At 40.0% G+C, this 144,179-nt stretch overlaps 3 protein-coding genes and 2 pseudogenes across 3 annotated transcripts; 1 reads left to right on the top strand and 4 right to left on the bottom strand.

The window, feature by feature from the left end:
* Positions 1-3,526: 3,526 nt before the first annotated feature.
* Positions 3,527-10,378, bottom strand: LOC140227295 (uncharacterized). The gene is made up of 4 exons (XM_072307718.1): positions 10,329-10,378; positions 8,147-8,281; positions 5,770-5,923; positions 3,527-4,752 (listed from the first exon to the last, which is right to left on the bottom strand). Exons 1-4 carry the CDS (start codon positions 10,336-10,338, stop codon positions 4,353-4,355), a joined length of 699 nt encoding a protein of 232 aa, XP_072163819.1. The 5' UTR covers positions 10,339-10,378; the 3' UTR covers positions 3,527-4,352.
* Positions 10,379-12,719: 2,341 nt separating this feature from the next.
* Positions 12,720-94,088, bottom strand: LOC140227908 (uncharacterized). The gene is made up of 26 exons (XM_072308292.1): positions 93,927-94,088; positions 72,262-72,442; positions 58,205-58,320; positions 49,971-50,160; positions 47,945-48,109; positions 44,761-44,877; positions 43,688-43,744; positions 42,836-42,888; positions 42,007-42,073; positions 40,419-40,504; positions 39,445-39,531; positions 38,476-38,651; positions 37,301-37,628; positions 36,742-36,821; positions 34,810-34,972; positions 34,043-34,287; positions 33,429-33,488; positions 32,638-32,786; positions 31,100-32,102; positions 29,142-29,910; positions 28,432-28,706; positions 27,246-27,404; positions 22,472-22,899; positions 20,522-21,086; positions 19,746-19,832; positions 12,720-19,151 (listed from the first exon to the last, which is right to left on the bottom strand). Exons 1-26 carry the CDS (start codon positions 93,956-93,958, stop codon positions 16,552-16,554), a joined length of 8,238 nt encoding a protein of 2,745 aa, XP_072164393.1. The 5' UTR covers positions 93,959-94,088; the 3' UTR covers positions 12,720-16,551.
* A 10,779-nt stretch (positions 94,089-104,867) lies between these two features.
* LOC140227296 (tectonic-like complex member MKS1) lies at positions 104,868-124,155 on the top strand. Its single transcript, XM_072307719.1, has 15 exons — positions 104,868-104,945; positions 108,605-108,697; positions 109,488-109,651; positions 110,521-110,747; positions 111,513-111,616; positions 112,225-112,365; positions 112,884-112,926; positions 113,950-114,177; positions 115,226-115,331; positions 116,282-116,352; positions 117,909-118,095; positions 118,406-118,622; positions 122,375-122,434; positions 123,624-123,661; positions 124,094-124,155. Exons 2-15 carry the CDS (start codon positions 108,621-108,623, stop codon positions 124,153-124,155), a joined length of 1,725 nt encoding a protein of 574 aa, XP_072163820.1. The 5' UTR covers positions 104,868-104,945; positions 108,605-108,620.
* A 9,864-nt stretch (positions 124,156-134,019) lies between these two features.
* On the bottom strand, positions 134,020-134,895 carry LOC140227909 (uncharacterized; annotated as a pseudogene).
* A 252-nt stretch (positions 134,896-135,147) lies between these two features.
* On the bottom strand, positions 135,148-136,816 carry LOC140227910 (uncharacterized; annotated as a pseudogene).
* Positions 136,817-144,179: the final 7,363 nt, after the last annotated feature.

Here is a 144,179-nt window from a genome sequence, read left to right on the forward strand (position 1 = left end):
GTATATATAATATATATATATATATATATATATATATATATATATATATATATATATATATATATATATATATATTATATATACATATGCATATATATAAACACAGTGCGAGAAGATAAGAGCATGCCCGGACATAGCCAGTGATCAATGTATGCTGTTTATTACCAAGCTTTTGGTCTTTTGAAGACCTTCATCAGGGCTGTGAAATGATACACAATATTATATATACATACATACGTATACATGTAATATAATCTATATGAATATGCGCGTGTTTGGCTTTACTGTAATGGTATGTAGCATGAATATTCATACATACATATATACATACTGTACATGAGTATTTATTGTGTCAGAAGTCGTGCACACTGTATAATTAACGCACTTCATGAGTAGGCATAAACATATTTTCAACTGCAAGAATGCTCACGCACCCAGTAAAACACACATGAACTGATTTCTGGCAATGCTAAATTCATCAAACCCCCCAAAACATTGAAGTGTATTTGCAAATTTCTTTATTTTGAGTCATATCTCTGTGATAAATTGAATCACTGAGGGCAGCACAATAAAAAAAAAAAATAAAAGAGGTCTAGATTTGACACTTGTGACTACACCTAATATCATCAGCTGACAATGCACACATACGCCACGCACCGGAAATTGACCAGCTTTTTAACATCATTGTACGCTCTCACCTAGTTACAGACTGAATCTAAGCCTAACCCTAACTTGCACTCTTCACAAAGTCAAATGATCGTCTAATACAGCAACATAATGATTCAAGCACATAAAAATGCTTAAAGCCATAGTTAGCTTCAAAGTCAGTATAAAAACAAAACAACAATCATCCTGTCATTATTTCGTAACATGTTTTTCACATTACATAAAATGCTAAGTACCTCACCAATAGGAGAATACGGCCGCCACTGTCTTTTAGATTTGTCTTCCACAATACGAGTCTGCAAAGTTACAATTTACAAAATGCACAAATATATAACCTTTCAACGAATACACTACTGTGCTGTATCAGGTTGCCTCATTTAAAATCACTGAGAAACAGGCCATGCAATTGCATTTGCAAGATGCACTGAACACAAAGGGAAAACATATGCAATATACAACTATATATATAATTATATTACAGTTTACACAAAAGGTATTGGAGGAACAGCACTGCTTTCACCTAACCCATTCCCTACCGGAACCTGGTGGCCTATGTACACCATATTAAAGTCAATGGGTATTTCAGAATTCAGTACAGAAGGGGTTAAACTTCTTCCTAATTTAAAGACAAGGCCAAATCCCATTTGTACTTTATTGCTACATAACAGTAAACTGTAACAGCAAAGATGGGGAAGAAATATTTTTGCTGCACAAAGGAAGTGTATCCCCTGTCTCATGAAACTATAGGGGCTTAGAGTGCACTATGAACATGGACCTCATATACAAGGACATTCGTCATATCGTTAATTAATGCACCTGTACATCTCAAAAGCGCCACAAAGACATTTTTAGCATGCTTCACTGCTTTGATCCCATCATCGTCACCGCCAGCAAGCCGGGAGAAGAACATGACGGAGATTCGAGAAATCTAAAACTATATGCGCAGAAGAAAATAACTCACAAAAATCAAGTAAAGCCAATGTGCAGTTGTGGTGTTTGTTAGGAAATCATGCCTCAAACAATTTCGCTTGGGAGAAGCAGGCAGTTTTTAAAAGAAAGCTAACATTTTGGCAGAATGATTGTCATTTGTGATCTCAATATTTCACTTTTCCGCAGCTTATTCCAGAGAAAACTAGAAATGTCGCTACAGCGACTGGTTATACCCCCGCCAAACAACATTTCATAAGCTTTGGTCAAAACAACATTTGATAAGCTTTGGTAAAAAAACTGAGGAAGTAGTTAAATCCGCAAGATCTTTCCTTGATCTTCTGCCATTAATATGCCGTTACCATGGCAACGTACTTTCGGGTACTGTCGAAAAATGCGTCTTGCACATCTACAACCAAAGGCACACATCTGTACCAAGTTTCATGGAAATTGGGCAAAAACTGAGGAAGTAGTTTGCAACACAAAATTTTCCATCATTTTGGCTCATAATATGTGAGCTGTTACCATGGCAACATATTTTTTGTCACTGTCAAGAAATGTGTCATGCTGACCTATATCCTAAGACAAACATTCAATATGAATTCCATGAGAATTGGAAGAACACTGATGAAGCAGTTTTGCCATGAAGCATTTTGCCCTATATTTTACCAATAACATGCCATTACCATGGCAACGCACTTTTTGCCACTGCGGAAATATGCGTCTTGCACATTAACATATTCAGATGAACATCTGTACCTAATTTCATAAAAATTGATCACAAACTGTGGGAGGAGTTCGCGACGCAAGATTTGTACCCATTTTTGCCCATAATATGCCATTACCATGGCAACGTACTTTTGGGTACTGTCAAAAAATACGTCTTGCACATCTACAACCCAAGGCACACATCTGTGCCAAGTTTTATGGGAATCGGTTGAAAACTGAGGAAGTAGTTCGCGACGCAAGATTTGTACCCATTTTTGCCCATAATATGCCGTTACCATGGCAACGTACTTTTGGGTACTGTCAAAAAATACGTCTTGCACATCTACAACCCAAGGCACACATCTGTGCCAAGTTTTATGGGAATCGGTTGAAAACTGAGGAAGTAGTTCGCGACGCAAGATTTGTACCCATTTTTGCCCATAATATGCTGTTACCATGGCAACGTACTTTTGGGTACTGTCAAAAAATACGTCTTGCACATCTACAACCCAAGGCACACATCTGTGCCAAGTTTTATGGGAATCGGTTGAAAACTGAGGAAGTAGTTCGCGACGCAAGATTTGCAACGGACCGACCGCCCGACCGACCGACCGCCCGACCGACCGACCGTCCGCTGATTCCTATATACCCCCTTCAAACTTCGTTTGGCGGGGGTATAAAAAGGGACGGTAATGGTAGAGAACAGAAATATACAGCTGTACCTTGCCATTAGGCAATATGCGAATCAGCAATTACCCATCTTTTGACACAAAATTTGTCATGATTTCAAGTTTTGCTGCTCCTCATCCTCTGTATTTATTCAAAGACATTTCCGTCTGAAAAAGGCACATCAGCGAAACAACTAAAATGAGGGAAACGATTCTTATGTTAGTGATGATACGTGATCACACAATCATTATTGTCCAGACGCCTGAATATATTCGATCAAGATGCACATAATCATATGTCGGTGACAATAATTACATCAAAGAAAGACTGCTGTGAATAGTCCATGTATAATAGGTCCATGCTATGAAGGAGCTACATACTGTAGAATAAAGTCAAAAAATGTGGACCATAGAGTGTATACAAGTCAGCAACTTACATAGATGTATAGGTGTATACATTAACTAGAGCACCCAGCCACAGGACCCGTTCAAGCAAATGCATCACCCGAACCCTTTCTGCCCTCATACCCCATTTCAATGACCGTTTAGGCCAAAATGTTGTAAAATATGGCAACTGGGGACCATTGTTTGCACTTATGACCTTTTTCAGTTATTTTCACAGAATAAACAATGAAATCCAACAAGAAATGAGGCAAATATTTCCCCATAGAGACATGTGTTAAGATTCAAAATTCAACAAGTTCTGCAAATTAGCTTGGAGAAATGTGGTGTTTCTTCTTCAGTAACCTGAAAAATCCTTCATCCATTAAATTTCCAAGGGAGGTTCTTCAGCTCAAACTCTGTCCAAGGGTTCGCAAAGCCAGACTATGAGTTCTTTTCACTCAAAATAATCACATACATGTATTTTCTGTACATGCACCCAATCAATTATAGTCCCTTCAAAAAAGCTTTCATCTTCCAACCAAAATACAGTTTGTAGAGGAATTTATATGCAATATTTGCAGCTACATGTATTCAGTTCCTGCCAAATTGCCTTTTCTGATTTTTAATTTTTTTTTTCTTCATCTATTTCAGTATCTTTGGTATGATTTTGTGATGATGTCAGGGATATTCCATTATATTTACAGCTGTGAGCCCTATAGCACATACAAGAAATTATATGACATGGCATTCTATGAAAGTCAAACAATGAGGGCACTGTCAATGAAAACTTTTGTCACCAAGGATAAGAAGAAATGTGGCAAGTAGGGTGCACACAAGAAGACCTTAGAAGAATCAACCTTCTATTGTAGCCTGGGTACTCCTATCAAAAGTTACGGGTGGAAAGATGTTTTTAATGTTACTGCACCATACTGAATGTTAAACAAAAAAATCCGACAAGAAACATGATCAGTGTTGCGCACTGTAATTCGGTATTTTTGTTTAAAAATATTCATCGCTTTGAGAGAGGTTTTCAATTTCAGCTTGATTTACTAAATTATAGATCTCGGCTCGTAACTGGAGCTGAACGAGGCGTGGCAGCCTTTCGACCGTTCGGGAGATGTGAACAAAAAATGGGCTCACTTCGGACGATTCTCTTCTGGATCGAAAGTAGTCGAGCATCGCATCCTGCAATTCAATTTTTCTCTTCTTCATGAGTCTTTTCGGAGGAAGAGGGAATGACTGGGGTCCACTGGAGGAGGTCCCTGCTTCTTCATTCTCGCGTGGAAGAATGTCCGGTTGTTCTTCTACTAGTATTTCCTCTTTACCAGAATCGCCTTGTGCCAGGTAATCATGCTCCTGAAAACTGCGCTCTGCCTCACTTGCCATCTTAGCGGTTGTCCTAAATCAATGCGAATAATAGTGAAAGAATACAAACAAACAAAATTACTACATGTAATTTGTGAAATCAAAATGGCTCAATAGCAGGAAGTAAGAATGAGAGGGAGGGTGATAAATGGGTGCTGAAGGATAACAGATATATGTGTAGGAAGATGAAATCAATCCCACAGTTAGGTGGTGGGGGGTTGCGATACACAGTAAGATATTTCAGCCACAAAATGTGAGGAATGTTATCAAGCAGTGTGCTTCTATGTCTACACTGAGGAGAGAAAATAAAGGATATAAGCATGTACTCTGTAATTGTGAATTCATGTATGTACATGTAATCCTGCCTTCCAGTTATGAATTAATAATCACTGATAACAGTATACGTATATTATTAATTGTTGTTCTGTCCTGTTTTACGTTGTTTTGTTCTTGTCTTTTTTTTTCACATTTTAGACATACCTGCAAATAATTTCTTTTTTTTTTTTTTTTTTTTTTGGGGGGGGGGGGGGGAGCCTTGACTGGTCGATGAACTTTTCTCCTTCCTTTAAACTTTGTGTAATGTATGATTTTCATACTGTTTTGTATTGTAATCTCTTTTACTCAAGTGGTGGAAATAAATAAAACTTAATTACACGAAAACAGCAAAAGTACTTGCTTTCTTCTTGTTGGTAATGAGGCAAGTGATTAGGCTTTTCATGCTTCCAGAGAATCACATTTCTTTGTCCCAGTTGTCACATTTCTTTGTTATCAACGATCAAATCTTCTGTACATACAGTGCACTCCCTTTAATAACGAACACGGTTCTAATGAAATTCAGGTTACAACAAAGTAAAAATTCAGGCTGCAATTTTTTCCACTCTGTATTTTAATTGTTTATTTGTTCACAGTTATAACAAAATTTAAATATTACGAAAGAAAACTGCTGAAAGGACTTTGATATAACGGTAGTCCACTATACTAACTTAAGATTTGACAATTCATTAGAAAAAATATATATCTATGATACTCGAAAGAGTTTTTAGTCACTTACTTTCGTAAATGGGGCCTCAAAAATTCCATCTGCTCTGCATATCTAAATTTTTTTGCACTGTCCAAATTAGGACCATTCCTGAATTCTTTTTGCCTCCTCACGTGCTTGGTGTAGTCCCCCCTCAGGTTGATCCAACGCTGCCGTGCTTTTGCTTCTGCAATGAAGCGATAGTAAAATATGTACACATATCATGCAATGTATGTTTGATTCTGCTGTTATACTGTTTGTGACACATTGTGGGGGATCCTGCAACCTGTCTACAAGACAAAACCAACTGAGAACACTTGGAAGGACTTGGTGACAGAGTAAACTCAAGGAAACAGGAGTTTCCAAACTTACTGTGTCGGCCCAATCAATGGAAAACATATTCTACTAGGGGTTCTGGACAACTCAGGGTGAGTGTTCTACAATCAAATTGGGACTTTCGACAATGTCATTCTTGCTCAAGTAGATGATGCTGATTACTGTTACACAGTCATCCATTCTGGTGCATTCGGCTCTCAGAGTGATGGGGGGCATATTTGCAGCAAGTCAGCTTGGGAAGTCCCTACAAAATAGATGATTCTAACTACTTCATACACAATGCCGTCCTTCCTGGAGCACCTCTGCTTCGAAGAGTGTCTTACGTCCTTTTTGACAATTAGGCATTCCCACTCAATATGACACCTCACAAGGCCTTTTCCTGGGGAATATCTTACGACAAAAGCAAAGGCAATGGAAATGAGAGTGTACAATTATCGGCTTTCACATGCCCTTAGGAAGAAGGAGAACACTTTTGGCATTCCAACAGCTAAATGGCACACATTCCAGAGAAAGATTGCGCTGCCCACAACACTGACATGAAAGCTACATGCCTCTCCCAAAATTTATCTTACATTTAATTTTTCGCTCTTGTATACTGACAATAATCTTGATAATTTTTTTTTTTAATCTGTATGCTTGAATTACGGTACCAAAATGATGCTTCAGGCAAATAAATTGATACTCAATATAGATAAAACAAATTATATTTTTTCTTTTTATTATAAACAAAGAAATCTCGTTTATAATTCTTACTACAGAACGTGCATCACAAAATCGTACCAAAAAAAATGTCACACCCCTTGATTTTACATGAAGACAAAAAAAAAAAAGTGAAATGGGCCAACCAAGTGAATCTTTAATTTTTCATATTTTCTGAAAGAGCTATACTTTTTTCTACATTATCTTTAAGTCTGGGATCATAAAATGAATGGGAAGGTGTGTTTCAGCTGTTTTTCTACAACTGTTTTTTTTTTTGTTGTTGTTTTAAGAGGAGTGTGATCAGTTATGTCTTAGAGGCAACTTTTCATCTCCTCAAAATCCTTTGCACACTTTTCACTTTCAACTTCTGAAAAGATAATGCTACTGACAAGTTGGCATTAACATGAACAGAGGGTGTTCATAGAGCATGCTAAATTTCAGCTTAATCTGATAATCCCTTCATTGTTGCTGCTACAGTGCTTTACATCCTGTTTTGTTTTGTTGCTGTTTGTTTTTCCCCCATTCATCGCACAGCTAGCCCGGTAAAGATTTAAAAACACTTGAAAAGACCCTGTACTTACAATATGTAAGAACCTCTTTTTACAGTTCACACATTTCAGTGTGTGCTTTCTTTCCATAATTTGGATAGGTAAAGAGTGTCCACATGAATTAATTTATACAGTTGTATGTCATTTTAAGGCATACACCCTGCTCTTTCAGAATCTGCCCTTAGCTGAAAAAAAGGAAGAAAAAAATATACTGAGGAGACACGTATGTATATATATATATATATATATATATATATATATATACAGGGCTGCCAACCTTGAGTGAGAGTTTGGAGTGAGACACTGCGAGGGAGCGAAGCGACCTCCTGGCTAGCGCCTGGCGGCCTGCTGTGCGGCCGTACATACGTACGTACTACGTACACAGTCAGTGTATGTAAAGCGATGTAAAGCACAATTTGCCAAAAGTACAAGCTACGCTCACGTGGTATAGGTAGAAACCAATCGTAATCCAATAGCTCGTCTTTGAGCGCGAACCGAAAACGATTTTTATTGGTAAAGCTTTACACCCGCGCGGGAAAATCTCGAAATTTTGGGCTTGGGCATATCAATATTCGGAATATCAGAGAATTTAGGGATATACTTATTTTTGTAGTCATGTACATTCCATTTTGGGGGTTTAGCGTGAGATTTCGTTTATCAGAGTGAGACAGTCAAAATTGGTTGAATTGCGCGAGTCTCACGCTCAATGCGTGAGAGTTGGCAGCCCTGTATATATATATGGTGCTATGGTGACTGGTATGCCTCTGCCATACTGCACGGTTCTTCCACACAATGTGAATCTTCAATCTCAAAATCCATTTGCTCACCTTTCATATCCAGTTTTCTGGAAATCTTTTTCCAGATCCTGGACTTAGCATTGGAGTCATTGTACGACGAGGATTGTTTGTCATAGAGGCAGGGGTATCCCTCCACTTCTTTAATCAGGTCCTCCATATATCTACCTAAGGAAAAAAGATAGAAGATAATCAAAAGTCAAAGAGGAGTTCAAGACTGTCATAGCACCAATAGTAACAAATGAGATAAAAGCAAACACATATAAGAAGGCATATCTAACAATCATAAACCAAATGGCCTAATAACAATTTTAATATGAAGCTTACTCTTTCTTCATTTCAAAAATGATATTCATCAGAACTTTACATAGGAAGTTTTTATAATAAATTTCACTTTTAGGTGATTCTATCGATTCCAAATTTAAATATACACGTAGTTCATCGCAACCTTTCTTTTTGTGTGTGTGAAACAAAGAAAAATTGGGCAAAGGCTCGAGTCATTCAACATCAAATTCCAGTTCTTGTGGAATACTGGTACTATTAGGAATGAGAAATCTTCTCACATATTTCCCATCGATCTGTTTATATTCCACAAGGAAGTATGCCATATATATGCATTGGTAATGAAACGATTCATCCTATATGTGTGCTAAACAAACTGGCAGACATTGACAATGCAACAATCGGACATGGTAATAACAAGTTTTTTGTTCAACACTTCGAAAACAATGCATAGAACATGTAATTACAGTCTCATGCCTGTATTATATGTCTGTTCTTTGTGAACATGTCATTCCTTAAAGGACAAGTTCACCTTCATTAACATAAGGATTGAGAGAATGCAGCAATACTAGTAGAACACATCAGTGAAAGTTTGAGGAAAATTGGACAATCGATGCAAAAGTTACGCATTTTTTAAATTTTTGTGTTGGAACTGCTGGATTAGTAGACTACTAAGGCTAGTGATGTCATACGAGTACAACAGTATAAAGAAAATGTAAAGAAAATTCAACATATTTTCACTTTTTTCGCATAATAAAAGAGCACTTGACTTGTCTGTTTCTAAAGGCAATGGGAGTAATATTACCCATAATATATGTCAGTAACGAGTCAAAGGAATGTGTACTTTTTTCAAAAGATGAAATTTTGTGAAATTCTCTTTATATTTTCCTTATATTGTTGTACGCATGTGACATCATACACTGCAGTAGTCTTCTCATCCAGCGGTGACTGCACCAAAACTTCAAAAATTCATAACTTTTGAACGAATTGTCCGATTTTCAATGTCCAACTTTCAATGATGTGTTCTACAAATATTGCTGCATTCTCTCAATCATTATGTTAATGAAGGTGAACTTGTCCTTTAAACCAAACAAACTGCTTGCTTGCTTTTCCAGTTTACATTGACAGAAAGATCGCGGTCTGTATCTGGTTGTCAGGGAAATATTCCGCAGAGACTGCGTCTGGCTTCACAGATCCCCTCCTAACCTGTTACATATACGGAGGAGAGCGATAATCATGATAATGTCAAAAAAAAAAATAATAACTTAAGACTCCTCCGGACGCGGACAGCATGTTGGACAGACAGACGGATCTTTCTGTCTACTGTACAGTATGGCAAGAGTTCCTTTTGAGACAGCCACCCAAAAGTGAGTGCGTGCATCCGTGTGTATCGCAAGCAAGGTTAGGCTAGGTAGAGTTGTATAGATCTGCACTTATTTAGTACTAAATTTACTACGTAGCTAGTACGTAGGCCTACTAATAGTGATTGACGTGCTGGTATTTGGGGTGGCTGTCTCAAAAAAAGGAAGTCTTTCCGTACAGTTCAGACATGCAGCAAGGGCCAAGGCAAGGCAATGTGAACCCTCTCTGTATTCGGCAAAATTGGTAATTGATATTTGACATCGAGTCAAGTGTTCAGTACAGTGAGTATGTGGACGTGGGTGATACGTTAGGAAGCTAGCCAATAAAAGTTCATTTCTACAGTAAAACGTATCAGACGTCAGACCCCAGCTCCCATTCTTATCAATACATGGGACTATTCAATCTACGCTCGATGAGAACCTCGGAGCTTGGAAATGGCGAGTTCCTGGATTGACCTGAAGTGAAGATAGATGCAAGTAGCTACTGTATCCAAAAAATGAAACATAATTGTTAATGCACAGCAATAAAAAAAGGTCAAGAATCAGTATTCTATACCCATGATACCACTTACACTTGTACATTGATGAGGAAGAAAGAATTGCGATCACGCCGACATTGACTTCGTTTGCTTTGTTTTGTACTGTTTTGTTTGTTGTTTTTTGGCACGAAAAAAAAAAAGCGCCAGCTAGCGATCATAAGCAGACAATCTACGGGGTTCACCATCGGTGACGTGTACAATGCACAAGGGAAGGGATAGTTTTGGTTGAGATGATGGGGGTTCAGATTTTAACTTTTTGCAGGATAATTAGAAGCCACACTTTTGAAATATCATTGAACATTGAATTCAAAGTTTCTTTGATGAAAATCAGTTTTAAAATGGCTAAGATATCCCAAATACAGTGAAACAAAGTGGTCACTACATATAAAGGTACATTTTTGAAGTTATGGTCAAAAGAAGCAAAAATTTTCTTATTATTCTCTTTATTTTTATTGACCTTTAATCGCAAATATCTCCATTTAGCAAATATGGACTTATCGGTTTTTGCAAACAAACTCTTCATATCATGTTCGTTACAGGCTTACAAATCTTCCATTCAAAAATCTCTCTCCACCATCCCCTTATTACATGAACACTAGTCTTTCATTTACTTCAGAATTCAAGATTTTCATATGCAACACGTTTTTTAAAACTACATACTCAAAGACAGATGGATCAAGAGCTTAATTGCCTTGATTCTGAAAGATGTAAGTATCGGCCTTAGGTCTTATAAAAATCTTTTAATTTTCAATACCTTTGCCGTATCGGTATTCATGATTCCTTTATGTTGAGAACACATGGGAGCAGAGTAAATTCATTTTCAATGACGGTGTACTTCATCTCAGACAGCGAAAGCATGTACGATATTTTGCATACATGTATGGATTCTTCTACCAAAACCAGCTCAAAAATCTACTTTAGAATTATGAATAGGATTCCTCTGCCTATTCTTACTTTGAACAAGCTATTACCGTATCCGTACTTAATTCCTCACTTGGACATGTTGGATCATTCTTATCTGAATAGAGTTTGTAAAGAGAAGAGCATTAGGGTGGTATTTTAAAATGTATTCCTAGAAAGGTTTTGTTTTCCTGAATCAGGACATTTCTCCCTAAGTGGTACACCTGTATTCTGAACTTCTTCCCAACTTTCTTCCAAACTGTCTTCCACTCTTTTTCCCCCTATGGTTAGAAAGAAAGTTATGAAATAAAATTAACCTTTTCTTGCTCCTGGGAGCCCTATTTATGTACCACCTAGGCCTAGTTGTCCATTTCTGCTTTGTTGCTGTTATGATTATTTTATTCTTTGTCATGTTCAATCAAATTTGTTTCCGTCTGTTTATGCAGAAATGTCTGAAATGCCAAATAAATAATCATGTACAAGTAGTAGTAACATTATAATAACATTAAAAAAATGCAAATGAGGACAAATTCTGGGAAGATATGTTAATTTTTGACTTGGAAAAGAATTTTTTCAGAAAGAATTTTTTCAGAAAGAAAATATATGTACCTGATTAATATATATTTAGGAAAGTCCCCATCCAGTCCCAAGTACATGTATGTTATTAAGAAGATACAAAGCATAATGACAGCTCTGCTTCTTGCACAAGCTTTGAATCAAAATGTTGTAAACCATTGCCTTGACATTCTAGGGTGGTTGGAGCTAGGCTACTTCTGGTACCAGTAATGAATTTTGACCTTGCACCTACAGAAGTTTAGTCAGTGCTTATATCACCTTATCTGTATTTCTGTTAGCCTCATAAATTAATATTGTATCAGGCATAGGGCAATTACCCTGAACCCTTCCCCTGACGGGGTAGTGACCCTAACCGTAAGTCTGATCCTGAACCTAATCCTAACCCTAACCCAAACACTAACCCTAAACCTATCATTAATCTTTACTCTAACCTTGTCACTAACCAGTATTTAGCCAGGGAGCAACTGCCCTGGGGGGGGGGGGGGGGGGGGGGTAGTTGCCCTGATACGATTGTATCGTATAGCAATTTCATATAACATCAAATTACATTAGGCCTACATTTAACTATATCATATCATTCATTACTAATTTCAACTCATTACAAAGTTGTCTTAGCCGAATGATTGAAACTCATGAACAGTAGAAATGTTTATAAATATTTTGTGTGTGTGTGTGTGTGTGTGAATATTTGCTACATTGAGTGTTGTAGAGCAATGGCATTATAGCATATCATTTGCCTACATGGATACAACCAACTACTTTTTCCTGAAAACGTGTGAAAGTAAACAATACCATGACTACCTTATTTCTGCTCTAATCTTAAAGAAATGTTGAACTGTTCTTCTTATTTGATTGTTTCCAGGTTTTGAGAGTGGTTTTTCATTTTCACATGCATTTCCACTTCACACGGAACAAGACAAGGAATCAGAACAAAGTCAAGACGCCGTCTGCATTTTCCACAAATCCATCATCGATCGTCTTTTACTAGTATTTTGACCAAGAAAAGAAAACTGTACACTTTTCATAATCATTTTTTTTTAATGCTTTTGTTTTCTCATTTTTGAACATATACAACACATACTACATGTGTCCAATAACAAACAATACTATCAATATTCAGATGTTTGAGGCGGTGCCTGGTAACTCATACAAATCTCAGAGAGACATACGTTATGTCTTGCAGTGCGCCTTCCCATGTATCGTGGGAGGAAGCACACCAACACACACACATACACACACACATTTCAAACCACATCCACATGAGCATACATGCCTCTGAACTTACATATTTTTTTCCCTCATCTTTTTTTTTCCTCTTATGGTCATCGCACAGCTCCATCACTTCGTCTTTGAAGTTCAACTCCTGAAACATGTACTTTGATATGAATGAGGTGTTCAAGAAAAAAAAAAAGAAGAAAAAGACTTTTTTTGAAAAGCCCTAGTAACAGAAAAAAAAAAAGAGACAAAACTGTTTCTGGCAAAGACTCACTTGCTTTAAAGCCTATATCAGTCTGTTAATGGGATAGCCCCTATTTAAAGAGAAAAAACAACTCATCGAAACGATGTCCCATTACTCTCATCTCTTGTCTCTGTAAAACACAAGAACGTAGAGACTCCTTTGTGACATAGCATGACATACCTGTTAATATTTGAACAACCCTACTTTTCCTGTCAGTGCCACTCTCACAGAGATCCTGCAGAAGCCATTCAAGATTCTCTTCCTCTACAAAATTATCTCATCCTCACACTTTCCCTTCACGTATCTTTGTCGTAGGGAAAAATAAAATTATATACCCGCAAATATCTATGTGTAAAGGGCTAGTTCAACATGACTGCACACTACACAACAGAACAAAAAACTCTTCGAAAACAATATCATAACTCCACATTCAGTTGGTCACTTCAGTTATCAATAATATTTCTCTCACTAGTCATACCTACGAATAGATCTACAAACCCATATAGAACTATAACAAAACAGGAAGTAAAATATCTACAAACACTAATCAACAACTTCTGCACTTTGCACAAAAAAAAAAAAAGTTAAAAAACTGTCAAATAATAGGAGACTTCAGTTCAACAGAGTAGAAAATATACAACAAATATTCAAAACTCATCATCACTTCAAGTGGGAGAAGAACCGAAACTCAATGGCATCCATACTTTAAAGAGGTTTTCTTTGGGCGAGTTTTGTCTTACCCTTACCAAGAAATGCAACGAGAAACAGCTAAAAATCCATACCTACTATACCGTATTTCAACAAACCCATAACATATTTTATCCAATCTATCTTTATTGGAATAGAGACAGAGAAAACACGGGATACCACCTGCCAGTAGAACCACGTCTAACCTGTGACATACAGGCAGAGTATCTGGCATTATGGTATGGGAGATAAACAAAAAATGGCATTGCACTTCTATTTAAAATCCATCACAGAGAACATAGGGGGTTATTACACTTTCCCTTTACACAGCAACTCATGGGGGGAAAGTCACCTACACTGGCGTCACATTCGTGACAAAAAAAGAAAAAAAAAAGAGAGAGAGAGAGAGAGAAATTAACAATAAAGGAAGCCAAATGAATCACAAAATCAAGTAAGACCACAAACCATCGATGAAAAATTACATCAGCTTCGGACCAGAGCAACGACTATAGAAACAATGGCAACTTAATAAATAGTGAAATCATAGTGCATGAATAAGTATTAATAGCAATAATGCTGTCACCATTCAGTCTTTTATCACCTCCATCTGGGTCTGTTAAAAATATAATGTCTGTTGCTGCTGGCTTGAATTCAGAAAATGACATTTATTCCCGTTTGAAATGAAACGATTAACCACCATCTGATTTAGGCCCGATTGTTCTGACAATTGCGATGCAAAGTAATGAATGAGTGGAAAGCCATGTGGTGAGAGAAAAAGGGTCAATAGTGATCCACTAGCTTTTCTCAATACAAATCACAACAATCGAAAGTGTGAAAGATTTGTGGATTTCATGAGTCACATACTGTTATGAATGTGCCCTATTAATATCAACCTACAGCAGGTTTACATTAGCTTCTTATGTTTTGATGTCATGCTGGGACTTACTCCTGAAGCCATACTGCTTGTAGTCTAAACCACAGAACTGCATGCTCACAACAATGAGCAATACCCGTAAGTCTCCACACTGTGCATAGTTGTTATTTAGGCACCGCCGATCATTCCCATGCTAGTCCGTGCAATCAGTTTTCTGCTGCTGGCCCCCAAATCCAAAGGAACTCATATTGTCTGAAAAGCTTAATTTACAGACAATGTGTTCTGCACATCAAGTTCAGATACCAGTCATCATGAATTTGGAAAATGCCATTACCACTATTACAACCTGATGCTGAACATTGGTTGACATGTTAATTAATCTTTTTTTTTTTTTTTTTTTTTCTGAAGTCCTGTGATTTACTTTGACCTCTGCTGCTCACGGGAATATACTGTAGACTACTCTAACAAGTCACTGCACAGTGAAATGCACTCTAAGTATACTGACCAGTGGTCAGGCAAACAAATTTATTGGATATAACAAGCATATTTTGGTGGGCCCTGTGGCCACATTAGGTTTGCCTATGTTGGACTTTGTTTTGCCAGGGAGCAGCAGATGGCTGCATATGGTGCACATAACGGACAGCTTCTTTAGGGAAAAACTAGAAATGTCGAAATAACTGGTACGCCTCCGCTATAGCAAATTATTCTCCCAGCAGGTCTACAGAACATCTTGCCAATGTGATTTCACATGATTGGCAGATAATCTTTACCTGGTAATTATACATACACACAGTTTTATTGAAATACCCTCAGACATTGCAGAGATAAGGGGGAAATAGTGAAATTTTAGAATTTGAACTTGACTATGACCTTTGACATTCAGCATGTGCACCTTTGCAGCTTTATCCACTCATACATACATATGCCAAGTTTCATTTGGATACCTTAAACAGTGCTTAAGTTACGCCATCCACAAAATCAATTACAGACGGAAAGGCGGACAGACGAAAGGATGGATGGGCAGACAACCCAAAAACATAATGCCTCCGGTGACACTTCTTGGCGGAGGCGTAAAAAAATGTCAACAACATGGGAGTAAACTTTAAATTGTTTAAAGCATTATTACCAAAATGGTTGTAAATCATCAAAATGAACCTTTTTTAGTTCATACATACATTACATTATCAATTACACATACATTCTCATCAGGCATAAACAAAGGCATAAATGTATAAGTAAAGGTGTTGTTTTGAACTTGAATGGTACATTCCTGAAAATTCCATTCCTCTCGAGGACACATGAAACAAAACTTATTAAATCTAATCATGGAAAATATAGAGATGAATAACCGACAATATTGACATTTATGATTTGCTCTTCTTGTGTTGACCTCACATGGATTCGTCTCCCTAACTTAATCTGTAAAAACCTCAAACAGAAGTGCTGCAATGTTTTTTTTTAATGAATATTCATCAAGAGAGACCTGAACTTGGTACACAATACACTCACGGATACCTCATTGGTTGGATGAATACAACACTAACCCCCTAGATCACAGTTGGTCTCCAAAACATTTTGAACTCTGTGCGACAACACACCTAGCCTCACATGAGCAATGATGGATGCGGAGGATTGATACAAAAGGCTACAGGAACACAAAATACAGTCTAATTCATCAGGGATGTACAGCCCCCAGTTTTCATCCTGCTGAAACACAATGAGATAGACTTGGCATTTGTCACAAAGCAATGAAGCTTCCCTCAATCACTGTCCGAGAGGGTTTCGTACTGTTCCGACAGGATGGGCTTGGGCTCACGCTCCCTCGGAATGGACGAGCCTGGCATTGTTGAGGGCATGGGGGATGCGGGGACGGGAGAAACCCTGTGCCCGCTGGGGCGAGGGGATGGCACCCGAAGTTGGGGGCTGGTCAGTCTGTGAGGGGTCATACTAATGGAGAGGGCGGAGTAGGCGTACGAGTTGCTGGCTGGTGGCGGTGGGGCACTGTAGCCCTGCTGGGACGAGGACGATGCCATGATGGACTGAACAGGTTGCTGGGAGTTTGTCTGAGGGTTGGACGACTGGCTCGGTGGTGCCTTGTCGTGACTGCCTGTGCCGACACTGCTGCTACTACTACTACCTACAGATCCCCTGCTTCCCTGCAGGCCTACATTGGTGGAACTGAGCTCGGCCTCCCCACTAGCTGCCTTCGCTGGACTCTTTTCTCGACTACGCACCATTCCTGGCATGGGCCGGGAATCCGCCTCATGGCTGCTTTCCACTTCGTAGGAACGCGACTCATCAACATGCAATACCGGCTCCGACAAAGAGCTGCTCTCCCTGCTGGGGTTCCGAGGAGGCGGTGAGCGCGAGTTCATCTCCGCTTCCACCAAGTGTGTGAGGTAGTCGTCCATCCGCACCTGAGAGTCTATCATCTGATTGATGCTCTTCTTCAAAAATGTGACGGTCCCAGGGTAGGGCCGTGAGCCCAGGCTGGCCAGGGAGCCGGTGCTGGCTCCAGGTGAGCGGTTTCTCACCTCCATGTGAGAGGCAGATCTTACATGAGTTACACTGTCAGCACTTTGGGATGGTTGCTCTAATGATGAACTACTGCTAAGGGATCCTACACTATTATGTACATTTGGCTGTGCCTCTCGCGATGAGCTCCCTATCTTGTCCTGAGAGCTGGTGCCTGGTGTGCTCCTGGAATCAGGCTGGTTGGAGGCATAGAGGGCTTTCCTATCTACTGCTGAGCTACCTGGGTCTGGTAGAGACACAGAACTAGGTCTTGGGTCACTGCTGGTCTCAGGGGACTGTCTTCTAGGTCCTAGCAGGTGACCTCTGCTGGAGCTAGAGTCTGAACTTTGGGGCGAGGCCGAGGTCTGGGAACTATGAACCCTTTCCCTCATTTGGCTAACGGCATTGACTGCACTCATACTACTGTCCGCTCCATTTGCCTCATGACGGTATTTCTGAGACAAGGAGGCAACCGGTGAGAGTCTGTTGGAAGTTGGGTTGGTGCTCCTGTAGCTATCTGGTCTGGCCTCCGACATCCCCGACTGTTGGACAGCCTCTGAGGAGTTAAGTCGCGAACGAGGTGAGCACTGGTTGGAGTGATCTGGCAATGGCAGGCCTCGAACACTAGCTTCGATGGCTTGGGCCACAGAAGAGCCTACTGTACCGGGCCGCCACTCACTATGCTTTGCTCTACTGTCACTCCCGGGTCTGCTGGAAGACCCCGGACTTTTACTCCTGGCGTCATTGGTAGACCCAACCTCATTGTCCTCGATACTTGGGCGGCCTTGAGAACTTGCTGCATTTGCTGACTCACGTGGTTCGCAACCCTCCGTCGTGTCGACCCCGCCTTCTGGCCTGCCAGCACTAGAACTGCTGCCCTTCCGACCTTGGGCTGGCATGTAGCCAAGGGACACAATGGAATGGATATGTTCTGCTAAGGTCATTGATCTTTTGCTACCCTTCACATCTGCAGCACTGTTGCTGGGATTGGACGACTGATCAGCCAGCTGACGGGGCTCTGCATTTTGAACAGCACCAGCGGGTGAGTCAGCAACAATTGTAGGTTCAGCAGTGTTCTTTAAAGCGCCTTGCTCTTCATTTGTGGATGATGAAGGAACTGGGGAGCCATCCCCTCTCAAGTTGGTGTTTTCTGCACCTTGACTGCTGGCCAGCTTCTCCGAGCTGCTTCCACTGCCACGTGGTGATGCCTCCTTAGCTGAATCACTGCCCTCTGGGCCACTGTTACTAGGCTGGTTGATGGATCGGGTGATGATGGCATCGATGAGAGTGGCTGCAGTGAATGTGCTACCCTGACCAGTATCTTCTGTCTCTTTGGCAACCTTCTTCTGGGGCTGGAAGAGGGAGGCGAACAACTTTGAAGCATCCTGCGAGTCCGCGGGTAGCTCCTTCAGGGGCTCCTCCCTCCTCTTGTCTACGTCGCCATGGAAACGCACCTCCTGCTGCGCATCCTTTGGCTGGGCTTCCCGACTGCTGGAGAGGCGGGGCGTCGTCTTCCCCTCCTCTGGCTGGTGGTGCTGCCTGCTGCCACCTGCCCCACTGGCTGCAGGACTGTGGCTCTGGCCAGGTCTGGGACCAGGTCCTGGACTAGGACTTGGGTTGCTGAAGGAGGGTCGCCTGCTGTCAGAGGTCATAGACGAGGGCCGATCAGGTGGCCTCTCTGGATATCGGTCTGGGTGCCTGTCTGGTTGTCTCTCTGGATGTCTGTCTAGGTGCCTTTCTGGATGTCTATCTGGTTGCCTCTCTGGATGTCTGTCTGGATGTCTGTCTGGATGTCTGTCTGGATGTCTATCTGGATGCCTCATTTCTGTGCTCAGTTTCCTTGGCTCTGCATGGAGATATATAAAAAAGAGAGATTTTATGTGGTTATTCTCCAACTCTCAACTTTTACCACTCTATAACTTTCAGGAAAGTATACTGCATTCACTTTTTCGGAGGTGAAGATATTATGATGCATGTTGAGCCCAATATCATGGGGGTTCAATTCTGTATAATTCAGCTGCACCATGAGGCCCCTGCTTGGGGTCCTGTCTGTAGTGTGTTTGAAGTAATTCATTCCAAACACTCTTCCCCACACTCCTATCATCTGCATCACCCACAATCATTAGATTACAAAAGCACCACCTTCCTCCTAAATTTGGGAGCATTCATAGAAAAAGAGAGTCGGGTGGCTTTATTCCCACTACACGAGTAAAACATTCACAAACATTCATGAAACACCACTCCCCCATATCAAAGTTGCCACACCACCAAACAGAAACAAATTTCAGATTTATTCACACACATCTGTGAGACGATTCTTTTGTACAGTCAGAAAGCATACTTGCAAACTATATGAACCATGGGACAGCTAAAGTATGCAGCATCTCTTAGCAAAGTCCCAGTATCTGCACAGCATGGGGAAAAGTTTGTAAATACTGACCTTTATGCGCTGAAAGGGAAAGATTCTCTGGTCCATCTATGACATACGGTTCCCCTCTTCCTGAAGGCAGAAGTCGACTATTAGATGCTGAGCATGAAGGGAAGATGAAATAAAAAACTGGTAAAGAAAATCTCAATGCAGTGGATAATAGCATTTTTATTTTTAGTGTTTATAAAACTGGTCAATTTCAACAACCAAATTTCAATTACTCAGAACACAGTGCAGCCTCTTCCACATTCTGATATAGAGGTACAATTTTTGCACAAGTTAAATATTTCAATTACTACCGCTTTTCACTAAAAGGCTGTTAGATATGATGCTGACTTGCTTGCATGATTGCCTGATTTACTCTACAATCCTATATAAAAAAGCAACAGACACGCACGCAAATAAATATTTGTGAAGGTCCTAAAATGTGAATCTGTAGTGTTTCTGTTGCCATTTAAATGAAACTGAACTCTCAACTGTTTTATACAAACACAGGATTTCATATCCATGCATCCAAGTATGTGCCAGCACACTGTGTAGCTATCCAAGATGTGGACCAAACATTAGTGTATGTGTGATCTGCAGCCTACTTCACAAAGTAGGAATCAAAGGTAGTTGACTGCTGGCAGATGTTTGTAGTTTATAGGCTTGTATGCATTCCTGAAATAGTAACATTCACACACACACACACACAACTACAGAATGGCTTGATGTATATACCAAACAAGTCTGCTATATTGGTACAAATACATAATCTCTTTACAGAGAGACAGACAGGTTGAACATACCCTGCGATGTTTCTGGTCTGTGCCTCTGGTCCCTCAATTCTGGATTGGGTGTGCCCGACATGATGCTTGGTGCCTGCCGGACCGGTGTGCCCCTCATGATGCTCCCCCCAGCCATGCCCGCCACCGATGAGATGCTGGCCCCAGAGTGAGACGGGTGCTGGCTGTGGCTGCTACTTGCCCCGGGGCTGCTGCCACGCCCTGATGGGGGTCGGTACTTCTGGCTCCCGCCCTGCTCCCGAATGGAGGGCCAGGACCGCCCTGGGTCCCGCGGGTGGTGATGAGGGTTGGAATGGGGGTGTGGGTGGTAGTCGCTGGGCGACATCCGTTCGGGCTGGACCAGGGGTGAGGCGGACTTGGTGCGTCGGTGCCTAGATTCGGCTTCAGGGGTGAGTGGGGAGGGATGAGGGCTCTTTGGAGAGGAGTGTTGGGACGAAGAGATACTGTGTCCGCTGGTTGAGACTGGGAAGGGACCAGGGTGACCTGCTAGGAAGGTGGTGGCTTGTAGCGGGGTGCCATGGGGCACGCAGATGGGTGGGCCTTGAGTCGTCAAATACATCACACTTCCCTGAATTAAAACAATACATACCGTGAGCACTCATCAACATCTTCAGCATCAAAAAAAGTTGAAGGAAAGTGTTGAGACATTAATGCAATGAATAACCAAGGAGGTTCAAGAGATGGAGTAGCAGGTCTGATTCCCTTTAAACCACTTTTGATGCCACTACTCAAAAATGCTTGAAGTATGTGCTAAACTGGATCTGCCCTACTGATAGGAAGACAACTGATTCATGTCTCACTGCATATGACTAGACGCTCTCTGAGGAAGTTATACCTTTATGATGTGAATTACTTTTCGCCGTTCTCACTTGTAAAGAATGTGCGGCACGGAATGATAAAGACACAGAGATACGCAAACAGAAATTGTGCAAAGATTGATGAAATAAAAATCAGAATTACTTGACTGCATCACATTAATTTGTCATAGTAATTTATGATAATTATACTTGAAGATTATACCATGTCGGTTTTATTTGTCGGAACCAAGCGGAGAAATGACAAAATTGGTTTACATAAGGTTACAGTTTCAAAAACTTTCACCACATACATCTCTGATTTACAGTTTTGCACAAATTTCCAGACAGGATTGACTTTTGTTTTATATGTTTTATAATTCAGGGAAGTTTCACTTCATTTAATGAATCAACAAGCAAAGTATATCCGAGATTGTCTCCAAATTGCACAAAAGGTGGCGGCATCAAATCTTGAGATCAAAGGCACAAATGCACCTGTGGAATTCTTTTGTATATCCCTAGAAAAGTGAAAGCTGTTTGAATTATTGCCAGTCATAACCCAAGCTCTCGAACCTCCTTGGAATAACAAGTATCAGCCCAGTGCATTCCAAAGAACATGCAACTTTCAAGTTCCCTCTATCATTTATCAACATAACAATCTAAAGCTATGTGTTCCATTCCTGAAAAAAAAAGAGGAAATATAACAATCATCTGAGTCCTCTGTTCTATAAATTGTCACTAAAATGAAGCCGCTGTACCACTATTAGAAGGAAACCCTCAAAACTGGGTCGAGTTTTCATGATTGAAGGATTTCCTTTTTCTCTGGCAAAAAAAAATTCTACGGCTGCTCTTGAACTAATCATCCGAACTTTGCCTATCAAGGCCTTACAGTGTGCAATATGCAAACAGATCAACCTTCATGCCAATTCCTCAAAGGGAAAGGAGATGAAATCTTCAATTACAAGCTTCCTCATGCCCTTCAAAGCTTATCTGATAAGATGCTGCCAAACATGAAACCATAAGCAGGGCCATCCAAGTTTAATTGAAAGTGGTGAAACCACAGAGGTTACACCGCAGCACCTGAGGAAAAGAAGAACTCCCTTTCTCTGAACCTTTTGCATGTGAACACTGAACTAACTGGTTATACACTCCCTCAAGCCTGTAGCACGGTGAGAAAGTTGAAAGTTTCTTGTTGTGGCAACATTGCAGCCACACATACCTGGCCATATGGCACCATGGCCACGGGGGGAAAGAGCTCCACTGGTCCAGCTGTTGGATGGGCCAGGGCTGCTGGCGAGAATCGCTTCCCCACCCCGGGGGGCTCCTGCTGGTGGGGGGACACCCTCATGTCCTTGCCGCTGGTGGGTGTGACCGGCGGGAAAGGTGGGCGGGACCCCATCTGCTTGGCCGTGACGAAGTCCCCGGCGATCGTCTCCTTGGAGCTGCTGTAGGCTCCCGACTCGTACTGGCCGCGGATCAGCCCTGCGCTGTTCTCGCCGTAATGGGGCATATTGCGGGCCATAAGCAGCTGGGGATCTATGACTGGTGGAAAATGCGCCCCTGCGTGGGGAAAAAATTTGAACCACTCTGTGTTGTATTGCAGCAGAACGGTGCAGATACGAGCAAAAATGGGTCAAATAGGAGATGGAAGCAGAAGGGAAGGAGGGGAAAAACAAGCAAAATGGAAACAAAATCAGTCAACATAACAAAGGGTATTCTTTGGGGACAATGAAAAGCAGGGGGTAGGGTAGTGGGGAAAGTGATTTTTAACAAAATGATATTTCATGAAAGCATACACTAACAATCGAAAGGAAATATGAATGCACGATATTGTCAAATCCATTGGTAACATACAAAGCATTCAATGTGCAGTTATGTGTGCATTTGAAGTGATCATAACTTTATGTATACTGGCATAATTTTTTCCCAACCATGTACATTTGTTAAGTACAGTTTATTCAATGTATTACTTTAAGAGATACATTCTCTTTCCATACAGCATTAGAACCAACCTCAGAAAAGATGGCAGCTGAGGTCTCTACATTTGGCCAAAGTGAAGATGTGGGTAATATTGGCTGTACATGCATATGGCTGGCATGCTACTCGGTATGTCATTACATATTCATAAACACACTCAACTTTAGAGACACTAAACTATACGTAGCATTTCTATAAAAATCATATTTCATATGTTTGAATGAAACGATACATCAACAAACTATTTCTTCCTCGCGGCTGCAAAAACAGATGCAGTTTCAAGAGAAGAATCCAATATGGACAGTAAAAAAGCCTATTCAGGGATGTCTTAACACAAGAAGCAATCTTTAAAAGACCACCTCAGTTTACAAAAAAAAAAATTGTGAATGGCATTGAATTATGTCAAAATGTATCAAGCCACACACCTCTTCAGTACTAACTAGAAATGTCGCTTTGGCGACTGGTATGCCTCCGCCATAATGCATGATTTTCCCAATAGGTCTAGATAGTACATGTGGACACTGTGTGATTATATTTTCACAAAATTGGCAAAATATTGAAATGACAAGTTTGTCACAAATGTGTTGAATGTTCACCTTCCTTGACCTAGGTTTAATTAGATGAATAGGAGAGCATGTATCTAGGGATTTAAGGACTTTAACTTGACTTTGACCCATTCATACATTTAGGCATTGAGTAATTTTCAAGGTACAGGTGTGGAGAAAAAGTGCAATTTCTGAATTGAATAGTAAATTGTTACCATTTTTATCTGGCCCTTGACCCTAAAATTCATAAGATAATTACTTTCAGGTAGAACATGCATAATATGTACTCAAAGTTTCAAGGTAACTTGAGCCACTTCCGAGATATGGAGGAAAAAGTTAGTTCAGCACTTTCACTTGATCTTTGACCTTTTGACCTTTGAGGCAAAAAAAGAAAAGAAAAAAAACCTTCCAGAGAATTTCTATTAGGTTACACACGCATACACCAAATGTAAAAAAATAACCCTGCTGGCATTGCATAAATATGAGGGTAATAGTAAAATTTTGAAGTCTTGCACTTGACCTTTGACCCCTGACCTTTGACCCCATGAACCCTACATTCACTTCCAGTCAGTACATGTATATACTATGTTCCATGAAGATACCTCGAACAATTTTCCAAGGTACACAGAAAAAAAGTTTTTTACTTGACCTTTTGACCTTTGACCTCATGACCCAAACTTTCACCAGAGAATTGTAATTGGGTAATACATGTATACACTAAGTTTCAAGAAAATCTCTTCAGGCATTCAATAGATATGGTGGAAATAGTGAAATTTTATGTATTTGACCCTGACCTTTTGACCTTTGACCTTTGACCTCATGACCCAAACTTTCACCAGAGAATCTTAATTGGGTAATACATGTATACACTAAGTTTCAAGAAAATATCTTCAGGCATTCAATAGATATGGTGGAAATAGTGAAATTTTATGTATTTGACCTTGACCTTTTGACCTTTGACCTTGAGCATGTGCACCCAAAAGTTGATAGGCACAACTACACCCCCTAATACACATACATGCCAAGTTTCATTAGGATACCTCAACAAGTTTCGATAGTTACCTTGTCCACAAAATTCATTACGGACGGACGGAAGGACGGACGGACGGAAGGACGGACGGACGGACGGACGGACGGACAATCCGAAAACATAATGCCTCCGGCACCACTTCGTGGCGGAGGCATAAAAATGATACACGTTCCTCTTTAAATCCGTTCAAATGAATGCTTTGAAATTTTTAGCAATTCTAACTTCAAATCAGTAAAATCTATATTCTGAGGCACATGACATACTGACTGCACACCAAATTCTGGTGATGTATCCGCTAGATGATGATTTTGTTTCACCCCAAGTCATTTGAACCTTAGCTTTAAAGGGATACTATAGTTCTGGTTGAGATGGGGATTCAGGTTATAACTTGCACGAAAATTACAAGCCACTTATAAGAAATATGAAAGAGCATACAATTCTACAAGGAATTAAAAGTTTATTTGATGAAAATCAGTTATGGCATCGCCAAGATAACTCAAAAGAAAGTGGTCCAAAGGAAAGGTGGGTCCCACCTTTTATTAGGACCACTTTCTTTTTGTATATCTCAGCCATTTCAAAACCAATTTTATCAAATAAAATTCCTCTCAGAATTGTACGCTCTGTAACATTACATGTTAGTGGTATATATTGTATCTCACAAACAGTTAAAATCTGTATCTCCTTCTAACACAAAACTATACCATTCCTTTAAAGAGATACCCTACGTATCCTTTCTAAATGAACATGAGAAAATGACAAAGGAGCAGTGTACAGCTTGTCATGCTCGATCTGCAATCAGACCCCGGAGTAACATCGTTTTTCTGTCATTCACACATTCATCGCAGTTAAAACTCATGCAAACTGACTACATTTTCATGCACAGACTACGCCCAGGCAGACCGAAGATTAAGGCCTCGACATGCACGCTATTCAACAACGGAACTGAGCACTGAACATTTTTTTCAAGAGGTGCCACTCTGGCACAATACATACTGTAAATGTGGAAATTTTTGCTTTGTGGAAATTGCGTGACCAGAAACCAGTACGAAAGCAAAAAACATATGAATATTTTTGCACATTACATGTCCCACTAATAAAGGAAACATCTTGATTCTGTGGATTTAAAAACATGTCAAATTCACTGCACCCAACCCAGCGCGAAAATATCCACTTTTACAGTAGCATTGTACGGACTGACTTACATGCAATGCAATCTACACACTGAAACAGATCAGAGGAAAATGTAATGAAACATACATTACAAACAAAATTGGGTCATGCAAAAGATACTCTACGGCACATTTTAAATAAAGATTTCCTCAAAGGTGTAACCTTTTCTCTAAATTTGAATGTTCGTGGGGGGAGTATGTGTACACTTTCTGCTCTTGTGTGTGTTGTGTGGAATACATATATTTATGTGTGTATGACAGTGTGTGTATGCTCATTATTGCATATATGGTTAGGATGGGGGAAGAGGGAGGGGAGGATGGGGGGGGGGGGAGGGAGAGGGGAGATACTCTGTAGATCCACACACAATATCTCTCTGGAAACCCATGGATTGCAGGGCATAGTAAACAAAATATGCCATCATGATAATGGCAGCTACTAGTGTGGAAGGTAGGGTAGACAGTTTTCACTTACGCCCAAAAAATGGAATACTTCTCAAATGGTCAACCACTAACCCATGGACACAGAATTACTACCAATGTCTCAGTTCTTGATCAGTGGCTATGGATCGTAAGTCAAATTATATTTTTGATGTGAGTCCGCATTTGCTGGGGTACAAGTGGTCAACATCTGCAGGAGTTTTAAAGGGGATGGCTACTATCTGATCAGTGTGAATCAGTGGGAATGATGGGGGTGATTGTTCCAATCATTGTGGGATTCATTTAAGAGTACATTAAATATCTATTTTTTGTGAAAATTATTTGCTTCAGAATGGTTTCATATTCAAGTAATGTGCAGTTTAATGTTTCCAGGTTAGCATGCCTGTACAGTGATGTGGCATTAAACTGCACATTACTTGAATATGCAGTCAACGTTTATAGGGGGTGTAGGTGGTCTATGCCTGAAGGGGTATGGTTGGTGGGGCGGTTGGGTACTGGTGGTCCATCTGCATGTGGTATAACTGTTTTCATGTTTCTTGTGAAAAAAAAAATGGCCTCTCAGTTCCCTGTCAAGTGGTATAAAAAAGAGCTATCAACAAACCTTACAGAGTGTGTCATCATTCTATCTGCTTTAGGTATGCAGAAGTGACCACCCTAAAGGAATTTGACTATTGTGAAGTGAAGTATGGTATGTGTGCTTGGGGGGAGGGTGTGGTTGGTGGAGGGCAGGTCTGGTTGGTGGAGGCAAGGTAGAGCGGAATGGCCCATACTTACCACGAGATGCCTGGGGGTCGTAGAGGTGAGCTCCCCGTGGTATAGCCTCGTAACCCCTGGATGCCGCCTCCTGCCTGCTCTGATGCTGGAACCTGATGGCCGCTGCCGTATCATTCTCGTAGCTGGCCAGACTCTTGGCCCTTTGAGCCTCCTGGGAAACTGCAGTGCCTGCACATGATTGGATGACCACACCCACCAGTCATATCTCTTATCAATTTGTTTCTTTTCTTGTATTTGAGTTTGAAGATATCTCATTTAACTTTTCATCAGGTGAGCCCTTGCATTTATTATACCAGGACAAAGAGGTAACACTGAATTCACAAGGAGCTACTGGAAGAAATCAGATTGTATACCATAACTACTCTGCTTCACCAAAATATCCAAACTTGAAAAGTGAACTTGCACTCAAGATATTACTATAATCCTTGAGATTGATTAGCTCCAGTCTGGTATACAGAAATTTGATAGTTTTCCATATATTTACAACTCTGTATGAGGAGTTCATTTTAAACAAACTTGGTCTAGCAATGGATAGGTACCAAGAAAAAAGGCTATGCCCACTTCCACTGAGGAGTATGCATGTGTGTATCAGTGACAGCTACTGAGAAATACATTACCCATGACAGGATGGAGATAGCAGTGACATGTGTAGGAGGGTTTAACCCGTTGAGGACGAGTCCCGAGTATACTAGGGCAAGCATCTATGGGAAATGCGTGTTGTAGCAAAATCAAACCGTCCTCAACGGGTTAAGAAGCATGCAGATAAAGGCATATCAAAGGGGGGGGGGGTACGTTTCACAAAGTTATCACATAAAAGTCTTTGCATAAATCTAAGAATGGCCAAAGTTGCCCACATGTAGCTATGTGAGACTTCCAAATCCACTTCATGAAGTCTCTCATAAGTGTCTTATGAGCAAAAAGTCTCTCCTAAGACTTTCGTAGAAGGAAAACCAGGGCACCGTTTCATGCAAGTTGTCAGCCCTGACAAGTTGTCAGTCTCCGACAATTTCAGTAAAATCCGTGATTTTGATTGGTTAAGACCCTCTTGTCACTGACTGTCACTATGGTAATTGTCAGAGACTGACAACTTGTCAGGGCTGACAACTTTCGTGAAACGGAGCCCTGTAGTGATTATCTCGTCATATTCCAAGAGGATGGAATCTACAGAATGGGTAATCCCCCTCACCTTTCATTATGGAACCCTCTCTCTCGTGGTGTGCTGCTGACATGGGCGTGCCCCGCGAGATGGATCCCACCTGGGATTGGAGGTGCTGCTCTCGCTCTCTCTCTCGCTCTCGTTCTCCACCTCCACCTCCTCCCCCGCGTCTCAGGACCGGAGTGCCCTGCGTGATGGAGCCGACGCCCCCGCCAGCTGATTCCTGGTGCCTTGGAGAGGTGGCCTGGGAAGGATAACCCTTTACCAGACCACCATAGCTGGACACTGCGGGCTTGTGCTCATACCTGGAGGATGGGGGTAGGGGACATGATACAGACATATTGTATTTTTTTTCCCACCTGATGTTACTTTCCATTTTACTTTGTTTCAAACTGACAAGACAATTCTAACAATCCAGTGAAAACTAGAAGTAGTTGGTTATGGATTGTACCTTCTCTCACAAGACATACTTCTACCACAGGATATTTCTTAAATCATCATAACACACAACTAGGCGGCAAGATGTCTATGTTTTCATGACTAAATCAAGAGCAAAAACATTTTTAATGAGAGAGTCTTCCTGCCTGCAGTCAGCTCATTACACCAGAGCATCTACCTCAGATATGTTTCTTCACAATGGTACAAAAAAGTAGTAGATATGTAACGTTTGTCCAACTGTACTGGAGAATTCAGGTATCTCTCCTTTTCCCACTCTGAGGCAAGACTCCCGGAAAACTTACTTTGATGGTGAGGAGGACACTGCAAAGTTGACGGGCGTGCCCTGGGTAATTGAGCCTGCTCCTGTCACCATGGCAACCTGACTAAGCACAGAGGCCTTCTCAGCTTTCAGTGGCTTGCCCGCCGGGCTGTTGATGAGCGGCGGCGGAGGGCCAGGGGGAATGCCAGCCTTGTGCTGGAGGGCCCTGTGTTGGAGGGGGTTACGACCGGCCTGAGAAGTGCCCGGGTGGGGTTGGGCGTGGCGGTCCGGGGCTGGGACCAGGGCGTAGGGCGAGTTGGAGCGGGGCGGGTAGGGTTGCCGCGGTGACGTTGCAGCTGCCCCTGGTGAATGTATATGGTGGCGGTCGCGCTCCCTATCCCGCTCTCGCTCACGCTCACGTTCCCGTTCCCGTTCCCGTTCCCTCTCCTGCTGTTGCCTGTGCAGGAAGTCCTTGGCGAAGTCCTTGGCGAAGTCCTTGCCGTGCCGGTAAGCGGCGTGAAGATGCCCGTGTCCGTGTCCATGGTAACGGAGCATCTCCGCATGGCTGCTGCCGATCTCCGGCATCTCCCTCTCCATCTGCTGATGCTGCGAGGTGTGGGAGATGTGAGGGGAGAGGTATGGTGAGGCAGTGGCGGGCCGCTGCTGTCCCTGCCGCGAGGCGTTTTCACTGGAGTCGGCATGCAGCCCTTTCTGCAACGCATCGTAAGACTTGATCTCTATTGGTGAAGGCTTGGCATCCCCGGATCCACCCTGACTGGATGGGGGCATTGCAGCTGGACTTACATCATTACCTGCATCACGACACATAAGAGACATTCAGCATGCAAGCATAATCTGACCATCACCAACAAGTATGTTTTTAATTCTAGTGTATCATTTGTACACCATCAATTCTAGACATCTGCCCACACACAGAGGTGCCTCTTACTACGATTTGTGACCGTGCATCACAAAAACCAACAAAAAGTGCCCTGATCTGACATGAGGACTCAAAATAGGTGTCATCCTCCTCGAGTTTCTTCTTCTTTTTTTTCTTAAAGAGCATCTCTTTCTCTACACAATTCTTAAGTTTGGGATAATGAAAGTGCATTTTTTAGGTTTTTCTACAACACATTTTTGTAGGATAGTGTGATTTGCTAAGTCTTCAAGGACCCTTTTCATTCCTCTAAAACCCTCTAAACACTACTCACTTTCAACTCTGCTAACTTTTGAAAGGGAAGTGCTGGTGTATTTAAAGTTGGTATTAGTCATGAATAGAATGTGCTGATAGAGTGTGCCAAATTTCAGCTTCACAATCCCTTCATTGTGATTTTTACAGAGTTTTACTTCCTGTTTTTTTTTTTGGTCCCATTCATTAAACAGAGCAGAGCATGGTGAGATTAAAAACTTGAACAGACCTTTCATTTCACACCATGTTTCTCAGCAAATGCTTTTCCAGAATGTATACTTTCTTTTCATTATTTACATAGGGGAGGAAAAATCTGTTCGTATTGAGTTATACATATGACATCACTTAAAGTAAGAGTCTGTTCTTTCAGAATCTGCCCTTAACTAAAAATCCATGTTTGGTGACTTTTTAGTGGTTTTGCGATGACCAATGGTGTGGCATTAGTCTAAAGTTCATGAAAGGGGCAAAGCAACCTTTTTGGTCATCACTTTCCTAATTACGCACATGAATGAGACAAACTTGTAATTTGCATCACCTAAAATTGTCCTCTTGCTAAATAGATACGTGGCCATTCAACTGAACACATCAACTGTAAAACCAGAATCATTTGTGGCATGAAAATTTCGTGAATTGGAGCCAATAGCCTTTTTGCAGCATGAAACTTTCAAAAATTGGCGACTGACATTCAATGTATTATTTGTAGACAAAAGCTTTTGCATTCATTCTATTTTAGTGAATCTTGGCTCCTCCTGAAAACTGTGAAAATTTCATGTATGCAAAAAGTTCTCATTTGACAGTGCCACTGTACTAACCTAAATGCTTATCAATGGCAGAATCAATCAGGTCTCTAATGTTGTTAACTCCTCTTGACGAGTCTCGTCCGAGGTACTCTGCAATCACCCTCCGGATGGTCCGGCTCCCGTGACCCTCCTCATCTTCATCTGGTGGATCTATCTTGGATGAGGAGTCTGCCATCTTATTGTTCATTTGCAGCTCTGCGGCGTGAAAGAATGTCTTGTCGTCGCTAGATGTCACCTTGTCCCCTGTACCGAACTTCGAGACCACCTCGCTCCCAGGCCCCTTGCTCTGCTGCAGGCGTGGCCCCGGGCCCAGAGGGAAGGAGATGTCGTCCTGCGTGGTGCTCTCGTCCGCACTGCAGGTGGCGCTCGAGTCGTCGTCCTCAATGACGTGGGTTTCCGGCTCCTGCTTATATCCCTGAGGTGGTGCTAACACACGCGACGGCAGCAACGAGGAGGATGGGGCAGCCGTCAGGGCCGGATTCGCACCCTCTGCTGCACCAAACAGCGATGTTGATGATGACGCCGAGGCTCCTGCCACTGCGCTGATGCCAGACGACGTTGAAGGCTCGCTGGCCTCACTTTTAACCTCCATTTTATCAATGCTCAGTGAGTCTGGCTCTGTTTTAATTTCAGGCTTCTCCACCTTCACCTTGTCTCTTAACGACTGATCCCTATCAGCTGTTCCACCGATCGATGTTGAGACGGAGACTGGTGTTATAACTGACGCCGACGTCGACGTCGAGGTCCCAGCAGAGCTGGATGTTGCCGCAGAGGCAGCATTTGAGGTCGCTGGGTCTGAGCATGAACTGGAGGGATTCTTAAATTCATCTATTTCCATCTTTTCCGTTTTTACTTTGACCTTCTTTGAATGGGTCTCGTCATTTTCGCTGGCACTAGCAGTGTCCGAACTCTCCTCGTTATCATCATCACTCGATGGATTGAAGTCATCCTCTGACCCAGCCGTGACGGTCGAGGCCATACTTTCCGTTGTCGACACACGGTGCTCTCGATCTCCCTGGGGACACAACAGACATTGATTCAGATTTACAGTGCTGAAAAATCTCACAAATACATACACTGTATAAGAGTAGCAATCATGGAAGACACAGCTACAGTTCTCCATAGAAAGAAAAAAAAAGCTTGGTAATCAAGTGACTACAAAATCAAAGATAATCTCCACTATGCTGGAAAATCTATAATACAGAAGTATAGCCATTTCTTCCTTCATGGTACTCCTCCAAGGCAAGTAACAACACTATTATCAAACATGGATTCAACTGCTTGTTTTTTATTTTGAGATGCAGGGACTTGCTTCCTTATGAACCTGATCGTGCTTCTCAATGAAATATTTTAAAGAGAGTGGCAGCACTGTAATGAAACTTGGAGACACCTGAGGATTTTTTTTGAATTTTGAGATGCAGGGACTTACTTCCTTCTTGACCTGATGGTGCTCCTCAAAGAAATCTTCAAAGAGAGTGGCAACACTATAATGAAACATGGAGACACCTGGGGATTTGTTTATTTTTTATTTTTGAGATGCGGGGACTTACTTCCTTCTTGACCTTATGGTGCTCCTCCAGAAGATGTTCCAGGTGAAAGCGCCTCTTGTAGTTGAAGTAGAAATTCTTGCATTGAGCCTCCGTCTTGGTGCCCACCATCTTGGCGATGGCCGGCCAGTCGCGGCCGTGATGCAGCAAACCTGAGTGAGGCAGAGGGAGAAAAAGGATGCAAGCCAACTCCTCTTAACCAAACACTCAATCCTGGCTTAAAGGTAAACTCCACTCCACACTCAAAATGGCTTCAACAGTTAAATCGCAGCAAATCAAAACAGGCAAGGATTTACAACACCGAAGCGCCAAAGCAACAAAAAAGGGCAAAAGAATATATAACCTCAACCCCTGCATCACATGGACATGTTAAACTTTGCATAACATAACCTGAGCTTGTTTGATTGACTTTATTCTGTATATCTAAGTCAATTTGATAGATGGAGGGAAATTTTCATTTAAAAAGACCTTAATTGATCACTTGCTGCCTTGTTTTTGTTCAATAATTGAAGATCAAGATGAAGCTGCTTCAGTCTCTGAACAAGGCTGAAGCTATTTTTTACCATTTGTTTAATACACCCTCTTTTGCTGTTTTCTCATCTCCATTAATGTTCACTGACAATGTAAGGTATCAAGGGTCATAATTATGTGGAAAGAAAGACAGCTTTGGGGAAAAAGAGAAAGATGTCCACTGGACATATCACAAACATATATTTGAAACAACTTCAGATATCCTGTAATCTGAAAGGCAATCCAAAGAAATTAATTCTGCCCCCTGATTCCATCCTACTAACCAGTCTTAGCTCTGTCCATTTCTTCCTCAGTCCATCGGGATGTTTCGGGACCTGTTAGGGCTGAAAGATCATACAGAAGTCAAGGTCTACGGGTTACAATCTCTTATCTCCCACATACAATCATGCCTTTTCACACAACATAATCTCTGATCTTGGTACATAAACAAAAAGAAAGGCACTCCATAAACTTGGTCCCACGGCTACAATCCCTTATCCCATACATATAATCATGCCATAGTACACAGAACATTGAAGCACTTATCTTTGCACATAATCCAAAACAAGGGCACTCTGTAAAATTAAATCCAATTGTTTCATCAAAAATTTACTGAAGAGAGCAATCAAGACTGAATTTTAGAATGCCATAGCGGAATGGAATATTCATCATCACCGATCATTCTCATCAAAAATTGATATCTTGATATATTATAGCCACAGGTGCATGGTTTGTCAGAGGTTGTGGTATATGCAGACTTATGTCAATGAGCCAGCAAGGTCAATTTTCAAATATGTAATGACACACTGTGTTGTCCAGCAAGCAGCATAATTTCCCACAACAATCTTCTGTGACTCTTCAATGTTCTCGCTTCAACATTCAAGGGGTTAAGGTGTACCTGGTTCGGTGTCTTCAGGAGGGGGCGGAGGTAACGGGGGCTCGGGTTCAGAGCCCTCAGAGCCAAGTCTCCGGGCAATGCGATTGAAGCACGCTGCGCAGCACTTCGTAACCTCCACCGCCACGCCCAGCTCCTCGGAAAGGGACCGCCGCTGCTCCTCCGAGATGTCGAACCACTTGTTTGGGAGTGGTTTTAAACGCCGCACTCGCTTCCTCGGCGTCTTGCAGGTCAGGACCGGACATCGACTGGTAAGAGAATGAGAGAAGATGGCATTTGCAACGATGAATTAATTGCAGGTGCCCCTTTGGTTCTACAATATATTGCACATTCTCGTTGTAACACTGTTGCTAGACAGAGCTGCAACTCTACAGGTTGAACCACTCACTTTCGTAAGCTGGAAACATATAGTTTACATCATATTGGCAAGGCTGAATGATCCTAGTATCAGCCTTCCTGTTCAATACTACCCTTGCTAAAACAGGTAAGTATTGAATACCGTGTGATAAACATCAGTCTGGATGACACTAGTGTGCCAAAGAACTACAGCAGTTTATTGTCAAGTCGGAACATGCCACATCTATACTGACATAATTTCACATTCTGTAGTCTCCCCCAGTCCCTACACGATATTGTGAATCCGATACTGCTTAAAATCCAGCTAAAGCACCGTTGACACCAGATATGGCTAAACTTTTCACATCACTCTGTGCGTAAAGCAGTGCATCGGCCTGTAGTCGATTGTTGTGCCAAGACGACGACAATCTCACCTTCTCCTGATGGAGCGAAATCTACACCGGCTGCAGACCCTCATGTCCGGCTTGAGGTCTGTCTCGTTCATGCCGAAGAGATCGCAATTTGTGCGGTTGACCGGCCGGCTCAGGCTGTAGGTGTCCAGCGGGTCTTTGCATAGGGAGCAGTTGTTTGGAGATGCTGTCATTCGCAGAAGGGCGCAAGTCAGACAGTGAATGGGATATAAAAAAATATGTATATTACAGAACCTTCGAACTCATGACACAAACTGCATCAAATAATCCTTTTGAGTCTTGCATTATGAATATGGAAGAGCATTATTTGCATTTCCAAGTCTACGGAATTCTAACTTCACAAAGTAGATTGTTGATTTCATGTCAACTGCTGACTTCAACACATATTGAGAGCTCACTCTTGCTGAAACAAAAATGGTGAAAGCTGGTGACATACTAACAGTACATGAATATTGTACTTTTGCAGGCCTATTCCAGCACAGAAAATGAGTAACAAAGAATGTTAGCCCTCATTCTACATACCCGTCTAAATGCTTATGTGGGGGAATATTGTCCTATAAGTTGATGACGTAACAAGTGGCATGCATATTTTCACAGCCATCTTCCAGTATGCGTGCATGAAGCGGCGCTAATATACTTTGGTATCCATGTGGATATCTCAACTTCTGGATAGCCATATTACACCAAAATCCCAGGAAATACTTAATATCTTATTTCCACACACTCATGTAAATTTGAACCCAATCAGTAGGCAGAAAGAATTGATATCAATGAATTGATATCAACTAAATTGCATGTCATCACTCAAAACAACTCACGGTCACAGTTCGCGAGCTTTGCGCCATACGCTGCTTGCACAATCTGAAATCAGAAAAAAAAAAATCTGAATCAGAAATTGCTACTTCACTGCCCTCAACATGTTCAAACTCTTTGCTTTTGTGAAACGGCTTCAAACTCCATTCTAAAATCAATGATGGCCGATGATGACAGAAAGTCAAGCTCCCGCTCAAGCTACAGGTTTGTGACAGCAGTCTGGCATGTGTATGTGTGTACACAAGTGCGTGTATTGTCCAGCAGGCCAACCTCACAGCAGCGGCTATTCAAGCAGCCTGCAAAGGGAGTGGTCTAGTGAGTCGCATTGATGCATGCAATGTCCATCATGCAGCATGCAATGCAGTCTGGGTTTAGCACAAGAGTAGGCGGTCAATGCGATGGTTGTAACAAAAGTACACGAAAATACATTAACAGTAATTAACAACAATATCAATGCAATGCAAACTAATTCCCAGTGTCACTAGGGTAACGCTGTGACAAGTCTTCATTTCTCCTCGCATACTGTTCATCACTATCATCACGACCATCATCCAGTTGTCTCAGACCACTCCTGTTCATGTAAGGTTCTAAGTATGCAATCGGCACTCCAGCCGCAGCAATGGCATCAGCAGTGGCATTTTGGTTCTTTAGCATCTGCTTCGAGGGTCAAACTCATCTAGATATCCATTATCGCTGTTTGAATTTGAGGATCTTGACTCAGAATTGTCCCCTCCTTCCTCCTCTTCGTTGGTTTCCGCTTCGAAACTCGGATCAAGAACCTTGTCTTTCATTGCCCTGTAAGCAATAGTATGGGATATAGCACAGTGCGCGCGCGCTATCCTCTGAAGCGCGCGACTGGTTGGCAGAGGGCAAAAGCCACTTGTTACGTCATCAAAATCAAGCCGACATTCTTGGCAAAAGTATATCAATCCACGACTCACATTTCTGATGAATCTTATTCATAATTTCTCACTCAGGATCACAAATCAGTAACCAAAAATGGGGATATTTGCATAAATTGTGAAATTTTCTGTGTTACATAACAAATTTGACAAGATGAAAATCATCAAGGTTCCAGTTTAAGCTGTACAAAAAAAAAAAAAAAGAGAGAGAAAAACTCACATTCTGATCCAGCAGCAGCACTTCCATTCTGCGAACTTCCGCCATCTTTATCCTCGCCGCCCCCTTTGTCACCAGACCGACTGGGAGTGACACAAAATAAGGACAGGTGACTACTGAAGGTTGGCATCAGATGGCAAGACAGTACTAAGTACTTGAACTGAATCTGGGACAACTAAACTCCAAGACATTATACCATCAAGATCTTCAAGTCTTCAGATAATATACTTCTGGTGCCCGTTGCGTAAAACTTTTTACCTGAGAAAAACTCTGGTAAGAACCGAAAACTCAGGTTAAAATGATTCTGCCTCTGACTTTAACACAGGAAAAACTAAAAAAGTAATTTGAGTTTTTCTTAGAAAAAGAAATTGATGCAACAGACACCTGGTGAGTCATTGGATAACAGAGGTTACTTATCAGATGCATTTTTTGAAAAGTATAATATAAATGGTTTGGTACATGACAAAGTCTCAGTTTGATAGGGAATGTAAGGTAGGTTTTCATTACAGGAATGTTTTTCCTTTTAACCTTCAGTTTCCAAAAGGTACCCAGGTATTCTCACCTGTTACTGGAGTCTTCATCTTTGTCGTTGTCCTTGTCATCGTCGTCCTGGTTACGGTTGACGCTGCTGCCGGCGTTCTTCGGTGGGAAGCCTCGCCGGCGCTTGGCCTGCGACTTGCGGAGCAGCTGCTTGTAGTTCTCGTTCTTCTTGGTCTGGTAGTAGTAGAGCACGCAGTCGGATATATCCTTGCGCTCCAGAAAGGAGGCGATGAGGAGGAAGTTCTTCGGGTGCTGGAGGTACTTCTCCCGGAAGATCTCCTTCTCCTCGTCCGTCCACAGGTTCATCCGCAGCCGCTCCTTGTGCTCCTTCATCGGGTCCTCCACCAGGCCTGGAAACAGGGTGGGGCAAGATGCAGGGGGGGGGGGGGAAATACATGAGGAGGATGCATAAAGGATGAAGGAGTTTGAAGTTTGGAGTTCAACTGCCAGACTTTATCATTATCAGGGTAATTACCCCCCGGCTAAATATTGGTTAGTGATAAGGTTAGAGTAAAGATTAGGGTTAGGTTTAAGGTTAGAGTTTGGGTTGGGGTTGGGATTAGGTTGAGGATTAGGATTAGGGTTACGGTTAGAGTCAGGAGAAGGGTCTGGGGTAATTGCCCAGAAGGTAATTGCCCTAGACCACAAACATCTGATGATATGGTTATAAGTTCCAGTTTCAGTGTAAATTACCTTGTTGATAAAGCAATGGAAAGAGACAGCCGACCAAAAGCTATAACTTTTAAAGTATGACGATTTTCTTTGCATGCTCTCATCACCATTTCTTATGATTTCTGGAGAGAAGATAGCGAATATTACGAGGCAAATGCTGCACAATGACCAAAATGGACACGTCGCAATTTCATTCCTCATGCCAACTTCAACTAACACTACAGTGATTCACAAGGGAAATAAATTATCATTCTCTACATATATCATAGGCCTCCTGGGAGCATTTTATCAAACATAGTGTCAGATTTTTTTTTTTTTCTGACAAACTATTTTTAAGCTCCTCAAATCCCTGCATCTGATTGGCTGAAGAGCAAATTTGTCAGAACAAAAACATCTTACAAAATGCTTGATAAAATGCCCCCCTTGATGGGCAGTAACAATCTAGGGCTTCATTCTCTTAAGGGGGTGAGGGGGGGGGGAGGATACAGTGAAGAAGAAGATGGAGAGAAAGCAGCATCTCCTAACCGTTCTTGTTGAAGAATTTGACCTTGCGCTGCTCGCTGTTGTACAGCATGGGAGGAATGACGGCCAGGCTGCGTATGTGCTTCTCGTTGGCCTCCTGCTCGTTGAGGCCGTCCACGATTTCGGCCAGCTCCGCGTCGCTCCGGGCGATGTTGCCCCAGCTGCTCCGCGTCCCTGCTCTGCTAAAGGAAAGACAGAAGCCATCAAGAAAGTTATGGGCAAAAGTTCACAGGGGCAACAAATGATGTTCAAGTGCAGAAGTCTAAATCACAAAGGTACAATGCATATAATTTCAATGAATCAAGAGATACAAAACATACACACAAATACACACACACGTACAAAAATATGGAGAGTTTGAATGCAAAAAAAAAAAATAAATGCTATTTCAAAATTTTGTGGAGTCATCATCAAATATATAAAAAATAACACCTTTTCAATGATTATGTGCTCATTACAGAACAATAGATATTTTTGCAGATATCAAAATTACCACTTACAGTTTTTTGATCATTTTCTCTCTTTTTTTCAATAGCTTTAACCTAAAATATGGCACATATTTTATGTTCTGATGAAACCGTGGTAGAAAGTGCAAGTTTCAGAACAGTTTTCTCTCTCTTGAGTGGTTTCAAATATCTACACTTTGGTATTATAGGAAAGTACAGTCAACCTTGCTTAAGTTGAACAATCAAATAAGTACAAGGTCCTTCCAAGTTCTCTCCTCTTTATATCATATTGATTTTCATCCATCATTATGTCAAATTTTAATTTAATTTGAAATCTTAATTTGAATTTGAATTTGAATTTGAGAAAATCTGGCTGATCTTGTTTTCATTTCTTCATAACAAAATTCCAGCCTACTAGTATTAATGATATCGGTTACTTGTAACATCAAAATATATAGAGTTAGAACGAGGAAAGCTCTTAGGATGTAGATTTGTGGGAGGAGATCTACTGCGTTTCGTGCATTACCGTGAAAACCTCTCCTGCTGTTCCCGCTGTTTCCGGATTTCTGGAAACTGCTTCTCGAAGAACTCCCTCGCTTTGGCATCCTTGGCCCTGCAACACGTTTTGAGAAAGAATGGTATTAACCTCCTAACAAAGGGCCTTGGTCTCAAAGATGACAATGCTAAGACACAGAATAAATTGCTCTTGGGCTATGATGGGTTTAACAGAGTATAATAAACCATCCTGCCTGCCTGCCATATCAGGCCAGCAGACAATCATTTGCAATAAACCATGCTTAATATGCAAATGCCCTCTTTTGTTGCTACTGGCTGGGCAAATCTATTTTTTTAATGCCCTGGACAAGAGGGGCATGAATTTTTATCAACCTGCTTCATAATATAACTTGTAATGATAGAATGGACCGAGCCATACAGGGTTAATAATCATAAACAAGTACACTATGAATATAATTCAGGGCAAGGCCAATGCTGTAACAGCAGAAATTTTTCATGCTCGGCCGGGCAAGATGAATTTCGTGTGTGTTTAATCTAACGGACGGTCACAACAATTAATTGGGCACTTCAAACAGGTAACTGCTTCTATGGCAAATATGGGCTTTGGCTACTCAAACAGACTACGGTAAAAGTTAACTGGTCCTCACAACATGCTACAGGACTAGCAAATGTTATTTTCAAATTAGTTTCACGTCAATGCACACAAAAAAAAATTGCACTTTTAAAGTACATCCTTTGCATCACACATACTCCTGCCTTTCAAAAGATCATAAAAAAAACTAGGTAATTTCTAACTTGTTCCGTACTTAGCTCTGCAACACCACAAACATGTAATCACAAGCCATCGGCAGCACAAGCCACCTCCCATGACCTTTTATTTTCCACATTTTAAAATATCACCATCCGGAAGATTTTCATAGGGGTCGGGAGGTCACAAAATCTCCTCCCGTTAAAAGCTGGCCCATGAGGGCAAAAGGGACGTACCTCCGCTTGGGGTTATTTTCCAGCCTCTCCATCTTCTTCTCCCAGGCCACCATAAGCTTGCCGTACCGCTGACACATGAAGAGTTCCTGCAAAAAGGAAACATGTATTGCATTAACCTCTCTCGACTCCTTCTAGATGTATTCCATTCACTCTTCTCTTTCTCTCTCTTTTTTTTTTTTTTAATCTCTGCTGACTTATTTTTTATCCACAACTACATTTGATACATGGTAATTCCCCCTTTTGAGATATTGCTTTGAAAAAATGACATTGCTCTGCCCATTAGATCAGTTTTCCCCCAGACAGGTTTCTGGCAAATTTAACTTTTACTTTCCATACTCAGAGAAGCAGTAAATCACACTATTCTTGCATGGATCTAAATAAATGGATTGTGTGTCCATTGATGCTATAATGCATCAGAGAAGAGTGAAACAAATACATAAACCACACATATATAAAGAACAGGCGTATCTTCACTCACAGCACTCCCCCCTCCCCCCACACACACAAACACATGCACACTAAGACAGCTGTAGGGGTGGTCATAGGAAGCTCAGTGATCTTCAAGAGAAACAGGAATGAGCAGAGCAGGGGCTTGAGGGCAAACTACAGAGATGACGACTACTACTTGCACTACATCTTTATATTTGAATTCAATTCAGTGGGCACCTCCTCAGTTCAGACAGTGGTTGTGACGTCCATGCCTAAGTCTCCATCTTTCTCTTCTTTAATTTTTCTCCTTTTTTTTCCCCCTTTGTGAGTGTAAAATAATTTCATATTTCTCAACAGATATTCCTGTATTTTTTTTTCTCTCTCTCACAACATATCACATCATATTAACATCCTCTTACGGAAAGGATGTTGAACTTTCACTCAAATCACAAGAACAAATAATCATACAGTGGTTCATCTTGTTAAAAAGAAAAGAAGATAGAAAAATTCCATACAAGTGTCATAAAGTTCACATCACAAGATTACTATTTTGAGGTACCCTTTAGACATATCACCAAATTTACTGGTATACAGGCTGCTCTAACTGTTTTTGGTTTTTTCCTGACCACTTCCTTTCAGTTTGCTATGTATTTTCTCATTCAAAGCAACTTGCTCTATGAGGGAAATACACCCTGAGAAATCAACCAAATAAATAGCATCATCAAAAAGTATGCTGAAAAATATCTGAAAATGACGATGTATGAATTACAAAGAAAAAAGGAGGATGTGGAAAATAAACCTAATTAGAGTAAAACCACTAATATTCTGCCACCGACCAGAATTCTTTTCATATCTCTACTCACAAGCCAACAAACTCCATTGTCACAACACAAGCATATCACATCATTTCATATACTGGCACTGTTGTTCACAATAGAAAAGTCCCTTAGTCACCCCAAAAAATCCATCCAAAATCCTAAACTTCACCATCAAAACTGCAGAATTGGCACAAATTTTCCAAAGCGTGCACAAATCAAATCCAGTGTTATGAAGCAGGGTCGCCGAAAAACCGCAAAAAATCAAGGATTATGCAGTTCTGTTGCGAGATTTTTCTCTCTGAACTCTGCATTTTCATGTCCACGATGTTTGATTCACTCACCCGCCGTTTCCTGTCCTCGTTCCGTTTTGTGAAGAACTGTATCAATCTCCGCTTCATTTCCATGTTCCTGGTCAAACAAAAGATTGAAAGATGTTTATAAATGCACAAGGTGCAATGTAACTAAATTATTCCAAAAAAAGAAAAAGAAAAAAAAAAGAAGAAGAATATAAAATACAACATATATGGAACTCTGGATCAACCTTTAGGGAGACATTGTGCAGACAAGCAATGTCAGCAATTAGCATGCGATTGAACGGGATATAATATATTTCAATAGGTTAAGAAGAGACAAATTATCTCCCTAAGGTCGTGTGTCTCCCTAATAAAGTAATTATGAGCATATACTGTCTCCCTAAAGCTATATCCATAATTAGATATATATGTATATACATACATACGTACATAAAAAAATTTACATACACACAAATGCACATATTTATTATATCAACATGGCTTTGACTCAGGGAAAGTCAACTGATTGCTTCATTGTACTCGCAGTGGGCAATTCTTCCCAAGACCCCATTGAAGAAGAGGCCTTCCTAATTCTTTCTATTTGATTATCAATCTAGTGCAATTCCCACAGCAACAACTAAAATAGCTTTTCAAGACATACAGTCAGTGACCTCAGAAATTCACCACTGCCGAGAAGCAACATCCCCGTAAGTTGATTATCAATTCCCTCATGAAAACTGAATGATGGAAGTAGTGGTACACAAAGACACACCAATAACTCCCTTCCCATTCAATGCATTCATTAGGTTGTGATTGCACAGGTACGAGGAATAGAGAAAGCGTGAGCAAGGCATCAACCGTCGCCATAGTAACTTACGTGATGAGATTCTCCTGGTACTGTGTACTATCTGATGGTTGATTGTACATCGGCTGTAAAAAAGAAAAAAAAAAAAAGGAAGGTGAAGAAACGATAACGAGCATAAGTAAGTTGAGATCTCAAAGTGCAGAGGTAAAATGTGCCAAGCTGGCAAAGTAACAAACTTTTTATAAACTAAACACAAACTGAAAGTTGTGAGAATCACTACTTAGAAGGAAGGTTGGTATCCGTGCATTCGAGATATGAATTTATCACACAAACAATCTAATTTCCAGAAATCATATTACTATTTTTTTTTTCATATAATGTGTACTACAATCATTGTCTTCATCTCCTTGAGGATCTTTTAAGGCAGGCAAAAAAAAAAAAAGAAGAAAAGAAAAGTGATATAGATGACAAATCATGACAGAGGATGGGGCAATCGTACATCTTTATCTTGTGGACGGAAATCAAATTTTTTACTCACAACGAAGTTGTCCATCAGTTCTGTGCATGCTCCTAACATCTGCACAGAAAATTTTCCCAGAATTCAACCATTATCATGAAATCAAATTCACTTGAGAATTCATTGTATGGAAAATCTTTCTTTTTTTTTCCCCTTGCATGAGGGTAGTACACAGATGGACCGACGCCCTCCTGAGTACACTTGGAGGATATTGACACAAACATAACGGCTCTACCTTTTTACGATGAACATCCATCATTACTGATTACAGTGGTTGCTAACAACTCATGATCTAATTTATTTTGAATGCAAAGGAGCTATCCCCTTCTGAACAAATTACAGTGAACCTCATGTGACAAAAAAAAAGAAGAAGAAATACAATTAAAAAAGGACAAAAATGCACATACCAGCTCATTCTTGGGGCCAAGATTGTTCAGAACTTTATGGGAAGCCTCTGCTTTTCTCTGTGTAACATACATATTAAACAAGAAATACATACAAAACAAAATCACAGGATTAACGTGACGACACAGATTTGGTTGAGAGATTACAGACTGATGAAAATAAAGATAAAGAGCATCACACACCTGGGAGGCATTTCATGAAGCACTATGTCAGATATTTTTTTTTTTTTTTCTGACAAACTGTTATGAGTTACTGAAATCCTTGCATCTGATTGGCTGAGAGCAAATTTGTCAGAAAAACACATCCGACAAAACGCTTCATGAAATGCCCCCCTGTTGTACTTGGCACAAAATTCACATCATCTGTCTATACTGAACACCTTAACTCTATCTCGTTGGAGAATCCATTGTACAGTCAAATCAAAATTTCACAGCGATGAAGACCGACATTCTTGTATCTGTGTGTACTTAACAATTTTCGAGCATAGTTCACTAGTTGTTTTTTTTTGGTTGCTGTTTTCAAGCTTCATTTGCACTCCCAATCAAAGATGGCCGCAAGCTGTACCGCAAATGCCCTGACAACATTATGAGGAATCCACCACTGTAGGAAACTATGCACACTTCAAAGTGATTATCTCATCCGATGAACCATTATCACATACTTGTTAGATACGATCTATCTTTCATTGAAGAGACAAGCTTCATAAACACCATCCCAAACCCACAAAACCTGTATTTCCTGGTGCATTCAAATTCCTGCTTTTCCTCTAGACAGCGAATGCCTCAGTGCAAAGATATTTCACGACATACTTTCAGTCAATATGATACATCTATACTGGATGTTATCACGACAAATCACACAAGATGGGCCAAATACAGGGTGCGTCCCTGGGGTTTGCAACATCTAAACAGCTTGCAACATCTAAGAAAGAGGCATGAATACATCCACTATGTTTTCTCTTTTTTCCAAATAATAAACTGGTTTCCACCGTATCCCGGTTTGGGTGTGCCATTCACGTCAATCATCTCGACTTCTCCAGCATGGGGCAGAGGTTAAAGGTCAGGGAGGTGCTCACCTTGTTTTCGGCATAGATGATCTGTATGATATTCTGCTGCTTTGGCTCGCTGCCGGACTCTGGCGAGGGTGATTTCTCCGCCTCGAGAGGGCGTGCTGCTCGCTGCTCAATCTCTTGCTGCAGTGATTCACGAAACAACAAACAAAAGGAAAAGTAATCATCACCTGAGGTCCTGCAAATATGCTTCATCATAAGCTGGTAACCTTTACATGTTAAAGGCATAATTTACCATTTGCAGATGAAACAAAAACCCAACATTAGTGCTTAAAAATATATCTAAAATGTGAGTTAGGGATAGAAACAACCACTGTAAAAATTTGAATCTGTATAATCGATGTTAAGTATTGTTAAGTACACAAAATGTGAACAATAGTTATAATAAGAATGCTTCCAGACTAAACCGTATACAGTTATGGTTTATTGAGAAGAATGCTGATATCTCATGTTTTAGGCTTTATTGCAAACATTTTATATGGTAGGATGTTTTGTGATACAACAGACCTACACATATGCATCAAATGTGATATCTTGAAAATTTTTGAAATCACTGCTCCCAAAGGTAAACAGGACCTTTAAGAGTAGTTTTTTCATCATTGCTGCGGTTACTTTAACAAATTTGGTCTGGATATTTCAAAAGTTTAGAGAAGCAATTCCGTAAAAAGGATATTACCCTTTTCATTCATGGTCACAACGGCTAAACAATATGTTCCCTTAAAAAAATACTTGATTTTCTTTCGATATCAGGTATAAGCAGTAAAATTCAGTGTTGCAAAATTGATGATGACAAAATGACCATTTCTACAGCAAAGTCTCCCCAGGACCTGACGGGTCAAAAGAAAGTTCTATTCATTCCACTCCATATGAAGATGTACAATGTATTACTGGTAAAGTGAAATGATTAAAGGCATTCAAGACACTTCTTCTTTCTTAATGATCTCAATTGCTAACAGCTGACTGAGGCTCACACAATACGATTATAGTCACAAATCCCTCAGCATGCAAATTCAAAAACATAAGAAAACCAACCATTCCAATTGAAAACAACACACTTCTCCCCTTTAAATCCCTTCATTAACAGACAAGCTGACCTCACGTGCAAACGCACTAATCTATTTGTGGGACTACATACAAGCCCTCTTTGATAATGACCTACAAGGTATGTGCAGTGTCAATTTCTGGCTTTGAAGCAGTGAACTCTCAATTTTCATTATGAAATGATGCCCTCATCTTTTTTCAACACAACAAGTAGGCATTCTGCATCTTTTTCTTCTCCATGACTTTTGCCTATTGTCTACGGGGGACAGTCCTTCTCTTCTACCACACCACAAAAACATGTTTACAATTTCTCGCAAGTTCTAGGCCTCATTATTGGGGTTTGTAGCTGCTCTCATTTCTTAGCAAAAGAGGACACTCCGGCTATTCATTTCAGGTTGGCTGACAAACAAAAATGGAACAGAACAATCACACTTTAATACACAAGAGGAGTTCAAAAAAAAAAAAAAAAAGAAGAAAAAAGCTATGATGTATGCAGTCAGTATTGTCTTTGTTTTTGTGTTTGCTTTCTCCAGAAACGTTCAAAGGTAACACTTCACACTGTATGACACTGCCTCCCCAAATATTTTGCTTTTTATGACAGCTGAACTGAAAAATCACTCTTGAAATGTTTTGTTTGCCGTAAAATTTTGAGTAGAGAGAGAGAAACCCCGCGTACTGCAATATTCAGCCTAACATGTGTAGTGTCATTTATAGTTACACTGCTTTGCTTTGTTCACTCACCACTCATTACATGCTACTATATAACTTGACATCGTACGCGACAACCAATCAGAAGGAATTTTCGTGGCTGCCATCGACAGCCTTGGTATCGTGAGCAAGCCTACAGGTCAAGCTCAAAGTGCATCATTGTGTCACACAGGTGCTTATCTACTCACTTCCTCACACTGCATCTTCTACCACTGGCACTGATTTTTTACAGGAAATCAATGATCAGTTATCTCAATGCGGTATTTACCAGCAGAAAGGCGGAGGATCATGATGGATTTACAATGCACTTCAACCAGAACTGTTTTGAGGAAGAATACACTGGTTTTTGTGCCACGTAAACATAACCAGAAAAATACAAATTACATATTTAAGAGGCATTTATAGCAACCATATGCAGATGCTAGAGCCAGACACAAAAACCCAAGCTATCTGTTACAAGAAATTCCTGCCATCTTTTAGAAAATACTACAACATTAAATTGTAATATCACACTTGATACAAAAGTAATGAATTCCATGTACATTTTTCATGAAATATTCACTCCTCTGCTAGTTTTTCGAAATATGTTTTTACGGTCTATCATTTCCATGTTTTGTCCCAATTCCCAGCCACAGTCAACTTTTTCCTTTATAAACATTTGAGACATATTTGTTCATCATTTTTTTTTTCTCTCTCCCTACCCTCAAGTGTATCTAAGTTTGGCACAACATTCAGAAGGTATCAGGAGCTAGATAGTTGACTACCATTGGCTGGCTCAGGTCCAGGATGTGATTAGATATATTCGCTAAATAGAGACCCAAGTTCACATCACATCCTACTAATGAGAGGGGTGTCCTTGCACAATCTTAAACTCTTCGCTTGCCAAAGTTGCAATTTTGCACCATATAATACACACAAATCCCATGGGGCAGCAATTTGCCTGGCTTGTATAGACTTAATTCAGCCTGAAAAAAACTACAACAACACGCTTAAATTTTCATGTCACATGGAAGTCCGCTGCTCATGAAAAACAAAAGCATCGCAAACAACTTTAAAAGTGAGCAAAGAAATTAATACTAGTCCTAATCTAAACAAGCCAAAAAAGGGGGTATGGATCTTAAATCCATTACTGTAAAAGCAGAATACATATGGTATGTAGTTGTCTTACCTGGCAGAGCACCCCCCCCCCCAAAAAAAAAAAAAAAAAATACTCATGCAAAAATGTCTACTTTTACAGCAACACTGCACATTGGCACTGGCCCGACCGTCCCCGAGACCTGTAAAAATTACTGTCGGACCAGTGACTTTTTCAGGAACGGACCAGTAAAATATGGAAAAACTGGGTCAGACAGGGACAGACGGGTTGGACCACGAGAAAAATATGAGTTGGTGTGCAGCCCTGTTTACAGTATTATCTGTTGCATGTTGTGATCCTCTTTACCTGTTTCTTCTTGAGCTTAGTGATCTGAGACTCCACCTTGGCTATCTCCCGGTCCACCCTCTCCATCGACTGGAGCAGGCCCTCCTTGGACATCTTGGTCGGAGACGACTCCTGGTCGCAGGGGGTCGGGGAGATGTTCTCCACCTTCGGCATGAAGGGCGGCTCCTGAAGAAGAAGGGGGAGGGAGGATGGAGCATGGACTATCAGAAGGTGTCATCCATGACATCATTGGCCAATCACGATGTGTGATTAATGCTAATATTTGCCTTGAAGGTCGCATCATTTTTACAAGGACTAAACAAAAACAAGTTTCAAAACAAGACTACTAAACAATACCAGGGCACGCCAAATGTTCATGCGTGTTCTGTTACTTTGTGTGTGTGTGTGTGTGTGTGTGTGTATGGCAAATTTTGCAAATGCATATTTTTATTAGCGGAAAAGCCATCTTCTACTACACAGGATATTGCACATAAACCTCGAGGGAAAACTTCAAAGGCTAATGCTTCTCTTTTTTTCCCCAATAACGGTGTAGACTGTGATCTCGGGTTTCAGGAAATACCGGTACACAGTTTCTTTAAATCATCAACCTCCATTCTCCATGTATCTTTCTTTATATCGTCTGTTGAGAATGAGAAGGGCGTTAAGTGGTCTCGAACACTATGGGTTTAGTGGCAACTTAACGCCCTTATCATTCTCAACCGACGATATGCAAAGTTTCTGGTGGTGGTATTCTTGTACTATAAATCAATATGCTGTTTGTACACTGAATGGTCATTTCATTCAATTTCAGAGAACTTCCACACAATGTTCACACTGGCTTTAATCCTGAAAGAAAATCGAACCAACACAATGGTGGAAGTTTAATCCAAAGTGGACACTGTACCACTGTACCTAAAGACTAAATCTTGAATACTTACAACAATGACAAAAATCTTGAAAAATACTACACATCATCAATTTGATGACTATAGAATCACCTGAGTAGATCACATGATCAGTACGTTAATCCCATATATTGTTAATCATGCAGCTGGTGATCATAAATTTGCATATCGTACAACAGTCTATTCAGAACCTCTCTTGCATATCGTGAAAGTCCAGGAGGGTGTTTCATAAAGTTGTTCATAGAGTTACGAACAACTTACAAGCGACTGGTGATCAGTTCTGATGTGCTATACTTATCAGAATTTCCATAATTCAGCACAAGAACTGATCACCAGTCGCTCGTAAGATGTTCGTAACTTTACGAACAGCTTTATGAAACAGGGCCCTGAGGTTCTTGAAACAGAACAAAGTCAGACTAGCACGGTACGGCATTTCAGAAACCGACTTCACACTTCAGGAAAAAAGAATGAAAACAATCAAGAGAGAGAGAGAGAGGAGGCCCTCTGTTGGGGGGAAAAAGGAGCAGGCATGACCAGTGGTTAAAAGATGACTTCCTCCTCAATTCAGTGTGCCAAAGTGAGAGTGCTATTTACATCTGTCAGGTCAGAAGAGCCCCTCACGAGCAAGCTAAATCCAGCTCCATTTATTCCGGCACCGGAATATTGTACCCCAATATGCAATCCTGCTAATGATTTCGTGATGCACTGTTTTACAATCACTGATTTTCGTTTTCTGAACCCTCCAGACCCAAGAAAAATTCAGAAGTTGATGGAAGTCATTTCTAAGTTTGTCAGATATTTCCATACATGATGCAGGGCTATGGAACAGAGGAATCTGACCAGTGTTACACACAAAATGCATACAAAAGTGTTCATGATCTTCTAGCCATGGAATGATTACACTTGAGTAATGAAAACATGAACAGACAAAATACAAAAACTAAATGAATTTTCTGTACAAGTCATTAAACAAATTTGTCTAATTTCATAAATAGCAAATGGTGGACTTAGATCAAATTGACACAAAATTGGGGTCCACGGGGGAATTACACAACAACTTATTTGCAAAGCCAGAAGTGCTCTCTGACAGACTTATGATCAGTGGCCCAGAGGGAGGATCTGTAGCGTGTTCTTTCTTTTACCTTCTTGATTTCATGCTGCGGAACCAGCATCATCTGAGCACTGTTGCCCATTGGGACAGGGCGTACCGGCTTGTGGTCGATTTCAGTCATCGTCAGACGAGGGCGCTTTGGTGCTACTGACTCTGCTGCCACGGCCTGCTGGGTGCCCGATGGCCTTACGGGCTCAAACTGCCGATACTGCGCCAGTCCCCTGAAAAAAAAAAAAAAAAAATTAGAACAGAACAGAAGGTCAAAGGTCATAGAGATACAAACACAAGCAGAATGAAACTTCTTTCGTAGTAGCAAAATTCCATTTTTTAAAGATTAGATTTCAAGGGAAGGTAACAGCCTTCATGCCAACGGATTATTGGGGTGTATCAGATGAAAATAGATCTTTCATAGCTTCTGCCCCAGTGAAAAGTGAAAAAGGCAATAACACTGAATAAACATGTGAAGAATTATTCAAAAGCACACACGCAGGAAATTCTACAGACCTTTCATCGGCAAATTACTCACCAAATACCCGCTGAATTTACTGCACAGGTTGTAAGTTTACACATTTGCTGGCTTACCACATCTTTGAGAGCTATCATATCATGTGCAACATTTTATGAACATATTTCTTTGCAAATTATGACTTGTTAGGCAATCTCACTTGAAGGTGAAGTCACAAACGAGAATTGAAGGAATTAAAAAGAATTAGGATCTCTAGATTTCCCAACTCGGAGAGGAGCAACAATGCTTTCATGTTACGATAGGCAAGAATTATGTGACTGTCAATGGGCTCTAAAATAAAGACATCTAAAACAATTTCCAGACTGACACATAGGCTTGTATTCACGAAGTTTGACTACTAGGAGTGCAGATTTGAAAACTGAAGCATTTGTAAGATAACACTTGTCAATCATCAACTCAAAATGCAGTATCATTCTGAGTGGTGGCCTCAGTTGTAATCTTGTATACTATTTTCTGGATAAACTCTGTATTTCAACTGCAAGGGGTAGAAAGACTACTTTCGTAGATTTTCTTCTCTTTTTCAATGGTATCATTTCAGTTTGAATGTGATCTGAATAGATTGAAAAGTAGCTTTGACCTAAGGCTGTAAACATCTTCTCCATTGTTATCTTTTCAGATAAATATATTCTGTGCTGTATATTCTTCTGATATAACTTTCAGAAATGTGAAGAGAACTCTGCATTATCTATTACAGATGGTTCCCTGCAAAGATTTGTGTCACGAGGTTGGAACAACCATTATTCAAATCTTTTCAAATATCAAAGACAGAAAACAAGTATACACAAATACAAACATATAAATGCAGTGTATTTGAATACATATAATTAGTTGAAAATAAGCATCTAATCTTTCTCTTTCTTGCTCTCCCTCCCCCCCCCCCATGTACAGTAGTTTATGCAAATTGTATGTAACTGTGATATTTAAAAGCACTGTCTACCTCTTGGCGTTTTGCATAATCACGTTCCATGTTGTGTGAGCTGGTAGTTGAAGGATTAAACAAGTTGTCTCATACAAATAACTGATCTGAACATTCTGCAGTGCATACATGTGTGCATATCTGGCGCAAAGGTTAACTAGTTCTTAAGATATGAGCTCCACAAATATCATATGACATTTTACTACATTTCATAATGTGCCATAAAATTGAAAAATTTTAAAAAGCAATTCCTGCATGATTATTGTACGATGTATACGTTTTCCTATCAAAATGAATTACATTTTTTTTTTATTCTTGTCCCACACACAAAAAGTATCATCATTGTAACAAATACTGGTGGACATGTTTCTACATTTGATAGGTGATTTTGAATGATAAGATGTGCGATTTTTTTTTTTTTTTTTCATTTCTAGTTCACTATCCATACCCAAAATCACACAGGTTCCAAATTCTCCGAATGATGTGATCTTCTTGTTACATAATAATACTTCACATGCATTGAATGTACTAATGGTACAACTTTGATGATGGCACTCAAAAATGCAAGTCATTCTAAAAATGTATTTTTTTTTCCTTCTTTTTTTTAAAGGAAAAAAACTGTCATGTTCTCTTCCCTAAAATATCACAAGAAACAAGATACAGACATTTTATTCACCTTCCTCATAACCGTTTCCTACATCCTGAAATCTAAGACACTTCCAGTAGCAATCCAAAAATATTGCATCTCTCTAAATATATCAAATTTCAAATGTTCTCAAAGGTGGAAATTCAGGGGTATAACTGTCACGTGTTTGTAAGCATCTTCCATCATCCAACATAAAACACATATTGCCTGAATATGAAATATGAACCCACACTTCAACTTCCATTTAGATATTTTACATTACCTTTTTCTTACTTCAGAAGGATTATCAGTGACATTTTCAAATCATCGAACCCTGAACAGTAGCTCTGCGTTTCAAAATTTTGGAAAGATCTATACATTTTACCAAAAAAAAAAATCTATTGATTCTTCCAGCTCACTGTTACCAGCAGTCATTTGTTTGTTTATTTGCATGTATGTATGTCTATATGTTTGTTTGTTAGTACTGTAAACTGTACACACCTCTTGTGGTATCAGATTTGAGAAATTTTAAAGATGGCTGCTGACATTGGGTCCCCCTCCATCCCTCCCCTCCCCCCCCCCCCCCAAAAAAAAGGGTCAAATAATCGAGAGCTCATTTGAGAGCTGAACAGCTGGCACTCACCAATACCCTACATTTCATCACAGAATTGAAGAGAGGTTAGAAGTTGCCTTCACATGACAAATTATGCTCCCTGTTAGCACATGCTTTTAGCAAAACCCTAATGGATGGCCCATCAGACTGGATGCCAGAGGTCTAGGCATGTTTTGCATACATCCTGCATTACATGTAGATGTCAATGACTTTCTAGTCATAAGGCAGAAACACTGCTGTTCTTTATTGTGGTAAGCTGGTTAATGATTCAACCTCTCAGACGTATTCATTCTTCCAATAAATCATCATCGAAATGAAAACCGATGTTTCATTTTTTTCCCCTCCTTTCCATTTGAATCTTCCTGAAGCAAAACCACATCCTTTTTAGAGCATTTTCCAAAACAATCGAAATCTCAGAGAGTTTCCTTCGCAAACGCATGTGACAATGCATTGCAAATTTCACGAAGTTAGCCTACATCAGAGCATTAAATTCTTGTTTTCTTCAGTATTTTCATTCTATCAAATGAACAATTATTCAGGGTTTTTTTTTTTCCTTTTTTTTAACCAAATTAAACAAAATATATATAGACTCAACATTCTCTAACATTGTCTTTGCATGTGTCTCTATCTCTCTCTCTCTCTCTCTCTCACTCACACACACACACACATAAACACACACATAAACACACACAAACACACAGATAGTGTTGCAAAATGTACTTCTGGTTTGCAAACCTCAAAACTGATGCTGATTAGATTGTGATATGCAGAAGCCTTTACACATGACACCTTCAAATCAAACGCATGCTCTTTGTGTGTGTGTGTGTGTGTGTGTGTGTGTATGTGTGTCTGTGGGTTTTTTTTTAATAAGACAACAAAGCAAGCTCCTGCCGAGTCAAAACCACCACATTACATGATGAGCTTGATCACCATGAAATTGTGCAAGATTTCAGTCCATCTTTCAGAAAACGCCTCTGAAAAGAATAATGTGTTACAAACAGATTAATAACAATCGTACGTGCTAAGTTTCATAGCCTTGACATTCTTATGAATGACGTTCTATGAATGTGGACCACTCCTGCAGTCATTTTCAAGAAAGAACAACCAACCAAAAATAAAAAATCTACAGCAAAACGTCGCTTCGAAACCAACCAAAAGATACTCTTGGCTTCCAATGGCAAACAGCCGCACACAAAAGTTTTCTAGAGTTCAATAAAAAGTCCCGTCACACTGTCGTCTCCCCCTCGGCGGTGTCACGTTTGGTGTGAACAGATAATTGTGTGTCATGCCTGTGTGCTATTGTGTCGGTTCACTGTAGAAGTACCCTTTGATCTCATGCACTGGCCAATGTCTGGATGGCATAGTCTCAAGCTTCATATTTTTTTTTTCCCCCTTAAATTAAGATATGCTTTTTTATTTCTTTTTTTAAAATCTTCTTGAAATGACTGGTGTATAATGTGAATTGTAAATCTACATGTTCATACAACAGGCAGCATGACAAATATTTGCACTGTCTAGTCTGAAACAGTCTTGGGACTCTGCCATGCACAGATGGCAATGGAAAAGGTTTTCGAAGCCATACGTTTCCTGTTTACAACATAGCCCAGTTAACTCCAGAAATGAGTTGCTGGAAAAAACTAGTTAGACATGATGTCATTTTATATTGTGTGTAGTTTGATGACACTGAAAAAATCTCAGCACAAATAATCAAATATACCATATTTTCATTAATAGCTGTGGTGTTTTCTTTCTGAGAAGTCTTTCATATTATGTAGAAGGTAAATAAGTACATGACATTACTAAAATAGGTCACAACCTCAATTGCTCTTGTCACTTGAGAACATTATACAAGAGAAAATGGGCTATTCCAGGGCACTGAAAATGAGTGATAAATGGAAAGCAGACACAAAAAAGCCGGTTTGCGCATAGTTTGAATGAATAAATATCACTTTCATTGTTTTTGGGGTTTTTTTTTTGCTTTTTTCCCCAAATACATGCACTTTGCAGAGAATATAAAACTTTTTAAAAATGTACTAAAAGTTGGTTTTCCTGCGTGAGAAGTATAACTTTCAATTTCTTGAACTGCATCCTGAAACTTTTTATCAACAATTAAGCCATGAAAATTACCCCCCCCCCCCAAAAAAAAAAAAAAATACAAATACAAATACAAATTTTGACACCTGGACATTCTGCAGCTACTTTCCTTTTGGTGTCCACCCCAAATCTCTCTAGCAAGCATTACAGGTGACAGATATCAATGTGTATCATTAAAAGTAAGCAATATTTCCTGAAAGAAAATTAATAAACAAAACCCAGCATAAATACAGAAAGAAACCATTTGACTTGAGTGGGAAAAAAAAACATTTATGTGATCTAAGATGACCCTGATCACCTAAATATGTACATTACAGTCCGACCCTGTCTGATTACCTGGTCCTCTCTTATCTGGACTTCTCCATTATCCGAACACCTCCATGCAGTGAAGACAAACAGAAAAGTAATTTCAACAACAATTATACCTCCTAAAAAACTCATGCAATTTGATGATATTCCCGACAGAAACGTGTTATGAATTTTGCAGTAAAATATTTCAATTTTGCTATGATTTTAAGTACACAAGCATGAATTACACTGTTGCACAGTGTTGTCCACTACCTACATGTACATAGCTACCACTGAGTCGGCGGCCTATTTGTACTCAAAAGTACAGTGTTTCTCCCTTATCCGGCCAAATCGATTTACCCGGACAGGCGCCGCTCCCGACATGGCCAGATAACAGAGATCGGACTGTAATGTAATGGTTGCTATGATGGATACCATGCCCTCTTCATATCAGCTACTTTACAGCAGGGATGTCTGCTCGATACAATTTCATATTTATTTGGGGAATTGTTAAAATCTTCACAGGCCATTTCTTCCTGTCATGCAGGGAGCTCCCCAAAAGATAAAAAAGAGCTTCAGTCTATTGTGATCATTTCTACGAGAACTTTATCTTCCAGACGCTCTCCAACGCAAACCTTGTAAAAGTACATCATCTACCACGGAAGAGCAAAGGGCACAAAAATGACCCAGTTTGTGCACAATTGGGGACGCATCCTCCTTTAATGTTTATTGACACACACAGTCATTTTCGTGCATTCTCACATTATGTGAGGATCTTGCCAAAAATGGCATTTCAATGCATATTCCACAGCGATTATGTGATAAGCCAGAACTTTGACCTGATTCCTACATTCCGCCTATCCTCCATTGGTGACAGTTGGTGCTAACGTCTTTGTTTCCATGGAGCTGCCTCCCACTTCCGCTTTCTTCTCTCGCCATGTTCGTAGAAGCATCCTGGGTGGTGCGTGGCACAAATTCTTTTTATCTGACGGCCTGTGCGATAATCCTCAAGAAGAGAACAGGGTCTGCAAAACCAGACTGGCTCTGGAAATGGGACTTATCTTTCAGGCTCACAAACAACCACACACTCGGTGCCAAGAATAATCGGAATGTTCTTCTTTTAACATGAAATAGCCCTCTTTACACAGACTCCTCCCAAGCATCCATCAAGTTTTATCTGACGATGACATTGCAGATCTGCATAATGAGTTATTTCAGCTTCGAGAAGAGAGAGATTATTAAAGGAAAAGAGGGGAAAAAGGGAGGACGAAGATATGCAACAGGTGGTGGAAGAAAAAGATGGGGGAAGAGAAAGATGGAAAAAGAAAAGGAAAGAAAAAGATGGAGCCGGGAGGAGTGACACAAGAGAAACACTGACAGAGGATGAGGGATGGGGGAGGAAGAACACAGGAACAGGAACAAGGGTAGGAAAGGAGACAAGGGACATTGAGTATGATCAAGGGAGGGAAAGGAGAGAAGGGACATGGAGAATATGGAACAAGGAAGGGACAGGAAAAGGAACACATCGTACGGACACAAGGTATGGACACGAGAGACGAGAGAAAGAATCCAGGAGTAGGAACATATGAGGAAGGATAGGGGAGGGACAGGAAAGGGGAACACAGGAATTCACAGGAACACACGATGGACAAGAGAGGAGAAACACACAAAGAGGAACATGGGATGAAAAGACAAGGGAGGGACATAGGAGGGACAAGAGAGAGACATGGGAGGAAGAACACAGGGGTATGGTCAAGGGAGACAGTGGAAAGGAGGATTGAGGGAGTAGGAACAGAGGAGGGATGGGAAAGGACACAGGAGTGGCAGCAAAGGAAAAGGAACATGATGCCGCAGGGAAGGAGGATCACAGGAGTATGAACAACAAGGGAGCAACAGGGCATGAGGAACACAGGAGTATGAACTCAAGGGAAAACAGGAGATGAGGAATACAGGAGTATGAACTTAAAGGGACTGTACAGTACTGGTTGAGGTGGGGATTCAGGTTTATAGCATTCCTAAGTGAGATAATGAGAAACTTCTTATGAAATGTGAAAAAGCACGTAATCTGAAAAACGATTCAACGTTTGTTTCATGAAAATTGGTTTTCAAATGGCTGAGATATCCAAAAAGTAATAATAATAAAAGGCCGCAGGCAAAACCTTTTATTAGGATCTCTTTGTTTCACCTTGTTTTTGGACATCTCAGCCATTCAAAACCGATTTTCATCAAATAAACTTTTGATTCTCCTTAGAATTGCATGCTCTTTGACATCTCATTGAATGGTTTCTGAATATCTCGCAAAACGTTAAAAGCTAAATCCTCACCTCAACCAGAACTGTACAGTCTCTTTAAGGGAAAACGGGGTGAGAAACACAGGAGTATGAACAAGGGAGAGGCAGGGGATGAGGAACACAGGAGTATGAACAAGGGAGAGACACGGAAGGACAATCAAAGGAGTAGGAATAGAGTTGGGACATGACAACAAGGACAAGGAAGAAAATAGGCGTGGGGACAAAGGTGGAGGGGTAGTGGAGGAGCGAATCGAAGGATGAGGAGGAGATTATGGTGGTACTGTCAAACGAGGAATGTTCGCATGCATTTTAATTTCGTGAATTTCGCGAGTGCCAAGATTTGCGAAATTAAAATGCACGCAAAAGTTCTTGTCTATACTATATGCATTGAATGCCAGTGGCAGTTCGCGAAAATTTCATGCCACAAAAAATGCCGTCGGCTCCAATTCGCAAAATATTCATGCAGCGAATATATGTTTTAAAGTAGTTACATCATGAGAGGATTAGTGGCTCAGCTGAACAGAATGTTCTTCACAGCCCGAGTATAAACGCAGGCAACCATTAGAAAAATCTATTCCAGGACTTTACGTTTCTGTCACAATTATGCTTTCATAAATGTATTTTCATGTGAAAATAAATTCATGGTTAACTTTAAGATACTAAAGCAGTGGGCAACTTTTCTTTTCAACAATGCAAAATATAATAGTCCCTCATACTTACATCTGTGTTGGTTTGTTTTCATCATAAACTGTTTGGCATAGGCTGGACAATATTATTTCATTCGCAATCCATTTGATTTCAGAAAAAAAGCATTTTTCAGGGCTCGCATAATAAACCCGGCGGGGGGAGGGAGAGCAAAATTGAACTGGAGTCTCTGTGAAAGGCATCAAAAATGTCAGTCATTGCTTTTACCTGTCTCTGTCCACCTGTCCATGGAACTCTGAGAGGAGGGAGGGTCGCCTTCGTATACTGGCCTGACTGCTGTAGTGAAGGTCACGGGGATCTCTAAACTCCATCTGCCCCATGTCCTGTAGAATGCACAGTGAGATTAGGAAAATGATGAAAGAGGTTGATTAATTTTGGGGGTTAAGATGAACTTGGTGTCCCCTGATGTACACTGCTTTTATGTGTTGAAATATGTGATGGATTATAAACTTGCATACTTTTCATCTTTCTCATTTACTGTGAAAGTGGATATTTTTGCATAAGTGATTTTTCGTGCTTGGCTTGGTAAGATGAATTTTGCGTGTTTTTAACTCCGCAGAATCAGGACATTTATTTAATACAGGAACATATGGCATGCAAAGATATTACCATGCTTTTATTTTCGCGCTAGCTTCTGGTTGCGTGAAATGCGTGAAAATTTCCACTTTTACAGTACAACAGCATCTGTATTCATGATACAACTAGCTCTGCCTTTCATTTACATACATGTATATTCACTGTCATTGTTTCTCTTTTTCATCCATTACCACTGATGTATGCAGTAATCACTGGTTTGGTATACCACTTACCAGCTTTTTGTCTCATTTTGGGTATTTTTTTTTTTTTTTAAGAGCTCCAAAGCTCCCAATGCCATATCAACATTTTTTTTTAAAAAGCACTTTGTCGCTCTGTTTAGAATTCACTGCACACATTTCCAACGCATTTGCGAATGGCATACAAGAAATGAACATGCACAAGCACACACACACACACACACACACACACACACACACACACACCAACCCACACACATAACCTTCTCTTCCCCCGTTCGACCTCTCAAATTTTCTCTAAATTAATTTCATTTTTAGCAGGGCACAGGAATTGACTACCCATGAGCTACCTTACTAGAGGTACTTCTCTGCCTAACTGCAAAAGCCCTGACAAATAATCCCTCGCAATTTCGGCTTTCACAACGTATCGACAAGCCAAGCATCTGGTCAACATACAATAAATAGGCAAAGAATGACTAGACATGAGCGTGTTTCTGCTGCTTTGTAGGGCTAGTCAGTGGAATAGGATGCCCTTAACCCGTTGAAGACTAGTCCTGAGTATACTCCGGCAGGTGTTTTTATGTTATAAATGTAGCAAAATCAGTTCGTCCTCAATGGGATATTGATTAGGATTCCTTCATGATATGTACAGTGTACATATAATATTTAATTGCACTATGTTACATTACACAGCTTTCACATTTTCAAGCAATGTAGTATGTTTTCCAGTAAGGTTTTTACTTTGTTTTTGTTATAAATATTTTAGAAGGCAAGTGGTACAGTTAGATGTGACCATAAAATATCTTTTTGTATGTGCTTACTGAGTGGTAACCACGAAATCTACAATGTACAGTAATACATGTGCACATATATAATACAGTCAATATGCAGACTGGTGACAACTTTCTATTCTCATAACTGCTAAAACACAACAAAAGTGGTCATATCGATACTACAAATCATATTTACACCTTTTTGTAGTGAGCAATACTATCAAGCACACACACACACACACACACACACACACACACACATGCAGCAGACTCGTCACACAGACTGCCTAGCTATATCTCATTAATCTTGTATGTTTGGTATCCATTTGGAGTAGCATGAATACACCAGAAATACACACTCAAACAAACACACATATTATATTTAAATACACATATACAGAAACACACACACAAACAGACACATATACACATATGGTAGATACACACTAATGCACACATGCACATGCTCTCTAGACAAACACAACTTCACTCACACACAAACACACACATTAATCATAGAGTAGTAGCAATGAACTTTTTCTTGTGTCTACCACCAACAATCCCTGTGAACCCACCCGGAAGGAACCCACGGATATCCCCTCGTTCTGCTGGTCAAGTTAAATGGAGGCTAGAGACTGCACAGAACCCAGAGGGGTGGACAAAGTTATTTTGGAAATTTCTCGACTGTGACTGGTAGCTTCTCAGGTAAAAAGTTTAATACATGAAATCCCCTGATGCTTCACAGAAATGAATCAATATATAATCACATCTATCTTTGAAGTGATCTTGGACAGCAAGAGATCTGCGAGGAAAATCACGTTCAAGTACATAAGGAACAATCAGGTATTAAGCAAAAGCACTACAGGCCATCCTTTTTCACAGCTGAAATATGAATGTCTTGAATCACCTCTAGTGATGCATTTTCTAAGACAGGTGAGTTGTTGAGTACAATTTATTAACAAAACTTAAATTAGCTTCCATAATCAAGGAGCATGATAACATAGGGGATCCCATACTTTCAAGTACAACAGTAGTAGTCCCATTAGACAGAAAGGATTGTTATAAGGGCCTCTCTCATTGACAAAATACAGTATACAGTTGTAGCTTCACAAATTTTTAGAGCCAAGAACCCCTCCCCCTCTCAATTTTTGTAAGAGTAATAATGCTTAACCAATGTTGTTCTCATCATCTTCTAAGAAAGAGGGCTGACCCCACCAATAGTTCAGAACTGTCATGTACAAGTACCACAGTTTGATGGGGCTACCATCGCAATTGACATGGCTGAGCATGCCAGGGCTCGTAGAAAACAGGGCCCAGTTTAAAAGGGGACGAAAGACCAACATGTTTCTATGAATATTCATTTTCTTTCTTTCTTATTCCACAATGTGGGCGGGTACTTGATTTTTTTTTTTTTTTTTTTTTTTTGGTAAATCCTGCATCACCTCTCCTGTGCAGAGTGGCTGACTCATGAATATTCATTACGCTCGACAGAGTCAGTGCCAAAGTCAAAATTTCACAAGTGAAAACAGCCAACCATTTACATGTATCTAGGCCTCAGTTTCAGAGAGCGTACCAGTACAAACTATGAATAAAAAAAGTTAGGAACGTGGCTAGGGAAAAATCACTGGCTAAGGATAGGAGTGCTATGCTAGAAAAAAAACAACAACAGTATAAAGGGCTTTAAAGGGATCGTATAGTTTTGGTCGAGACCTAACGTCAGGCTTTTAACATTTTTTGGTGATAATGAGAAACCTCTTATGAAATATGAAACAGCATGTAATTTCAAGAAGGATTCAACATTTATTTGATAAAAATTGGTCTTGAAATGGCTGAGATATCCAAAAACGTGATCATAGTAAAACTGACAGGCCACATCTTTTATTAGGCTCTCTTTATTTTACCTTGTTTTTAGATATCTCAGCCATTTCAAAACCGATTTTCATCAAATAAACTCTTGATTCTCCTAGAATTGTATGCTCTTTTAACATTTCATAGAGTGGTTTCTAAATATCTCGCAAAACATTAAAAGCTCAATCTTCACCTCAACTGTAGTACTGTACAGTCCCTTTCAGAAGAAGCACACTGACACTTGATGGAGGATTTTTAACTCTTTGAACTTTGGCCAGAGAGACTTGGGAGGCACCTTACCAAAACACAAGTCATGAGTCATCTAGCATGCTGTGCCAAAGAGCCTGATGGCATGCCAACATACTGGGATATTGACTGGCACCCCAAGTATTTATATCAGAGACACAGGTACAAAGAAATGGGTAAAGCCAGGTTTACACACTTTTCCACTTAATTTTTCACTTGCCGCAGCTACATTGCATACATGTGTGTATGTATGCTGCAGGTGAGGAAGTGCTATGCATGTTTCTCGAAAGTCTATGGCTGGAGTACATGGAAAAATGTATCCTGCCCACATTCTTCCCTTTCTTCACGAAACAAGAGGCTATCAAGAGCAACTGCTACTATATTTCTCTTTCACAATGCTACAAGAGTCTACAAGTCTGTTCTCAGGTAAGACAATACCATCAGACTCACAAATCTATTATGGACTCCACTGCGCCATCCCCCCCCCCCAAAAAAAAAAAAAGAAAGAAAGAGAGAAATACGGATAAATGAATTTATGGCAAGAATGTCCCTGCATGTAACTTGTAATAAAGAAAAAATATACAGCTATTTCTTTTTGATTTTTCTTTTTTTTTAACCTGCTCTTCACATGCCTCTTCTATGGTAACGACTATTCTCAGTTCAATCCATAAATCTACGAGATTCAGATTCACTTCATTTCCTCTTCACAATAGACCATTTAACAAAAATTAATGGCAATGTTTGAATGAAAATCCTTGCTCATACAAAGCAGCTGTTAAACAGAAACGCACCATGCTCTTAGAGTGTTGTCATGAGGTTACAATCATAAGAAAACCAAGGTAGGGGATTGAATCCCTAATGCTGGGGGGGGGGGGGGTCTCCTTTTCTGATCAGACTGCTGCAGAGGAAGACAAGGGTGACAGTCTGAAACCAAGACTAATAAGGAAGAAGAGATTCCACGCAAACTGCAGTGTGTCGGCCAAGGATATGTTTTAAGAAATCATCTGAAGCTAGCCCAGGTGTCTAACACCGCAAATTATTCTGAAGTGACTCACTAACCTGCTTTTCAAATTTTGCTGCAATGGGCTACTAATACAAACACCGGCCATCATAAATCTATTCATACTCCAAAAAGATAAAGTCCACTGATAACATGAATGGTAATCATATATTGTCTCATATGGAATGTGGCATGATCAATGATATAAACACACTTGTGATAGAAACCAGTCACACAATCCAAAACCCTTTACCATTGTTCTTTCATAGCTTTGCCATTCCGTTATGCACCTCACTCTGTTTGGACTAAAATGCAGACACAACACTGCTTGGCTCATTTCCCAAGAATCCAGTCCACAGCCTCACACAGCACCGGAAGGGTTAACCTGGTACTAAATGTCTCGCTGGCTAAGAGCTGCTGCAAATCCTCCTTTTCCCTCCAGACAAAGTACACACACAGCACACACCTGGGGCAGGCTATGACATCATTCCTGGGGGAAATACCTAATATGATTGGGGTGGGGGGGGGGGGTAGGGGGAGAACTATGGCAAAATCTCTCTGGGTGGCTGCTCGGCAGGGCCACAGCCTACCTGTGCATACACTCATCACTCCCCCCCCCCCCCCCATCCCATCCCACTTTGTTCACAATATCTCGCATTACAGCTAATGTTGTCTAAACAGCACGTATGGATGTGCAGAGGACTCATCGTGACACTGCTTATGCATGGCGTCGTGGAACTACACGTAGCATGAACCATTCCACCACAGGTGTTACGTTCGTCATCCTATCCTACTAGTGAGAGAGATAACAATATTATATATTCCTCCTTCTTATAATGAAGGGCATTTTTGCATGAAGATAAATCATTGCAGGGGTGTAAGAGCACATTCCACATCCATCACAGTCTAAAAAGCTGGCAAAATCATCCATCCTTCCCATTCCATTTCCTGTTCTATGAGATACACATAGCCCTGTCTGTGTGTATAATACGAATTGCACAACATGATATTTCTCTACTTGGAGCACAAAACTGCAGCAACCATATTGGCTTGAAATAATGTGCACTCATCTTGCACTGTGGCCCACATTTCCTACCATAAATTATATTTACTTTGTTTGATGCTCATGCGTGCGATTCAACATCTGGTTTCTAGGCAGCTAATAACAGCCCGTTTGCCAAACTACTATGTACACCCATGAATCTATTAATGTCTTCGGGGATGACACCCCCGACATACTTATCTCCCAGGAATGATGAGATAAGACCTACTTCTCTCGATTTCGCTCTCACATATACACATGCACGTACACACACACACACACATGTAAGACGGGCACAAGAAGAATGATAAGCAGGTTACTTTATGTTCCCTGGATTGGCCAGATGGTTTTCTGCCCTACATCTACATGATATCTGAAGACTAAAAGCACTTTACTGGAGAAAATGCTAAAGAAAGATAGAATGCAGATTGCTGCATCTCCCACTTTTGGCTTGGTAATCTTCTTTTCTTCTTCTTCTTTCTTTCTTTATTTCTTTCTTTTTTTGGGGGGGGGGGTGGTTGTAGATCAGTAGCTGTGGAGATGTGCACAGAATTTGGTGATAGACAATAAACTGTGTTTGTTGTTGTTGATCAGTTTGGCAACTTTTAAGCTATCATTTCTTCGGCGGTATTCAGTAACATGAAACGCAACTCTGATCTACGGTTCTGGCAAATAAGTGCAGATTGTTACCATGTGTGAGCAAGCGACATTCGCGCACATGCTGCCAAATGTACCAGCAGGGCGTAGCTTGTGGTCTGGTAAGGGCCAGTGCAGTGTCTATGCCCTGCGTAAGTACTAGTATTGCAAACATGAATTATGTGAAGTGCATACTGCAGTTTTGGCACACCTGCATATTGTATTACATCTTAAAGGGGAACGACAGTCTCAACTGCAGTTGGTTCTGAATGACAGGAATACAGTGGTTTATTACAGTTAAACAAACCGATCAGTACAAGTTTGACATTTCAATCTATAATCTATGTGGATATTCCTAGAATGTATAAACCACATTGAGTTTCATTGTTTTTATCTAGATAGATAGGTCACCTAGCATTTGACACTACCCACATAAATTTGCAGGGATTATCTTGATTCAGGTAAAATTGACTCTACTCCAGATGCCTATGACAAAATGCATTCTGTCTTTACCCCCAAATCCAGAACTGACGACCTATCTATACGTTAACTACATGTACCATATTTCGATACCTTGTGATTTTGACCACCGAAAAAGATGTCTGTTCATTATCTAAGACAATAACAAAAAAAGAAAGAATTGAGTTGTCACCAAAAGGCGTGCCACCTATGCCACAAAGGGCACGACTTTCTTCAATACCCTCATGTAAAATGCATAACTGCCACGGCAAATGGGTAAAACAATAGATCACATCAGAAAACAATACCCAGCACTGAAAAAAGCAAAAGAGAGGAGCTAGGTGGCCACGCCTGGTTTCACTGCAATCAATGCAAGTCCTGAGCCGTAAATGCTTGTTTTTCACAATGGCCCTACACCAGGCTGATGGATTCGACATTAAAGACATCATTTACCATTTGCAGATGAGATAAAAACCCAGCATTAGTGCTTCAAAATAGTTCTAAAATGTGAGTTAGGGATAGAAACAACCAATGTCAAAATATGAATTAGTATAATCAATTTTAAGTTCCGTTAAATATACAAAATGCGAACAATGCTTGTAATATAAAATGTTTCCAGACGAAATAGTCTGAAGTTACGGTTTATTGAGAAAAATAGTGATATCTCCTTATATTTTATATTTATTGCAAAATTCTTAGATGTAGGATGTTTTGTTGTACGAATTCTGACCTACACATATGCATCAAATGTGATATCACGGAACATTTTTATATCACTGCTCCCGATGGTAAACAGGGCCTTTAACCCCTGAACTACACTGATAAATTTGGCTGAATACATAACTGTATTAAAGGTGTGTTCACATTCATCTGTGCCTTTAACTAATGAGCTACCCCCTTTTTTTTTCCTTCTTCTTCTTCTCTCTTTTTTTTTTTTTTTTTTCACTCCGGTTCATTCAGCAGTGGGAAGAGGCATGCAAGCTAGCTGTTTCTGCATACCAGTAGCAGTTTGACATTTATGGAGCAGCATATGGATTAGACTTAATCAGACATGAGCACTGTATTCTGTCCGGGAGTGAGTGAACAACCATTACAACATACAACTATCACATATATTTAAACTGGAGCTTGGCAATGAAGCTCTGTACAGTAAACTATATTTTACTGATTTAAAGATAAATATCCTTTGTCATATGTTCTCCCTTGTGACGTTAAATATTTATCAAATCTATAAAGGCATTCCCATTTAATAAAAAAAAAATTGGAGCATCATGCATACAAACATATTTGACATTTAATTTGAATACAGATATTACTTTGCATGCTTTCTCTCTATCTCTCTTTCCTTTTTTCTCGGTCTATTGTTGTCAGTTGATCTATTCTTCATCTGTCCGATTTTTCAAGTGTTTCAGTATTTGTGTTTGTTTTGCTTTTTGCACGCTGCTATCTGCAAGGTTGAGGTTACTGCCAGCTACCTTGTGAAAGCCTACAAAGTCATTGTAAATTTCCTACTGAAAAGCAAAAGCAAAACAAAGCAAAACACTGATCGGGGGAAGTATCAATTCAATGCTACACTTGTTCAGCTGGCTCCCCACAAAAACAAGAATAAAAAAGCTAGCAAATTAAAGGAGAAAGTGATGCATGAGGCATGTACGATGCATGTCGTACAGCCTGACCTGTGTCAAGCTTACAGACAAAACTGCGCGTGACTGTGAGCGCACTCATCTCTCACTACCCGGCTCTGATGAACGGAAGAGGAAGTGCCCTTGAAGTGCGCCGCTTGCTGGAACAATAGCCTCCCCCTGGTAACCATGGCAACTGAATCACGGCAATGGACATGCACTCTCCATATTAGTGATGCAGAAAAATGAGTGAAACAAAAAAACAAATGAATAAAATAAAATAGAATGCAGTAAAGATAAGCTATCACGCAGCATGGGAACAACAGCTCCATGTACACATGTACTCTTATTCAACTGATTGTTCCAGTGCTTTTTAATTCGTCCTCAGCACATCATGTAACTAGGCGCAGATTTGCTGAACTACACGCTATCAGAAACTACTCCATAAACCTGTATTTGTTCCGAAAGCCTGTAAAAGGTGTAATGCTGAGGCCAAGGCCCATAATAACCACAGGAGTTGGGTTGCATTTAAAGGAAGAGTAAACGTATTTCAAGCAGAAGCTTATCTCTCGGCATTGGAACAAGAATTTTGTCATTTCTGTGGTTAACTGCTCTAGTTACCATGGCAATGCTTCACTGAATTATATCTTAGCTTTTGAATTTTTCTACATATCTTCCCACCATTTGAAGGGAAATGTTTACAGTTCCCTGTTTACACCTGAAAGGGCACAAATTTTCTATTTGTCATGGTTGCTTCCACGCAGGGCAATTCATCCACTACGCATTTGACCATGATTATTTTAAATGCCAAAAGGTGGGGTTGATCCGAGCAAATCCTCCTCTCATCTCAGAACTGGAGTGAAGATGTGCATATCTACATCAAGAGTTTCCACAATGATTATCTGACTAGTTCAAGTCTCAAACAATTTAACTGGGTTCTGCAAGTACTAAAAAGTACACCTCCAAAGAGATTTGACAGACGCATTTATAGTAGCAATATATGCTGCCTCACAAACAATCTGATCTCTGTTTCCTTCACTCTTGTTTGTTTGTTTGTTTTTCTTGTTACAAGTGTTTTAACTGATAGGAACATTTCTCAATCAAATTTATGTCATGGCTGCATATCGTGTGCTACAATTGCATTCAACATAATATATTGCTTTAGGGGGTGGGAGCAGGTGATTGTGTGTTGTTGTTGTGGGGGGGGGGGGAGTTATCAGAGGGTGACATGGTACATATTTTAGAGTGAGATATATGTACTTTGCAATACTCTTTGACCTGTCTTCAAAAACAGACGCATTGTTTTTCGTTTACACAGGGACTTTGCCCTTACAACAGACTTCCTATGTGATTCGACGTTGGCCTTGAGTATACCATGTAATTCCAACCGGGAGTTATTTTGGGTCTTCCTCCCTGTGTGGGGTTATGCACGGCGCACCACGACCCTTAGGTAACAAAGAAGATTAAAAACGAAACCAAATTTTAGGACTACACTGCAAATTCAACAACTCTTCAATAGCGTCCAGGAAGAATGGAAAGAACAGGATATAACACTGATTTCTGCATCTAAGATTTAACCACAAATCATAAAATCATAAGAGTCTTTATGTGTGCATTTTTTGCAGACTCATCAATCTGATCAACGCACATGGGGCAAGCTATTCAAAAGGTTCTCCAGCTTTATCTGAACATTTCTTCTTATACTTTGTATTCTTATGATCATGTACAGACTCATTTTGGTTGATTTATAATCCCAATATCAATCACCTCTGTTTAATCTATATTAATATACTGTAAACTGCCACCTCCCTGTTGTAACATACCATACAGATACATACAAACATAGTACATAAATGTGTACAACCTCACGTCTGCACGCACACAATATATTCAGACACTGTCATTCATAGTCACTCATCCATGTTGACTGTTAGGTCCTACAGTGTATGTTTGCTTTCTATTGTTATATTATTGTCATGTGCACACACACTTGTAGAATAAACCCATGAGAATTCAGACATAAAGTAAACCCCGACAACATATTACCAGGCATCTCCAGTATAAAAAGCTGCACCATGCTTGTTTTCCATGCATAATGTATGTGGCCATACAAGCAGCAAAATGGCAGTCATTGGAGGCATTACCACTTGCAGATGGGACAAAAACCTAGCTTTAGTGCTTCAACATGAGTTAGGGATAGAAACCAATGCAAATATCTGAATCAGTACAATCAATGGTACCCTGTTTCATACATGTACTGAATTCTGAAACGCCCACTGATTTAATTTATAGGCCACCAGGTTCCTGTATGGAACAAAAATCTTGTTAATTTATATGCAAAATGTGAACAATTGTTACAATGAAAATGTTTCTATCTGCAACCTTCAGTTATGGCTTAGTGGGCAAAATAGTGACGTCTCCTTTAATATTTTAGGCTTTATAACTTGTTTTTTTTTTTGTATGGTAGGATGTTTTGTGATACAACTGACTTACACATATGCATCAAATGTGATATCTCAAACATTTTTTATATCACTGCTCCCAATGATAAACAGTACCTTTAAGAGTAGAATGATTTTTAACAAAATATGTTCAAAGAGAAACTGCATAATTCCTATCTGCAGTTACATGATGTACAATTCAGGCACTCCATTAGTGGCACAAAGGTAGATAAGCATGTTTTACCACAGCATAATGTGTGCCCTACAGGCCTACATTAATATAAAAATTGTAACATTATGTCATGTTTTCAAGGTGCAAGTACCCACTGGGAAATGAAACAAAATTAACAGACATATTTTTGCAGACATGACACGGATTTGAGAATAGGCCTGCACTGTAACCTAACAATTCAGTGTCAATATGGATAATTACTAACATGCAGTCACTTGCATTACATTACTAAGCTTTAAAATATATATTGCTCACATCATTTTATATCAAATGCACATGACAAGACCTTGAATTGAAACCAAAACTAAAACAGCATTCACAAAAATCACCTGTTTGTCATGAAACTATCACAGAATTCTATGGTACTAATGGCAAAGATGAAATAAAATGGTTTATAGCAATTTTAATAGTATGAATGCACACACATACACACACTAAGGCTATCTGAAGAATGGCCCAGTGATGACAACAAAACCTTTACATACAGTAAACATCATATTTTCCCTTTAACGACCAGATCTAGGCAACCCCTTCTATTTACTTGTTATGCTTTTTTGGCCTGGCAGTGCAAGAGGGGAACTTGCTCTTGTTACTGCGGCTTGGCTCACTGCCAGGTCGAGAAGGTGAACTCTTCGGCATCCAGCCGCTATTCAGGTCTGTAATCTATTTATCTGTCTCTGACAGAAGGTTCCCTGGTGAGGCTGGGGCAGGAGTCTAGAGCTTAAAGGGGAAGATCCTGAACAGTCTTCCGCTGGCTAATTTGTTGTTGTTTTGGTTTTGTTTAGTTTTTGGCCTTTTTTTTAAACTGAATTTCCAATGCAAACTTTTTCATGACTTATGAAGAAATGTGTGCATCATTCATCAACATTATTTTTTTTTTCATCTATTTCCTCTTTGCCACAAGGACCATTGCAGGAAATCAAGCATGCTTCAGGCATAATTTACGGCAAACATTGTGTATAATACACAGGAGATTTGTGTGTCTGGATTTGTGTTTAGGTATTAATGTGTGTTTGTGCTATGTGAGAAGAGAGCACTTGTACACTATTATGACAACACACACACAGAAGTTAACAAGTGAAATTCTTTGAAACATACAGTGATAATGTACAGATAACATGTGCTACTTTGTATCACATATTAAAAACCGAGCACACATCATCCTTTGCAGGTTAGTGTTTGGAGGTTTGCATAGCAGCTGATGTTATTGTCTGGGCATAATCTGACAAAGATGTGTAGCACTCCCAAATTCTTGTTGTTGATGCTCACTGAGCTATTACAACCAGAACTGAAAGCAGCAAACCGTGGTGCATGCACTCTGCATTTTCGTTACTGCTCATTCTAAAAACAACAAAATGTTTACTCCCATTTCCTCACTCACAATACAATAACGCCCTGGGTAAGAATTCTTTCATCCTTTACTTCCATCATTTTATGCAAGTTACTGGTACTCTGACCCATTGCCCTTCATGAGTAAGTCTCTTCCCTGCTTCTTTGATATAATTAAATTCATGTGACTAAATTTTACAGGCACTGATCTACACATACAGGGCACTCCTGTTATAAAGGAACATGGTCATTAACAGCATTTCAGAAACAACACAGTTTAACGAAATTTCATTATAATAAAAGAATACTTCCGGTCCCGAGGATCTCGTTATAACGAGAGTCTCCTGTATTTCAAACTCCTCTCTGAATCTAAAATACTTGGTAATGATATTGCACTCAAATGTAAACAGTTGTTTCCACAGCCTGGGAAAATGAAAACAAACCCTCGGTATTTCAAAATAATGGCATATTGTGCTGGTAGCATGCAATTAGTTGTGAGGGGTCAAATTGTTATGCTTGTATTAGGTACCAGTAAATAGCACGTACCATTGTCTAGTTTTACACGCCCTACATTCTTTATAGATCATCACGATATCTCACAAAAAAAAAATTGTTTTGTACCAGCATTTCCAATAGTCACATATCCAAATATTGTTATTTTCTCCCTCGTTTTCTTCACGGGCTTTAGCATTACTTGGTGTTAATGAGATTGGAGGTTATCAAAAAGACCCGCTCAAGAAGAATCTTGAGGGCTTTTTACACTTGTGTTTCTTAACCCCGGACTTTCTCTGACCCAGGATTATCGTTAGTCCCGTACCAATTTTTCAGCTTTTTACACTCGCCAATTAGTCCCGTACTATCTCTTGTCCGGGGCTAAGGAGAAAACTGACCTTTTTTACACTCGTATTTCTTAGCCCCGGACTTTCCGAACCACATGAATATTCATAATTACGCTGTGTACTGTACACGTACACGCACGCACCGGCAGCACTAGATTACCTCGTTTCTGATTGGTCAGTGAGGGTCGGACTTCGTCTCCGTCGCTTAACCCAGGATTATTTTTTCGTTCTGTTTACACTCACTTGCTTGGCACCGCAATTGCGGTGCTAACCCCTGCTATTTTGCAGGGCCAGATAGTACCGTACTATCGGTGGGGCTAGCCCACTTTGGCAAAAACGAGTGTAAACAGAAAGTGGGCTAAGGATAGTCCCGTACCAACGGTGGGGCTAAGGCCCCCCCCCCCCCCTTAGCCCCACCGTTGGTCCGGGGCTAAGCAAAAATTTACAAGTGTAAAAAGCCCTTTGGTTTGTTCACTACGAGAGAAAGAGAGCAGTGTTCCTATTACAGAGTGAACTTGACTTGACTTTGCTTCACATTTAGATACTCAATCAAAAGATAAATACATGCTGTATTTATACACTGATAACGCTTGCTTTTCGGATCATTACGTAATTGTGTAAACTTTTCCGCTGATCCAAATACTACCCACAGAGGTTCTTCACATTAATGAAGCATCAACAACCGGACCACAGTCCGCACAAATTCTCATGGCATACTGTTTCATCACTCGCAGTTTTGTCCACTACTTCACACTTTCACTGATTCAAAAGCACTTAATCGACACCTACAAAGGCTCATTGAAGTAGTCTCTCCACTGTGATTCATACTGCCGGTAATTTCAGTTTTTAACACTCCAACTGACATGACCACATGGCAGATTACATTGTATGATGGAGCAACAGAATTGGGGAAAAAATGAAAATCTTCAAATTCAACAGCTATCATACCGGTAATCTTCATAAGAAAATACACAATCTTTTTGCTTGCTCTTCAAGCTCTTGGTAGGAAGAACGGTATACTTACCGCGACATATCGTCCAACGCTGCGGGGGTTCTGCGGGTAGATTCCAGCAACATGAGTCTGGTTCATGGTGTAGCCCTGGGTGGTGTACAACGTTGCCGACACATCGCGGTGCTGGGGGCTCATCTCGCGGGCGCGCTTGTAAGGCGATATTGCCTCGGGGAGCTGCTGCCCTCCCGGCAACCTAATAGAGCAAGGACGAGAGTGAAAAGAGACAGAGGAGAGAAATTAGACATTGCGGGAGGTGCAGTGGTCTACCAGGCTGCATAGAGTGCTGTAAATGAGGAGGTCTAAAGTTCAAGACTCATCATGGTATTCATTGTATGTCTTTGGGGATATCACTCATCTGCAGCATCCCCCCTAACCATTATACAAATAGGTACTCAATAATAAGTTTAGTTTAATAGCATTAGTATGCCAGAAAGGGGAGGCCTGGTTGAAATACAGTCATCCTTTATATGCTTTGAGTACTGATTGGCACAGGAAGACCCCATAGCAATGTACACACTGTCCAAAGTCCCTGAGACAGAAAGGGTTAAGATGCAAACTGTGTTTAAAATACCACTAATCAGCATATTGTAATATTGTATGTTTAATGGTACAGTATCCCAGCATGGGGGAAATGTTGATCCAGATTTTGTAGTCATGATCACCATTTCTTTTTTATTATTGTCATAATTAGCATGAGTATTAGCATCATCATCATCAATAATACTTTATCATTACTATGATATCTATCAAAGTTTTGCTGAAATTTGAAAAATTCAGACATTGTACTCATGAATAGAAATTATAATAAGATATTTTGTGTGAGAGATGATGGCTGAAGCAGGATACACTTTGCTACCACAAACTGTTGCACGACTGTCATGGCCGACAGCAGAACGAGTATAGAGAGAGTGTACATCTTGTGATTATCAACACATGTATCAGTGCGACTGTCAATGACTACGTGTACATCCATGTACACACACAAACACACACACACACACACACACACACACACACACATACACACACAAATCTATACAGATATATACGGAGAGTATCTGGGCCACTACTAAATGATCCATCTCGCCCTTTTCAGCTACTGCCAATTAGTGATAATTAGTGCTAACAGTAGCACAAGAGAAGCCCATTTGATGAGACAATATTTGGCTTCCATTTGTCACGCATGTGTACCTGAATGGAAGCAGTACAAGGCATGGAGGTTGAGTGACTGACTGATGAGGCACATTCAAAAGCCAATCAAAACAATCTGCTCGATGCGAGCATTCGAATCAAATCTAAACTGGCATATTGATAAGGAGATTCGCATGCAATACAAGATGTAAGTCATCAGAGTTCAACGACTAAAAAGAACTCCCAATATGGCCCAGACTTCAAGTACATGTTCTACATTTAAAAAAAAAAAAAAAAAAAAAAAAAAAAAAAAAAAGATTTGACTCAACTTGCAGGGCACTTTCATACACAGTGCGACCAAATATTTCTGCCAAATATCAAAGCATACAGACAGTAAGTTTCATAATGAACTCCTCTGTTTGTTTCTCAACAGTCTTCAATTTGATATTCGGGCAGACCAAGACGTCTCCGTACAATGGAGTTAGTTAGAAAGAGGGGCAGGGCAAGGGGGGTACACAAAAGCAATTTGACGACCTCCACTCAAGAGCAGGCAGTCTTTCCTCTGGAGAAAAGAAACCAATTCGAAATACTCATCACCGCACTGCGACCAGACTCGGGTATCACATCTGAAATATGTACACACGCAATGCACAAAATACAAATTCAATTTCATCTCACATACACACACACACGTAGAGAGTTAATGGTGCATTTAATATGACTTGGGCTCAGCATCTTTTGCCATGCAAAGGAGCCACATAAGGCAGACATAATCTAGAAAGGATGGCCCACACTGTTGCGACTTTCTCCATAAATCATAACATGTATCAATTTACAACCATGTCGAGAAAAACTGGGGAAGCGTACATTCATCTGCAGAACCAAGACCTTGACCTCATTGTAAGAATGTCATCACCAAAAAAAAAAACCCAAACAAAACAAACAAACAAGAAGAGGTTGCACTGTAATTATTGCACACTTGTTACCTTCTTTATACACATTTACATTGTATATCACTTTCTTCATACACATTTATGTCACTGCTATGGAACAAATGTAAAATTGCTGTTGAAGAAACATATAACATGTGAGTTCTAGGGGTCTATATTTTTCCCCCTTGATTTCTAGAAATCTTAACTTGTGAGTCTGTTGTCTAGGATTTGGCAAGGGTTTAAAAAAAAAAAAAAAAAATTCCTTCCAGCCACTCTGGTGGACTTGACTTTCAGATGTTTGACATTCAGGTTTCCTGACCCCCAACACACACAAACACCTGCCTGCATTTTTGTCACGATTGAGACAAATTTTGCAAATCACATTTCTCTCTTCCATCTTCCTCATTTCCTTTACCCCTCCCTCTAGCTTCCCCCTCCCCCCTCCCCCCCCCCCCCCCGCCCATCCTCCCTCCTCTCCGTTCTCTCTTTCCTCCTCCTCCTGCCATTTTTCCTTTCCCCTTTTTTCCTTCTTCCTTCTCTTTCTCCTCCACTTATCCCTTCATCTCTTCATCCTCCATCAATATCCTCTTCCAATTCTCTCGTTCTTTCATCTCCTTTCAAAACACTATGGGGCCCAGCAGAGGGTGTAATCAGCTGCATTAGTCTTATTCCAGACTGACTCACTGTGCATCTGGCACAGTACAAGTAAGGATAGGAGAACTGCCTAACCCACAGAACAAGGCCTCTCTCGTTAACGAGCACTTGTTAGTTTCTACTGAGAAAATACCACTTGCGTATTAGAGCACGAGAAAATACAATCAAACACCATTTTAAGCATACAACAAAAGTGACAAACTTTGTGCCTTTTCCCCAAAATCTGTCTCCTACAAATAAAGAAATTGCTTCCAATCATTGTAAAAGAGAAGGACTATCCACACTAATAGAGACAGCAGATCTGCTCGCTGCAGCCAAAACAAAGATCATAGTATGCTGAAAAGCCAAAAATATTCCCAGCATGAAATTTTCGCAAATTGTCACTGGCAGTCAATGCATAGAGTGCGGACAAGAACTTTTGCATGCATTTTAATTTTGCAAATCCTGGCTCTCACGAAATTCACGAATATTAAAATGCATGCAAAAAATTTCTGGTTTTACAGTGCAATGAAACAGCGGAATTATTCATAACAAGCAAGTGCACACATATGCAGAGAAATATGATCCACGAGATTTAGGGCATGATTTACTGGCAATGAGCTTGTTACGAAATTGAAATCCTACGCATTCTGCAAAGATCAATGATAATGTAGAAAAGAACGAGGTTTATGCAATACATACATTGTACAAGACAACAAATGCATCTGCTGTGAAAGAGGAAATTTTCGCCGAGATGAAATTTTTACGCATTTGGCACAACCACAATCTAGTGCGAAAATAGAAGCACACAAATATTTTTGCACGTTGTATGTACCACTATATATGTCATGTCTTGATTATGCAGAATTAAAAACATGCAAAATTCATCTTACTCTGCAGAGCAAGAGAAATTACACATACAAAAAAATTAATATCCATTTTTACAGTAATTTAGAGACCTGGATGGTAAGAGACTCCAAATGCTCACTGTGGACAAATCCATAGCTACAATTACTGTGCAGACATAGCTGCACACAAATACACAGGCATACACACACACATGCACAAATACAGATGTACACACACATACAAATGTATGCATACACATATACACACACATACATGTATGCATAATACACTGTACCAGGTATACACTGAAAAAATCTCGCTTTAATAAGACTGATAGTATGCATCATGCTTTATGAATACAGAAGCAAATCTGATATGTGATATATGCTTCATATAATCAGGGCTGCACACTAACCCATTTTTTCTGCCGGTCCAACCTGTCTCTGTCGGACCGGTAAATGCCCCGTTTTACCATTTTTTACCGGTCCGAACAGAAAATTTACTGGTCAACAAAGACAACATAGAAAAAAAAACATTAAATGACTTGCAAACTTGTTTTCTTGTTTTTTTATGGACGTACCCCCTTACTCATGTACATTTTACAGATTAATATTATTTTTTTTAAACTTGCGTTATTTATTGCACAAGAAATAAAAAAAAAAGATAGGAAAAAATAGAATGTTTGTTTGTGAATTACAGTGTAAAATGATAATTAACAAAATCAGATTGTATCAAATGCATTTGTGACTTTTTCTAAACATCGGCGCACGACTTGCTGCGTAACCTGCTCTTGGTGGTCAGTTGGATTGCGACGATTTAATGAATTATTTTAGCTGTGATATTTTCTGATGCACGCGCTACAAGGGGTTCTTTATTTTTCTCCCGATAATCTATTCGCATTTGTGCATGCGTTCTTGAAAGGTACACGACATGCAGGGCCGAATTCGCAATCCTTTTTGCGCCCATTTCCACCTCAAATATTAGCGGGATTGTGACGATTTCATAAATTCTTTCGGCTGTTATATTTTCAGATGCAAGCGCCAAAAGAGGTTGAAAATGTGTCCCTTATTTTTCCCGATAAACTCTTCGAATTTCGTAAGTGCGTTCGGCTGTAATCTTTTATGATGTAAGCGCCAAAAGAGGTTGAAAATGTGTCCTTTATTTTTCCCGATAAACTCTTCGAATTTCGTAAGTGCGTTCTTAAAAAGATGCACCACATGGCCGATTTCATGATAGTTTTTGCGCCTATTTCTACCTCAAATATCAGCGGAATTGTGGCGATTTCATGAATTACTTCGGATGTAACTTTTTTGTAATGCACGCACCGGCGAGAATGGTTGAAAATGCGTTCTTTATTTTTCTCCCCATAATCTCTTCGCATTCCGTATAGCGTACATGCGTTCGTGAAAGGTATACGACACGGCCGAATTCACGATTCTTTTGCTTATTTGCTTATAATATTATTTTTTGCTTATTTCTACCTAAAATATCAGCGGGATTGCGATGATTTTATGAATAACTTCGGCTGTAATCTTTTATGATAACGCGCCAAAATGGGTTGAAAATGTGTCCTTTATTTTTCCCGGATAAACTCTTCGCATTTCGTAAATGCGTGCTTAAAATATATACGTCACAGCCAAAAATCATGATTCTTTTTGCGCCTATTGTTTCCTCAAACTTCAACGGGATTGCAATGATTTCATGAATTATTATTCGGCTCTAATCTTTATGATGCACGGGCCAAAAGGGGTTGAAAAAGTGTCCTGTATTTTTCTCCCAATAATCTCTTCGCATTTCGTACATGCGTATACGACACGGCTGAATTCACGATCCTTTTATCGCCTATTTCTACATTAAATATCAGCCGAATTGTGGCAATTTCATGAATTACTTCAGATGTAATCTTTTGTGATGCACGGACCAGCTAGAATGGTTGAAAATGCGTTCTTTATTTTTCTCCCCATTTAATCTCTTCGCATTCCGTACATGCGTTCTTGAAAGGTATACGACACGGCCGAATTCAATTTTTGCGTTTATTTCTACCTCAAATATCAGCGGGATCGCGATGATTTCATGTATGACTTCGGATGCAATCTTTTATGATACACGCGCCAAAAGGGGTTGAAAATGTGTCCTTTATTTTTCCCCGATAAACTCTTCGCATTTCGTAAATGCGTTCTTAAAAGATATACACGACAAGGCCAAAATCATGATTCTTTTGCGCCTATTGTTTCCTCAAACTTCAACGGGATTGCGATGATTTTATGAATTATTATTCGGCTCTAATCTTTATGATGCACGGGCCAAAAGGGTTTGAAAATGTGTCCTGTATTTTTCACCCAATAATCACTTCGCATTGCGTACATGCTATACGTCACGGCCGAATTCACGATCCTTTTAGCGCCTATTTCTACATCAAATATCAGCGGGATTGCGATATGTCATTAATTATTTCGGCTGTATTCTTTTGTGATACATTCACCAGAAGGGTTGAAAATGCGTTCTTTATTTTTCTCCCGATAATTTCTTCGCATTTGTGCATGCGTTTTCAAAATTATACATTGCATGCAGGGCCGAATTCGATATTCTTTTTGCGCCTATTATTGTTTACTCAAATTCCAACGGGATTGCGAAATTTTCATGAATTACTATTCGGCTGTAATCTTATATGATGCAAGCGCCAAAAGGGGTGAAAATGTGTCCTTTATTTTTCTCCCGCTAATCTTTTCCCATTTCGTACATGCGTTCTTAAAAGGTATACGACATGGCCGAATTCACGATCCTTTTTGCGCCTATTTCTACCTCAAATATCAGCGGGATTGTGGCGATTTCATGAATTACTTCAGATGTAATCTTTTATGATGCACGCACCAGAAGGGTAAAATGTGTTTTTTATTTTTCTCCCGATAATCTCGTCGCATTTGTGCATGCGTTTTTGATAACCAACACGGCATGCAGGACTGAATTCAAGATCCTTTTTGCGCCTATTATTTCCTCAAATTTCAACGGGATTGCGTTGATTTCATGAATTGTTATTCGGCTGTAATCTTTTATGATGCACTCACCAAAATGTGTCCTTTATTTTTTTTATCTCTCTCTCCTATAATCTCTTCGCATTTCGTACATAAGCTTTTGAAAGATACAACGCGGCCGGTCGAATTCATGATCCTTTTTGGGACGATTTCTACCTCAAATATGTAAGCGGGACTGCCATGATTTCATGATTTTTTTTTCCTCCCTAGTATTCTCTCTTCACATTTTGTGCATGCGTTCTTAAAAAGTACATGGAAGAGCCGATTTCGTGATCCTTTTTGCGCCTATCCTCATATGAGACCATTCTGAGCGAATGAAAATATTCATTTGTGAAATGACTGTGTAAAATGAAAATGAACGCAATCAGATCCATTTACTGTATCGCTGAATATCGAATGTGTTTTTACTTTTTCTAAAAATCGACACAAGTAAATTAGTTCTAACAAAACTGCCACGCTGCTGCGAAGCCGGGATCGGATCGATCTTGCGTTAAAAAATCATGAGTAAAATGAACCAGAAATGCGTGCGCTTCTATCAATGCTTCTTGTCTGGCATGACCGCCGATCGCAAGCAAACGAAAAGCAGTTACACTGTACATGCTCTGCATGTATTGCATTGCATGGCAGTGCGTGAGCAGCGCCAAATGCGCAAGCGGAGGGCGAATAACTGGTCGACTGCTATTGAGTGTAGTGAGTGCTCAAAACTAATGTATGTTTACTGTACAAAGTGCACCGGTAGACATAAACGAAAACTTGCGTAAAATTTGTTGAACAGTGCGATATCTTGCATTCTGTTTCTCCCTGATCGGGGCTGCTCTTTTTCTTTCTACTGACCCCATCAATGCTTTTTTTTTTTTTTTTTTTTTTTTTACTGGTCATGTCGGACCGGTAACTTGTGGATTTCCTGAAAAGTTACCGGTCCGACAGTGACTTTTACCGGTCTTTGACCGTCGGACCGGCGCCAGTGTGCAGCCCTGATATAATAAATCAGCCCAAGTCAAGGCCACCTTTATCTCATAATTTCCTCAGTGGCAGCTCAAGTACAGAAGTCCGCTCCCCCCCCCCATATCTCTCTCTCTCCTCTCTCTCTCTCTCTCTCTCTCTCTCTCTCTGTCTACACATACTGCATCTCAAACATATCTGTTTTTACCTCTCAACATATATCACATATACTGACAACTATATCTTTTCATTTCAAATTTATACACTGCTCAGTGTTGTGCACATATCCACACACACAAGATTAAGAAATAATATCTACCATATCTTGATAAGAGAATGGCTGCAGAGGGGTATAATTCAGTGCTTAACGATATTCAATCTGACTCCCATAAACCACATAAAATGTGGCCCCTCAGAAAAAAGAAAACACTTTCACAGGTTCTACATGTAACACAAACACAGATTTACAAGCATCAACATAGTGGAATTCTTCTCTGAATATTTCCAAACATCAGCATATTGACATTTTTTTTTTCCTTCTGATATTTCTATTCTATTTTGATGGCATGCATGCACACCTACAACACACACACACACACACACACACATCAGGTATAGAAGTACACTGACCCCGTCAACACCATAACTTTCGTATATGTTATGTACCATTCAAGTCTGGTTCAGTATAATTGCCACAGGCACTAACGATTTACTAATATTCAAAACCTTTCCAGATGTATAAGTTTCCCTTTCGACATTATTACAAAGACGAGCTTTTCAAAGGCATGTCATGGATATCACTTTTTTCAGTCTTTTATGGACTGTAGCTACACATGTACACGTAAATGTCATCTCATCAATTCATGCCCATAAACGCTTCATGCTCCCAACAGAAGCTTGCTTGAAATATCACGCAAAACTTTCACTGCAACAATTCCAGAGCTTGGGGGGGGGGGGGGGGGGGAATGAATTCACAGGGCACAGTGACTTGTTGTGTATGCAAACTTCAGGGTATAATCCGTTATTTTGATGGTAATTTGATTCTCTGGAGATATCTCTCTACTGCATGAAACGGATTAATGTCGGATTAATCGCCTGCAAACAAGAGCACTATCGGGTGGACACTGACCTCATTACAAGGATTTCGGGGAATTTACGGCATGAACTATTCAACCAGCCACTACCTCACTGCAAAGCTCCCGGCATTATGGACGAGCTGTCATGTTTGGCGTCATCATCCTATCAACATTATATGCAGTTGTCTTTAATGCGCTTTCACTGGGGCATAATACGTACTTGGAATTATATCGCAAGCGCCCCCCCCCCCCCCCCCCCATCCAGCTCCATGGCAACCTGATTCCAATAAATGTCATGCTGTGCAACAAATGCATCAGGTTTCAGCTTCTTGACTGGGAAGTAGGTTGCTGGAAGAACAGTATAAATGAACCATACACATGGACTAGTACCTGAATGGACATACATGTATTCGTACATATTTGCATTTAGGTCTCCCAAGAAAGACTATGCACAGGGTTGGATGGAAGGATTGAGAGACTTGTTGATAGATTGGCACAATTCATGTGTAGATTGAATGAAAGACTCAAAGGAGGAACGAATGAGCCATATCTGAGCCTTGCAAAGCTTGATATCACTGCATTAATTGACTGACTACACACTGATTGACTGTCTACAGTCACATTAATATTTACAAGCACAAAGCATGCTTTAAACAAAATGGGCAAAACACATTACGCTGTTATGAAAGAATACAGCTGTACATCAAATAGGCCCTATACAATTTGTATCCTGGTCGCGCACTGAAACATTATGCATACTATATGCCTCCTGTCACCCCAGGACACAAGCTCTAATAATAACTTGAATATAGCTCTTTACAGACAGGATCTAGGGAACATTACACAGCACAAGAAAAGTTGGAAGGTTGGGGCAAGGTCTGCCTCGGTATCCTGGGGGCAAAAAGAACGAAGGAGAGGAAGAGGGGAAGTGCACTAAAAACAGAAACTAGTTTGTACACGGAAAAAGAAGGGGGGTTGAGAGGAAGGAAGTGGAATAATCCTTTAAGGCCCAGTTGGAGTTTCTCTAGATTATCAAAAACATATTTTTGCAACATAATTCACCTTTTTCTCCATAAATCTACAAAATTTGTATATGAAAAAACAACTACAAATATGTGGAGGAATGCATGCACATTGATTTAATTAATTTCATTTTGTACATGGCATGATCTTATTTGGAGAGAAATTTTCAGTGATCATTTAAATGTCTGGCATTTTCTGACTGAGACATGTAAAAAACCTTGGTCCCACATACTTGCATCTGTGCGGGCATCCTCAAGCATGCACCCTCTCCTGCAATCTGAGGTACATGTACATTTATAGGTCCTATCTGTTATGGTTGTAATTCTTTTGGTTCACAAAATACTTAATGTTTTAATAATAGGCACTCTACTCATAGAAAGAGTTACACAAAACAAACATCAAACAAATCTATGTCATTTGGTCCTAACAAGGCAAAATGCTGCAAATGCTCTTTAAACGGTCTGTAAAAGGTCAAAGCATCTATTGATGATTACTAATACCTGTGGAAAATTTGGAATCATCCCCCCCCCCCCCACATATAAAAAATTCAGAGTCTATTTTAGGAACACAGGTGACAGTAACTATGCATTATTATTTAAAAAAAAATTAAAAAAAAGACTACTGTTCAAAGATCAACATTTTACATGCACAGCCAGAGAAAACCATAAATGAACTTTTTCTATTTCTAACAAATCATCAGACCATGCAATAAAATCTACAAGCCCACACAAGCGTCAGTAGCTTCCAGAATACTTGGCCTTCAGTGATTTGTAGTTTTGTTGACATACGGCTGGCCCGCAGAGTTCCACTGGGAATAATATTTCAGCATGATCAACCATTCAGAATACAGTAGGCCTACATCCTAGGCAATTGCTCCTGATACATTTTCATAGCCCAAATTTTCTGGGACATACCTGTTCATAAATCACTCTAGTTCTGCTGTAGTTGCCTACCTACATAAAGTATGTTAGCATCCAGATTTGATTTACTTGGTGACTGGACGTACATATGAGGCTGTATCATCATCATAATCGTGATAACCTTGGCGTCCTAACTTCAGAAACACCATCAATATTTCAGTGGCACAGCATACAGTAATTGTAGTAATGAGGCAACCATACATGTATGATCACTTTAATGGTGGCTTCCCTCAATATGCTTTACAGACAGGATGACAATGGCAGCCAGTGTTCACTGAACATAGTTGTTTAAAAATGTATATATTTTCAATCTATACAGTGCATCATGATACACACACAGTTTGTAATTTCCCTTGATGAATAAAGTTTCATAAATTTAACATGTATCACTCTGTGCAATTAGAACAAAATGAGATCCAATATCCAGAACTATAAATGCCTTCAGTTTGTGGCAATCAATCAGTTTCATATTCAATTCACACTATCCACTGGGCCTATATTAGCATATTGCAAATGATAGCACAGCTGTAACATCAGTTTGATTGTGTAAGATATGCACTGTATAGATTAGTTGAAAGCAATGCCGTTGCAGAATATGTGTCGTTGAGTTCTACAAGGAGGCAATGAACAGCACACATCACTTTCAATCAAACTCACTGGAGAAAATGCCGCATAATAAGAAAAATTATATGCTCGCTGACATTTATTTGCTGAGGAAGACTACCAGGGTACATTGTCGCTGCTGATTAAGCCCGCTATTGCAGATTCCAAAGTCAGCTGGAATCACTTTCTCTTATCAAATCTGCAATATCTCCACAACGTGCACATACTGTATTTGACCTACAATGGTTTAATAAAGCATGTGTTTCCATGAAGTAATAAAATACACTTTTGCTACAGCCGTGTTTATTCCCATCCCAGAATCAGAAACCTGCAGTCTGAGATATCTCAATAGATAAAAGCGCCCTTCTTTCTCTTTATTATCTTCTTCTCTGTTTTGTTGTTGACCTCTTTTTCTCTCACAAACACACACACTCACACACACACACACACACAAATATGCACACACAAACTCCTGCTACAATTATACATTCTTCTGTATGTAGGATAATGTATGTACATATCACAGCCTTTTCTTTTTAATCTTGTTGTTTTCAAAGGTCACAAGATAAAGAGAATATACTGACTTGTTGACTACAACAATGTTTGGTTCCACTCACAACAAAAAACAAATACCAACAGAGTGCAGTTCACACTGGACAACTTGGTGGCATTCAGCCCAATGAGTAATACTGACAGTTTTAATTTAATGCACAGGCCTGTCTGCCACTGGCTGATCAAAATTACAACGGGGCAGTTGAAATCGCAAATGATTTTTGCCAATATTTTGCATAGATTCTGCTTGTCATTCATAATGACTTTCGATTTGTTTGAACATGTACAACGTACAGCAGATAAATTTATGTCTAGACACACTTGTTTCATTCTGTTTTTACCAATACTTTGTATGCGCACTAACAAAGCAATACATGTAGATTGGACACCAGAATCATTTTTTTTTCTTTCCTCATACTCATTCTAAAGCCAGCATATTTTCAATATCTTTCATGTATCTAGTCTAAGTTATTGGAAACTTTTAGATAAACTGGATGTCTCAACTATGAAGAGATACAGTAACATACATGTAATCTTGCACCTGCAATGTATACACCCACACACAAAAAAAAACAACAAACAAGAACCTATACATTTTCATTATATAAACATGGTGCAAACATGAATTGTCCATTCAAAAGCTTCACATGTGCTTTCATATGATGCAAAAACCACAGTAATGAATGCCATGTGGTAAGCGAGGCTTTTAAACTGTGAATCACCACCAGCAGTGCACACATAATTATTGAAAATTTGCAGGAAACAGGGTGAAATCTAAAATAATGTGGAGGCCACATGCCACCTATGTACAACTCAATAATCCATATGGTGCACCTGGATTTATACAGTTGTCTTTATACTCCAAAATGTTGGGAAGCATGCATGCAAGTACAATGTACAGTATATGTACAAGCCTCCTGTACTAGCAATACAGTACCAGTATGCAACACAATCATACTCTCGATAGACATGGCTGGAGGAATTGTACAACAGATGATATCCAACTCGATTTTACATTCAACAAGTACAGTACTGTATGGTGGTCTCAAGAAGAAAGGCGGCATCCACTCTGAAATGATCTGATTTGAATTGACATGGCGCTCTTTGCACCTTTAAGCTTTGAGGTAAATACAGTGTATCTCACAATTAAGCAGAAAACAAATGTAAAGCCATCATAAACAAATACCTATGTACATGTACAGTAGCATGCTAGCCCAATGGCATATGTACAATGTACCTTGTACATGTCAGAAATGTCATGTACACAAACATTTTCAAAAACCAATACGCTGTACACATGTACACTTGTATAGGATTGCCACTACGCTTTATTACACTGCCAATTATTCATGTCGTACCATTATCCATCAATTCTTTCTTCTGCTAATAATCTATGCATGTGAAGTAGGCCTACCTTCTTATCACAAACTTGTAGACATATTTGTACTGTAGCACTCTAATCATCTGAAATCTAATGAATGGTACAATATGCAGTATAAAGCATTGTATCTATAAAAGTATGTGCATGAACTTTTGGAGTTATCAATAAAAATGTGCTAAATTGCCTAAATTATAGAATTACACAGACCCACTGTTTTAATGTTTTAAAATATTATCACAGTTGTACAGATCTTTTGAGTTACTGCTGCAAAAAAAAAAAAAAAAAAAAAAAAAATCATGTATATGAAAATCATCTGAAATTGCTTCCAAACTAAAGTACTGTGGATGTTTCATGAAGAAACAACAGGCATAAAGCATAAAATATCATATCAAGTGTTTGAGGTCACCAAAAATACACCAAACAAATCTGTCATACACTCGCAGATGCTGCAATAAAAACCATTTTTGATGAACCATAAAGCCCTTTAAATAAACACTGAGGATTCCTACAGACGTGTATTAGGGTGGGAGGATTCCTCAACCTAAACTGTCACAGTCGGATGACCCAGTAGGCCTACTTCATCCTTCATCCAGTCTGCCCCAGGGAGACGCTAGTAGTGTATTGCCAACTGCAATGCTCACAAGAAATTGGGCTGAATTGGAGGGTGTGTTGTGGACAAACCTCAAAATAAGCCCTACAAGAACCCTCCATGTGAATTGACATTGAGTTTCAATATTAGCGGAAAAGATTATTGACCATATCATTTCATACAATTTCGCAGTTGACAATGACAAAGGATACATTTAAGTACTCAGTGTTTTGTATCATACTGTTGCTGTACCCATGTACATTGTGCAATGTTCTACATGTACATGTGTAGGTCACTACGCATAGGAGCTACATTGTACGTATACAGACTTTGTGATGGCATCACTAGGATGGGGGGGGGGGGGGAGGAGATAGAGAATACTTTTAAAAAGGTTTGAAATCAGCTTTCTCATCTGATTGCCCTCTTGGGGATAGGGCAAAATAGAAAGAGACAAAACAAAGACATGGTTACAGCCTCCTGCATAATTACAAATTCATGTGACACCTCAAAAAAGGAGGTCTACATGCTGATTATTGATGTCTATGATCTTCTTTAATATTGCTTGATGCATGTTTTATACACTGATCTGTGATGCCACAGTTCAAGTATGCTGTGCTGATTATGCACACAATGCACTGAAAGGTAGCAATTCATTTCTGCTCATGTGCAACATGTAGAAACAAAATATATCGCCCTGCGCTTACACACTGTGCATGAAAACAGTGCATTGATAATACAGTGTAGCTACAGGCTGTGCGTACTGTACATCTACATGTAGGGCCTACATATGACATCTTACCATTTTGTATGCTGCATCATTTTACATAAATTAACTTAAATAAGGCTGTGCATTCCATCTGTTTCAACAGACTATTTTGACCATTTCATCTTGTATACTGATCTCATGAAACACAAATGTAAACACTCTATATACAGTTGTAAACACGTACTTGAAGAACCTAGTACACATGCTTATAAATTCAAGTGTGACAGACATTTTACTGCTGAGTGGTACTTTGTTTGTGTCTGGTGTTCCTTAAATACGAAATAATACAAAGGACCACTTTTCACTAAATATCTCGACAACACATCAAATATTCATATAAAACAAAGTGCACTCCTACTACTGTATATTTCAAGTGTACATGTACCTCTGCCTGATACAACGAAGAGCTGATATTCTTTTTTCTCTGCCAGCACACGAAAGTAAGCAAAAGAGATTTGCTATGAAATCTCATACTCTAGTGACATCTGTGTCCTCTCCTGTTCATTTCTTCTCTTCTTTTTCTTTTCATTTCATTTTGTTGTCAAGGGTTTTCAACCCCCCCCCCCCCCCCCACCCTACATAGTTCTGATGCCCAGGCATGTCCCCTGGAATTATAATCCAAGGAATCCAATCAAATCACATTCACATAATCCCCTATCCTTGTAGTCTCCAGCTGCAGCTTATCATGCCCAGTATGTCTGTGGCATACATGTATCTGCACTAGGTTTTTAAAAAATGCTGGCAAGAAAGAGCATTGCATCAGCTATACAGTCGTGACTTAAAAATGAAATTTGTAACAAATCCTTGTTTGAGCTTCTTGCATAATAAACACAAAATGTACTGGTATTCAACATGCAAAAAATAAAACCTGCAGAATGAAAAATTGCCATTTTAAAAACAAACAAACACACACACAACCATACAAGTACTCTCACCTCTCTCTCACACACACACAGACACACACACGCACACACACGCAAAGAAAGACCTTTGTTTGGTATGAAATTTGTATTACCCTGAGAGTCATACTCATGCACTCCCTATAGAACAGCAAGTGCACTTTTGTAAAAGGAATACAAGTTGTAGCCCTGACCTGCGTGTCTATATTAGATACACTTTGCAATTTACAGTACGTCAATGATCACTGGTGGCCATATTCTCTGATACTCAGTTTTATCTACAGTATGTACACTTGTAATATAGTTTGCATTACCATAATCTTAATTCACCCTTCACAAAGTAAGTACTGTATGCATAAAGTATTTTGCAGGTAGGGGTTTTTCTGCAAATTTTGTGATTTAAACAGTGTTTCAGAAATAAACGACAAGCAAAAGAGAGAGAGAGAGAGAAGCAAAGCTTTCTGTAACACAAGTGCATTGTTTATTGCATCTCAGGTGGGTCTAGAGATTAGATAGTATATCAAATTCTTTCTTATTCCGTGATTCTTGCTCGTAGAGTCAACCAAAGGAAAATTTCTTACTAGAATCACAATTTGTGAAATATACATACAAAATACATAAAGTATACAGTTTGCTGGTCCTAAACTTGCAATGCTCACTCGCCTGCCCTTCGTTAAAGCTCTCTTATTCAAATTATGTAAACAGTAGAAGCGATACTCGTAAATAACAGCATATTGGTATTACCAATTGACATTAAAAATAATTTTAATAGTACACTGTTGTAGAAGTTGTAGAAGTAGTAATACTGATGAAAATCATTTTACAGTAGGCCTACATCACCATGTATGATCATTTTGTAATCATACAGGCCCAATCTGCTTAATTTCTTTCACATAAAACAGGACTTTGATCTGCACAGAGCTTTTAGTGCTTTGATGACTTATATTCTCAGATATGCTTTGGTGAAATAACAATTTATGCAAAGCTCATTGAGCATGTGATACCATTAACAGGTTCCTGTGTATAAAGGGAATATACAAGGTTAATTTACAACTGTGTACATTCTACACTTCTACCAGTAGTGAGGGTAAATAAAGTAAGAATCCATAAAAACAAAACAACATCTCCATGTAATTCTGAAATGAGATTTGTCAGTGTTACTTATTGGAACTGAACCTGACTAGGGATTGTACAAATGGTAGTGTCGCATCGTTAGGTGTGCATCCCAGTGAAAGAGAATAAAAGCAAGGGACGATGACACAGCAGTATCTCATGGTGGAGAATTTTATCAAAATCTGTCAAATAACCACTTGAACGTCAGTGAATCAGCTTCAGGTTCAAGTGACATGGCAACGTAATTGGGGGAGGGTGGGGGGACATTAAAGGGATGGTACACTATTGGAGGAGATGAGATTTGGGCATTTAACTTTTTGTGAGATACCAAGAAAAAACTTATGAAATAGTACAGAGCATACCATTTAATGAGGAATTCAAAGTTTATTTCATGAAAATCGGTCTTGGAATGACTTGTAAAACATCAAAAAACAAAGTAAAACAAAGCTATCGTAATAAAGTGTGGGTCCCGCACTTATCAAAATCGCTCTGTTTCAGATATCTCAGCCATTTCCAAACCAATTTTCATCAAATAAATGTTGAATTCCTCATGGAATTACGTGCTCTTTCATATTTCATTAGAGGTTTCTCATTACCTCATCAAAAAATGTTAAAAACCTGAAATTAGGCCTCAACCAAAACTATGGTACGATCCCTTTAATACAAAAGTTGCCCTGGCCGTGTGGCTGAGATGCCACTAGTGCAAGTCTCATGGTACGTCACTGTAAAGTTCCTGGAATCATACGTAAAGCGAACCATTAGCCTTCAGCAAGTTATTGGGTGACAACGTTAATGCCTGCAGAAATTTTTGTCACTTTTGTCTATGTGATATCACACGTTCATGCTTGGGTAGGCAATGAATGCTACATTACAGCAGGGAGGTGGAAGATTTCTTCCACCTCCCTGATTACAGTACTTGTCTTGAATGCTGAGCAATGTACTTGTGATTATGCTTGCTAAAAGACAACGAAAATAATAAGAAAATATGTATTTTTTTTTTCAATAACTTCATGAATGTTCCTTGTTAAGCAACAAGTGAGGCATCATTGGAAAGGTTAGTAGCTTGCTTTATCTGATGGTGGACTTACGTTCAAATGTTTGAAAATGGTACATGTACTTAACCTGTTTCACCATCAAATTCTTCAAATGTTCTCAAGAGCCTGGACCTCTAAGACTACTAGACCTACAGTAGAGAAGTTTGGCAAGGGGTCAGCATGTGAAAAGAAGACAATGTTGCCATGTAAATGAGTCACATATTTCAATTTGGCTGCCTGCTCAAGCACCATCCCCACAGTCTATAGATGCACACATGTCCGGGGAGGACAGGAGACAGCGAAATACGGTAGCCGGATGTTAAGACGTACGATATCGTGAGGGGAGGTCCCTGTGCGTGTGCACCTTTGCTCCCATGCCAACAGCTGTCGATGTTGACTGCTTGGCGCGAAAAGGCAACCTTCCGGCAGCTGCCATTTGGGTCACAAACCTAGTTTACTGGCATTCACCAATTATCTTATTAGCCCTGCAAATTAAATGTAGCCCATCATTGCAGGTGGAGAAGAGGTATGACTATGAGCAGGGTTGTCACAAGGGCATTTGCCCAGTGGTCCCTGGCAAGTTGTTGCTTTCAGGCGAGATACACACACACACGACATTGTACTAAAGGGAAACAAATCTTAGATCTGGCATCCTTCAGCTAGACAACAAGTCCACTCTGAAAATTACTTTGAAGGAAATATATATGCAATGTAAATGCACATTGACTTGTGTTGAATCATAATTAGTTTCTACCCTTAAGATCACTGTACACTGTAGGGTCTACAATAATGTATGTGCCGAAATAAATACCTAATGTACAAAGTATACCATAATATACACTATATAAAAAAAAAAAAAATCTATTTTTCTTCAGATTACTTGGATATGCCCACAAAAAACAACAACTTCCAAATAAAGATTTTGTCAATGACATCATCTGTCAATCATTGCTAAGATGGTGCTAAAGTGATTAAACGATATCAGAATGCTCTTTTCCCTAGACCGAGCATGACTTGCATGTTCCCAAGTTACATGTGTTGTGTATGATTAAGAATGGAACACTTTCCTCCTACTCTTCAAACAGTGTGTATTCATGAGTCAATCTCCCTTCTGCTACCTTTGTACATTGTAGCATATCATGGATTCTTCTACTGCTTCGCACGACATAGATTGTACACGTACATGTACAGCGCATACAGGTACAATGTGCTATGTTTGCTTCATCCTTATCACTCAGAATTTTTGAAGGTTTTTTTTTGGGGGGGGGGAGGGGATGTGAAGATCTCACTCTTTAGGAAATTTGCCTTTGAGAATTAGTTTTGAAACAAAAACTCACAATCAACTACATTAGTTAAAATAATATGCCCCAATGTGGGAATCCCCTGAGCAGATGAATACTGCACTGCAAATTTCTGGTTGGTCATGATACACATTGTATGCAGTAAGGTACTGTAGTCACTGCACTGTTCATGTAAATCCCTGGGGTCACACTGGCTCATGCACCATTTACTGCACATACAGACATGACCAGTCCATCATGTTGGTACAACCTTCACCGGTTACAGAACTTAATGATGCATGCTTTCTCGCAGACAAAAGAACTGACATTACCATCACACATTTGCCAGAGAGACTTCTATTGTGTACTGGTACTACTGATGAGCACTATTGTAAAAACTCAGGTCTACAATACGTACAATGTTCCAAACCCCCATTCATTATTCAAGCAAGGATAAACGAACTGGTATTGAAATCGATGCTGGACTGAGAAATATTCTGTATTTATAGAAACCCTGTTAAATAAATCACATTTGTTTAATAAAAAAAAAAAATGTTCATGCACATGAACATGTAAAATGAACATGTAAACTGAACATGTAAAATGATGTGCAGCAATACATAGGTCCTACATGGCGAATACTTCATGAAGTTTTTATGCTCATGAATTTCGCAAGATGGGTGCTACTCGTGAATTGAAAAACATGGCAAAATATCAACTCTGGTCCCAACATGATTGTGACATGCAAACTTGTAGGAGATGTACTGTACAATCTACATTTCTCTGTTCAGTACTGTATTTCACAATCGCAAATCCAACCAAGCTTGCATAATTGTTGGGAAGTCCCCATTCGCAAAAAATTAGACTCCATGACATCATAATTGCTCGACCACATGAGTGTCGTGTACAGCGTGTGCACTGTACTTCAATATCTGGACAGCCAAAGTTTACATTTTAAATTACAAATTATTCATACAATCAATGTCGTTATTGTTGCAACTATGAATTTTAAAGAAATGAAGAAAAAGAAGAAAAATGAAGAAAATAAATGTCAACAGGTTACTGGCAATAAGAATTCAAACATCTATCTTTATGACTGACATTTTCAATAATATTCCCTTTCTGCTGGATTGAAATTGACAAATTATAAAGAATGTTCAGTATCACACATGCAGTACCTAGTATTCTTTACTCATCAATATCTGATAAAGAACAGTACTTGCACGTTCAAACCTACTCTCCTTTTATTCACTATTATAATGTCCAAACAGAAATACAGAAGAGCACTGAGTAATGAAAAAACACATTCTTCTTTTAAAGTGTAAACCAACGCATGATAAAGTTTCCATGAGTCACTGTCACATGACCACAATCTAAATATAGACATACTCCTTATGAGACTGCATTTCGCCATTTGAGCTTTCTGAATGCCTATTCATGAACGCCACATGAAAACACACGCACACACGCACACACACACACACACAAACACACATACAATTGGACATACACGTACATCCAATGATCCACACTATATTATATGCATTTTGCTTTAATTGGTACAGTCATGGTTTGGTGGCTGCAACTACATGTACTGTACTCTACAGTACATACAATTGTAGACTGATAAAATGGGGGCCCAATCAATACCAATGGGACTTGCTCCTTTCCACTATGCACAAAAACAATCATATCTGATCCCAGATCTAATTCGGGGGGCCCCTATCAAATGGAAGCGGTGGCAAAAAGGGTCTTGCAAGAACGCACTCCGCAGTAATTTTCGTCTAGCACGGGATGAGCACACATTACCACTTGACAATGCAAATAAAATTCAATGTCAAGCAAGCGCAAAACATGTCAGGACACTTGCCCAGCTGGAAATCATTATTTCTTTGATATCAAAAGAATGCGTGGAAAACATACAACACGTAGAAATCACCCAACCATCAAGACAAAGGAAATACAAGTTTCATATTCTTTCATCCACGATGAGAGCCATTTACAAAATAGAAACATTTTAGGGAAATTTAGGGAAATGAAAGGTGAAGCAAAGTTGCATTTTATCTTCCATTTTTTCTCTTTTAAAAAAAAATGAAATTTGATTCCCTCAGCAAATGACTTCTACAATGGACATGTGGCAAAACAACAACAACAACAACAACAACAAAAAAACCCTTTCATCCCCCTGCCCTGAATAAGCAAGTGGACAGGGTATTCTTCAGAGTTCCAAGCAGTCTTTATATGCAGCATACATTTGTACCAATCTCATGCATTTGAATTTATAATCATAGTAAAAGAATGCACAATGTACATGTATTAACTACACAAATATTTAGAGTACAGTTGTAGGCCTACACAGTTCTTGGCAGGTCAGCTGATCTTGTTTACTTGTTGAACACTGTATTTGTAAGTCCTCATTTACAACCTAACTTACAGTTTACCAAGAAATAAAATTACATTGTATAATATGCACAACACTGCAATCACTACGAGAAATCAAAAACTCATCACTTCTCAAGCTTAGTGTATCTGTCTACACTCTGCAGTAAGGGGGTTCTCACTTTAAAAAAATAAAATAAAATAGAATAAAAATAAAAAATCCTACACATGGCCCAAAAGTGTCTCCTTTCTCATCATGACAACGATAACATATTTTCAACAATGAGAAAGCTTTTCAACAAGTTTTATTATTGTTGCATCCTAATAATCTACTAAAATTGTAGCTTGACTTACGCTGTAAAATACCAAAAATTGTCACACTTGGTATTATACACATTGCGCAGTGATAGCCTGCAGATTGTAGAAGTACTGCATCCCATATTATACCTGTAACAACTATACATGTACTGTACATCACACAAACAAACCAGGGAGGTGAGTCTCACCTCCCTGAACAAACTGATGACTGCACTTTTAACTTACAAAGTAGGCTGAATCATATGGACAACAGTCATGGATACCAATCCATCTTCAATAGTCCAGATATGCAGTTGTTCTTATTTTGTAAGCTCCACAGTAAATATTGCCTCAGGCTCAACCCAGCTCTGGTCCCCCATTCTACACCACTGAATCACACTCAGCATGCCTGTTATGCAGACAATGAACTATAGTGACCTCACAGATCAATGGAGCCTAGCCTGTGTGCAGGGTTTTATTGAACAGTCCCATAATGTATGCATCCCTGCTGGGGTGGGAAAACATACACCTTTAGTCTACAATTCAAAGACCCTAATTCATGACCTTCATAAATGAGTATGTCCTGCTTATCAATTTAACTCAACTTCATGAACTTGTTTATTCATTGTTAAAGGGACTTGATACAGACATGTTTGATACCTAATCACACTGTTTTCTGTTTTTTTTTTCCTTTTCCTTGAAGATTTTTTGTATACGAGAATTCCTTTTTTAGAAATGTTCATTTGAAGACAAGCACAAATGTAAATAATTCTAGCAGTAGTGCCAGCACATACAAAATGTTCTAGATATCCAGTCATTACTTCTTTAGTCGCACATATTCCTCACATTTATTGGAATACTACGAATGGGTAATGAGTTGTTCGTAGTCTTGAATACTGACCGATGATAATAATCTCAGACTCCAATGCCAGCAAATTAAAACTACCAGACATACATACAATAGTTTACATGCACTTGCAAAAAAATCCCTGTTTCAATACAGTACATTCCTTTGCATGAAATGCAGCAGAGCACTTGCTATAAATTTTGATGCTACATGTATACACATTCAACATACCTGCCAAACTTTGCACTAAAATGTGTATAAATAATGAAAAAATCTTATGAATAACACAAGTTATTTCTAAATCTTCAATACACACACAAACTCGCCTGCAAGTAACTGCATGTATGCCAGCAAGCAGATGATATCCAAAACTAAAGGGCATTGCAGAAAGAACATTTGCCAATTCCTGGCAATGTTAGCTGACACAAAAACAGTTCCTCTGTCATATTCTTTATGATAGAAGCACAGCCTGTTGATCATTTGATATTTTCACCTCTCTTTTGCTCAATGGTAGGAAAGGTTGGCTTTTCAATAATTTGACTACATTGAACATAGATTATATGACATAAAACTCCACCTTGTGCTTAACATAGCAATGTGAAAAACATAGATACATCGATGCAAGCAGTACTTATTTAGCCCCACCCTGGCAGCCATTGTTTGTCGGCCACAGTGCCAGAGCTGCCAAGCTGCAACAGGCATGGAAGCTACCGCTAGCTCCCTAAGCTTTACAAAAGCAAGGCTGAATATTTTATTCACATATATTGGAGCTGCCTTTCACGTCAGGGGCTTACGCAGTCCGCTTGCATACTGCATCTGCACTGCACTCCTTCCATACATGCTGTGCATAGCAACATGTACAAGACGGGCCATGTCCAGCTCTTTCCTTCATACAAAAGGAACATCTATAATTCACAGCAATGTTGTACAAAAATAGGCAACTCTGTCATTTATACCAGAAGTCATATCAGAATGCTTAATGGAAAACAATTTTGGCTGTACATTGTACTTCATGTTTTAATATGAGGCCTTGTAGTATGTACAGCTGTGTACTTAATTTAAATATTAAGATCACATGTTATAGCATATGAACAATTAAAGCAAAAAGCTGTTACAATCTAGCAACCTCTTCAGCACTTATATATAAAGAAATGATTCCTGCAATTCCAATGATTTTAGAATACTTACTACTGTACCTTGTCTAGTCGGATCGATATATATATAATTGTAATAAGAACAGTGTAATTGTTTTATAAAATCAATGTTTCAAAATATTATCTCAATTGAGGCATCCATCTGACCAAAATTCAGGCAGAGGTCTAAACATAAAGTTTTTTTTTTTTTTTTTTTTTTTTTTTTGGCGTGCATACAATGTAAACACAGACTGTACCTTTAAGCAAAATTGTTCGTTTTGTTTTTCCAGACAGTTTGGAGAATAGAAACAGAGAGAAAAAGGGTGTCTGCTCAGAGCCATTTATCACTGGTACACTATTTCTTGTTCAAAGGATCTCTGAAACAGTCTGGCTCTTTCATATCCTGTTCGTCTCTGGCACTCTAAGTAATTGATTTCACCATTCTGGGAATAAAGTAACCCATACTGCTTATGAAAATAGTGCTGTACATTGCATTACCCACAGGTATCACTTTTTCGAGAAGCATCTCCAATATTATTCCCTGTCTAGCCAACTACAGAGTACTTTATAGATCCTGTTTAGATATCAAATATAGTTGTACTATGATACATGTGCCAATACACTGTTTCAAATATTTACGTTTGAATACATTGTATGTGGAATATTTGCTATTACCACATGAAACAACATGCTTTCATACATGTACAGCAAGTAATTATCATTTCATGTTCTGCACTGTAGTTTTAGAGATGAGAAAGATGCAGACCAACACTGCCTGACTTTTTTTTTTTTTTTTTTTTTGGGGGGGGGGGAGGAATCAACCTACATATAACAGGTGATATCAAAGCAAAGAAGTGGCATGATGAGTGGGTATGTGACAGGATTTCTTGTATCATCAGTTAACTACAAGAAATGTTGTCCAAATCATGTGTCATTTATATTTCAGGTGAGCATGACAGTAGCTTCATTAATGTTAACACTGGACATAGCCTCTGGAATAAACTCAAAATGGCATTGCCCCACAAGAAAAACAACAACAACAACAAAATCTGATTGATTTTATCTTGTACCTCTCCAATATGAGATGCTGATATACTGCACACTGTACACTGCCAATGCAACAATCCTTTGGTCTCTTCTTGTCTTTGTTACTACTGGAGAGGTCGCGTAGAATGATGACGACATGTTTGGCCTGATGAACAATTATGCGCAACCAACAACAAGTCATAGATTTTGAGTGAATGTCACGCTGAGGGCATACATTATGCATGTCAACCAGGGAATAACTAAATTTGCCATGGTCATGCCAGACATTGGATAATGTCAAATGGAATTTCCAGGAAAACGAGTACATGTGGGTGAGTAAAGCCCGATGACACTTAGGGCATGTAGAACATGCATTAAGACCAGGCAGCTCACGCGCCTCGCATACATAATAAATCATACAATTACCATCTCTGACTCTGAGGGCAGGCAATACTACATGTACATGTAGTACTTGAAGTGGTATGAAGAGTAATGTCTATCTAAACCTGCTACATTGTTGTGGTACAATTCAAGTGTACATACAGACACACATACTCACACACTCACACACACACACACACACACACACACACACACATACAATGTTCCAGGATGAGAATACCTGTATGCTGTATGTACATGTACATACGTATGTACAGTATGTGTACAACATCAGGATTTTTTGTACCATGAAATTGACCCTGTGTCTGCTGTACAGTATTGATGGCAGGTCTAAAGCTGACAACTCATACATGATATGCAATGTTGTATGTACTTCTGTATCACTTTATTTTCTCCATCTTGCATGTAGGGTATTTTTGAAGTAAACAAAGAAATATTCTTGTAACTCTTGACACTGCTTTTTAAATGATTGAAGATAAAACATCTAACCCTACACCTGCACACGTACAGTATTTCATCTCCACATTATACATGTAGCATGTGATAATCATGCATAGTATATTCAATCCATACAAAGGAGTAATGAAAAAAAAATACAGAGGATGTTATGGTTAAACACATCCCATGATATATAAATGAATTAATTTTCAATGTTTCTGGGTGGTGTCACAACACAGCTATTGCATTCAAGTGTATTACACAGTCTGCAAATGAAGTTCTATAGCAGGAAAACTGGAGAATGCTTGAATCTCAAAGTAACAATTTAGCCCAATCTAAAAGAAAAGCGCACTGAGTATTTTTTTGTACAAATCAGTGATCAGTTTGGTCACATGTTGTAAATGGTAAAATCATAAACTGCTTGGCTGTAAAAATGGCTGGGTCTACTATACACTGAAATTGTCTTCTCTCCTACAAGCAAATACTGGTCTAAATTTGCATACCTGGTAGTCAATTAGCATTATGCTATGGTACACAAGTTCAAAGGTGAGTATTTACAATATCTGGCCCTCTTATCTCATCCAGTACAAATTATCGATGCTCAGCAGTATAAAGTGCAGTGTGTGTTTCATTTCCTTATGAAAAAAAAAAAAAGGATAGCAAATTTTAATGTACAATGTATGCACTTTTGTCTGTTTGTTTGCTTGTTTTGTTTTGTTTTGTTTCTCTTTTTTTTTTTTGGGGGGGGGGGGTTGGTTTTGGTTTTTGTTTTTGTTTTTGTCTTTACCCGAAAACTGTACTTGGTCAAACATACTGAAAAAGCAAGATGACACTGATGGGCTTTTTAATATAAAAATCATAATTTCTCATGTGACTGACTACACATTTCCTCATGAGCTGTACACTACTATGTACACTAGTTCATCTGGACACTATTTTTCGGTCATACTGTATATTGACGAAATATCCAAACAAGAGGGGCCAGTATCAATGAAGCCTGGTAAGCCAGTTATTTTTAAAAACAAATAAGATATGTAATGTATTCACCGCTGCATGTATTGTGTACAGATGCCATTGCTTCACTTCTATTTCTTAATCAAATGAAAATAACTAATATTTTTGACAGAATAACACAAAGTTCATGCACAAAACTGTACAGAAACTGAATTTCTAGTAATTCTATATTGCTATGAACATTTTATGTCATTGAAAAAAACATAGCAGCTTGTTTGCAATAACTTGTGGAACACATTAGTATCTTTTGCGCACAAAGTCTGAGTGTTTTGGGGTTGGATTTGGTTGGCAAGGTTGATTTTGTTACACGTACATCACAGAATTTCAAAAATCCAAAAATATATTGCTATGATACTGGGCCAGAATGCAACCACCCCCGGCTACCACGGGGCTAGAATGCGATCGGGCACAACGCATGTTCAATGTCAACGCGTGTACAAGGCTGCTGAAAAGCAGTGCAGCATAACTTTTTGAGACTGTTCATCCAGGACATTGCAGAGCCTGTTGGTGGTCGAATTATGGCAAGTCGGTATTTACATTTTTAGTGTGTGCATCGACATGTACAGATGTTTTGCATTTTTGCCAATACCATCACACTCAGAGCTTGGAAAAAAAACAAAAACAAAAAAAACCTTCCGACAGAACGGCATATTTCTCAATTTTTAGGCAACCCTGATTCTTTACACTGGACTCAAGTCCTGCATGCTTTGGAAACATGGCGCTGATTTTGCATTTTTGTGGCGAAATTTTGGATTTCTGTTGGATTTTTAAAGGTGACTAAGGGACTTTCCAAATTGTACAATTTATTAGAGTTCTACATTCAGTAGCTCCCATTTGGCTTTTTGCACACTCTATGGCCCTATATTATCGGTGCGAAATTTTACCCTAATCGAGCAGTGCATGCAAATTCGAGTACCTATCAGGCACTGCGGGTTCAACAGCGTGTCTTCCGGCACTGTACTGTGTGCATGTGTATGAGATTTCGCGTTGGGATGCAGTGTGTGTGAATGTGTCAACGTGTGTGCATGTGATGAAAGCATTTACGGTACGCCACATGGCAATTGCTCTAACGCCCTTCTTTGCCCAGCGCGGCGTGATCGAGCGCGAGCATACCCTAGACAAACAGGGTGCTCTGCATTGGCACACAACGGAACGCAACGAGTGGTAAACTTTTGTGCTTAAATCATTATTTTAAATGAATGAATTCTGTGTTATATCTTAAGCAGGGGATTCGTGGCCTTGGCAAAATTATTCTGTGAAATAAAAATACCCCCCCCCCAAAAAAAAAAAAATAAAAAATAAAAAATCATATCCCGATTCATCAGTCTGTTGGTGTTTATTTCGTCTACACGGTTACCATTTAACAAGCCCAACCAGACGCCGTGCGAAGTGTGTTTTACCGATTTACGGGCTGTCACTACATGGACACACACACACACACACACACAAGCCTCGCCCACGTGGTTGGTTTGCGCGATTTGTGATGGGGTCGGATTGGGATGGATAAAGGAGGCATAAAATAGTTCAAAAATGGATTCTATTGTATCGCAGACTACTGCCAACTTTCTCATACTTTGCACCATGATCATGGCAATTTGCTGCGATACAGCATTGTATACAAAAGCGGAAAGCAAAAGAAGGCACGCGAAATCGCGATCGCACAATAATAGTACCGGTATTTGATGTGTCCGCTCCGCAGAAGCGCAGCTCAGCGAGGCGGGCTTTTAGTGACGTAATAACTTGTCAAACGGCATTCCATACAGCAAGAGAAGCTCGCCAGCTGCTCATTTTGTGGTGGTTCATGGGGTATCACCTTGGCATACAGCGTATGAGGTTTGTACCGATAATAGGGCCATAAAGTGCACAATTGCCTACATTTCAGGAACTTGCCTGTTCACTGCTTGGAATAAATTTACTACCCAGCTGGGGTTGCGTGTTAGCTTGGAAACCTACATTTATGTATTCAGGTTGATTGTACAACTGTATCAATGACGGGTAAAATTAAGTCAAAACTTTAAATATTCAAAAACATCCCCCCCCCAAAAAAAAAAAAAAAAAAAAAATGAAGACCACTTGGCTTAGTTTTTACCCAGTTATACTTACAGCCATGACATGTGCTTCAACATAGGCAGTCTGGTCAAAGCAACTGGAGACTACTGACTCTAGTTTTTTCAATACAGCATCGTCAGCACATCAAGACTATATCCATGGGAAAACATCATCGTTATACATAATCCAAACATATAAAATCTAACTAATCTGGGTAAGGTAGCCCTCTCACTCAGCTCACTCCCTTGCATCTTTTATCCTGGCATCAAGGGGGGAAAAAATCACGCACTACGAACGCAAAACGAAAGGCCAGGACTCCATTATAATTCCTTATTATTTCGAAGCGAAAGGATGAATCACATCATACGACACACCACCAAATTCTTCAGTTTTCGAGGAACTGATATTTATCAAATTCAACATCATGCAAGTTCGATACGAGGGTGTAATTTCTTACCGTTCTGTCGGATGTCTACTAGCCATGGCTTATCCTTTCTACCGCCATCTTGTAAAATCGATGACGTCATAGGCGGCTATGAAATTTCATTCAACGAGTTTAGACGGACAACCTTTGCGATTCGCTATTTGTTTCCACTCAGATGTGCTGAATAATCTTATCTTTCGTGTATTCTATTCCCCTACAGTTGAGAGTGGTTTCTTTTTTATCTTCTGTCATGTCATTCAGTAATGACTATCTTCATACATCGTTAATATTTGAGGTTTATTCCATAAAGACATGCTGGCACAGTTCCCCCAGTTTCAGTGGCGGGCGAGCAGCCATAGTTTTTCACGTAGAAACATTCCCTGCGTAGTGTACAGTACGCACCGTACCCGTACGTACGTACGTGCGTGCAGACTCCTGTATGTTTAATGTGAATGCGTTATTTTGTTATCCGCGATCGCCATATCGTCATCATGAACGTACGGCCGACGGGTACAGTAAATTGCATGCGCGCTGCGTGGTGCCTTGTGATGTGCAGCGCTATGTGCATGTGTGCAGCGTAGCAGGTGTGAGCAGCAGTACAGAGAGATGCGAGCATGGGTTTTACTACACTAGTGGTACAAAATGTAGGGCCTATGTGTCATCTTTGTAAACGCGTACAAGTTATGTTTGACTGACACTGTTTCATCTTTTCTATGATAAATTATAAAACTAGAGAAGCACTCTGAGAGGGCACGTCAAGCAGCTCATTTCTACCACTATTCTTGTTCTTCGATCTATTGAGATCAGCTGTGATTTCCACCTATGGGCCTACAGTGGGGCAGATAAGTGAAAAGGTGCTTACATCAGGGAGGTGGTCTCTTCCCACCTCCCTGCTTATTACATGCATCATCCGGCGGCGAGTATGAAATTTTGCTTATAGGGATATTTTTTTTTTTTAATTTGATTGCCGGATCCAAGAGATCTACTGACCACTAGGTCGGCCACCGTTTTGACTTCAAATTCAAATTTCATACTCTGTCGGATGACATGAGCATCTCGACCAATTTTTGCTATTATATTGTACCCCACTATAGGCGTGGTCAAACTGGCAAAAGATCGAGAAGATATTAGTTCGCGATCTACAAGATCTCGAAGTTTTGCCACTTCAGCGAAGTAGGGATTTAACTTTTCGATCTGTTTGCGGGCGGTGTCTCCGATCCGAAGCGCGAGGCCATGTCATGTCAAGTACAGATGCGCATTGTCACGTCACAATCACTATTTATAGCCATTGGACGGCGCGTTCTTTCTTCTTTCTTGCGCGCGCGTACCTCGAGTAACCCTGCAAACTTCTTGATCCAAGTTTGGATGCCAGTGTGACCGCACGACAAAAGATCGCGATGAATTCGCTAATTACTCTAGTAAGTGCTAATCAAACGCTCAGTTATGCCATCAGAATACGGCCCCAGATATGCATGCTGAAAACTGCCCGATTTTCCAATAGAGAAGCCTTATGTTACGTCATCAACCTCAGCTGCGCGGTGCTCCTCGACTCGCCCTAAACTGTATTAGAGCACGCACTTTAGTGCGCGTATGCAAACCTCAAAAAATGCGCAACTTGAACTCCAAAGTTCATTGACCCTACCTGCAAAAAAAAATCAAAAATTCTTCATATGATAAAATCTATAAATTTGTACGTAATTTGCTCATATAAACAATTTGAATCGGAAATTGAGATTGAATTGAAATTGAATTGAATGTCTTCTAAAATCCCCGTCATGGATTTTCACCATTTAATTGGCAAGAAAACTCCTGGGGCCTACTGCACAGTTTTAGTAAAGGGTGACGGGTTTGATTCTCATAGGTTGTTCAAAGAGCTACTATGCCCCCCCCCCCCCCCCCACCATCTTAGCCCACAAATCAATTAACCCTTTTGCATGCCACATTTATTTACCGTCCATAGGCTTGTGTGTGAAATTTGTGCACATTAGACTTCTCGGCACAAAAAGGGTTTAAAAAAAAATCTGCCTGTCTAGAACTTGAATATGACTGAGATATGATAACACTATGATTAAGTAAAATAGGGCCTAATGTAATTAGCAAGTGTAGTTCTGGGGTAGGCCCTACCCCTGGGGGGGGGGGGGGACAAATAGGCGTCCAGTGCAGTTTTCATTCCACCTTTTTCTTGAGAATGTGAAAACTTACTGAACTTGAATACAAAAAATAAAGAAAAAGAGGCACAGTTATTCACTTATAGAATGGGTCTGTACTCTTAGACCCCTTCTGTTTGATCATAAAACACACACACATACACATACACCACAAAATAAACACAGGCAGAAACATGAAAACTATGAATAAAAAACACACGACTTTGCAAAAATACATGTCCCTCACTAGTGGCCTACATGTAATCTATTCTTCCACAGAAGGGCACCAATCAAACTGAATTATTTGGGATTCATTTATCTGAGTTGTTGGAGTTCGGGATCGTATAGTTTTGGTTGAGACCTAATTTCAGGTTTCTAACATTTTTTTGGAGAGATGAGAAACCTCTTTTGAAATATCAAAGAGCATGTAATTGTATGTGGAATTCAACGTTTATTTCATGAAAATTGTTTTTTGAAATGGCTGAGATATCCAAAAAAGAGCGATTCTAATAAAGTGTGGGACCCACACTTCATTACGATCACTTTGTTTTACTTTGTTTTTGGATGTTTCAGTCATTCCAAACCCGATTTTCATCAAATAAACTTTGAATTCCTCTTAAAATGGTATGCTCTGCACTATCAATTGGGTATCTTGCAAAAAGTTAAAAGCCCAATTCTTATCTCCACCAATACTGTGCCATCACTTTAAGTTGAGTTTACCATGCAGTTTCCACTTTCTTTCTTTTTTTTTTTTTTTTGTCAAATATAAAAATGTAGAAATGCAAAACTTAGGCTTTCAGCTTCAAATAGTATTGCAAAGTTTCGGTAGTAAATGTAGGCTCTACTAAATATTTTGGACACATAAAACCGAACAACACGAGGTCATCAAACCCAATTAAAAGCCATGCTTGAATAGTGAAAAGGTACCCTAGACCTCCCCTCCCCCTCAAAAAAAGAAGAAATAAAGCAAAACTTTTAAAGCACAAAGTATAATGAATCAAAAGAACAATCAAACAGAAAAAAAAATCATTGAATAAAAAAGAGAAATTATGATAGTCATTATGCTATTTAATAATAATAATAATAATAGTGGCTACTTGTATAGCGCACAGGTCCACTTTTCAGTGCTCATGGCGCTTCAAAAATGAAAAAATATCATATATTTACATGCATATACATATTCAAACATTTCAACAAAGAAAAAAAATGGTAAACAAAAGCAAATATATACCAAATAAAGAATACAACATATATCAATTAAAAATACAATATTAATCCAATATTAATGACATACAGAAATTTCAGTCCTCAGTATGAAAGGAACAGATAAGTTTTAAGTTTGGATTTGAATGACTCTGTAGATGACAGTTCCCTTAACTGAAGAGGTAACTGATTCCACAATTATTTATACAATGAAGTTTATCGCATTTAGCTGTTTTGTTTAAGTTATCAAGAATGTTGAAATATTCTATCAATGGCATGTTCCTCTTTTTTGTTTCGTGTCTATAATATTGTTGTTCCTCACCAAACTGAATGATACTGCTAAAAGCGCCATCTACACAAGATGACAAAGTGTACTCAGTAACCCGATTCATCACAAGTGCCTCGCGATCGCGCGAATCGATCACGATCGCTAGGTATCGGTGTGACGTGATACTCAAGTATTTGCTTACGTACGTACGTGTATGCATGATCTCAAAGAAGCAGCGATTACGAACAGCTGAAATTTGTGATGATGACTTTCTGCCCCTGAACTCCCGACGAAAAATTCGAAGAGTCGTAGAGGTATGAATAATAATATCCAGGCAATATCCATATTAATAGTTTGGCATTTTCAGGACGGTTGGGGCCTTGAGGTTCAACTTTTAGGTTGGCTTCGGACTTCGAGTCTTTGTTCTGGTCCCACATATTAAAATTCATGATGGATTCACCATCTCACAGGCGTCAATTGATTTGTCAACTTGTCAATCAAATTGTGTACACTGTAGGCCTATTCCGACCTAGGAAAATCTATGTTCCACATTATGTAATTTACAGATCTTCTATGCGTGTGTATATGTGCAGTGTGGTGTGTGTGTGCGTGCGCGCGCGTGGTTGTGTATGAGTAAAACCAGTGCAGTGGAAGTGCCTGCCTTTGTCATGTTTGTTTGTCTGACGTCTGTCTGTCTGTGCTTGTGACAGTGTAGACAACTCTTTGGGGTCTAATGTTAGTCTAAATTAATGTTAGACAGAAATTGGCTAGATCTCACCGCACGCACCAGCGACCCAACATGTTCTAGGCAGTCATGCACTTTATGGCCTTATAAGTTATATTATAAATCGGTACCTCATTCTCCGTGTGCCATGAAGCACCACTCACTGATTGAGCAACCAGCTAGCTGCTCTTGTTGTATGGAACGCTGTTTGACAAGTGATTGATAACGTCACTAAAGCCCTCCTCACCTGCCCTCCGATTTTGACACATTGAACACTGCGCAATCTCACATTATATCATGTGTCTGCTCCCCACTACCGGATTATCGAGCTTTACATTTACAATGTTGCATCACAGAAAATTGCCATGGTTTAACATGGCGCAATGTGTGAAGAATTAAGAAGTCTGCGATGCAGAAGCTTCCATTTTTGAACATCCTACCACTAGCTAGCCACATCAATTAAATTAGATACACAAATATGATATTTTCATAGCTACAACACGCATTTCCCATAGACGCTTCCCCGAGTATACTCAGGACTCGTCCTCAACGGGTAATACAAAATGTGAACAATAGTTATAATAAAAAATGTTTCTAGACTAAACCATCTACAGTTAAGGTTAATGGAAAAAAAGTGATATCTCCTAATATTTTAGGCTCTATTGCAAAAATTTTATATGGTAGGATGTTTTGTGATACAGATGACCTACACATATGCATCAAAAGTAATATCTTGAACATTTTTTAAATCACTGCTCCCAAAGGTAAACCTGAGGACAAGATCCCATGCTTAAGATATAACACAGGATCCATTCATTTAAAATCATAAATAAAGAGCGGAAAGTTTACAACTGTCGAGTTGCGTTGCGTGCCATGCATGTACAGCACCCTGTCTCTGCCTGATCATGCCATGCGGGGGAAAGGGCATTAGCGCAGCGGTGTGGCATACCATAAGTACTTTCATTAGGCACACATAGGCACATGCACATGGGTACACATCCAAGGCGAGATCCCACACACCCAAAGAGCTTATAACGAGTGGGTACTAGAGTGCGGAGTATGCATATGCCCTGTGCAATTGCTTTGTGAGTGCATGGGGAGTACGGGGAGAAGTGAGGTGGTGGGCTCATCTCTCATGCTCACACGCTAGCATATGAGCAACCATGGAGCAGCTAAATCAAGCAGTGCATACTTGCATAATAAAAGTTCAAAAACTCAAATACGCGCTGTGAAAATGTTAAAAGTGAAAAGTCAGCCATTACTAAGTGGGTTATCACCATGGCAGCCTCCATGAAATCTCAGACACCATAGTATAGTTCGCCCTCTAGTGGTGGTGGTGAGGAGGAGGAAAAATCTCTTTGCACACAACTCACAGTACTGGAACACATGCATTCAACACGCGGTGCCTGATAAGTACCCAAATTCGCATGCACTGCTCGATTAGGGTAAAATCTTGCACCGATGATAGAGGGCCGTAAAGTGCATGATTGCCCACATACTGGTTACAGCACCCCTAACTACAACCAGCCCGAACGCAAAGAAGTATAACTGTGTGAAGGAGCACCCCGGGGTTACAGCTCCCAGGGGTTAGGCTATAGTAGACCCTATTGTGAAATTGTAGACATTTCTATTTCCTGTAATTTTGGTGGAATTGGTTTTTGCAGGATTTGACTTAAATAAAAAATAGACAACATGGATATAAAAGTACATTGAGTGCCTAGAATCTAGTGCAAGAGATATCTTGTAAGCTGCAAGGTTAGTCACCAGTCTAATGTTAGACAGAAAAATCCATCTGTGTGGTTTGGAGGAGTGTTATTACCTCCGCCAAGGGAGGAGGTTATGTCTTTGTTACCGTTGGTTTGTGTGTTTGTTAGTTTGTCCGTGTGCAAAATAACTCAAAAAGTATGCAACGGATTTGGATGAAACTTGCAGGAAAGGTTTAGAATGATACAAGTAACAAATGATTAAATTTTGGTAGTGATCCGACAATTTTGGGGGAATTTATGAAGGATTTTTGATATTTTGGCAGGTAGGGTCAATGAACTTGGGAGTTCAGGCTGCGCGTATTTGAGGTTTGCATGCGCGCACTAAAATCCATGCTCTAGTTTCTGCTAGGGCGAGGCGCACCGTGTAGCTGAGGGTTTATGACGTAACAAAGGCTTCTGTATTTGGAAATCGAGCGACTTTCAGCACACAGTGCTATAAGTACGTATCGATGGAAATCACTGATATCTCTATGGAACAACAAGATCAGTGGTGGAAATGAGCTGCATGGGTGATGGAGGTCTGCGCTCTCAGAGTGCTTTTCTAGTTTTTTTTTTTTTACTGTGATAGTTCTTCTAAACAGTTGGGTACCTCCGATAGGGCCTAGGAGGATCTCGAGCAAAGTGTAACCACTGTCTCTATATTATGGGTGTGGTCATACATTTGTACAGGGCGGGGTGCCTTACTCTCTTTGTTTACACTTCATTTACAATCACAGTCCTAGATCGACCAATTGTAACGTTCATAGTGAGAGAAATACAAATGTATTTATACTCAATACAGAGCGCTTTCTAGTTTCTTTAAATGTCCAAGATTTGGATGGAATGTTTATGGAAAAATACACAGCTACCAGCTTGTCAACACACTAATAACTGATGCTTGGCAAATGAATACATTTCTCGATCGCAATTGTTTCTGTGGACAGAGCACCCGTGCAGGATTGAATAGGGAAGACCTCGCTCTATGTGAGAGGGGGATTCAATGAAGCCAGACATACAAGTAGTTTCCATGGAGCATAACCCCCCCATCCCCAATAATGCAGACCGATCAATCACATGTCTAGACATCAATTAGTACATGTACTATGATGATTAAACTCATCATTTGAGCTGCCAGTACTATCTAACACAAGCATGCAAAAACAGCTACTGAAAACTGCTTCTCCAATAATAGTGAGCTAGTTGAGTAATGAAATGTTTATGCATTTTTATTTCAGTGGCTGGCACTAGCACTGTCTGTGTACATTCTACTGCTGGCAGTACCAGGTACATGTATTACTATTGGTGTTAGTGTGTCATGAATACCCTTGACTTTGTATTCATACCCAAATTTTGTCCATGTGTATGTTTCATTAGATGTTTTCTGATTTTCATATGGAATTGTACATTGTCTTTTACTTTTTGAAGCAGTATTCTGCTTCAAAGTTCATCAGTATATTATATGAATTTTTGTGTGTTTTATTTCTTTATTTATGTTATGTGTTAGCTGTGGCTTGTGCAGGATGGGTGACAGTTCTGGAGGAGACTTTGGAACAGCCTACTACCGGTCTTTGGATCCAATCAAGAACCTCAAAATCAGGTGGGAATATTACCTAGTACATGTTTGCGTTTGGGCCAAAAACTGAGCACTAGAGCAGAAATTTCAACAGACATTGCCATATTTTGCAATATATCCAGATTAGCATAAACAGGAATGCTGCTTAAATGGGACAGCGCCAAGACAGCATTGAACAGACATTTTACTATGTGGCTAGGGCATTCTTTTCATCAAATAGTCATACAAAATAGAAACTGTGTCAAAATGATTGACTCAATGAGGAAAGAAATTCAATAAGTGTACTGGCAAGATGTATCCACAGGTTTTACTTAACTTGCACCAGTCATGGGCATTTTAAATGGACAGTATTGTTAAAGTATGTTCAGGTTCCTATGTGTGTTATAATCCTGTATACTGAACTTTTTGTAGACTGGGTATACAGATAACTGGATATCGTATTGGGATTTTTTTAAGAATCAGAACAACAGTCTTTCTCAAGAGTCATCTTGATTAAGCAGTGATTGCTAAACATTAAACTCCTTTAACATAATTTTTCAGTGTGATACAAAGAGTCATGGTTGGAATTACCAGCAAGTTATGCACAGAGGTTCTTGACATCGCCTCTGAAAGAATGAAGAAAAAGTCTTGGTAAAAGGAAAAGAAGAAGAAATTGTTCTCATTACTCTCCAGACGGTCACACGGAGAACCAATCAAATCTTTGCTCTTCATGTTTGCTGATAAGCATACTCATAAGAGGAGGTTTGCAGTATTACATTCACCAGTAACAATTGTTTAATCCTTTTTGTTGATTTTTTGTTTTGTTTTGTTTCAGAGTACACCTGAAGCGAGTGACAGGGTCCAGTCTTGTTCCAACTGCAATCAGTGGAGATAAAAATGACGGCGATGAAGCCGACGTGAATGATGGAGAGGGTATGGCCTTAAAACCTCTTCGTGGCAAGCGGAAGGGCAAAGACACTGCCGAGAGTTCAACATCTGGTAAGATTTGCGACAAGATCACTTGAAGTGCAAAGGAACTTCTAGTTTTCCAAAGCTGTTGTCAAGATCAAAGATAACACTCATGTGATTTAATTTGATATGATTTGATTTGAATATATTTCCATTTTGTGTTCACAAAAGCAAAAATAACAGAAATGAGTTACAATAATTATAACTTTACAATCAAAGTTTTTCGTTTTTTACAAACAAAAATAAACGAAAGATATATTGTAATAACATTATTTGCAACAAATGGTAGATAAGTAGTAGTCATAAGAACCAAAGCGGGGGAGGCTAAATCAAAAGCACAGCTTGTATTACTTGGGCCCCCGAAAATTAAATCGCGTCATAGTGTCAGTGAGACAATTAAACATGTTATTATAGGGTATATACCAGAATGGTATGAAGTACAACAAGAACAACTAAAACTGGAGCTCCATATTATGAAATAGAGATGGGAAGAGAGGATTTGAAATAGAGTGATTATGACCATCAGAATAATTTAAATAAAGAGGCCAGGTTCTTTGTGTAATTCAAATTTTGGATACTTTCCCTCCAGACCCAGTAAGAAGCCATTCAATATGCCTCATTCTGTCAAATATATTTTCAAACTTGATCAAATGCAGTTTGCGAGCAATAGTTGTTGCTCCATTCAGGCAAACTCTTGGTTATCAGGAATATCTGTTGTTGGATAGGCATGCTTAAGCATTGAATATCATAAAGAAATTTCTAGGTTGGTCATTTTAAGGAAAGATATGAATTACCTATCTCTGCGATATACTAGCATGTGAAAGAAATCTACTTTTCAGGATTTCAAAAGCGACATGCAAACTTTCAGCCTCTTCTTCCCTCTTTTGCCTGGTTTACAGGCAAAGTGAAGACCAACACAGACAATGAGGAGGAGCACGTCTTTGGTTGGCAGGCCAAGGTCTTCAGCCGCCGAGAGGTGCAGCTCTACTCCAGTGAAGCGGCCTGTGAGGGCCCCCTGGAGCAGAAGTACCACCGCGATGTCACGGAGATGAAGGCCCAGGGCGGCCGCACCACAAAGCGACTCTTCTCCTACACCGACCACGACAACTTCACTCACAGAGAGGACGTGAGAAAAAAATAACTTATGAAATTTTGATTTCTTTTTTCTTTTGATTTAAAAGAAATGACTCTTTTTCTTTTTCTTTTTTGGTATGATATAAACTTGTCACAATTTATGAGACCACTTTTTACAAATGGTAGCTACTGAAACTGCAACACCTGTCCTAAGCTTTATTGCAATGCTCATGTAGAACTTCTTTTGGTGTGCCAGTTCATTTATACAGTTGTGGGCAAATCTCTCTACTTTTTGACTTATGCAAACATAATGAAATGAAAAATAAATGAAGGAAAGATGAAAAGAGAATCAAGTTATCAATTTTTTTTCTCTGTCCTTTCAGTTAAAAACAAGAAAGAGAATTATACAGATCTATGCCATATTGCTCAAGGCTTTTATCCAATCAATCAAACTGCTTATTAATAGAGGTCTCCTCCACATGTACCTTAAGATACAATATGTGCTATTTTATACTATGTATGTATTTTTTGAAATACTCCTTTTTTTATTTGATGAGAATATTACTAATTATTCGCCATGTGCTCAATTTGTACAAGAGGAGAAATAAGACAAACTGACACTAGAAAACTGGAAATTGCAGATAGACTTGTGTAGTATTAGTGTTTGTCTTGAGTATTGGAAGAATAAAATATGTTCTGCTCATGTTTAGTTCGTCCTTGATAAACCATCGGCTAGCAGCTACAGTGGAAATCTTGATCTTTGTGTGTTATCTTGCATTACAAGAGCAGCATACTTTCATTGTCATTGTCTTAACAGCAAAGTCTTGCCACCACAGCACCGGATGAAAGTCCCTCATTTCTGGCCAAGAAGATGGGCAACGCAAGGAGGCGAAAAAAGATCGAGCGAAAGACCAGAGACGGGTACTGCTTTATTAAACCTTGATACTGAGCAATATGTGTTTGTATTATGATGCAGTACAATACACGAGGAGATGATGTAGAAAATAGTGCTGCTCTCAATGCAAAAATTTTGAAATTTGGGTTGCGATCAATGTTGCAACTTTGATTTAGCGTTCTCGCTGTATGCAATTTCAAAACTTCTGTGGGTCCTGATTATTTGCGAAGAGCTGACCTATGCGTGTACATGAAAGGTATGCTTACTACGTCACAATACCGATTCATGTCTGCGGCGTGTCACAGCTGGTAAAGATAGCAAGGAGCGACAGGCATGGTGCATTGTGGGATATAAAATGTCAACATTTTTTGTGGTTACCGATCTCACTGTACATCTTCGCATCTATTTGCAAAAAAAAAAATCACACAAATTTGTGTGATTTGGATCGCGACCCAATTCTTGCAAAATAACACATTATCTATGTTCACACTGTAAGTGTCTGTAATTCCTTGCACTACTTCACCTATAGCACCTTCTGAAAACAAATGGCACAAACTCATTTTGCTTACCAGTCGGAATAAAATACTCTGTGAAAAATAATGTAGCCATTTGGACAACTTTCCTCTGTACTCAGGCCGGGCGACTCACTCTTGCTTCAGAGGCGAGCCAACCTCATAGTTGAGAGGCCATCAGAGGAACACCAGAAAAGCTCCCACGTCATCGACACACCTGTCACCACCATGTACATCATGGCTGACCTCGGGATCATGGATGGGTGAGTGAGCAGCCATGTGATAGACTGGTTGAAGTTTGTGTGTCCCTTTTGCAACCCTGAAATTTAGACTCCTTTCATAAGCTGGTATATTATAGAGATAGGTAATTTGACATTTCCTTAGAATAATAAAACTGGAAACTACTTTATGATGGAAGAGAGATAAATACTATAAATTTCCAGTTTAAAAAAAAAAATATATATATATATATATGTAGGTAAAGTCTGAGGTGCATTACTGCAAGATTTCATACATGATGTTGAATGTTGGGAGATATTATTCTTCAACCATTCAAAATTTTGTGATGTTTGAAAATGTTCTGTGCTTTGTTTTATTACTAGTACGGTACATCATATATTGTACAATTCCCACCTAGAAAGAGCTGTGCCTAGAATGATCCTACACTTCGAAAATTCATAACTTTGGCAGAGATTGTGTGATTTCCCCTGTTTTGGGGGTACTTTTCTTTAAAAGAGAGTCAGTTTATCTAGAATCTTTCATCTTTCTTATTTCTTTACAGAGAGCCCAAAGAAGAAGATGAATGTGTCTTATGTACCATCAAGGTAGAGTTATGCAGCTCTTATTCTTCTGTTGAGCATTGAAAGAGTCATGTCCTTAAGCTTTCTCTGTGGCAGAAGTGACTTATCTATATATGCCTTTCCATATATGGCAGTGGTATGCATCGGTTCTTTGACTTTTGGATTTTAGTGAGAGAAGGGGACCTCTGCTAAGGCAGGGAGTGGAAAGTGTCTGATGTTCATCTAATGAATTACATTGCAAGGAATGCACAGTTAGAGGTGTGTTAGGGCAAAACAACAGATTGCATAGAGGTATTGACATTGGTGCAAAATGCACCTAACAGCACATTGATTGGGTCAAATGTGTCTTGCAGGGATGTAGGTACATTGTGCCCTGAAAGTGTGCCATGTTATGATGATTGCACAAACTGAAAGCTCCTGCTCGAGTATGTACGCCCATGATTTTTTATCATGGCTACTACAAAACCACTGATCAATTCAGTGCTTGTTTACGTCGATGTAGGGCAATTTGTCAATCAGTTGCAAACTGAAAGCTGTGCATTTCTTCATAATGGAGCAGGTCTGCCATATGAAATTTTCTCTCAACTTGAAAACATACATGATATCCGTAAACACAGTTGATCATGTTTATACTATCAGTGATATCAACTACTTTACCCATAGAGCTCAAAGTGATATTGATTTTAAGTACATCATGCCATCCATCTAGAATCTGAAAAAAGTCAACAAGTTCATGTAGCTTGCATAGTCCTGTCATGATCAACTTACACCTTGCAATGAAATGTGTACTAGACAACTGACTTTTGAATGTGCTACACGAGCTCTGCACAAAGTGCATATGACACAAATTACAACTTTAGAGCATAATCACATGACCTTGATACACATATATGCCATTTCCTACACTTTTGATCCGGTCTCACTGGCTACACCATAAAACAGGAATGCAAAAAAGGATGTTAAAGTTGTGTCAGCTATTAGAGTGCCTCTGATGATGACAAGTAATTTGATGAATCTTTGTTTTCCACGCCTTCTGACCTCTAAAAGGTCGCTATGGGCGGAGTCATCAGCATATCGCCCGATTTCACCCACCACCGTGAGCCGTACACCCTGGTGACGGACACAGGGGGGCGGGACACCTTTCAGTACACCCTGACCCTGGCCTCACAGGGCATGAACGTCTCGGAGCAGGTGCGGGAGAACAGGATGTACAAGGAGCTGCTCCAGCGCCACACTGACATCATCAACTCCTATGTGGGCCAGGACTTTGAGCAGGTCTGTATAACTTTCAGCCCTTGTTACCGAGATTAATAATGAGGAAAATATAATGTATGCACATTTGGCATTCCATACATTGTACCATCCTGTCACTCTACCGTTTTCCTATACCCTCCCACGTGTTCTCTGTGCGTGATTTCACTGTGTACACTCACTGCAAGACACTATCTACATAGGGTATTACAATAAAGTGCACTTAACCGAACAGCACAAATCTGACCTTGATTATTGTGCTCCATCAACAATCAAATGCCACATTACAGAGGATAGACGTGATAGACATGATAGACCAAATAATAATAATAATAATACATACAATTTCTATAGCGCCGTTCTCCACTTTGATTAAATGCTCAAGGCGCACAGCAAAGGCAATGAAGCATTTTCTTAATTTCACTTGCTTGGTTATACGTCTACTTCACTGTATGATTTCACTCGTCTTCCACTCATGGTGTATATTTATTTACCGAGATATATTTGAACAAAATGTCTAAACATATTTTTTTAATTAGATGTTGAGGATCTGTATTCATCTGCAAGGATTTATATTCACATGTAGTACCATTGCAATTGATTGTGACCCTTGGGAAAAGAAATATGTTGATGTACTTTTCAACTCTCCATGTCTGTTCCAGCATATAAGAGTTTTTCTTTTTCTTTCTCATTTCTAGCACTATCCTTATCACATGTGACCAGTGGAATGAAAGTGGCTGATTGTATCAAGGGGAAATAAACAATTAAATACTGTATACGCTGTTATTTTTGTGTACAGATATTTTCACGGAGGAGGTCGTAGACATTTTCACGAGATGTTGCGTTCGTGAAATGATGCCAATGCTAACATAAATCCACTATTACCCTAGCACATGAAGACATTTTTGTGTGTTGTTAAATTTACGATCCAACTGTGTTTCGCGAAATTCTCAAAAATTTAACCCTCGCGAAGAAAAACCAGCTTATACAGTATAGATTTCTGATTATAGCAACTCTGAAATTCTAAGATTATGCAATACTCACAGCTGACTATCGTACTTGTTCTTCTTAGATTCCACCAGGAACCCTTCGCCTCTGCATCCTTGGAGAGATTGTGTCGGCCAAGAACTTTGAGTATGATGGACTGTATGTCCATTACTTTGTGGAGCTGCCAAAAGGTAAGTTCTTCAGGTGTGGTAGACTGTATTCTACCAATTTCTTTTTTTTTTAGAGCCGGCAAATTGTAAGCTGAATGTCTATGGCTCCTACGGGCCATATGCCTCTTATACCTGAAGTGAACATTGCTGGGAATCTTGGACAGGCATTAATTTAATTTCATTAAGACAATGACTACCAAATAATGAAGGGTATAGCCATAGATATGGAAGCATGTAGCAGTCACATTACTTTTTGATCAACAATATATGCCCTGTTTTTTGGTTGAAACTGTCATACTATAAAAGTGCAAATTTTCACACACTTCACGCTCCCAGAAACTAGCGCGAAAATGAAACATGCAAATATTTTCGCTTGCCATATGTTCCAGTAGTGGATTTTTTTATTCCACAGAATTAAAAAATACCAAACTCATCTTACCCAGCCGAGTGCAAAAAAATACTCGCAAAATTACTCATATTCCTGGATGATTGCTCTCATTCTCGATTTGCCCTTATGCACAATATGAAAGCTACACAGTAACAATCATAGGAACTAATGTGGCAACAAACTGTAGTCCTGGGGGGCATTTCATCAAGCGTTTTGTCAGATATTTACACTGTGACAAATTTGTTCTAAGCCAGTCAGATGCAAGGATAGCTGTCGCCAGTGACTGACAAGTTTCATGAAATGCTGCCCTGACAGCAAATTGGCTGTCACTATCATAGCTAGCTACCATCGTTCTAAAGTCTCAGATGTTTCATTTATCATACACAGTGGCACCTCAATAGAGCGGTTGGATATACCAAAACCCTCTTTTATCAAGGTGATTGTGCAGGTCCCAAGTCTTTGTATGTCTGTGTTTGTATACCCTGATATAATGAGAATTCTGATACATTCAGGTAATTGACATGGTTTTTAAATCCTTATATAATGAGGTTTCCCTGTACTATGATTCCTTTCATAATTTTAGATTGGAGTGCTGATAGGACGCAGATGATGTCTGGACTAACACACACTTGCTACACCAAGGAGATCAAAAGAGTGAGTCTCACACTGGCGAGCTTGTGCAAGCTGCCCAAATATTCTACACGAGTACTAAATGTCTTTGTGTTATTGGAAAGTCTAGTGAGACGGTCACTGCAGGCAGAAAAAATGCCAATAAAATGTTGGGCGGAAAAATAGAATTCCCTCACATTACTGTGGGATAGCTTCATGCAGCACAAACATGCTGTATACCATCTCCAAGGTGGAAACGCACTTACTTTTCTCCCTAAAAGAGACAATATTTATTGCTCATTCTGTCACTGTTTCATGATTAACTGATTCAGACACTCACAAAGTCCCAACTGGCATAATAGTAGACTCACAAAATAGATGATTTATCAAGAGGAAAGGAGGTAGATATGAAGAAAACAAGAAGACGAAACTCGACATTTGCTTGATGAATGACGAAATTCAACATTCACTTTACTCTTTCCTTCCTCCTATTCTCATAAGCAAGTCACCCTCATGAACTGCAGATATATGATAATAATCGATTTGAATGAAGGGCTGCAAGTACATCAAGCCCTAAGTAAGCTGTAGCCTTCCTCAACGACCGGTGCATGCACCCAAAAGCAGCTGTACATTTATTACACAAAAGAAATATGCACTTCAAATACAAATACAGTAAACCTCGCATGAGTCGAAGCTCTCGGGACTGTCAAAAATGCGTCGACTTAAGTGAACTTCGACTCTCGCAAGAGTCGATTTTTTTTCGACTCACAGTTATGTACATGTATTGTAGTACATTTGCATGCATGTGTGTGTGTGTGTGTGCGTGCGTGTGTGTGTTTGCATTCAAATTTGTCTGTTCTTGAAGATAATGTTCTTATTTTGTTCTAAATTGAACATTTAATTTGTATCAATACTAGTAGTTAAACGTAGTTCTGAGAATGTCTGCGCTAATGTGGCAATGTGCATGCTAATGTGGCAATGTGCATGTGCTATGTCTATGGTGCAACATAGGTAGCCATCTCTGTCAACCTACCCTGAGACAAACACTCTCCCAGGCCCATCCCGCCTCCATTGAACAAAACTATACAGCCAGCCGGGCACGCACAAACAAGCTCCGCCCACTTGGCCTGTCACTAAAATATTAAAGCAGCGATTGGTTGACCAAGTATGGATGTGCTGTGTGTATGGATAAAGTATGGATCGATGTGCTGTGTGTATACATGTATACATGTGTATGTATTCGACATGCATGCGGAGCGGTACGGCGAGTGTGCATGCTTACCTGCAGCAGGTCAGGGGACGGGGTTCTGCGACATGCCGATTTTTTTGTTCTCGAAAATGTAATGAGAATGCCAGACAAATCTTCTTCGGCTCAAGTGATGTAAATTGCGTGTGTTTTGTACAAAAGGGACTGAAGGTTTTACTTCAACACAGCCGAAATTCGACTCTCGTACTTCGGCTTATCCAAATATTTCTTAGAGAAAATACATAGGGAAAAATCGGGACTTTTTATTTTGCTTCGAGTTAAGTGATTTTCGACTCACTCGACGTCGACTTATCCGAGGTTTACTGTAGATGCAATCTATATAATAATCTATCAGGAGTACACGGCTTACTTCAGTCACCCCTTTGAGCTGGAGGCCTACTACCAGAGGGAGGAGACCACTGAAGACGATCGGGACCTGCTCCCGACCTGGCCTCAGCTCTTCCTGGAGGTCCTGTCACTGGACTCATGGCAGCGGTACAGGACTGAAGGCTACGGTTACGTCACCATTCCATCCACTCCAGGTTAGTGACTCACAAGGAGTTGGGGGATTTCAAGATCCAAATGATGATGATGATGAATGTGATGATTCTTTTAAAAGATTATGATAATCATCTTCATTGTTATCATCTTTTAACAAAAAGAAAAGTAATCAAATTTTACCATTCTAGAATGATCTCAGGCTTGTCAGGATAAGTATTGAAGTTCATTGTTCCTTTAGGAACAAAGCTTGCTGTGTTTCTATTAAGTTGTTGTTGTTGTTGTTTTTTGCATATTTATGTGTTCCATATATTCCATTCCATGTGTGTTTAAATGTGGCATTCCACTCTGCAGGGACCCACACATTTGAGGTTCAGATGTGGAGACCGCTTGGCCAATCCTCCTATGACGACATGCGGCGGTTCTTCATTGGTGGCTCCCCAGAGCTTGAGGAGCCCAGCTACGTCTCCGTGCCAACAACCCACGACAGCAAGGTCCTGAGCCGCTTTGGTCTCAAAACGGAGGCGACCGGTAGTGTGACGGTTCGCCTCAATCTCATGCACCAGAGCAGGTAGGTAGATTGAGCTGGATGCTCTTCTTGCGCTTGCCCTCCATGCAAGAACAGAATCTTTGAAAATTGATTTGTATAGCTGTCGTGAGCTCTATTGCAAATAATAGAAAGGGTCAATTGATGCAACCCTAAAGTCTCCATTTACAATTATGATGTACTTGAAGTATCATCCACAGGACAGGGTGTTTTGTTTTTGTTTTTTGTTTTTTGTTTTTTAATCAAAGCCAAGAATGATGACACATTTTTGAGACCAAGTTTTTACTGGGGGGGTCAATTTGACCCCCCCTTCAGATCTCGGCTGCCAATCACGCGATCGCCGCGAAATTTTGCCTTAAGATAGAGCTGGATGTCCACTACAAGGTTACATGGTCATACAATAGAAAAATATTTCCTTTCTATTTTTAATAAATTAATTATGCGAATTTATGCATGAAATCATATTTTCACCTACAACTCCATTAAAAAGACTGAAGGATTGCTAAATTTTTGTGTCAGAATTCCTCAAGACACATCAAACAATTTTCTTGTCAAAAAATAGCGCAATCAAAATCAATTTCTTTTGTTTTTATTGTTTTGTTAATTTCTTATGTATTTTATTGTTTTTTCGAACTTTTGATTTCTATTGGTTTTTTTTTGCCAAAATTTGTTGCAGGTACTTTTTCAAGCTTATCTACACCAGAATTGATTAATTTCAATGGTTAAAAGTTGAAATAATCTAATTTATATCAATTTAAGAAAAAAACACAATTTGCATTGGATTTGTGCACGATATCATGAATTTGAGCTGTTTTCGGGTTGACATGCATATGCAAAACATTACGTAACTTCAGAACGGTGTACCCAGACATCGCAAATTTGGTCTCAAAATATGCGGGAGACTTCAATGAAAAACGTCAGGGAACGACGCAGCAAAGTCTTTGCGCGTTGCAGAATCGTGGCGAGAAACGTCGAGGGGGGGGGGTGTCAATTTGAACCCCCCAGTTAAGATACAGTTAATGAACATGCACTGTGTAACACCAGTAAGATTTCTTTGGTCACATTTGCCATACATTACCTCTTAAGCCACAACTTGTAATGGTAAACACTGACTATTTCAATTCTTGGGCGGTGAGTTGGCTCAGTCGGTAGCGCGTCTGCCTCACGATCACGCGGCCCGGGTTCGAACCCGAGTCTGGACTGAGCAATGTTGTGTGTAAGCATACCGTACCCTCTAGCAAGAGGCAAAACACTCTGTCCCTCGGATAGGACATAAAATGGAGGTCCCGTGTATGAGAGAGTAACAACTCATGCACGTAAAAGAACCCGCTTCATTCATTCATCGCAAAGAGCAGGGTGTTTAACCCGGTGAAGTGGTCCCACCTCACATCCAACTGGACCCCATGGAAGACCAGCTTAACATAGCTGAATATGGGCTATCCAGCCATCTTCACAGATGGAAAATGAACAAACAAACAAACAAACAAAGTACAGTGAAACCCCGTTATAACGAGTTCGGTTATAACGAGGAACCGCTTATAACGAGGTGATCGCGTCGGTCCCGTTTTCCTTTGCGTGTAAACCTATGGCAGAACGAATCGGTTATGACGAGTTCAGTTATAAGGAGATTCCGGTTATAACGAGGACATTTTCGGCGCATCATGATAATGAAAAACATAAGAAATATGATCGGATATAACGAGGTACCATTTCTTGACTTGCCGCTTTTCAAACACGAGACAAATGAAACATTGAAAATCGAATTCACGCTATCCATGTCTTTTTCCCGTTTTGCAGAGAATGGTTCCTTCCATGTTTTCTTCTAAACCACGCAAAAAAAACACATTAATACCATTCAATGTTCCTACTAAATTATTAAACATAATCACTCGATTTTCTTTTTCGCGAGATCACACGCGTGCATAATGTTATAGGTCAGACCACAGCGCAACAAGGGAAAAAAGATAACGCACTCAAAAACTTTTCATGTAGCGACATTAGTGGCAAATATGGAATGGAATGCGTGTGCAACTCAACATTATATCCTTTCCATTTGTAGTCCAGACTTCCAGTTCTTTTGCTGGTTAGCAAATACGAGTGTATGATTATAGCCGAAATAATTAATGAAATCGCGATCTCGCGTGGTGACAGTAGCGTAAAAATAGTTGAATAACGCAATCCTGTCGCAATTTTTTTAAGAACGGATGTATACAATGGAAAGGGATTTTCGGCAGATGATAAAGAACGCATCTTTAATCCTTTCGGGCGCAACGATAATACATTGTATGAGATTACAGCCGAAATGATTCATGAAATCATCGCATTCCCGCTGGGCACCAACAGTGTAAAATAACCTCGCAAGTTACGGTAAACGACGCACGAATGTTACTCTGAAATCATCGCGATCTCGCCGGATGACAGTAACGTAAAAATAGTTGAATAACGCATGTTTAGTTACTTAATCGGTGTTCAGAAGAAGAAACAAACGTATTTAACAATTTGAATAGATCTGGGTTTGTTCATTATCACAATTTTAACAACGCATTTCACAATTAAGATTTTTCTTTCTTTCAAAATGGTCTACGAGTAACAGATTTGCGTAAAAAGGATCACAACCTTCTAAATTCAATCCTGTCGCTTATTTTTCAAGAACGGATGTACAAAACGCGAAGAGATTTTCGGAAGAAAATGAACAACGCATCTTTAATCCCTTCGGGTGCAACGAACATACATTATATAAGATTACAGCCGAAATGATTCATGAAATCATCGCATTCCCGCTGGGCACCAACAGCGTAAAAATACCCGCAAGTTACGCTAAACGACGCACGAATGTTACTCTGAAATCATCGCAATCTCGCCGGTTGACAGTAGCGTAAAAATAGTTGAATAACGCATACTTAGTCGGTGTTCAGAAAAAGAAACAAACGCATTTAACAATTTGAATAGATCTGGGTTTGTTCATTATCACAATTTTAACAACGCATTTCACATTGAAGATTTTCTTTCTTTCAGAATGGTCTATGAGGAACAGATCTGCGTAAAAAGGATCACAACCTTCTAAATTCAATCCTGTCGCTTATTTTTCAATGAATAGAACGGATGTACAAAACGTGAAGAGATTTTCGGAAGAAAATAAACAACGCATTTTAATCCTTTCGGGCGCAACGATCATACATTGTATAAGAATACAGCCGAAATGATTCATGAAATTATCGCATTCCCGCTTGACACGAACAGCGTAAAAATACCTCGCAAGTAAAACGGTAAACAACGCATTTTATACAATGTGATTTTAATATAATATAGGCCTACTTCTCAAGAACATATCGTGCACTATTATGCGAAGAGATTTTCGGAAGAAAAATAAAGAATTAACCTATTTCAACCCCGACTTTTTAGCCTAATTCACAAATAATTTCCCTTTATTCTCTCGATAACAACAATCCATAATTGTGTAATAACAACGCAAAGGATGTTCTTAACTTTCATTGTTGGGTATATTATGACGTCGTGCTTATGTGTTTCTTTGTTTTTGATGTGTACGGTTATAACGAGGTACCGGTTATAACGAAGTAATATCGCCGGTCCCACGGACCTCGTTATAACGGGGTTTCACTGTAGAGCATCACTCTACAATGCCTTTCTATCCAAAAGAGTTTATGTGAGTGTGTATTGGTGTTTTACTGTTTACATTGGGTTTTTTTTTTTATATTTTAAGATTGTCTTCTGCTGTGCGGTGTATAATTTTGTTTTACTCTGTCACATCCAAACAGATCTCTCATGGATGCAGCCACGTCTAGGAAACAAGTTGGCACCTTGATAGACAGACTAGGGTGAGCTACAACTCTCTTCCAAGAAATGCTTTCTAATGCCTGCAGACATATGATATATTATTGTATACGTCATATATTTAGCGAGTCTAATTCTTTTTCTTTTTTATTCAGGACCTCCCGCATTTTTGCGAGTGGTTACATTTGCAGTGATGGAGTACAGCAATGGACAGAGAAATTGGTATCATTCACTCACTTTCAGGAAGCAGAATTTAAAAAAGAAAAGAAAAAAGATGCTATATACTTTTTATTTAGAGAAAAGCATTGAGAATTGTTGTTGCTATGCATTCCTAATGTAATCCCAAGATCATTAAAATAAAGCAGACATTTGCAGTGCTTGTGTTAGTTACAATGTTCTAGTACGTGCACAAATATGATTTGGACACATGCACAATCATGTTCATGCACTATGCATGTATACTTACACTGTTGTGTAAACATATCGGGATAAGAGTTGACATTTTATATGTTGTCAAATTTGCAAATTAATAGCACCCAACTCGCGAAATTCGCTAAAAACCTTGCAAAATATAGCACATATACAGTACATATTATATATCCTTTTTGTGTGTGTTTCATGTTAAAAAAGGAAGACAAAATTCTGAAATCCTCATGGGTGTTTTTCCAAAACAGTACCCTGGCTGTAACATTCAGCACTATTCCCACTCCTCAGGGAATACCCAATTTTCATCTCTCAATATCAGTTAAATTTCTGTACTTCTGAAATTAAACCAGAGCAGATATTTCAGTCAGTTACTAGTATCTGGCAATACCTTATTCACATTTATGTGATTTCTTAACATATTCGGTTGTTTCATTATGATGTAATGATTTATCCTTTAGTCATCTGAAAGACAAATTCACCTGCTTATTTCATGTTGAGAACCAAGTTTTATTTCTTATTAAAGTTAATCCACTCTTAAGAATACTATCATAATCATACCGCTACTGATATTTAGATAGGGGTTAAGTAGATGTATAGTACTTGTCCAACAACATAAAATTATCTTGAAGATTTGAGTGTGGTCGAAGGAAGGTCTCTGTACCAGAAACATAATCAAATGTCAGAATACTTGAAATCATGAGAAATTGTGATGTGTAATTGTGTACAGTAAGTTCATACGTATTGTGATATGCAGTGAAATTGACAGCAGTGTGAAAATTCATTCATATATCTTATTCTTCCTTACAGTGGTATGACAATGCAAGCAGCTGTTATGAATGTGTTAGGTAAGTGCTTTTAAAGGTCAAATATAGTTCTTATATGCCGTCAGAAACTGTCAATTTTGCTCTGAAATGGACAGATAGGAAATAAGAAAATATAAGAAATATGTGAAATAATGCTGTGATAACACAATTTCAGTTGGGTAACAACTAAACTGTGAAATATTGCCCCAAAAGGTACACCAACAGTATTTCCATCTGAGAACTTATTGGAACATGGTTATTACATGTTTCATAATTGATTATCCACAATCTAAAAATTGAGCCATTGCAGTATTTATTTATCTTCTTGCGTGGATGGGAAAAGGGAGGGTGCTTTTAAATGAATGCTATTTGTTTGAACTTACGACAACATTTTGTGATGTGACTACACTTTGCTTGTGAGCTGATGTCCTACATCATTCTGTGACCTCTTGCTCTTTTTTTTTCTTCACCCAGACGCCTTCCAGAGGGCCAGGAAACGGATGCAAGCTGCCAAGGACACGCTGTCATCTGTCTGATGTTATTCATCCATCTCATTCATGATCTACCGACTGTCGTCCAAATATACCCAGTATTTGCTACCCTCCCTGTCTCATCTGACCTTGCCTGAGTTAAAGGCAGCTGCCTCCATTTGCCAGCCCTCTACAAAGTTTGAGGAAGATCCACCAGGAAACAGCCACCGAGCGAGGAGTGACACACGTCAACTTTTACATCATGGTGCCTTTAATTCAGTGGTGGAAATGTTAACTCTTCGTGTGCCATGTTCGCACGCCTGCATATTTCGCTCAAACACATAACTGCTCATAGCCAAATCAATGAATTGCAATGTGCCACAGTACATTGAAAGCATCGTGACCATAGCTTTGTCATGAAATTTACATCACTGCAAATCTTGCTCTTTTCTATACAATTTTGCTGTACTACATTTCTGGCATAAACGATTCCATAAAGAGTTTCATGGCTGTGAAAAAAAGAATGTTTTCCACAAGCTCTCATGTATTGTTGTCTCAGAATAATGCGGTGCACAGAGGCTTTACACTGGTAAACAAAGAGTTAAACATGCATCATCCATTCATATTGAGATGAAAGCTTCTGACTTGTCATGTGTTCCACCCATTTTGAAATATGACATGCTCTTCATTGCTTTCGTCTTATCTGCACTTGTGTTTGAATGGATAGATGATGTGGTATGCATTTTTATTTCATATTTTTTTCCCTCGTGATAACACACAGTGTTATGAATTATAATTTTGCAACTTACAGTAACCTACACACATGATTTTGTAATTTGTTCATTTTCTTGAATTGCCTGATGCCACTGCCTTGCGCAAGCAAACATCTGTTATAATCCATTAACCCAGACCTGCCAACTTCTGGAATTCAAAAATGGTATTGTTCAAACCCAAAAGTTGTGCTTTACTGACAAAATTTGTATTTTAAAACTTGAACTGATTTGCAGACCAATGCTTTGTATAATCAGGCAGTGCTTAAAAAGGACCATTAATCTCACATCTGGTAATATCAGCCAGCGCTCATGACAAGGGATTCCAGCTGCTTGCCAGTACAATGTACACACTAGAGCATGGTAGAGCACAGGAGTGCTCTGATGGGAACGAAATTCTGGGGCATTTTTGCAAACTACAATGAATACTGTGAAGCAAGATATTTTTGCAGCTTGAAATTTTCGCAAATAGGGGTCGACAGCCTTTTTTGTGGTGTGAAATTTTCGTGAATTGCCGCTGGCATTCAATGCATATCATGTAGACAAGAACTTGCAACAACTGCACGTTTCAGAAAGTCATCATCGAGTGGAAAGGTTCTGGTGATGTTCTGGTGATGTAGTCACACAAAGTAGTGAAATATGTCCCGATAGATGTAAAGAACTCATCTAACTGGTTGGAAGAGAATGTATGACTGGTCAGTATGAACTCTTACCTCAAAATCAAGCATCTATTCTTCATTGCTTCTCTGACTGCCTTTGTCTTTGTACTGACACTTTATCAGATCAGTTGAGGTTTTGATGACAGCTGGTTAACAAATCTCAGCAGTATGTCTTTGAGAAGACAGTTTAGTTTGTCATTTAGTAAGTGTACCATCAGGTCTTCCCTCTGGAGTTCTATGTTTACAGTGGTGCACAATGGTAATATATTCTTCAGAACTTGGCAATATAGTTTGCTGTAGTCTGAAAGAGCAGCATGAATTTCTTTGGCTTTTGATACAGAAGACTCATCTAATTGGTAGGAAGAACTCAGTTTGGTCGACTGCTGAAATACTGGGGCACCGGAGATTAGCCATTATGCTGGGGTGCTACCCGACGGTTACGGGCAAGATGACCAAGTTTTTGACAATTGTAGCAACAAGATGGTGGTCGATCATGAGGCTGCTGCCCCCTCTGCTGTCTTGTTGATCTATCTGGATTATCTCGTGGGGGCTGCTGAAATAGTTTGGTTAATAGGTCAATTTGCTCGTCAATGGATGTGATGCGTCGCCTTAACTCAGCATATATCTCATTACTCAGCGCGTCCTCCGACATCGCTGACACCGATCAAATTTGTCACGCTCCTTGGCCAGATTCCTCTTGGAGTTGATGAAATCGCTCAGCAATCTCCTGAGCTTCTTGCAGAGTCGTGGGCTCTTGCATCCCTATAGCCATAGCCATAGAGCTCTCGCCAAGCCCTCACAGGAAATGGCGGATCCCAATCATTTCCCTGGTCGCTGTGTCCACTGTCGGGTAGCCAAACGTTGTAAGACGGTGAATATCCGCTGCGTAGTCAGCAGTTGATTCTCTCTGACCAAGACGGCATAATTCCAACTGGGACACAAATGTATAAGGTGTCTTCCTGGCAGCATAACGATGCTCCAACGCCGATACCAACTTGTTGAGGTCGGCGATGTCCTCTGGGGTAAGCTGCTGTAAGACGAAATCTGCAGCATCACCTCGGAGACAGGCGAGAGGACGTATGCGCTGCTCTGATTCGTCCCAGCCACACGTAGCAGCGAGATTTCTGAATGATGATATACAAACAACAGTGGATAAGACGTAGTAGTATCTGGTGTCCTATTTTATTCTAAAAAGCGTATTTTAGTGTCGTGATTGACAAAACATAAGTTGATTTTTACTCTCTTTACCTATTAGTTCAATTTCGGGCATTTTCTCCTCAGATGAAATTTTGATCAACGGCGTGTTGAGAGCGACGTCATCATCTAGATGATAAAGCTTCCTGTGTGTTCGTTGTTTTATTCAGATTCATTTTAGGCTTATTTTTCTTTAAAATATTTCATTCACGACAGGTTCACAGGTCCGAAAACTCCTAATTATTAAATTATTTTTAAGTATATGCAACCCTTACCTCCTCTATAGGTTTAGGCTATAGATTTGGTTTAGGTTTTGGTTGGTCTGTTATTGCCTTAATTATGAAAATGTGTAAAGTTATATGTTTACACTAGTTGACTGGTCATCATTATTAATTCTCTCACATAAACCACCACCACATCCATCACAATCACTCCAGCATGCGCTATATAAACTCCTTACACTAAATGAAGACAACAGACATCCGATTTACGTGGATGCCACATTATATTAGGGTCTTGCAAGTCTGATAGGTTGAAACCATCAATTTGGTGTATCTTAATTATTTCCTTAATTACTCATGCAAATTATAGATGCTTAATATGGAGGTGAATTATAAAACCCTAAACTTCATTTGTGCTACTCACGGTACCGTGCGCTGAGTCCATTGTCCGTTTTATAATTCGGAGGATGCACAAGTCATCAAATTAGATAATTTCAGCGAAACGCGAAATGGGAGGAGGCGTCTCCATGGTTTGGATCCTCAATGTTAAATGGCAGCGGCGCTCCAGGCTTGGCTCCAAAAAGGGGTCTAGAGTGTTCGTCGGGACGTCCAATCTCCATCAAGTTTTGTTCGGGTACTCGGTGTCGACTTTGAATAGGCGACAGGAACATGGGCACGACACGATGTGAATCAACGTCTTCTGTCGAAGTCCAAAAGCATCAATTGTAACTGTTGATGCGACATAATCCGCTCCCGGGGTCAGGAAAATCAGACAAGCATCTCAAGTGTACATAAGATGAAAATAGGAACTGTAGAAAGTTGGTACAAAGCCTCAGGAAGGTACCATATTGAAGTTTCACGTTGCGAGACTGATCCCTTTGAAAATTTGTAGAGAAGTTATGCAACTTTTAAGATGCTTGGAACATTTCTGCTCCTCTGGAGTCCCGAGAAGAAGTCTCAGAAAGGGCATTGCTCGAAGTTTGCAGGGTTAGGGAAATATAATTGCTCCCTTCAGAGTCTAAAGGAAAAAGTTGCTCTGGATCATAAGGATTTGGGAGGCATGACTGCTCCCTTCTGAGTCCAAAGGAGAAATCGCATCCAGTTATCATTTTCTCTCACCTCCACATCTCATATCACCTCCATCCTAAACAATCTTCATTAATATTAAAACCCTCTCTCTACAACTCATACGCTAATTGGTTAGCTTTACATGTCAGTCACTGATGGTTGTCGAGTACCATTGGTTGATTACATTTTAGGTTGGGCATAAAGTATAAAACAAATTCTGATTGGTCGAATATTCTTTGGCTCTACCTATCTTCCTTCCAAACTCTTCCAAAAAAATGATTACTAAGCCATGACTTGCCTTGAACTGTCCATTGATGCATCTGGTTTATTTACAAACCCTTCGAAGTGGTTGCTATTGTGGTTGGGGTAGAGGTCTGCATAATCTCCCATTTCTTTACTTTCTCTTCCATTGGGTTTCTCTTTACTCTGACCTCAGTCATTAATGATTCCAAGTTTTAGGACAAAGGTCGCCATTTACTCTGGGCTTGGCCGGTCAGTGGCCTAGACTACATTATTCACACAAGGAAGATAAACTTTGTTTTAGATTTTGCTATCTGTGTGAATGGGATAGCCTGTGGGAGTAATATGGGGGAATTCACATTGAAATATGATCTTTAGGTGCAGTAACAGACTGAGCTCAGAAACACTATGTGAATGGGCAGTTCCTGTATGATTCATAGATAAGGGATGATTTATAGTTTCTGACCCCAGTAGGGAGATCGCATGACCTCTAGTGAGAGGGTGTTGGTCCTGAATGAACATATTGAGAGATAGATGGAACAAAGTAATAGCTTAAGTCAAATAGATCAAAATGTGCTTCCAGTTTGTAGATGGGTACAAAGGATGGAATAAAATCAAAGGACTACATAAACTGGTATTTGGTAAAGCCCCTTTAATAGCCAACTGGCTGGGCTACATATAAAATGATAATTTTGTGGACTAAGTTATTCATAGAAATAGCATTTTGTTAGCCTGTATGAGACCTTGACATGAGAGCCGTAATTGTAAGTATTTCCTAAATAATGCACACGCAATTGAAAATTAGTTTCAGAATTATTTATCGGGTTTATGGTGCTACTTCTTTCACTTGCATACCCTGATTGTGCTATTGACCATATAACATTACAAATTACTTAAACAAGGGCACTGTGGCGGGGATGTCCCAGAGATAAAAGGAGATGAAGGAGTTTAGGGAGCGCCAGTAAGCTGCCTTCTAAATCTCCTAAACGGACACGCCATTGAACAGAGCCCAAGATGCACTAATCACCCTAGCATCGTGTGCACGGGGCACACGCCAGGCGAGCGGGCATCCGGGCCGGCCTCTCAGATGGCGGCAACGATCCACTTAGAGATAGTGTCTCTCGAAGCCGGTGAGAAAGGCTCTTTCGTAGTCACGAAGAGCTGATCACCAGAGCGACGGTCCTTAGTGCGCGCCCAATAGTACTTGAGTGTGCGCACCGGACACCAGACCTTATCCTCCACCACCGATGAGTGGGTAGACAGCGGTTGGATATAAATCTCAACCGGCTGGGAGCTAGCTGTCTGGTTCTTCGCCACATGGAGGATATCATGGGAACACTTGCCCTTTTTTTACAAGATGGACCCACACTGTAGGTGGGGGTCACTAAAACGTTAATCTTTTTTGTTAAAATATCTTTAGGATTTAGGATTTCTGACCCATTTGCTGCCATTACCGACTGAAATTTCAAGGCACGGATGTGCTTTTGTCCATTGTACATGATGCGCTGCTTAACACTTGGGCGGCAAATGGGGCGTACCGTTCCATCCATGAAGCCCCAGCAATTTTTCAGTGCTGCCCCTTTAGCATGAACGACATGATCCATCCTAATAAGAATTCACGTCCAAGTAGGTGATGTCGAAATTGGTTTGTAAAGGTAATGATTGCTAGGAGTTCCGTCGTGTTGCGCAACACATTTGTCAAAGATTTGCTCGCGAAGGCAATCGGCGGATCGAGGTACTACCCCTTTGATAAGTCCCACTGACATTGGGACAATGTTGTTCCTATTCTATAATTTGATGCATCAGTGTCCAAAATATATAGGTAGCATTATCCATTGGATAGGCCATCATCTTGTCATTAGTTAGATGCTCTTTCAGTGTGCGAAATGCGGACTCGCAATTTTATCCCATGTGGATTTTACTCCAGATTCGAGGAGGCGATTAAGTGGGCATGCAATGTTGGCAAAACCTATAAAAGGAGCAGAGTCCCAAGAATAAACGGATGTCATTGGTATTGTGGCGGGGTTGACCACTCTGCCTTGCTTGTAACCTGCTTTTAACCTTTTTTTCTGCGATGGTAGCTGGCTCCTGCATCCCAACAGACATCGTGGTTGTCTAGTCTGGCAGAGCGCAAAGAAACTGGCGAAGCGCGATCTGCTCCCTCATCGTCTTGTCAGCAGGTGGGAATCCAGGCAGTGTAAATCGCTGGAGGTCAACGACATATTCGCCTAGCAACTCCTCAGGTTAAAGCCTGCTGGACTCTAACTTTGAGACAAATGTGTTCGGAGCTGTCCGTTCCCCGAAAGGTCGCAATTAGTTGTAGCTGGGGCAGACACAGGAAAGCATATCGTTTTTGTCGTCCTTCTTGCCATACACAGGAGACGATAAAACTGGCAGCAAGCCTCATCAAATCATGTTGCACACCAGTCTACGTTGTTGGTACTTGCTGCCATCATGATGATGTCCAATTCCTGATGCTAGCTGAAATCAGTGAGTTCCTGGCAGGTCCCACCTGGAGTGCAGTTGATGATCAGCTGAATCGGACCCTGTGGCATCTTCACGTGTGACTGCACTACTTGGCGTAGCTGGCTATTGCCAAAGATGTATGCAACCTGAGATGTAAATCTTGAAATATTAACCGACCTTCATACCACATAGAACCTCTTCATGGAGGGTATCATGGGAATACTTGCCCTTCTTTTACAAGATGGGCCCACGTTGTGTATGGGGTGGTAACCATCTTTAATCTTTTTTGTTGAAAATATCTTTAACATTTAAGATTTCTGGCCCTGACTTTGTGAATTGTTATCATACCACTTCTTGTATAACACACCATCAATGATTTCAAGTTGCTCCCATAGCAACCACAGGTGCCTGACTACTGGGCTCTTGTTATGCCCCATATCTCTATCTGGTCTTGTTGTTTTCTTTGTTTTCTTGTCATTGTTGGCGGTATATCATTGATCTCCATGAAGTTGGACCAGGAGGCGTGCTGCTTTTGGTAATATGTGTATCCACTGAATGGAAGAGAACTCGGGACGCTCCTTCCATTGTAACACTCGCACGCCTCAGGGCTGCATGGTACATGGGACAATGCATCAGTGTTGAGATGGTTCCTACCTGCACGGTGCAAAAAAGGTTGATGGCAGCTGCATTAACATACATGAATACTGTACATGTACATGTATGCTAAGAATATTCTTACAAGACTCCATTATCCTCTTTGAAATAAGACTCTCACAAGTAATGTTACAGTTTTCATGTTTATTTCAACTCTTTCCCGTTTATATATTCTTCAAAGGACATGTGTTCAATAAGACTTCAGAGTTCTACTTACATTTGTTGTGCGGTGTTTTCTTGGTGCACTCTAACAGTTAACCTGCTGTAGAATTGTTTACTATGTCCATTGCAGGCGTTTACTTATCTTCAATATTCCTTCTAACAAGAAAGAAATCTGAGAAATATTCTTGTCCATTGCTTTAATGAAAATAGTTATACCTGAAGTAGAAGTATTACTATTATAATGATAATAATTTTTTGTAAAAGGACATTGGGAAAGATCCGACAATTCTGCGTCAGTCTTTAGTACTTGTTTAATCAATACCACTATTTGCACTGCAATATTTGGTTAATTATTTTCATTCATGTTTTCTTTTTCTCCACACTTAAAAAAAAATGGGGACTGGAGTCCCAAACTGGTCGTCTGTCTCGAGCTACAGAAATAACATGAATGATGAAGAGGAAATGATAGTTAACTAATGAGTGGCATGAATATGCATCAGGGAAATATGCATAGGAAAATGGAAGGGCTGAATAATATTTTTATAAAGAATACAAACTACTTACTCTCGCTTTCATAAACTAGCAATGCTGCAAATACAAATTGATTTGTAACATGAAAAGCAGAATCAAAATCCACTGGAAAATAGTCTTTTTTTTTTCAATTGATTTGATTCAATTTTAAATGGATGGGCACACAAAAGTGCAGCAGTAAGGTCTTCCCAATGGACAACTTTAAAAGGTAGTCGTGACCATCAGTTCTTGCCTCATTGATAGAACACATAATACAGCGAAGTTGTTGACTTTAAATTTTCAAATCCTCCAAATATTGTATATATAAATGATATCCCCAATTCAATGAAACATGCACCATATACTTACACATATTAAACCCTCAAGTACACACATACACACACACGCATGCATCATTAAATGTATATCTACTACACTTGTATATTGTCTTTGTTTTCTTTGTATTATGATCACACTAAAGTGCACTGATGTCATTGCTAACTGATGAAAAGACAAGTAGACTAACTATTGGTAAAACCAACATTACACATTCTACTCCGAGTCCTTTAAGAAGTCCCTTTTCCTATATTTCAATACACCACTTATAAGAGTCCTTATTATTTGGAGGGAAACTATCTGCTGTGTTCTGCACAGAGCTACTTGCTAAGATTTAGCTTCAGTGTTCTAACAGCGCATCATGAATCGTCATCGCAGGGGTAGCTGGTTGTGGGCCGTTGTGCCCATTTCCAGGTTGAGGGTGCAGATATTGATACTGATCTTCAGCAACACCTCTCCAGTCATCCATCATCTGGCTCGTCTGACTGCATCTCACACATGTTGAGCAGGACACAACATGCTGCTACCATGATGTTGACATTCTCAAGACTGCTATCACATCTCTTCAACAAACACCTAAACTGGCCCTTCAATCGTCCATGGATCGTCCAAAGGTGCCTTCAATTACCATTCTTGCAGAACTCAATCGATAGTTGAAATTCTGCTGTTCGTGGGTCAAACGGCCATTATCTGAAAATCCTTTCATAAGCCATAGTTGTAAGGGGTATGCAGGATCTCCCAAAATCATAACAGGTATGTCAACACCATTGACCCTGATAGGACTATCTGGCATATTAGAAAACAACTGCAATGAATGCTTTGTTTATTTGAAGCCTTTAATCTGGAATTTGGTGAATTACATGTACCTATTTGTATTGAGCATACATGTACTTTTTTTTTACCTTGACCATGACCAGAAGCGTATTTCTCTTTTTTTTTTAACAAATTGACAAACAACTATAATTTCACAAGAAAGCACTTGAATTCAGACGTACTTGGGAGGAGTGTTGGAGTGGAAAATGGCCCCCAAAAAGATTAGGTGGAAGAGGTTTGTAAAACAGAAGAAAAAAAAAACAATTGTAAAGACCTCAATGGTATTATATTATTTTGTTTTGCAATTAAGTTTTAACCATTCTGTTCCAGGAAATTTTAACCATTATATTCCATGAAATTTTAGCCATTCTATCAGTATAAACATGGTTGTAGGTCCATGGTATAAATAAAAGTCACAGACATAGAAGTTGTAGGTCCATGATCTATGTACACTCATCAAGTAAATGGCTGATTTGAGACGAGATCCAATTACTGTTTTCATCATTTATACAATAAAATTGTACACTGTAAGTTAATTTTCATGTAAGACCTTGGCTCTCATCTGTCCCATCAAATTTGACTTTTATGCATCGGCATGTTGACAGAACACTTTAAATTGGAAGTGTTGCATATCACAATATTGAATTAGAAATGTAATTTGCACCCAGTGTGGTATAGTAGCCATGAGGCAGTGTTTGTGAAGTATCCACCGTAACAAAATTTCACAGTATTATTTTGATACAAATTCTAGAAATATTCTAATGTAAAAGTAGCATCTGGGCAATTGTAATATTTTAACATTCAAAGAGTAAAGACCATACAACAGGGTATCAAATCCTATTTCTTTGAAACTTCTTTACGCAGACTCTTCTCCCCTTTTAAAGAAATGATTTTCTTGCGTTTGCTCAAAAAGTTGAAAGCCTTCACAAATGCATGGATACAAATTTTTATCCAATAGTTCATAACAGTTGTGAAAAGGGGTTGAACATCTGTTTTCACTGAACATGATGATACCATTCCATTCCAGAGTTTCAGGATATTTTCATTTTTGCTACATTTCTCAGTCAATATATCCTTTATGTTCATTCTTCTAAGAGTAGACAAGCTTTTCTTCTGAAGGAAGGGCTTTGAGACCTTCTCAAGGGCTCAGAAAAATCTAAAAACCTCATCGGAAACAGTAAAAAGTCCGCCCCTATTCTGCATTTCTGCCCATGCAATGGTGTAGGACAAAAATGAAGGTGCTTGTGTGTCCTTGTCCTCCTTCGCTTTCCAGTTAAGTAAAAGCGCAGAATATTCCTTGGCAATAGTTGTCTTGCACTTTCTGTATCTCTTGAGGAGAGCGTATGGTATGAATCCAGCAATGTATCTGAGTACCTGGTCATCACGATGATCAAACTGTGCTCTGGGTTTGGTTGCTTCCTTCTCTGCGCTTGAAGGGGTTTGTTCCTTTCCGACACGAACAATGACCACACTCAACAACTTGTCCAATAAAAACTGGTACAAGAGGTTCTTAACTATTCGCTTATAGTTGGTCAGTTTAATGTCCTCCAGAACCTGGCTCCACCCTGCCTTAATATCCTCTGATGTACGAAGGCCGTGAAATTTCCTAAATGTTTCCTCATGGAGACCAGTTCCCACTGGTGTTTTGTTAAGTCCTCCAACCATGTGGAGGAAGCTTCCAACGAGTCCGCTACACATCAGGTCAGTATGCATAGTATACTTCAACTACTGTATACTACGTATACAGTAGTTGAATGGGTGAAACAAAATTAATTATAAAACAATGTTTGTTGCAGAAATATGTTACAACTCAATTCCAGTCTGAGAAGGGAGGTGAAGCTTTAGTGTCCACTAATTGTTATAAATGGCAAGTCTCATGGAGTTCTAGAATGGGTGAATCAATCATTATCTTCCTTCTGATAACATTCCAGACAGATTGTGATCGAGTGTTCTTTGCTGGTCGTGCTACCACATTGTTGGCACTGGGTACGCATCTTCGCCATGTTTTTCTTCCTTTGTTTGTGCCCTTCACCGTGGGATTCATTCAGACACATTCTGCAGCGATGGCGCTCTCCTACTGCTGGATGTGGAACTTCAACCTCTGGTCGCTGTTCTGGCTCCCCCAGCATGGTGCAGATTTTCTTGGTGATAGGGATGGCTAGACCTCTTCTTGGGCGTTGAGTGATGTAAGGGAGTGTGAGGGCTTCTGCCAGGCTCCAGCCAAACTCAAACGAGTCTGTTTTCCTCGGATCAGTGCCTTCGTTCATGGCCATGATGGTAGCAGCGTTGATCCTGCATATGTCGAGGCAGTAGTAGAAAGCTACCATTGTCCATCGATTGGATTTCGCTTTGCACGTAAAGGACTCTGCTCGTTGATCAACGATGTCGGTCCCGCCCTTGGTGAAATCGTACAACTTGTAGATAGCGGGCATTCGCTTCCCATCATCCTTGGTGACGGCGAGGATTGGTTTCATTGTGGTGAGGAGGAAAACGTTCCTCGCTCCTGAACTCTTCATCTTCACAACATACGAGTGGAGACTCATATGTTTGTTCCTATCACTCCAGTACACCTGGTACGAGAGTTCTGGGCCCCGTTTCATAAAAAGTTGATATGATAACAACTCTTGCTGGAATGTCAATTGTCATGGCAACGCCAAGAATGCAGCATCCTGATTGGCTGTTGCTATGGGAAGTTGTCGTTCCAGCAAGAGTTGACATCCTAACATCTTTTATGAAATGGGGCCCTGGACGTCTGTCTGTCTTCTTGATGTCTGCAGGGATTCCCCTCCAAATTGCTTGTAGAGTTCCAACGACTGTCACTCCTTTCTCAAACAGCCGTTCAGCCAGTGGGATTGACGTGTAGAATCGATCGATAGACAGGTTTCGTCCTCTCAGGTCTCCGTGTCTTCCTAACTGCTCCATCATGTGACGCACTACTGCTTCAGTTCCAACAATTTAGTTCTCTGTGGGTTCCCCCACTGGCTTTCCACTGTATGGGGTGGACAGGAAGGTATACGGATACCTGGTTGAGTTGATGGATTTCAGGAGTAAGCCATATTTTGCAGGTTTGTGCTGGTTGTACTGTTTGAACAAGATGTTGGTTCGCATCGGGTAGAGTGTTTCGTCCGGTGTGATGAAGTCATCCGGTGTCACCGCTTTGGCGCAGTTCTTGTTCAAGATGGAGTGGAATTCTCATAAAGCTGCGAATCTGTCGTGCTGCCATCTATCACGATGAGTTGACTCATCCTCAAAGGAAATCCTTGCCAGAAGGAAAATGAACCTGTTCTTACTCATAGTTGCCCCAAAGATTGGATGACCAACTTTCTCAGTGTCCAAAATATATAGGTAGCATTATCCATTGGATTTGCCATTATCTTGTCATTAGTTAGATGTTCTTTCAGTGTGCGAAATGCAGACTCGCAGTTTCATCCCATGTGAAGTTTACTCCAGATTCAAGGAGGCGATTAAGTGGGCATGCAATGTTGGCAAAACCTCCTATAAAAGGAGTAGAGTCCCAAGAATAAACGAATGTCATTGGTATGTCATTGGTATTGTTGACCTTTTTTTCTGCGATGGTAGCTGGCTCCTGCATCCCAACAGACATCATGGTTGTCTAGTCTGGCAGAGTGCGAAGAAACTGGCAAAGCGCAATCTGCTCCCTCGTCGTCTCATCAGTAGATGGGAATCCATGCAGTGTAAATCGCTGGAGGTCAGCGACATATTCCCCTAGCGACTCCTCAGATTAAAGCCTACTGGAATCTAGCTTTGAGACAAATGTGTTAGGAGCTGTCCGTTCCCCGAAAGGTCGCAACTAGTTGTAGCTGGGCAGACACAGGAAAGCATATTGTTTTTGTCGACCTTCTTGCCATACACAGGAGACTGCGAAACTGTGCACAAGCCTCATCAAACGATGTTGCATACCAGTCTATGTTGTTGGTACCTGCTGCCTACACGATGATGTCCGATTCATGGTGCCAGCTGAAATCAATGCGTTCCTGCTCGACGTCCTGGCAGGTCCCACCTGGAGTGCAGTTGATGATCAGCTGAATTGGACCCTACGACATCTTCACTTTTGACTGCACTACTGGGCATAGCTGGCTATCGCCAAAGAAAATTAGTTTTAGAATTACCAGTATTTATCGGGTTTATGGTGCTACTTCTTTCACCCTGATTGTGCTATTGACCATATAACATTACAAATTACTTACTTTTCTTCCACATCTTGACTACTCGTTGCTTGAAACCCTCGATTTCAATCTGAACGTTAACTCTTTCAGGCAATTTGAGAAGATTGAGCTCTGAGTTGATGTCATGATTTTCATCCACTACAACAGAATGCTCTGCTCCGCCAGTTCTTTCTACAATCACTTCGAATTGCCTCTCCATCCTAGAATTATGAAGATAAAACAAATATCAATTGCAAGCCCATTATTAACATATATTTACATATAGAGGTCATTACATTACAATCACAAATATCTAGAGTACAAAAAGCTAAAAATCACACAATTTAGCTTATTTAACACATGTATACTCTTTCAACAAACATGACTTTTTTTTTTTTTTTTGCTCAAATAATTGAATATATCACATATCTGTAAATATCATTTCTGATCTTTCATTTCTTACCAGTTTCATTGATTAATCTTACCATGATGATTATAATTTACGGGGATGGATTTTTGATAATGCCTTGCCCGGCAGAGAGGTGAGATACGGTGAAGGAATTATAACTGGCTAATACGATAGGCTAGCATGACTGGAGACCATTTCTGGGCTGGTTATCTCTCTCTTCTGTTGATGACTCCTCTTTTCAAACTTTTCAAGAAACATTTCTTTATGCTTATATTCAAAGCTATTAAAGTTTCCTGCTTGTTTCAATGAGTGATCAAAAGTTGGTGATCAGTTGGATCAGACCTTGTGGCATCTTCACTTGTGACTGCACTACTGGGTGTAGCTGGCTATCATGATGAGTATAAAATAAATTTGAATCATCAGCATAGAGGATAAAGGAAAGAATACTCAAAGAACTTTTAACATCATTTACATAGATAGAGAACAGTCTGCCAAGGAGGCTTCCTTGAGGTACACCACATGTGACTGAAACCATATATCAATCATATCTACCAACGGTAACAAATTGCTTCCTTCCAGAAAGGTAACTCTCAACAATATTCTAGGGCCTTACCTTTAATTGACCTTCTCCTCAAGCCTGGCGACCGCTTGCGAGAGGCTGGCAATATCGCACCAAAGCGATGCGATGTCCGCTTTAAGTGTTTGCTCCATCGCTGATATGGCCCGTATGATGCGGTCCGTTTCAGAGAGGGGAGTTTTAGGCCGGGTCTCACCGTCTTTGCCAAGAGTGCAGTATTTCCTTTTACGTGGGGGCTGGGTCTTCCTTTGAGGCAGGGGGTTCGGTTGAAAAGCTACCGGTGCTGTGTTCTTTTGTGGAAGGGAAGGGCCTGGTCTAGTAGATGTAGATTCGGTTCCGATGTCGCCTCTTGACATCGCCACCGGTGATCGGTGGGGAGTAGCCCGGGTTTTCCTCGTCTAGCAAGGGCGTGGTGGGGGTATTTAGTGGAATATAACCTTGTCCAGCACCAGAGTTGGACGGGAGAAAGTAATTAAATGCCATGATAATATCAAATTAACAGAGAGAAAAAAAATCAGATGGTATTAGACAATGTTCGCAATACCAGGGCTTCGTGTCAAATGACGAAACATCAGGGAGGGAACATGAATTTAGTGAAGAAATTTTATTGCCCCCATCAATCTGAGAAAACACAGTCTTCAGCAATTCTTAGCGTCAGCACTTATCCCTCGTTGGTTTTTTTTTTTTTGGATGGGGGGGGGGGGCGTTACAATTTGAGATGATTTAGCATCCTCGAAGTACGAACTGATTGTCGAGGGGGAAGAGCGTCCTTGATGCTAGTTTGTGTCCCAGCTCTATCTGGTCTTGTTGCTGAATCTGACCCAAGTCCCATGTCCTTGTCTTGTCTCCACAGAGATGCAACATTATTGATAGAAATCCCAGTGAATCTAAGAATTGCTGCCCGATATTACTACTGGCTCTGGCATATTTGTCTTAGGGTGCGTTCGAGTGCTCTCCTAAAGCGAACTGTACCGTACCGTACCCGCGCCAGAGGAGCGTTCGAACGCTCCTAAAGTGTACCGTACCGTACTGTACCGAGCCAAAAGTGGACCACTTCCCGATGTGCTCCAAAAGCGTACCAAAGCGTACCAAAAGTTTGTTGTAAAGCATGCGCGTATCAAGCGCATATACGTCACAATGCAAAAACATCATTCTCTTTGTTCGGGACAGCTGTAAGTAGTTCAAGCGAGAGGTGAATGACATTCTTGCTGTAAACAAGCGTGACCTTTTCTAAAAATAACTCGTGAGGTACGCTTTCTCCACAGAGCGCTCGAACGCTCCAAAATTGGCATGGTACGGTACGGTACGCTTTAGTTCAGTTCGCTTTGGTTCGCTTTAGAGCGCTCGAACGCACCCTTATTCTCAGGGTGTCTTACTAGTATCCCTGGAGTTCTTGTCAGACAACGCATCTCTTCCTTTGGCTGCCTGTCTTTATGTTACTACAGGCCTCACGAAAACTAATGGTTTGTTGTCAAATAGCCGAAATGCCCACTCACCTCACGTACTGCCCGTCAACTTGGTCACTTGGCGGTATCCTGGTAGGTCAGTGCCCAAGAGGATGGGGATGCTTGTAACGTTCACAGGTGGGTGCACTCCATGGGCGGTCAGTTCAGCCTAGGGCGTAGTTTCTCTCTGTTGGGATGGATCCAGCCTCCACCCCACGACACCTCGGGCCTGCTTGTCCGTGTCGTCCAGACAATACATACATTAGTAATGTACGGGCGCGTACGCGTCTAGCGATGTCTCAATTTTACGAAGGTCAAACACTTATTCAATGCAACACCAACACTCATATGGAAGAAAGTCTGTTTATATTCCAATACACAACCTGTGTCTCGCCAAATAATGTGTGGCGACAAAGCCGAATATTTCTGCAGTAAAATTAGCGGCAACAGAAGAAACTGTCTGCCATTTTCTGCTCGCGGTAAGCTGCCAGCAGGTGAGTCAAGTGGTGACTTGCTGTGCGTGCTCAACATGTGTAGAGCACAGTGCATGATTCAGATCAAAATAGAACAAATCAATAACGTGCACTCAAAGAACTTTTAACATCATATACATAGATAGAGAACAGTCTGCGAAGGAGGCTTCGTTGAGGTACACCACACGTGACTTAAACCATAGATCAATCATATCTACCAATGGTAACAAATTGCTTTCTTCCAGAAAGGTAACTCTTACCTTACCTCTTACCTCTAGGGCCTTACCTTTAATTGACCTTCTCCTCAAGCCTGGCGACCGCTTGCGAGAGGCTGGCAATATCGCACCAAAGCGATGCGATGTCCGCTTTAAGTGTTTGCTCCATCGCTGATATGGCCCGTATGATGCGGTCCGTTTCAGAGAGGGGAGTTTTAGGCCGGGTCTCACCGTCTTTGCCAAGAGTGCAGTATTTCCTTTTACGTGGGGGCTGGGTCTTCCTTTGAGGCAGGGGGTTCGGTTGAAAAGCTACCGGTGCTGTGTTCTTTTGTGGAAGGGAAGGGCCTGGTCTAGTAGATGTAGATTCGGTTCAGATGTCGCCTCTCGACATCGCCACCGGTGATCGGTGGGGAGTAGCCCGGGTTTTCCTCGTCTAGCAAGGGTGTGGTGGGGGTATTTAGTGGAATATAACCTTGTCCAGCACCAGAGTTGGACGGGAGAAAGTAATTAAACGCCATGATAATATCAAATTAACAGAGAGAAAAAAAATCAGATGGTATTAGACAATGTTCGCAATACCAGGGTTTCACGTCAAATGACGAAACATCAGGGAGGCAACATGAATTTAGTGAAGAAATTTTATTGCCCCCATCAATCTGAGAAAACACAGTCTTCAGCAATTCTTAGCGTCAGCACTTATCCCTCGTCTTTTTTTTTTTTTTTGGGGGGGGGGGTTACAATTTGAGACGATTTAGCATCCTCGAAGTACGAACTGATTGGCGAGGGGGAAGAGCGTCCTTGATGCTAGTTTGTGTCCCAGCTCTATCTGGTCTTGTTGCTGAATCTGACCCAAGTCCCATGTCCTTGTCTTGTCTCCACAGAGATGCAACATTATTGATAGAAATCCTAGTGAATCTAAGAATTGCTGCCCGATATTACTACTGGCTTTGGCATATTTGTCTTATTCTCAGGGTGTCTTACTAGTATCCCTGGAGTTCTTGTCAGACAACGCATCTCTTCCTTTGGCTGCCTGTCTTTATGTTACTACAGGCCTCACGAAAACTAATGGTTTGTTGTCAAATAGCCGAAATGCCCATTCACCTCACGTACTACCCGTCAACTTGGTCACTTGGCGGTATGCTGGTAGGTCGGTGCCCAAGAGGATGGGGATGCTTGTAACGTTCACAGGTGGTTGCACTCCATGGGCGGTCAGTTCAGTGTAGGGCTTAGTTTCTCTCTGTTGGGATGGATCCAGCCTCCACCCCACGACACCTCGGGCCTGCTTGTCCGTGTCGTCCAGACAATACATACATTAGTTATGTACGGGCGCGTAAATTACTAATGTCTGTAATGTCTGTCTAGCGATGTCACGATTTTAACGACTGTCAAACACTTACTCAATGCAACACCAACATTCATATGGAAGAAAGTCTGTTTATATTCCAATACACAACCTGTGTCTCGCTGAATAATGTGTGGTGACAAAGCCGAGTATTTCGGCAGTAAAAGTAGTGGCAATAGAAGAAACTGCCCTTTTCTGCTCGCTGTAAGCTGCCAGCAGGTGAGTCGAGTGGTGACTTGCTGTGCGTGCTCCACATGTGTAGAGCACAGTGCATGATTCAGATCAAAATAGAACAAATCAATAATGTACAGTCGATAGTCAAGAGTGAACACCAAGTTCACCCAGGAAAAAGAAAAATCCCACAATGCCATAGTGCCAGACTGGGGAATGGGCTCGTGCTGGCTCAGGCGGCAGCAGCATCTTCTCCAAAGTCACCTGGATTGCAGGCTGACTTTCATCTGGCTTGGTGTGGAAGCAGGTGGTTTCCTGTATGAATGTCTGATGTGCCTTGCCGCTTATACTGTTTGCTCCCATGGTAGTTGCACTGTTTGCAGGCAAACTCCCGGACTTTGTTGACACCGTGCTCCCTCCTCAGGTGAAAATCCAGCCCCCTCCTTTCAGTGTACGTCTTTTCACAGCGCCTGCAGACGTAGGGGTCCTGCCTTTGCCTATTGTATCGGCTTGAGCCTCGTCCCTTCATCTGGAATTTAGGAAAAGAAATGAAATACTACAAAGCTTAATAAAAGAAATTAGGGGTTCTCCTTTTTGTTTTTGGGTACCGTCTCTCTGGTTCACTAGAAGTTAACATAAAGGGGATGGCTAGTAACTGATCAGTGGGAATCAGTTGAACCCATTTCACATGGACAATTAAGTAGATTGTCTGGGCATAGATTAAAATGATTTACTGATGTAAATCTTTTGACTAAATCGTTCTTAAAGCTTGGTGAAACCAGCTTAACATATTCACATTTTATGGATGTAAACCATGATTACATTTATCAATGTCAAGCAAAGATTCAATTGACCTCCTTGATCTTTAACAGATTCTCCCCTCTGTAGATGGCAATGGGAAGAGAGTCAGCATTTTTTTCCTGACCAGGATTCTAGTGTTGGAGGTCCAGAGGTACCGGTGTCCAGCACACTTCCTCTCTCTGTGCTAGCCTTCACCAGTAGCTGCTGCCTGGTGGTTGTCAGGTTTTCAATGATGAAGACCTTTTGGTCCTCCCGCATTCCAAGTCATGCCACGCAGGTTCTGTCTTTCGTCATACACTGCATTGCGGGCTCGACGTGTAGTATGGCGCACTCTGATGGGTCTCGGAGGTCCGCCTTTCTCTTTCTCAGAGCCTAGACAGTGTGCCGTCTTGACCCCTCTTTTCTGATCTACATGTATTTTAATACCAGCTTCGTTCCCAAAGTAGAGCAGCCAAGAGTTTCCCACTGCTTAAGCAACATTTCCAGTGCTAACTCCAGTGACAGCCAACATGTACAAACATGCTCTGAGATTGAAAGATATTCAGAGGGATGAAGGTTTAGGTGTAATTTTCTTCAACTTGTCTCCCTCTACAAATTAAATTTGTAGAGGGAGACAAGTTAAACCTGATGCTTTGAGATTCTTCTGCTGGCAGTTCCACAGAGTTTTTTTCTCGCCTTTAAGATCCTTGTGACGATTTGAATTTTTTGAGTTTGAGGAATGGTAGAGATTCTCTACTGCATTGACATTTCACACTATCGTGCACAACTTGTTCTGCTTTAGTTCTTCAGAGAGCTTTCACTACGATGTCCACTCACTGTCATGATGTCAGGGGATTGGAAGCCTGCACTGTCCGGCATGTTAATGCATGTTGCGTGGATACAGTGGTTAATTTCGAGTTGGGTGCAGCCTGCATTTTTGGTTTAATATTTTCTTCATTTTTTTCCTGGCAATGCCATTCACCCCAACTGGCACATTGCAATACCATGATTCTTCTTCCTAGTCCATTGTTAAAGATTTCTTCAGGTCGTCGCCAAAGAAATTGACATTTTGGTTCAGTTTTGAGATCTAAAGGAGAAAGGAATTCACAGGGCACCTTTCAGAGTTATGCATTTCATACATAATCCCACTGTTTGAATATTCATCCTTATCTTCCCTGTTGTTCTTGGTCATTCATTAAACAGAAGTTTTTGCGACATCTTTTACAAAAAAAAAAAGGTCATTATGTCCACAAAAACCTAGTTCTGTAAACATTTGGATTATTACAACCCAACTGATCAGATGGTTGGATTCTCTCTATATCGGAAGATGCAATAATGGGTTTGTGTTATACATTGTAACTTTTCCTTCTTTTTTTCAGCTTCACTAGAACCATTCGGTAGACTTTGGTGCTCTTCAGA

The sequence above is a fragment of the Diadema setosum genome, chromosome 4, assembly GCF_964275005.1.
Source record: "Diadema setosum chromosome 4, eeDiaSeto1, whole genome shotgun sequence".
NCBI lineage: Eukaryota > Metazoa > Echinodermata > Echinoidea > Diadematoida > Diadematidae > Diadema > Diadema setosum.

What these genes read in the sequence shown, in the direction of transcription:
- LOC140227908 (XM_072308292.1), bottom strand. Translation starts at nt 93,958, where the DNA reads ATGACTGTTGTCCATATGATTCAGCCTACTTT. An exon ending in TCATCTATGCCGAAAACAAG is followed by an intron (nt 43,745 to 44,760) that starts GTGAGCACCTCC and finishes TATGTTACACAG; the next exon opens with AGAAAAGCAGAGGCTTCCCA. An exon ending in TGCCATTGATAAGCATTTAG is followed by an intron (nt 29,911 to 31,099) that starts GTTAGTACAGTG and finishes GTCGTGATGCAG; the next exon opens with GTAATGATGTAAGTCCAGCT.
- LOC140227295 (XM_072307718.1), bottom strand. An exon ending in CAGAAAACTGGATATGAAAG is followed by an intron (nt 5,924 to 8,146) that starts GTGAGCAAATGG and finishes GCTTCATTGCAG; the next exon opens with AAGCAAAAGCACGGCAGCGT. An exon ending in TTGAGGCCCCATTTACGAAA is followed by an intron (nt 4,753 to 5,769) that starts GTAAGTGACTAA and finishes GCATTGATTTAG; the next exon opens with GACAACCGCTAAGATGGCAA.
- LOC140227296 (XM_072307719.1), top strand. Translation starts at nt 108,621, where the DNA reads ATGGGTGACAGTTCTGGAGGAGACTTTGGAACAGCCTACTACCGGTCT. An exon ending in GTGTCTTATGTACCATCAAG is followed by an intron (nt 112,927 to 113,949) that starts GTAGAGTTATGC and finishes GACCTCTAAAAG; the next exon opens with GTCGCTATGGGCGGAGTCAT. An exon ending in ACACCAAGGAGATCAAAAGA is followed by an intron (nt 116,353 to 117,908) that starts GTGAGTCTCACA and finishes ATAATCTATCAG; the next exon opens with GAGTACACGGCTTACTTCAG.